This window comes from Dysidea avara, chromosome 3 (assembly GCF_963678975.1).
Source record: "Dysidea avara chromosome 3, odDysAvar1.4, whole genome shotgun sequence".
NCBI lineage: Eukaryota > Metazoa > Porifera > Demospongiae > Dictyoceratida > Dysideidae > Dysidea > Dysidea avara.
Genome location: NC_089274.1, coordinates 14271346 through 14415524, shown reverse-complemented (window position 1 = coordinate 14415524; position 144179 = coordinate 14271346). Strand labels below are relative to the sequence as shown.

Here is a 144179-nt window from a genome sequence, read left to right as displayed (position 1 = left end):
GAGCCAAGTCATCATAAGTTATAACATTCCCTCTTTGTTCCCTAAGTGCTGCTGTGTCAACAATTGCCAGTGAGTTGTTTTTATCAGGAGATGGGGGTTCAGTTTGTGTGACCTTGTTTAAAATTAGTTCTACCATTTCTTCTGCTGTTTTCCATTCTGTTATGCGTCGTTTACAGTCCAACTGCTGAGCCCTAGCACAAATGATATTGATGATACACATGCACACACACACACACGCACACGCACGCACGCACACAAACACATACACACACTGCTATACACACAACACACACACACAAACTAAACACACACTGCTATACACACAACACACACACACAAACTAAACACACACTGCTATACACACAACACACATGCACACTAAACACACACACACACACACACACTAAACACACACACACACACCACACTAAACACACACGCACAAACTAAACACACACTGCTATACACACAACACACATGCACACTAAACACACACACACACACACACACACACACACACACACACACACACACACTAAACACACACACACACACACTAAACACACACACACACACACCACACTAAACACACACGCACAAACTAAACACACACTGCTATACACACAACACACATGCACACTAAACACACACACACACACACACACACACACTAAACACACACACACACACACCACACTAAACACACACGCACAAACTAAACACACACACGCACACTACACACATGCACACACACACACACACACACACACAGAGAAAACTAAACACACACACGCACACTAAACACACACACACAAAACTAAACACACACACGCACACTAAACACACACACACAAAACTAAACACACACACACACACTAAACACACACAACACAACACATTACAATACCTGATGTTATCAATTGGTATAAACATGTGATAAATATCCATGAGAAAACGTAGGCCTTCAGTTAGTAGTGAATTTCTGTTTTAAAAAAAAACATATTACAGATCTGTACATCCACTACAAAAAAATTGTCACAATGAAACCTTAACCAATTAGTGTGTGAATTGCTGAGTGAATTACTGATTGGTAGGGTTAAACATTGCTTTTAGAAATGATAATAAACATTTAGCAATTCTAATAGAACAATCACTGTAGTATGGATAACATTCCACATGTACATCAGTAAAACCTAGTGCTACAAACACAGGCTTCTTGTCACACATAAATTATGCAGTACTGGGCTAAGGTTTATGAGTAAATCACAGTGACAAAGTTTCCAAGATCATTACATAATAGGATTATGTCTAACCTGTGTTGAGAACACACAGCAAGGTATCCATACTCCAGCAGCTTACAGGACACAGTATGATTCTTTACACCAAACACTACATCACAATCAGACGTACTGTTATGACAGATGGTCGGACCACAGAACACATAGCATTACACATGCATACACATGATTTCATACTCACCTGGGCCAAACAAGTTGGGTAAGATGGACAGAACCGCATTGTTGGCAGAATTTCCATTTTCAATAACAGAACATATAAACTCCAGCAGTTCACACATGATGCCTCCAGGGTTGGTGGACAAGTAGCCTAAGGGAATTAACAACATGTGCAATAACAATTGTTGTGCTCAATACTTGTAGACAATGAAATTCTCTAATAGAGCAACCACTACTCCATATATGAAAATTACCACTAACCTTCAGTAGCATATGTCATCAACACTGACAATGATTTGTCAAAGAACTTGTTCAACTCTGGTATGGTAGTAGCTGGTTCATCACGGGACAACATCACCAATGCTAACTCTAAAATCTTGATAAACACTTCACGTACATTGTAACCATGACCCTCCCACTAAAAACAACAAAACACAATCATCCATAAATGTACAGAAAGGTCATTGCCATACTATCACTAAGGCCTTGTTGATTGTTTCAAAAATGGAGATGATTTGTTCAGTGATAGTGGTCTGTGATTGTTCCTCATCTGAAGCTGCTTGCTGTTCAACTGTAGGTGTTTCAGTGTCAGACTTCTTCATGGTGCAGACAGCCAACAACTAGACCATGGAACATGATGTAACATACAGTACCGCTCAAAAGTAACGTCATCTCTCAAGAGTGTGAGTAATTAAAAAACTTGTTAATTAAAGGGCATGGCACCCGTTTCACTCACAAGTATTCATCCTGTTTTGTTTGGGATGAATACTCACGAGCAAAATGGGTGCCACACCATTTAATTAGCAAGTTTTTTAATCACTTGCACTCTCGCAAGACGACATTACATTTGAGCGATACTGTATGACAAATGTACAGACACGTGCACATAACATGCACACACACACGCACACATGAATGCACACACTTCTGGAAGTTGTGGTTGACAAAACTTTTGTCTGACAACAGAAGCCAACAGTGCACTGAACAATCACCTGTAGTATATCCAGTGTTAGAGTAATTCCATTTTCTCCAGTAGTGGCTAAGACTCTCTGACAGTGTAGGGTAAAACTGCAACAATACAATAATGGGACATGGCCAGGAATTTAACAGTGAAAAATGCAGAAGTATCCTTTGCTATGGTTTTATAAAAGCAACAAAATTGCTAACATATGGACAGTACATAAATACTGTAACCAAGATAATACACAAACTATATTAGTATATGTATACCTTTCTCTGTCTACCAAAAAATTGGGGTATGCCTCAGCATGTTCTAGCATTAGGTGGACCTACACACAAAAATGAGAAGAAATGAAAGTATTGGCGTGACTATATACCATGGTACCTTGGTCATAACACTTGAGCTGCATCCATCCTAGATGTATGAAGAGAAAAAGTAATAATGTACACTCCACAACAGTGTGTATGTGTTTGTGTGTGTGTGTGTGTGTGTGTGTGTGTGTGTGTGTGTGTAGTGGAGGGTGTAGTTTTGAGGGATGTTCAGGGATGCTCTCAGTTGGTATGAGGTAGCCAAGGATCGCTCAAAGTGGCATGATTTGTGCCAAACCATTTCGCCTGAAGGAGTTGCTAGGGGTCCCACTGTGGTCACTGGCTCTTTTGTCTGTGGCTGTGGGAGAACTTTTAATCACTCTGGAGATTTAAACAGACATCGTAAGTACTGTTCCAGTCAGCCTCCTCCACCAAAACAAACAGAGTTCTACTGTGGATGTGGCAGAATGTTCCATCGCAAGTGATCTCACCCGGCACCAGCAATACTGCTCAAGCTAAGCAAGTTTGTGCCAGGTCCAGTTCTTCGCAACCAGGACCCTGCTATTGTCAACAGACAGGTGATAAGGTGATAAGATAAGGTAAGATGTGTGTGTGTGTGTGTGTGTGTGTATGTGTGCATCTTTCACAACAATTATTTTACCTTCTTCATGGCCATCAGTTGATGTGCAGTGTAGAGAACAGCTTGTGAAATATTGATAGAGAATCTGTCATCATCCTTGATCGGTGCATCTGTGGCACCCAGCAATTGCCAACAGTTCATAACCTTGTTGTTCAACTCAACCAAAGACTGTTGTAGTGCTTTTATCTCACTACAACAACATACACGAGTAGCTACTATCGACAAGATTATCTAAGACCTATGTATGAGCTAATATTTCATTTATGTACATCCACATTGCAGGGATCACATGCACATAGACCACACGTTACTGTGTGTGCATACGCACACTACACTACACAAATACGTACGTATCATGTATGCATGTACATGTTTGAACCCGGGGTCAGGTAATCCGGGTCACACTTTGTTTACATATTCCGCTTTATACATATCTGGGTCTGGATCACATGTGAAATAAATTACGTAGTTTGACACTTGATGCGATGTGGAAATTAGTGTGTTGAAATTTGTAGACACGCATAAATCTATGCTAACTTATAGGACACTGTGTTTTGCTTATGTGGAATCATGGCCACTAACTGTCTGATTGCCCATATACTTTGTTAATACACTCTTAGAGCATCCAAAATGTAGCTCTTGGCACATGCCTTGGTATTAATCAAACTGGCACATCAGATCCAGATTGTTATTCAGGTCAGTGGGTCATCAACAGTAATGGCCTGGTTTCAGCAATGGTATGTTGTAGTGCTCCTGATAAGAATTTGTAAGCAACAGGACAGAATGCCTTGATAAAAACAAACTTGTCCGGACATACTTATACATTGCACGGACACAGGAGGCCTATAACATCACTTTAGTGGGCATTCTCTGATGTAAGACACTCTGGCAGTAGGCACGTAGACATCTTTATGTGCTAAGGCTCCTACTGTATATTAAAGTGAGATATCCGTAGAGCAGAGAGGGGCTGCATTGTAGTTACTCCTTTGGATGGCTTGAATGTTTTATCTCCTAGCAATCAAGTGACAGTTAATATTGGTAAAATAAACAGTCAACTAATAAATACGCACACCCTGCTCCTTTGATAGGACATTATGTCCTGCCAAATACAATTATGGTCAGACATTGGCTAATTTGTCCAGAATTGGTCCGGACTATTATCAGGAGCACTGTGTACACACATATACACACACCTACTAAGCTGTCCAGAATGATGTTCATTGACAGTGGACAGCAAATATTCACAATACCATCCTCTGATCATTGGTCCATACCTTCAACATGAACACAATTACAGCAGAGGTACACAATGACAAATAACTAACTGTGAAAACTTGTGTAGTGACTTCCATAGGCCACACAATGCCAAATTGCATCTCTGGAAAATAATGTAGTAATACCAACTCATTGTCACAGTCTAATACTACCCCACATTACCTGTAACATGGAAGATGGAGTGTCCCCAACAAACGTACACCTCAAAACAGTACAGAGGTTCAACCAGAACCTTGGTCTGTTGTGCATATACTGACTCAAGTCCTCCATCACCAGTATCATGGTGCCATGCTACAGTGACACACACACACAAACACACCAAAATTACTGGTCAGGTGTATGCTCTATTAGAGTAGTTGAACAAAATAGCATAAAGTTTTGCAAATTTGCTGCAATAGGATTTTGGCAAGAAAAAGTTTGGTGAATTGGTTAGTAGCTAATACAAATTTGCATTGGGCAAAAGATTTGGTGGATTTTAGTTTGGCGAAACACTGCTCACTTGCCAAATTCACCAAACTTTCCTGTGTGGTTATTCATCCATATTTGTTCAGATAGTTTGACTTTCTACTGTACAACTACAAATATAGCCTAACAAGGCTAACATGTACGATTTCTGTAAAGGTCTTACGTACATCACGGCGAACTTCTTGCTCAGAATAAAGACTCTGACAACCCAACAAGACCATCTCAAGTGGATTTATCCTAAACCAGTCCCTGTATAGGATACACACACATGTATAGCCACTTGTAAATCAACCTATAGCCCCATACACACACTACAGTAAGTTTGATAATATTCAAGTCCAGAAGATGCTAAATTATGTTTGCTGTCATTATAGCAATTGATAACTAACAAAATCCAAGACTAAAATGTAGTTCGTGAGCTGTACCGAGGAAAGTGAGAATCACTCTTTTCTATGCGGTCATGCAATACAACTCACATTAGGGATTTTCAACCAAATAAAAATATTTACATTCCTTAAATTCTTTGATATGGCAAATATTGTGCTATCTTTTAAAATCATTTTAGTGCATACCCCACCTCAATTGATGGTTCCTATCAAGAGATATTAGCAAAAGAGGTTGATAGATCGGTGATTTTTGAATACAGCATTTTCAGGGATTTCCCATACATTATATGGCACCAAGCACAATACCCTAAGTGTCATAAAGTTGAATATGAAACTCATAATGACATGAAATTTTTACCACAGAACCACTTAGTGTAGTAAAATGCATGAGCTAGATAAAACCTCTCAAGAATGATCACTCCTCTGTAGAATCACCAAATGTAATATATTTGATTTTACTAAGAATACTGCATGTTCTGCGCAGAATTAATAATACACACGTACACCACATATATTCAGAGATAATTAACAAGTGATATTGCATTTATAATAGAGTGAACTTTAGCATCACAGGTCACATGGCAATCATATTGCAACATATACAATCAATATTATTTTTGGATACCACTTTCCTTTATTTGCCACATAAAAGTATGGAGGATGGTAATTATTATATAATTACGATGACATCACTACACAATCAAGAACAATAATAAACTGTCTCTAGCCAAAAATACAGTCATTGCAGCCACAATAAATAGACAATAACAGGAGTAGATACATCAATATATCTCAAAAGGTGGTTGTAAAGCCTTACAATTACATGCTAAACACTGTTTTCTCAGAAGTTATCCATGACCTTGCATGCTATAAAGCAATTCCACACAACACAACACACTGCTCACTTTCGAACTACACTTGGATTGATGCTGATGGATGCCTTGAATTCCAGGGTGGTTGTTACGCAGGATTCTGAACAGTCCTAGATGGTGGCATACATTTTTACAAGGCGTATTTTCGTCATGAACCACTGGAAAACGTCTTTCACCAAAAAAACAGATCGTAAATTTGAAATCAGCATATCTACTTTGCCCAGGGTCATTTTTTCAGCTTCACCAGCCACAGAAACTTGTGGAAAACTCGACAACTTTTGACTATAAGTGGTGCCATAAACTCTCGTAGAATTCTGCATATGATTATTTTTGTATGGGCTCCCTATGGGAAATTTTTTTGATTTCGTGTATTTAAATATAAATACTTTATGAAATTTAATTCAGTAAAGTGCATTACGAAGTACGAAGCTCTGGCTACGACATACTATAACAATAGCTCGTCAAACAAGGGGTGGTCACTACCAATAGTCCTGTAGAACCAACTGCGACTGGGATCAAGGTTTTTGATCAACGAAAATATACCTTGATCACTTGATTTTGCCGTAAAAAACAGCCTTGTTGCTTGATAATTTAGCACATATTTTCGTAGATTCTCATTTTGTTTGCGAGCTAGCTTAATCACCACTTTCCATGACGTCTTGATCGCTTGATTCAATGCTAATTTACCTCTTGATCGCTTGATTTTGATCCCGGTCGCAGATGGTTCTACAGGACTATTGGTAGTGACTACCCCTTTTGTTGAAGATGTGTACTTTGATTAGCAAAAATACACATGAAAATTTGATAGGTTGGAAATCTCTACTCACGTGTTTGGGACAACCACTGTAACAAGTTTGCCTTCTTAAAGGGTGATCGCTATATGCAAGGTTTCACTGTCCCCACACAAGTGTGTTGACTTGTGCATACTCGGGTTACTAGGATCATGATTACATAGCGCGATAGACAAAGTATTCATGTAGGTCAATAACAATTCATATCAAGGAATTTAATGCACCATATGACCACTATGTAGGTAACACGAACTAGACTACGTACCGTTCTCTGGTCTTCTTACCATACGGCTTGTGCCTCAGCTTCTCCAAAGACCAAGAGAAGTCCGTCCATTTTAGAGGAACCTCTGGAAGCGGCTTAATTTCTTGTGGTGACTCGCTATCCATCTACGCTTCTCTCCTTGCTTCTCTCCTTGCTTCTCTCTCGGCTTCTCTCCCTTTACCCCTGCTTTAGTTCATTCTGTGCACCTTCCTAATATAACGCGCACGAGCTTGTTCCCGGACTTGCAATTGGAAGCTAATTCATACAACGAATCACACCACACCCAACACAAACATGAGCCGATTGTCTAACCCTATTTCCGACCAGAGTGACGATCAGAGTACCAGTAGCGATTTGTTATTGCCAGATAAGCAAACGCATGGAACTGTTCAAACCGAGGTTCAAACATCCTATGCCGGTGGCAACAACGAAAAGCCTCGTCTGTTGACTGTTTCATTCTCCTGTGTGGTGATCGTGCAGTCTTGGCTGATGTATGGGCTCTCCGTAGGATACATATCACCTGTATTGAGTGATCTTGAGGGCAGTGGTGGGAATTCGTCTGCTCCACTGGACAAGCTTGTTTATCAAGACCTTTTTACAGTAAGTCAAGCGAGGTCAAGTTATAAAGTAAAGGTTATGCCAGCACCTACGGTATGTAGTGATGTTGTCAAGTACATGATTGATAATTCTATTGTAAACAAGAGATTCAAGGACTTTAGAGGTGTTGCACAGAAGCGAGCTCAGAAGGGAGATAGGTCTGTAGTTTTGCACAGATGATCGTTCAGCTGATTTGTATACCGGTAAAATTTAATAGATGGACTTTCCATTCCTGAGGGATAGCACCTGTTGAAAGGCTTAAATTGAATAGATGACAAAGTGGACAAGTGAGTGACAAGGCACAGTGTTTCAAGATCTTGGGGCTTATTGTGTCAATTCCCGTAGCTTTATTAGGATCTAGGGCAGAATATACTTCATCTTTACTAAAGGCTATAATTTATTCCACTAGGAAGAGGGGTTGTATTGGTATAATCGGCAGATAAGGAAGGTATTCCCACTACCCCCCTTCCTGGTAACAGTGGGGTGGAACAAAAAAAAATCAAATTCCCCACCTGTGTGGCCAAGATGAGTGGTCAGCAAATCCCCACACAAGTGACTTTGGGTAGATTTGCTGGCCGGCAGGACTGAGATGTGATCATGGCTGGCAAGCTCCGCAAAGTCAGCTAAGATTGGGAAGTATTCTTTAACTCCATCTTTTTACTTCTCCCCTCTCTGTGTTGAGACCCCGGGCGCTTGGGGATCATGTGCACGTTCATTGGTGCAGCTGATAGGTTCCTGGTTAATGGAGCATCCTGGGGATAGTAGGGCCACCCATTTTTTGATTCAGAAGGTTGCTATTGATGTTCAATGTGGTAGTGCTGCATTGTTAATGGTAACAATTCCATTTTTGCAGAGTTTGCTTCTCTGTCCACAGTTTGAGCAAGGCCCACCATTCCCCTACAGGAGGGGGTAGTGGGGCTTGACATTGTATGTTTTATAAGCTTGTTCATCCATCAACGTAAATTACATAATACCAGCTCACTGTGGTCCACTACTTACAGTACAACACCCACCAATTCCACTCTCTCCACTTTCCAGTACCATGTCATCTACCATGTTTTATAGGTTGAGTTTCTCTAGGATAGTATTAGCAACAAGCTACCAGTTACCAATGGGTACTGGGGTACATGACATTATGTAGCTGTTCTGTACCATACGCATACGTACACCAGACTGTATAGGAATCCCCTTGCCACTACCCCAGCACAGATGTCATAATATGCACACATGATAGAATGTCGAGCACAAAGCCAAGCCCGGCCCATCACTGGAAAAGCATCAGCAGATCATACAGAGATGAACCAAATTCTATACAAGCAATCTAGTACTGCACTTTTAATGACAGTGCATGGCTATTGATTTGTGATTAATAACAAATGATCAAATGGCTATTTGGCTATAACAAATGATTAAAATTAATAGTTATTGATTTGTGAATAATTTGATTTTGAAATGTTTTTGTGGGATAAACAACACCAGTTTATAGCTGGTCAACTTGTGTTAATTATGTACTTCATGCATGCCTGATCATTGATTATATGTTGAAATCTATGCTGATAAGTCCACAGTATACGTCATAGGCTTGGTTTTATAATGAAAAATGTGCCAGCATTTCTGATATCTGTGTCAGTACACAAAGTTAAAGCTTAATTCAAGCAACACACTTCTGATCCTGAGACCATGGCATATCTCTATATAGTATTCAAAACTAGTGGCTGCATGCTTTGCAAGCAAATCAATAAAATGAAATAATTAGTTATTTACATATTAATGTGTATGTGTTTGTGTATGTCGACATAAATTGCTCATTCTGTAGGTACTACCTGCAATTTCTGGTCTGGTGAGTGTAGTTATAGCAGGATGGGTGGTAGACAAAATTGGTCGCAAACCATCATTGCTGGTGTGTAGTATAGCGCATGCTATTGGATGGTTGCTGGTAGTTTTAACGTTACTCACTGAAGGAACAATGTTTCGGCTACTTCTCTTTGTTGGAAGGTTCAGTGCAGGAATTGGAATGGGATTTGCTTCTCTGTGTGCTCCAGTAAGTGTATTGTAAGAACCTTTCTGCATATGTGTCAACATTTTACAAGTCATTACGAATTGTACCCATTCCTGTGTCTTAAAATCTGAAAGTAGCTGAAGCATCTGCTTTAATGAAATTAACCATGTTTTTAAAAACTGCCAATCTAGTAATGGAAAATGCATAGTGAAAAGCTGGTAGGACACTTAAATATCACTTGAAGTGCAAATTACTTTAGCCATGCTCTTTCTGATCTTGAACAGCACCATGCAAACCTTCATGATCCCTATGTACATTGTTACTGTACTACTGTACAATGATGGAAAATGGTTTAAGGTTTATTGATGTTTAATTTGCCATTTATTGTATATGACAAATCCTAATTTTAGTGGTACATGTTTCCATTGAAAAATTGAAGCTGTAGTGATTAATTAGTATAAGTTTGTAATAAAAATTAATCCAAGTAGATAAGCATATTTTTTAATGTTACAGTTTTGTTTTCCCCAAAATGTATTTAAAAGTTTGTAAATAAATGCTTAGCAAGACTCTGATGCAATCATACCGTTTGCAATTAAACAAGAAAGTTAAATTGTGTTGAGAGTTTTCTATTATAGTAGGTGACTGCTCTATTAGAATATCTCAATTTACAGATAATATTATCGTTACGCTAGAAACTTCTCAATTCTTTTAATTATTCTCAAAATTATTCAGGCATATTTCCCACACTCCTAAGTTAAAGCACTACATTATTTTACAGTGGAACTTCCCTTATCTGGACCTCTATTATCAGGGTACCTCCATTGTCTGGTCAGCCCAAATTAGCCGTGTGGCTTGTAGTTTATTGGCCATTTTTTTATTCTACTAATAATAACTACCACTTGGTTACTAGGTGATAATGAATTTTTACAACCCAGGGGAGTGACCATGAATGCTCTCTGTAGTGACTTCCCACTAAACTGCATAGCACTAACTGATAGCAATAACAACATTACTTGTATTTAAGTTAGTCATTTTAGCTTAATGGTTACGGAAATTTCTGAGATACGGACAGTAGTATCTACCAGACCACCCGGATAAGAGAGGTTCTATTGTAGGTTAAAATTGAGGCTTTATATGTTAGGAGTCTTACAACTAATATAAGTACAGCTTATATAATTCACCACTCTTTTGTATCATGTAGCTATACATAGCAGAACTGACTCCTCGTAGGATTCGTGGGTTTTTTGGAACAATGACACAGCTGAGCCTTTCTGTTGGGGTCTTTATTGGTCAATTAGTAGGAACTTACATCACCTACTATTGGCTTGCTGTCATAATTTTGATGGTAACTTGTGTATTCACTGTACTAGCAATTAGTCTTAAGGAGACACCAAGATGGTTAATGACGCAAAAAAGGAATCATGAAGCACGTGAAATATTAGTTTGGCTTAGAGGAAAGAATTATAATGTGGACAAGGAATTACAAGAGGTAGCTGAACAGTTAGAATTAGAAAATAAAACAAAACTGAACTTTACTGAAACAGTTCAAGAATTTAAGAAAAAGTCAGTTTATTACCCAGTAATAATTGCTGCAATTCTAGCAGTGTTTCAACAGTGTACCGGAGTAGTTGGAGTCATATCAAATGCTGAGGATATTTTTAAACAAGCTAAAATAAAATCCCCAGGACTGCTTTCTTCTATTGCACTTGGCGGAACTCAAATTGTTGCCCAAATATTTGGAACTATACTAGTAGATGTACTAGGAAGGCGAGTCTTGCTAATTTCAAGTGCCGTCATCACATCTTTAAGTCTTACAGTGATGGGAACGTATGAGTATCTCAATAGTGAACCATACTGTAATCCATCAACTGGTAGTGGCTGTAAAGATCATCTTTATCCACTAGCTATTGCTGCCATGGCTTGCTTTATAGCAGGATTTTCTATTGGACTAGGTGGGATACCATGGATTGTAACAGCAGAAATTATTCCTCTCAAAGTGAGAGGTGTTGGTGTTGGAATAGTCAGTTGTGTGAATTGGGTTCTAATTATAATTTATGCTGGACTGTTTAGAAATTATGAAGATGCTGTTCACCCTTGGGGTGCCTTCTGGTCATTTGCATTAATAACATTTTGTGGAGCCATTTACATTGCTACATTTGTTCCAGAAACTAAAGGGAAATCTTTGGAAGAAATTGAACGTTCATTCTTATAAGCAATTTAACAGGTAGATACATGATGCATTGTGTGTTTTACTGTTGTAAAATGTCACAATATTATTAATTTTAAGGTGTACTATATAGCAGTATTAACTATGTAATACTGCCTATATATACATTCCTTACCCATATTTGAAATTTAATGAAGTTAAATAATTTAATTGGCGAATGGTTTGCTGATATTCATGACAGGTAAACATGGAACTTTGGTATGCTACTTGCAACCGCAAAGAACGGTGAGCCTGTATATAGTCGGTTGATCCAGTATTGAGTGCCAATTTGTGGGCATAGCTTAGTCACCGCTGTTGACTTGCCGACTCTTACCCTTCCAACTCATCCATGATATTATAAAAACATCATTTGATTTTCTATTTCGGGTTCAGAAAAAGGTTGTGCCTACAGTTTGGACTCCTATCTCCACTCCCGGACAGGCTGGGAGTGTGATAGTAAGGGTCCGTTTGCCTGATTCTATAGGTTTAGTGAAGTAAAAATTCTTGTGGTTTTTTCAAAATGTTTAAATTGTTCCCCAAAGCCGTTAGACTTAGTGCATGTATGCATAAATTGTAAACAATGATATGATAAAAGTTGAAAGTTAACACAGAAAACTCTGGGACCCTGTACATCCTATGATACCCTGTACATCCTATGAGACCCTGTACACCCTATGGAACCCTGTACACCCTATGATACGCAATTTCAATGGTAATTAAGATGCGAAGCCAGGATCCTTCAATGGAATGAAATGATTAGCTAAAGGTATAAAACTTTTGCACTTGGTGGTTACTCACAGCACTGTGTCAATTATGCTATGTGTACTGATCATCAGGACCCAAATTTGTCAGCAACTGTAATTCATAAAATAATGCTCTTTGTAATGTGCTAAGTAGTCACTGACATCTATTGAGTATATAATTATTTTTTACTTTGCTGTTGGATTTCCCTCCTGTATTTAAACTGGAATCAGATTCATAAGTATCAGTCATGCACAGTGGTTGGGCAAGTTACTTTGTAAAAGTAACTATAGTTACATATTACACATTACTTGCAAATGAACTATTTAAATAAAGTAACTATAATAATATTACATATAATAATATTACTTTGTGTCCACAGCCTTAAGCTGTCACGTGTGAAACTACCACTTTATCACGTGATGTGATTGCGTTGTTGGACAATGTGCAAATCTGTAAGAAGCTGATGAATAAGCTTCATTCTGTAGGCTTCGTTGTGGCTGGGGTTACTCAGTGGATTACTAACGAGATTAGTAACTTCGTTACTTGTAGTAATAATATTACGTAATATTAAACTCGTTACACTTACAGTAACTATATTACTTAGTTACCACAAAAGTAATAATATTACGTAATGTAACGCGTTACTCCCAACACTGGTCATGCAGTGGTCACACACTACCTGCACCAGGTATTCATGACACCCTAATGCAGTTAGCTTATTAAAATGATTGCTAATGCTGGGCACACTATACCGCAATCCCTACAGTAGAGTCAGTGATGAACAAGGTGTACTGTAATGCATGCAGATACAGGGGTTTGTCCTCAATCTTTTTCAAGATTTTTTTCTACTGGGGCCGGGGGCATGGGTGAGTGCTGTCACACTTGCAAGGAAACCATAGGCCTAAGAGTACTTGCCCATGCAAACATATAGCTATAGCTCTTGACTATTTATTTTGTTTATTTATTTACACACTTGCAGCTAGTACCAAAAATATAGTTTGACGCCATGTAGTGTCACTATAGTGTGAGGATTACATACATATAGACAACATGAAAACTACACTCACTAAAGTGTCTACTGAGATGATGAAAAGTTTAACATTCCAAACATCCGAATATAGACAACTCTGCAAACATGAAAGTCTATTGAGGTTCTGCTGTTTTATATAGTGATCATGTTGTCCTATTGTTGAACTTAATATAACTTTTTTTTCCCGGGCTAGATGGAATGCCCTTGCCACCACCCCCAGCACTGGCTGTCAAGTGCTGGACCCACTCGGTCAGACTTTTAAATTTACCTTTGATGTAAATGACTTAATGTTCTTTGTTGAATTAAACTTAATGTTCTTTGTCAAAAATCTTTAAAGCAGCAATTTTGGCTATAGGAAAATGTATAGTAATATATTTAGCTAGTTGCCATTGTCGCCACACTAACAGCTACACCTCGAGCTACACTGATTTATTGCTGCTTTATGTGATTATAATTTTATGCATAAATAGCTATCAGTTCTAAGGAGACAGGAGCTCGGACAGGAGGGAGCGGAGCCCAACAAGAGCAATTCAAAAAAAATTGCCTTGCGTGATGTGGGTGCATGAGTGGTATGCAGTAATCACATGCATTACGTAATACCTATCACGCACTGAGCGCGTGACTAGTCATGATCAACTGCTGAGATACTGATGGGTTTCGTTAGAAAGCCACGCCTGTCTTTATTCATCATGACATGTAAATTTCTTTTGGTCTTTTCATAAAACGATGAGTGGATTCGTTGACTCAAGTTTGGATCAAAGTCATGAGTTGTTGTTGGCAGAGAAGCGATCGCGGAAACGAACTTATGGAAGCGTCCAATCTCCTAGTGATGACAACAACGAGAAGCCTCGTCTGTTGACGGTCGCATACTCATGTGCAGTGATCGTACAGTCTTGGCTTGTGATTGGTCTCACCGTAGGATACACGTCACCAGTACTGAGTGATCTTGAGGGCAGCAGCAGCAATGGAAGTTCTTCAGCTCCATTAAATAAAACTGCTTATCAAGATCTTTTCAGTGTAAGTGTATTATGTCACTATGCTTATGTAATTCAGTGGTAGAATATTACAGTATAATTAACTTCTCTGAATGTCAAGTCCCACCCTGACTGGGGGTGTGACATTGCCCTAGTCTGGCATATAGCCAGGTAGACATGGCAAAGTACATAAAATTTCATGAAAAGTTGGGTCCTTGTGAGGGGTCCGCAACCAGGCAAAAATCCAGTGAATTGTGTACGAGATTTTGAAGTCTTGGGATTTCAAGATTTCTAGGGATTTCCAGGGGCGGATCTAGGATTTATAAAGGGGGGGCTAACTCAAGGTACTAATCTCTTGGGTGGAGGTATGCAAAGCATGCTGGAACTAGGGGGTCTGGGGGCATGCCACACCCCCAGGAAATTTTTGAAAAATAGATGCTAAATACTGCAATTAGAACATTTCCACATAAAATGCATATTTTGCCTGTATATATTTTATATACTGCCTTTGTATATATGGCTCTCTACAGCATTTGCTAATGGAAAGGTTTGGGTAGGTTCATACAACCAAGCACATGATGCATTCTCTCACAATTGCATGCATGATAGAATAATAATGTTGAAACTGAAATTTGAATGACATGAGATTGAATCTGAGAGCATTTTCAATGGAAATTGTGTACCTGAATTAAGTATACCGGTACTGGTAACACTACAAAAGTAAATGAACAGATTTAACCTTTTAAACAGACCAATACAGTTCATTGTATGTATAGGCGCAGGCAGATTTGGAAAAATTCCATAACAGAACTAACTTTTATGCCTACACTGAATGTTCTATCAGAGTAGTTAGGTGACTGTTCTATTAAAGTATCTCAATCTTGTACACCTCCTATGCTGATCCGGGTCCTTGTTGCATAACCTTTAGCATAAATCCACTGATAATGCCTGGAAAGATGTTTATAAGGTGGATTTCTGAGTATTTGTATTATTAGTGATCATATAATTATGCTAAGACAAAATTTCATTATAATCCTCAGCATATTGATCAAGTAAAGCCTAAAAGTGAAGGGGGAGCTTCAGCCCCCAAAGCCCACCCCCTAGATCTGCCCCTGATTTACAAGATTTTTATATAAAATACGAATTTCTCAGATTTCTTCGAATTTCAAGATTGATTGATCAAATTTAAAGCACAAAGAGGGTTCAAGCTGGATGGTTACTCTGGCAGTGTAACATTTATTATAAAGCTACATGCTCAGCATTGTTTGTGTAGGTGTATGTCATCCTCTCGGCTGTTGTCATTCCTCTAGAGTCAACTGTGTGTCTCTAGTTTAGCGGTGCTAGATGGCTGTCTAAGGGCATGTACGTGTGTAGCTTGCTGGGATTTCAGCCCAAACTTCTTGCCATAGCTAAGAGTATTATTTGATGGATTCACTCACAGTAAGTGTGAATCTCGGTGCATGTAGCTGTTACTACGCTCGACTACAGTACCTACCATCGTACCTGGCAGAGTAGCTACTTTTGAGGCTACATTACTAACCCAGTAGCAGGAAACTACTCTCTCAGAAACAGATAAAAGAATCGTCATCATAGCTACAATGCAAGAGCAGTTTGAGATTGGAGAAAAGTAATACGGAAAATATCTGTTGAATCTGGATGTTACATAACATTATGTCATGGGTTACTAATGTAACCTAAAATATATGGTAATAAAGATGCTAAGAATTTCAAGATTTCTTGAGATTTAAAATGTCACGTACGAGATTTCAAGGGAGTTGCAGACCCCTCGTGTCCTTGAATCCCCCTGGTCCACTGTTTATACCAGTCTGTACTTTTACACCTCTGATTATGCTGGCATAATTTTGAGCATAATAGGCTAGCAAAAGCATCAAGCATTAAGCCAGCATAATAGGACGATTTTAAAAGAATATTAAAACACGCAATGCGCACACCAAAAATACTGCACAATATGAACACACTACATTATTACTGCATTTCATATCAAAAACCTTGCATTGTTATTATTTTTACTATTTCTTGACTGATTATTCACACTTTATGGAAATAAGATTGAGATAATCTAATAGAGCAGTCACTTACTGTAATACAGCAATCAGGAAATGCAGATATACTCTAATAAACAGTCAACTCTGAAGCATACTCTTGATTTTGAGAGCATAATTTTGAGCATAATAGACTGGATTTTTGAGCACTGCTCAAAAGCATAATAGGCAATTTTCAAAGCATAATTGGCTCAAGCCTAGTCACAGTGGCTAATCTCATGCACATAGCCAATCCACTTTCTGTCCATTGCAATTGTTCACACTGTGTTTAATTCATTAAGTGCCTCTAAACATCGTCTGCAGTAGGCTATATACTCATGCTAAGTTAACAAGTTCAGTGCAGATGAAAATGGCTTCAGTGAAGTGATTACTGCAAGGTACGCCAGCAGCTCGATAAGCAGAATTCATGCCATGTAACACATGAAGGCAATGACCTGTTAGAAACAAGCCCTTTAACTGAAGGTGTGAAGAATGAGTGGCCTACGAGGCACTTGGTATTGTGCAAGGAACTGTCATGATGACAGGACAGAAAGGTGATTTAGGCTATTTGAGACTAGCCACTGTGACTTGCAAAGGTGTCTAGTGCAAGGATAGAATGTATAAACATTGTGAAGTATGTAAAATTCCCCAAAATTCCACCAAACATATTTGGGTCCATGGATCCCCATTCCCTGGGCTCATTATATATACTTACCCGGCATAGCCAGACAATAGTCTTGCCCCACACCTGGAGTTTTGATAACAGCAGTTTGTTGAGCCAAAGATTATTATACGTAGGTCTGGGTTTTGATATTTCATATATAGACGGTACAACATTGTTACTTGGTATTGTGGTATAACTATATTATCAAATTAGATTCCATTAATTTTTACTAGACCAGTACAAAAGTACGGTTTCTACTGACAGAATTGTGTTGGCAAGTTGACAGCAGAATATGCACTGTCAGGAGCTCATAAGTGCCAAAAGGCACTTATAAGCTCCTGTTATTGTATACCAGTCCATATCCTTTCATAGGTACACATTTTCATGCAAATAGTGAAGCTATAAAGTATGTTTTTCAAAATCCACAGTATTGCGGTATTTTGAAATTAGACAGCTTCAAAAACAGATACCGCAATTTAACTATTAATAATTGGTATACGTAATTTTTGCTTAGCACTAATAAAGATCATTGAAGTTGATAGCCACTGAACCTGTATTACTTAGCTACAGGCATGTACAGTGTATGCTGTGTATATAATACTACAGTGTATATCTTGTTACAGATGTTGCTTCCTGTTGGAGCTCTTATTGGTACAGTAATAGCTGGATTGATAATTGATAAAGTTGGTCGTAAACTAACTTTGTTGGTGTGCAGTATAACATATGCTATTGGATGGTTATTAATCATTTTAACATTACTAACTAATGGAACATTGTTCCGATTGTTCATTTTTACTGGGAGATTAATAGGAGGAATTGGAGTAGGATTTGCTACACTGTGTGCTCCAGTAAGTATCAAGACTCAATGGTAGCACATTGTACAGTACATAGAAATTATACACTTCAATGCACAAGTTTCTGTACTAGTATAACCACATGGTCTATATGCTCAGCACCATGCACATGCATGCACACACTACTACTGTTACCTAACTGTTCAGAGTCAATACATCACTCCCTATTCTGAAGGAAGCTCATCCTGAGCTTCTGTCTAAATCTTAGTGGAATTGATGTACTGGGGAACTTGTCTAGTAATCACATTGGAATGCTTAAACATGTCATCTTCTTTCAATTGTACTATGCACAGTACTTGCTAGATGTATCATCTTCAACTGTGTCATTGTTGTTCTTGTCGAGGATTACCTTCAGCATTACCATTGGTGGAGTTGTGGTCTGTAAGTCCTCCATCCACCTACAAGTTGTCCCAGTACTCTTGCTTTGCTCTATACCAGTAATAGCCCGGGATTGATTCTATCAGATGGGCACTGACATACCCTCTGCTGATGGACTTGTATTTGTCCCTCATCACAGTTCACATCTGCTTTGTCCTGTCTCTTCTGCAGGAAATATGATGAAGATCCACTCTCCCTCAACTTGCTTTGAGAAGTACTGCTTGTATTGGTCTTGTGCCTCCTTGATTGACTCCAGAGCCAGTTCCTTGGCTGATGAAAAGGATAATACGACATTCTCACAGTAGTCCTCTATAGTACTTGCATTGGTTGAGCAAATGCAGCTTCTGTGGGACTTCTCTTAATGAGTACTCAAGTATTTGCTGTATTTGTTTCAGCCCTACTTCCAAGCAGTAGATGTTTTCCACTAATAGTACGTGGACAATTCCCGTACTTATGCAATGACACTCTAGTGAGGAAGGACATTTAATGGTTTTTACAATTTTTACCTGGTATGTGGCTCCTTGCTTTGCTCCCCTACACATTAATTTTCTTGACATGATCTGATACCCAACTGTTGACATACTCCTTCTGAAAACAGCAGTTGGTTCATTTGATATACAATGCAGTTTTGTGGATATACACCGCAGTTTTCATAGTCTTGTCTCCAAAAGTGATATGATACTGATGTCCAGATCCATTCTTCTGTCAACTTGGTCATGGAATTTTATCTCACTTTCAAGTCCTTCTTTTGTGTAATCATGCCACACTAACAATCTTCTTGTAATGTCAGCTGCTGCATCTACTATTCCCACACTTCAGGATATTTATAATATGAAGTGTATCCAGCCCTATCAACTCAGACAAAATGTGACCCAATTGACCCAGTTTCAAACAGAAATCATGGTTGAAACTGTGTCCAATTAAAACACACATAACAGTTCCTCTAGCTTGTCTCATTACCATTGCACATGTGTATGCATGTGTTTTTATTTACAAAATCAGTGTTTTACAAACAGCATGTATAATTACCTCTATACAATGATATTATTTGGTAATTTTTCTCCATTTTATATAGTTGTATATAGCTGAAATATCACCAAGCAAATATCGTGGTACTTTTGGAGTAATGAATGAATTTGCTCAGACTAGTGGAGTCTTTATTGTACAACTGGCTGGAGATTATGTATCATACTACTGGCTTGCTTTAGCATCACTAAGTGTAACATGTTTGTATACAATTCCAGCAATCAAACTGAAAGAGTCACCAAGGTGGTTACTAACTAAGGGTAGAGACAAAGAAGCAAGAGATATTTTGGTGTGGTTGAGAGGTGATGAATACGATGTTGATACAGAAATAAAGGAAATTAAAGAGCAATGTGACTCAAATGAGACTTTAAGTTTGTCAGAAATCATACAAGAATTTAAGAAATATTCTGTGTACTATCCAGTGCTACTTGCAGTGATTCTAACATTCTTTCAAAGTTTTACTGGTATTGATGCTGTTGTGTTCAATGCTAAAGACATATACAAGCACGCAAAAGTTCCTAATCCTGGAATTATGGCTTCTATAACATGTGGTGGCATACAGAGTTTATTTGCTTTAGTAGGAGCACGTCTTACAGACATCCTGGGTAGGCGGACTCTACTGATAACTAGTTCGGTGTTTTTAATATTTAGTCTAACTGCTATGGGAGCTTATGAGATGTTCTATTACAATCCTAATTGTTATCCACTGTTTGCCATTATTAGTTTGGCCTTCTTCATTGGTGGATTCTCTATTGGATGGGGAGCTGTTACTTTTGTGTACCTTCCCGAGATTGTCCCACTGCGTGTCCGTGGCATCGGAGTTGGAATAGCAACAGTGGCCAGTTGGTCTTTCATCATCCTTTTAACTGGTTTGTTTAGAAACTATCAAATTGCTGTTAAACCATGGGGAGCATTTTGGTCATTTGGTATTATATGTTTCTTTGGACTAATTTATGTGGTATTTTTTATTCCTGAAACCAAAGGCAAATCATTAGAAGAAATAGAAAATTATTTTAAAAGAAACTCCAAGAACATAAACCAAAAAGAGGCTAACCAGAAACGCTTTCATTATTATCATTAAAAATCTATATATTCTTGTATATTTTTATTTAGCTATAATTGTGTACAAAATCAGTATATCAATGAATTAATTTTGTCTGAATGGGTAGCAAGGTTGAGTATTGTACATCAAGTATACTTGTCACAATAAATGATTTGAGTTCTAGTCAATTGCAAGGTTAAGGAACTTCAGGAATATATATCTGTAACTGACTTGGAAAATCAGGGTAAATCGATGATCAGGACACTCGTTACACAGCAAAAATAGTGTTCCAATATTACCTATACTTTTGATCAGTATTGAAACAACCATTTTAAAAAGGTCCCCATAATGAGACAAAATGAATCTCAAATTTACAAATGACTTCACTATTGGAGCTTGTGGTCTGTTTTTGTTTGAGCGTACTACAGCCTGGTAAAATTTCTGGACTATTAGTTCCAACACCTAAACATAGATGGAATAAACACAGTCAATATTTGTGTATAAATTATGCTGTGGTTATGTGCATGCAATGATTGACGGAAGTACTGTTTTCTTAACTAGTTCGATTCATTCTGGTCCCTCTTACATACCTATAGTGGACTATATTATATATACGAGCTCTTGAGACATATCATGCTCTTTGTTGAATCATCATCTATATTGAAGTAGTCGTATATATACTGTTACCAGCATATGACAGTGATCATACTGACTGCAAAGTGTATATTTACCTAGGCCTGTAACTCAAAGATAATATATTTAATTCTCACAGTACAGTGCTATGGATGCAACATTTTTTGCAGTATAGCATAAAATATTTCTATCATGTTTGTGAAACCTAATTGTAACCATGCAGCATTCAAATATGAGTTTTATATTGATGACCCACTGGCCACCTACATTATACTTAATACAAAAGTTGTGTAGTTTATGTACACTGTAAAACCAGGGTTGTTATGGTAGCACCAAATTAGGGCGTCAAGCACACTGCATGTGCACCACTGACACCCCCAGAGGGTGTCAACCACAATAAAGAACTTAAAATTTGTTGAAGGGTGTCATGTTGGGTGCTGTGTAACACCCTGGTGGGGTACTATAGTGATGCCCTATACTAACTTCTAAAGCTTCCATTGAGTGAAACCTCAATCATCCACCATCCTCTCTTGATTATTAATGGTTATTTAGGAAGTACATGTGATCTGTTAAATACAGCAATTCATGATCAATGCATTACAAATATGCTTACTTGCTTGTCTTTCTACACTTCATACCAGTTGCAGTTTGCATGTATTTAAAATGTAGCTAACTCCTAAAAAATTTTTAATTGTGGGATTTTAGAACATTTTCAAGTCAAATTTAATTTTTGAACATACTTGTAACCAGATTAGTGAAAAGGGGTCTTCCACACACATCCAATTACCAACTTTTTGATGACTCATAACTTCATGTTGGAAAAAGCTATCAATTTGCTGTACCCTGTCTTTCTCCTTGTTGAGGTCAGCGACGATGTGCATCCGTGGAAGCCGCTCCATCTCGTTTAGATCACCAGATGCTTCCCCGGAAATGGGCCTAACAAATGGCCCTAGGGACTTTTAGATGTCCCGTTTTTCAGTTCTTGTCCAGCACGTTTGCCTCCTGTGCTGGGGGTGGTAGGAAAGGGCATTACATCTAGCCCAGGAAAAAAGAATCAATTTGAAATTTGGTCAGTATAGTGAGCACCAACATGGCATAGCTAATGGACAGAAAAAATTTCAGGTTAATAATTTTATTATGTTACTGGCCATGGAGCATTGGTCATGAGTTAATGCCTTCCAAGTTCATAGAATTGGATGTGTGTGGAAGACCCCTTTTCACAAATCTGGTCAAATTTGGCTTTTATGCTTTTATGTGAGCAAATATAGCATATACAAATCTGCAACACAAAACTGCCAGTGAATCCACAATTAAAAGAAACTATGGAAACATAGGTTATAAATACATTGAACTTAGGTTGATGGATAAATAAAGAGAGTTAGTCACTATGGGGTGTCACAAGACTATTACAAAAACACCCCTTGACACCCTTACACCTCATCAATAAACTGGGGTGTTACCATGACACCCAGAGTGCCACATGGTACTTAAGTATATTCTTAGGGTGTTACCACAACACCTCAATGATACCCTTGGGTGTTACTATGACACACTAAATCACCCCAGGGTGTCATAGTATGTAGTGTGAGCACTCACAGGGTGTTATAAGAACATTCAGGGTGCATTGCTCTTTAGGGTGTCACTGTATTTGCAGTGTAGCATGCAGCCTCCATGAAGCTGTTGACAAACCGGCGCATGATCACTGAAAACATTATTTTTATATGAAAAATTTTGATGTGGAGCTTTTTCATATGTTAAAGAAATTTGTATATAAATGCCATGCAAGAGTGTAGGTAGCTACAGTTGCTTGACAACAAATACATAATTATGTCCATACACACTGCTATTATATATACTTCCAAAACTAATACTGTTCAGCCAGCTGGTCTGAGAAAACAGAATGCCGGTTGCTCACTACAAAAATAGTTCAAATTTCCATAGCTTTCCTGGTCATTGGAAAGGCACTGGAACGGCCGTATTTCCATACATTTCAATAAGCTAAGTCTGGATGGGTATGGAAATATGCAGAAATATGGCTGTTGCAGTACCTTTCCAATGACCAGGAAAGCTATGGAAACTTGAACCGTTTTTGTAGTGGCTGAATGTTAAGTACAATAACATTCCACTGATAACAACCACACTATAACGATTAATGTCTTACAATCCAAATTAGTGATGCCAAAACAAATACCCATGCAGTATATGAAGCTGACATACCAGTAACCACCATAAATACATTAAATGCTGCCAACGTGCATGCATGTCTAAATCTATAGCCTAACACATGCATGTATTTGGAATTGCCACTTTATTGTGCTATATAACACTGACAAAGTTTAGGTATCTACTCACAAGTTTACATCATATACTAACCTCAGGAACTTGAGAATATAGTATATGTTCCTAGGTTAGTATATCTATTGTCAAGTTGTGCCAATTGCCTATATGTATACATGTACAGCACTCAAAAATTATGTTAAATTACTGATGATTAATAACATGCATTTCAGTATCATTAAGTAAAGTCATATCTCAACATGTACCTTAATTTACTATGTAAACAGTATTCATTTTTATCATGTAATTGCTGTAACTCCATTGGCGTAAACCCATGTACTGATCATGGCCCGAGTCATGGCCCACAATCAATATTAGTCATTAAAAGAAAGGGTCATCATGTGTGATTCAAACTGACCTATTCAGAAAGCAAACCCATTAAAACAATTGATTATGATTATGATTAAATACGGGTAAAGACAAAGTCTGTATACCCAATCAATGTATTAACAGTAAATCTAAAATCTAGTAAATAATTATCTAACAGCAGTTTAAAAGGGTTTATTGAACTACAACAGATCAGAGGTAGGTAAACTGTTCCATCATTCTATCTGCACAATAATCTTAATATAATAATAATGGTGTAATTCTGAGGGTCTACCAGTGACCTACACTGATAGCCTACGATACATTAAATACTAACTATACACTAACATCTAAATATTTAGTTACAAGTGGCTAAAATTGTTAGATGCAGGATTCTTGGAACGACGGGAACAGGGACAAAGGTAATGGAAACAACAAAGAGAATTGTCGAAGTTTGCTAATAAATGATTCCATAAAAAGTTCTTCCAGTTTCTGTTTTATTACAGCTAATGATCAAGTTGCATGCCGGTGTATGATCAATTATTGGCAGACTCGAGAGTTCCATAGTCTAGGTAGGCGAAAAAAATATGAGTCCATAGCTGCATTGGTATGGGCTGTCTTGTGGTGTGGTTTTGTGCCAGAAGATCTAGTAGAACCAGTATTGAAGTTGACATAGTTCAAGATATTAAACTTATCTGTTGGAGTTTTATATAAGTGATTTGATGAAAAAAAGGATGTCAGCTATTTTGTAAATATACATCAAATGGCAACATACCGAGTTGGGTCAGTCTAGTCCTGTACTAGCGGCTGTAGTCTGAAGTGTAATCTGAGAGTATAAATTTAGTAGCACACCTTTGCACCTTCTCAATTAATTCAATGTCACCGTTTCAACAAAATTAGGTCTCCACAATGTGGAGCAGTATAACAGTTTAGTGATATGTAAAGGGATTTTCTGGCCTGAGGACAATCAATCTTCGAAACTCTGCGGATCCTTGAATGTTGTTAGCTAAACAATTTAAACTGGTGTCCCCGCCTCGGCCTGGTATAGTTAAGTTTTGTAGTTAATTATTTTTGTATGTATCCTTGCCATGCCTACGCGGATCTTATCTTTGTAGTCGCATGTGTCCGAGGCTCTGTATGTAATTTTGTCATTTCATCATTATTCTGATGGTTAAAAAAATAATAATAATAATAAAAAAAAATAAAAAAAATAAAAAAATACTGGTCCGTAAAGTCAGAGTTGAAGCCAGCACACTGACTGACATACATGAAATTGGTCCTTTTTTCTGCATTGACATACTATTAAATCTTGGTGGTACAATTGCAACTGGGGGGCTCGTGATGTCCGGTGGGTCCCGACTAAAATCAGTAGCTACGGGAGCCGCCATTTAATTCAGTATCGTTTGCCTGATCATTAAACTACACGCCCTTCTTAACTTGACATGTCAGTGATTTCAGGCTAACAATGAGTGGTGTAGAAGACACTGACGTAGATCAAGATCGTGAACTGTTGTTACCAGAGAAGCGACCTTATGAAACTGTTCAGTCTTCCAGCATTGACAACAACAACAACACGAAGCCTCGTCTGTGGACGGTTGCATACTCCTGTGCAGTGATCGTACAGTCTTGGCTTGTATTTGGTCTCACTATAGGATATACGTCACCTGTACTGAGTGATCTTGAGGGTGACGATGGTAGTTCTTCAGCTCCTTTAGGCAAGACTACTTACCAGGATCTTTTCAGTGTAAGTCACAGTGATTTGCATTAATTCCATCAAATTGCACTGCATAGTTGCTTGTGTGAATGAATCTGGCTTGTGTAGTCATAGATAATATAAACCCCTACATGGTGGAGCCAACTACGTAGTAGCTATGTAGTAATGTTTTTCTTTTGTTTTTAAGTTCAACATTCATTATTAGCCATTAAGCCACTCCAATTGGTATACCGGTTTCTGGTCCCCCACCCGCACCAAAATATCAAAAATTTCTAGATTAGTCATTATTGCTATTGTTACAATTTTGCTGCTCATTACGCAGGCGCATACTCTTCTTAGTTAATGTTTATATCCCGCTTATTGGCACATGTTGCATTGCTTTCTGGTACGTGTTATATAATTGTTGCTAATTGTAAGTGACAACCATAGTGTATGGCTTTTTAAAGTTTGCCATTTAGTTTGTATTTTTCATGACTGATGTCTAAATGTGTCAGTATTATTTTGTAGGTTTTATTTTGTTGTATATAAATAATTCATGTAGTGCATGTATTATAGTCATGTAGCTGTATCCAGTAGAGTTTTAATATTGTGATTTTAACGGTATAACATAATGACGAAATTCACCTGCATGGAGTGAACAGAACCAGAAACCATTATACCAATTGGAGTGGCCTTACACATAAAAAGAATTAAATCATAAAAATTATTCCAATTCCAAACTGTTGGAGCAGGCCAAGTCAATAGCTGGATCTTGTAAATTACACCCATAGCATGCAGTGATTAAAATCCAAGTTAAAATCAGTACGGTATAGTTGTATGATTGATACATGCTGGCATGATGGTGAAACTAACTTTCACACTATGGTGTTGACATGTTAGAACAACTGAAGTGGCCATCAGTAAAGTTAACAATGTTCTACAAAATATTACATGGACTGGCTGATATCTCTATGACATTCACATCCCAATCAATGACTACCCATGGTCACAATCAGCAGTTTGCAATTCCTTTCTCCAGAACTGAATCCTCATTTTTACCCTCAACCATCAAAATAATTATGGAATGAATTACGTTGAACTGGACAACCTTAACCAATTTAAAGATGTATTTATCTGCTCACCTCTTCCCTATAGATTATACTGCATAGCCGGAAATTTTCAAGGGATGCAACTTTTGCAAAATAGTGTAAAATATGATTTTCGCATTTTTTAAATTCATGAAATCCTATACAAAACATTTCACTTTGGTAATACATATGTGTATGTAACCTCAAACATTTTACAATAATATATTTTCATGAAGCTGTCATTACTTGTGAAATTTGCAAAAGTTTTGTCCCTCGAAGCATTCCAGCTATACGGTAGCTAATTGTATATTTTTATCTGTGATTTTATACCCATCCTGTGAGTTATACACAGTATACAAAATAACTAAATTTTAAAATACTACGTAGAGTGATCAATTACAGACTCGGTGAGTGAAAGAATTATAGCTTGGACTCCTTTGAGCTCACTATAGCTGAGCTGTGGTCTTTAAATAAGAGTAATAAAACTGTAGCATCTCAAGTTATGATAATGATGGCATTATACACAAACAAACATTTTTTTGCATTGAATCAGTACTGTAGCAGAGTTTATTTTCCTCTTTTTCCTTCTTGGGATTTTTGCGTGGAAGAGTCTGCATATATTCCAATTGCAAGTCTAGATAGTAGGTACCATCATTTAAATTAAGTGCTTTTACATTAATCAAATTACATTTGTGGCTTCCACTGACTGATCATATGTCAATTAGAAAGTACTGTGGACCTGCAGTACATATAATTTATGTACGTATACATTGTCCTACCCAGAAGCTATAGACAGTTTTAACACAAAATTTTTGTGGTAGTTTACGTGTACTTATATTAATTGTGGCAGTGGGGTGTGCATCTGGTGGTCTTCATTAGCATGAGTTATAGAGATCAGTGATATAGTGGTGGTTTCTTTGAGTCATTTATAACCCTGAAGTAATTTGTGTTGTATATTTGTCAGACCTTCAGTACTGGTCACCGTAAAGCTTTAATATATATTATGGTAGGTAAAGGACAGTCACCGTTCAGTATAAAAACTTGCATTTTGCAGCACCATACCATGGAAAATTAGCTTCCTAGAATTTTTTTCTGTAAATAGGACACTCTTGGAGGATTATGGGTGTCACATGCAATGACTGTTCTATTAGACTATTTGACTGTTTTAATCTTATATGAAATATTTCTTTATTTGAGGATGGAGAAGGGTGATTAGGGCATGTACCCCCAGTGCCACTCTCTGGATTCATCACTGAGTTGCTTAGGTCACATCATTAAAGCAATATTTGTATGTTGAAGTATCATGAATGACACTAATATACATAGGTGGTGGAAGGGGGTGGGGGCTAGGAGGCTGAAGCCCCCCCCCTCCCACTCTTCCCTCAGAATGATATCTTGCCAAAATTATCTTTCTTGGAGTGGGGCTGAAAACCGTGAGAAAGATTGATATATTCTATATTAGAATGCTCAAACACCCCAATAGAGCAATCAAAGTGTTCACAAAAATGCGCTCCTAAGAAATGAAAAAATCTCCAGTGGGAATCGAACCATTGACCTCTTACTTCAAAAGTTGGTGTCTTACCACTGTACCAAGTATTCTCAGGTGTCTGTCTGAAAGCTGCTTTAAATGCTGTATGTTTTATTTCTCCTGTATATAGTCAACAGCTAAAAACTTTCCCTAATATCAGACAGGCTCCAAAATTGGACACGATTACTTGAGCTACAACAGGAATTTTTGAACAACTTATATGTCTTTAGATAGTTCAAGGCTGTGGGACTTTGCACACCAAGTATCAGCTTTCTCGGCTTCTTTATCTGGTGGCAGCAGCCCTGCAAATTTATTTCCGATTAATACGTATAATCCGAAAAAAAAGTCGCGATTCTTGGACACCCACAGTTTACAAATAACACTTGCATCCAATCAACAATTTTATATCTTCACTTTGTAGAGCAGCTCATCTACTTTCTAAATATCCCCAGTTTATTCAATCAAATCTTTTTAATCACGAATTACAAAACTAAATACTTTTGACTAATAAATTAGTATAGTTGAAATGCTTCAAATTGTGCCTATAAATTAATTCTGGTGACCAGAGTATAGAATCTCTGGCAGCAGGGGGTCTGGGGGGCACAGCCCCCAGAAGCTGTAGCCATTTTAGCTTTCGTGATATCTCAAAATTCATAGCCCCTCCTCACATCAACTACTTCCTTTACCACTGCTAATATACATGTATTGTAGAGTTATAGTCTGTTCGCGTTCACCTGAACCCTCGTTTCTTGTTAATAACTCTTGTTACATGGGCCAGCTGACCAAACATTTAGTATAGCTGTGAAGTCCTTTAAATTCCAGAACTAATAGTTGATACAGGCAAGAACAAGTGAGTTATGAGGCTTTAAAAATATCCCATATATTTAGTATGGACGATTCAGGTGCGCAAACATGTTTACAACATGAAAACATGCTTGTTCCAGTACAAAACCATTGGAGTGAACATGTGTTCACCTCTTTGATATTACTATATTTGGCAGGGGCTCAGGTGAACACGTACCGACTATAAGAGGGGAGGTGCACTTACTTCCTTTGCACCCCCTAGATCCACCATTGACATTCCACAACACTGAATGCCAAACTTAGTTATTCATTTTTCATCTGCAAAATTTATATGTACCAAAATTTATCCCAGAACGTTTATCAATTCCATCATCGATATAATTATATGTATCTAAATGCCTGCTGGAATAAAAGAAACCATGTAACATTAACATTAATCCCCACGCAAAGCTGTACAAAAAGGGCATGTCCATGAAAGTAAAATTAGTAACTGGTGACTAAAAGAGCTGATATCTGATGCAGCCAAGATTCAACTATGTTTTGCAATCTTACATTGGTCCTTATCATTGACTTGTGCAGTCTTGCTGCATTTCTAAATGATTCAATTTAACTCTAATGGCTGGTAATTTGACTGCCTTTTTTTCCTCTACGCTGACTATTGAAAAAGGTAGCCAAATTACTAGCCAATTAGTTTAAATGAATCGGTTGGGAATGCAGCAAGACTGCACAAGTCCGCCATGACAATGGCTTAAACTAAAAATTATACACTTTATTCATATGAATCTTCAACCTTGTGGTCTTGTGATCTTGTTATAAATAGCAGTGTGTAATATGTTGTGTGGTATGTGCAATTGCATGCTGTGAAATATAACTGCATTCCATCAATGCCTCTATAGGTTCTATTTCCAGTTGGAGGTCTGATTGGTACAGTCATTGCAGGATGGATAGTTGATAAAATTGGTCGTAAATTATCATTTTTGGTATGCAGCATAACCTATGCTATTGGGTGGTTATTGATCATTTTAACATTACTAACTAATGGAACAATATTCCGATTGCTCATTTTTGCTGGGAGATTAATAGGAGGAATTGGAGTAGGATTTGCTTCACTGTGTGCTCCAGTAAGTTTCTTGACTTGTGTATGCTTTAATAACTATAGTGATATTGACCCTAGCCAAAGTATCCTTGATGTTTACTGCTGTGCTAATATCCTCATTCTAATATTATTACTGGTGCTGCTGAATGCTGGTAGGCCTGAGCCTATTTTGCTCAAAATTTTCCTTCCAGATTTTTCCAAAAATTTATTCCATTATTCTTTTTTTATTCTTGTAACCAGCCTATCATTCCTTAATAATGCTGATTTAGTTTCTATAGCTAGTCACTTAGTTTTCAAGATGCTGCATGGTAAGTAGTTTTGCCAGAATTAATATGAAATATTCCATCTTACACTTCCTATTTCTAGCCATAAGTAGTTACAACAGACCTAGAATAGCTGTCTGCAGTAATAATTCAAGAGTTTTCAATTATAAGTGTATTATAGCTGTAACTATAGCTACATGCTAAGTTAGGTAGATAATGATATCAATAATTTTATGTTCAAAGACTTGAAAAAGATACATTATTATAAGATGTGCAAGTTTCAGAATTGCAGATAATCATGCAGTTAAATTCCTGATGCTGGCTGCAGATTGTTACAGTGGAACCTCAGACCTCAGTTATCCAGATTCTCAATTAATTGAACTACTGAAATGACTGCTCTACTAGAGTAGTGACTGGTAGTTGAAAATACTGATATTTTGCTATTTTATGGTTATTCATACACAGCTTCAGAGATATGGACTTTCTAGACTTATGTACCACCCCTGGTCCCAAGGGGTTCCGATAACTGAGATTCCACTGCAACATGAAATGATTTGACTGGTCTATTAGAGTATTTGAGCGTTCTATTAGAATACATCAATCTTTTTGAGGCTTTTCAACCCCTTTTCAGCCAGCACTTGTAAAATAAAGTCAGCTATATATCATTCTTAACTTTTTCTTTAGCTAATCAAGAAAAAACACACTCCATAATTCCACCGATTATTTCCATGGAAGTCCAATAATTCTAAAATTATTCCTGTATTTTCTCGCAAAATTGATGACCAAAAAGGTGCAGGCCTAGCAAGAAATAGCTTAAAGTTACATTTGAATACACGATTCATAATGACGGCAATGTGGAATCGTCTGCAACCTTGTAGTTACCATTTATCAGGGTTGTGTTAAAGTTCTGTATTGGCCAAAGAGATAAAGTTTTCCAATTATGATTAAGGTTGACATGTCCCTGTAATAGCTAGGGAGTAGCATTATATAGCAAGTGCACTATGGAAATAGCATGATAAATGTGACTATTTTTACAAAAGGTTCAAAATGTACTTTATGTCACCAACATTTAGTTAGGGTATTACACATTCCACTAATGAGTTCCATTGTGATTCTTCTGTCACACTGTTGGGTCTGCTTTCTGTGTTCATCAGTGTTTCCGGAGCCTTAAGTAAATCCATGGGATGACAGTCTGCTTCCCTGAGACCACTTGCTGGAATAGTTATTCACACGGACTTGAATAGCAAGCAGCAACTAGCTGGATGTTTTTGACTGGTGTCTGGCTGATTTTCTGTGCTTGTCAGTCTAGGGTTTCTGAAGCCCTATGAATCCACAGGATGATGCTCTGCTTCACTGAGACCACTCTACTGGCTTTGCTGAAATGGTTCACATAGACTCGGCCAGGTAACAGCAATTGGCTGGATAATTTTGACCAGGGTGTTTGGCTGGGTGCTGGCTGTGGGTGCAGGGGTGTATACCTGGTTTGAAATATACCTGTCAAAGTACTTAAACTGGTGGTATGATTATAATATTGTATACTAGTTAGTGCACTATACAATCATGTGCACACTGTAGATAATTGAATATTATGTTGGATACACCAGATTTCATTCATTCATGATAATTATGTATTTATGTTACAAGGTTTTGACTTGAATGTTATTTAATATATAGCTTAAATGTCTGGATCTATAGTGCATGCAAACTACATAATTATTTTGGAAAAACAATCCAAATCTCACTTTAGAAGTTTCGAGACAAACGGTTTAAAGAATCCAAGTCAGTATAACTTGCCAGGGATAGCAAGCATGTGTATGAAATTTACACAAAAGATACATCAATCTATTACATTTCAGACCACTTCCAGTACTTGTAACTGCTTGTAGAGTTTCCCGCCAAATATGATAGAAAGTCTGAGCAGTTGGAGGAGTGATATAGTATCACAAGTGATTACAAAGGGGAGGAGGGTGGCAGGTGATGGGGTGGGCAAGAGATAGACTTCAAAATGGAGGAGACATGCACGTGGCTGATATACAACAAAACAACATAGAAAACAACTTACTAATCAGGTCATCCACCAGTGCACCACTGATTATTGCCAGGCCAGGTCCTTCAGAAACTGTCATTTGAGCTCAACACACCACCCAGAAAAGACATTTCTTAAAACCAGGCCAGCCTCAACTGCGAGTAGTTTGGGTAATTCTGGGGGTCAAAACCAATAGTGTAGCTATCCACTGGTAGTATTAGTTTGATTTTACCTGATGTGTGATTTGGATCAGTTTTGTGAAATCTGTATGGTTACATAATATTTTTAATGCTTGATCTGCTCCCATATGTATTATACCTTTTTACTTCTGTAGTTGTACATAGCAGAGTTGTCTTCCAGCAAAACTCGTGGATTTTTTGGAACTCTAACTCAACTACATCTTACAATTGGAGTTTTTATTGCACAGATAGTTGGCACTTACATAACCTACTATTGGCTTGCAGTTATTACACTAGTGGTAATTTGTTTATTCACAATGCTGGCTATCACTCTTAAGGAGACACCAAGATGGCTGATGACACAAAAAAGGAATGGTGAAGCACGTGAAGTTTTAGTGTGGCTTAGAGGAGAACATTATAATGTTGACAAGGAATTACTAGATGTGACTAAACAATTAGAATCAGAAAACAAGAACAAACTGAGTTTTGCTGAAACAGTTAAAGCATTCAGAAGTAAAGCAGTTTATTATCCTGTGATCCTTGGTGTGGTACTAATGTTCTTTCAACAATGTTTTGGGATAGCTGGAATCATATTCAATGCTGAGGATATTTTCAAACAAGCTAAAATCAAATCACCTGGTCTGTTATCTTCTGTTACAGTTGGGGGAACCCAGATGATTTTTAGTTTAGTTGGAACGTTGCTTACAGACATAGTAGGAAGACGAATCTTATTGGTACTTAGTTCCATCATAGGATGTATGAGCCTCACAGCAATGGGAACTTATGAATATCTCAATGATGAGCCGTATTGTGACCCATCAAGTGGTACCGGCTGTAAAGAAAATCTTTACCCAATGGCTATAACCAGTATGGCTTGTTTACTGGCTGGATTTTCTATTGGATTGGGAGCTATTCCATGGCTCATTGCTTCAGAAATTGTTCCTCTGAAAGTACGAGGTCTAGGTGTTGGAATTATTACTTGTTTTAACTGGAGTTATGTCATAATCCTCACTGGACTGTTTAGAAATTATGAAGATGCTGTTCACCCTTGGGGTGCCTTCTGGTCATTTGCATTAGTTGCTTTTTGTGGAATCATCTACATTGCCGTGTTTATTCCGGAAACTAAAGGAAAGTCCTTAGAAGAAATTGAACAATCTTTTCTGTAACTGATTTTCTAAATTTTAGTCATAGATATATATATATTTTTATATTTTTATTTAGCTATAATTGTGTACAAAATCAGTATATCAATGAATTAATTCTGTCTGAATGGGTAGCAAGGTTGAGTATTGTACATCAAGTATACTTGTCACAATAAATGATTTGAGTTCTAGTTGATTACAAGGTTAATTAAGGAACTTCAAGAATATATATCTGTAACTGACTTGGAAAATCAGGGTAAATCGATGATCAGGACACTCGTTACATAGCAAAAATAGTGTTCCAATACTACCTATACTAACCTTGTCTTTGGTCAGTATTGAAACAACCATTTTAAAAAGGTCCATAATGAGACAAAACAAATCTCAAATCTACAAATGACTCCAATGTTGTTCACTATTGGAGCTTGTGGTCTGTTTTTGTTTGAGCGTGGGTAAAATTTCTGGACTATTAGTTCCAACACCTAAACATAGATGGAATAAATACAGTCAATATTTGTGTATAAATTATGCTGTGGTTATGTGCAATGATTGACGGAAGTACTGTTTTCTTAACTACTTCAATTCATTCTGGTCCCTCTTACATACCTATAATGGACTATATTGTATATACAAGCTCTTGAGACATATCATGCTCTTTGTTGAATCATCATCTATATTGAAGTAGTCGTATACTGTTACCAGCATATGACAGTGATCATACTGACTTTGCAAAGTGTATATTTAGCATACCTAGGCCTGTAACTCAAAGATAATATATTTAATTCTCATAGTACAGTGCCATGCAACATTTTTTGCAGTATGGCATAAAATATTTCTATCATGCATGTTCGTGAAACCTATTTGTAACCATGCAGCATTCAAATATGAGTTTTATATTCAAGTATTTGATAGCCCATTGGCCACCTACATTATACTTAATACAAAAGTTGTGTAGTTTATGTACACTGTAAAACCAGGGTTGTTATGGTAGCACCAAATTAGGGTGTCAAGCACACCGCATGTGCACCACTGACACCCTTTCAGCCTTTCTAAAACTCTTTGGGGGTGCCAGCCTTTCTGACACCCCAGAGGGTGTCAACCACAATAGAGAATTTAAAATTTGTTGAAGGGTGTCATGTGGGGTGCTGTGTAACACCCTGGTGGGGTACTATAGTGATGCCCTATACTACTAAAGCTTCCATTGGATGAAACCTCGATCATCCACCATCCTCTCTTGGTTATTTAGGAAGTACGTACATGTGCATGATCTGTTAAATACAGCAATTCAATACATTACAAATATACTTACTTGCTTGTCTTTCTACACTTCATGCAAGTTGCAGTTTGCATGTATTTATAATGTATAGCTCTAACTCCTAAAAAACGTTTAATTGTGGGATTTTAGAACATTTTCAAGTCAAATTTAATTTCTAAACATATTTGTAACCAGATTAGTGAAAAGGGGTCTTCCACACACATCCAATTTACCAACTTTTGATGACTCATAACTTCATATTGGAAAAGCTATTGATTTGAAATTTGGTCAGTGTAGTGAGCACCAACATGGCATAGCTAATGGATGGAAAAATTTTCAGGTTAATAATTTTATTATGTTACTGGAGCACTGATCATAAGTTAATGCCTTCCAAGTTCATAGAATTGGATGTGTGTGGAAGACTGCGTTTCACAAATCTGGTCAAATCGTTTGGCTTTTATGCTTTTATATGGACAAATCTAGCATATACAAATTTGCACCACAAAACTTCCAGTGAACCCACAATTAAAAGAAACTATGGAAACATAGGTTATAAAATTTAATACATTGAACATTAGGTTGATGGATAAATGAAGAGAGTTGGTCACCATGGTGTGTCATAAGACTATTACAAAAACACCCCTTGACATCCTTACACCTTATCAATAAACTGGGGTGTTACCATGACACCCAGAGTGCCACTTGGTACTTATATAATTAAGTATATACACTCTTAGAGTGCTACCACAACACTTCAATAACACCCTTGGGTGTTACTATGACACACTAAATCACCCCAGGGTGTCATAGTATGTACATGTAGTGTGAGCACTCGTAGGGTGTTATAAGAACATTCAGGGTGCATTGCACTTTAGGGTGTCACTGTATTTGTAGTATAGCATGCAGCCTCCATTAAGCTGTTGACAAACTCATGATCACTGAAAACATTATTTTTATGTGACAAATTTTGATGTGGAGTATAATTGCTTGAAATTTTCATTGAACGTAGCTACAGTTGTATCTGGCTACATTTTGATACTAAGAGCAAGTTAATCAGTATAAGGAATCAAGTGTTACATCGTTTTGTTTGCTGGTATGTCAAATGTGTGGAAAAGGTACCTTTTTGCAAATCCTGTCACATATGTTAAAGAAATTTGTATATAAATGCCATGCAGAGTGTAGGTAGCTACAGTTGCTTGACAACAAATACATAATTATGTCCATACACACTGCTATTATATAGCTGTACGCTATGTACATATACTTCCAAAACTAATACTGTTCAGCCAGCCGATCTGAATGTCACTAGAATGTTAAGTACAATAACATTCCACTGATAACAACCGCACTATAACGATAAATGTCTTACAATCCAAATTAGTAATGCCAAAACAAATATCCATGCAGTATATATGCTATATGAAGCTGACATACCAGTAACCACCATAAATACATCAAATGCTGCCAACATGCATGCATGTATAAATCTATATCCTAACACATGCCATGTATTTGGAATTGCCACTTTATTGTACTATATAACACTGACAAAGTTTAGGTATCTACTCACAAGTTTACATCATACACTAACCTCAGGAACTTGAGAATGTAGCATATGTTCCTAGGTTAGTATGTCTATTGTCAAGTTGTACCAATTGGCAGGGCTGCCCAGAGAAATTAAGGGGCTCAGGGCAAAGAGTTAAAGTGGGGCCCCAGGAGTAAGGAGGTTTCCATTCTGAATCACAACTTCACCCAAACTGTAAGTTGAAGACAAAAAAAAGGTCATTACATGCTGACAATGACAATAGCTACCCCTAACCAACCATATCTCCTTATTTATAAGCTTGCTACACTGCTCCTCTGAAGAATGCTGTGACTGTTCTAGATCTGACTGCTCTATTAGAGTATATCGATCTTTTAAACAGGTATTCAAGGGGCCCTTCATGAGGCCTCCTGGAGCCCCTTTCAGGCTGCCCCCCCCCCCCCCCCCCCCCCCCTTGTGGGCGGCCCTGCCAATTGGGAGTCAGCTAGCTGGAAAACAGATTTTCTTGGACTGGGTTCATGCCACAAGAATCTTATCTCATGGTATCACCATGCACAGTATTCAAATTCGAAATAAAGAACTGACCATAAATTGTGGGCAAACAATACTACAATTATAATATGTACATGTTGAACTGAGCCCTGACAAATCAGCTAAAAAATAAATTTCAGCCGATCAAATAATTAGTGCATGGTGACAGTATATGTATAGTGCCAAGAGCATGCAGACATACACTTTGGCTCCATTACAAGTTTGTGAAAGGGTTGTATCAGAGCATATATTTTATGGGCTCTCCATTATGGGCTCTCCACAGGAAATGTATGATTTGATTTGAAAACATTTGTAGTAGGTTAATTAAGCAGTACTACAAATGAGCCAAACTTCAAGAATTTGTCAGCTCAATGTGACTGTACATATAATAGGCCTTATAACTGCAACGCATTATTGGGAGTGGCAACTCTGGTGGCATGGGTTAGCTATGCCCAATCTCCTTGTCTGCATTCTCTAAATACACTATGCATTTAAAGCTATGTAGCTATATATAGCTATACACATGCAGCTATATATGTATACATGTACAGCATTCAAAAATTATGTTAAATTACTGATGATTAATAACATGCATTTCAGTATCATTAAGTGATGTTATATCTCAACATGTACCTTAATTTACTATGTAAACAGTATTCATTTTTATCGTGTAATTGCTGTAACTCCATTGGCACAAACCCATGTGCTGATCATGGCCCACAATTAATATTAGTCATCAAAAGAAAGGGTCATCATGTGTAATTCAAACTGACCTATTCAGAAAGCAAACCCATTAAAACAATCGATTATATATGATTATGATTAAATACGGGTGCACTGTTAAAAATAGGGTGTAATCCAATCACCTTTAGAGGAGTTCTAACTGCTGTTTAAATTAAACTCCTTTGAAGGGAGTTGTAGTACTCCCCAGGGGTGCTCTAGGAGCAACTAAAAGGTGTTACAAAGGCGTTACAATACTCCCTAAGGGTGTTCTAGGAATAGCTATAAAGGCGTCACAGTACACTTTAAAGGTGTTCTAGTGCTCTCCATGGTGGCATTTTGTTGAAAAGAAATGTAGGCTAGCTATAACATTCCGGTAACCTTCATGTTGATTTCAATTTATACGCAATGATTAACAACAACAAACCACATTAGCAGTACACAATTATATTTTTGCAACACTTTTATACTTATCACATGGTTGTTGTAACACCTCACTTTAACAGTGGGTGAAGACAAAGTCTGTATACCCAATCAATGTATTAACAGTAAATCTAAAATCTAGTAAATAATTATCTAACAGCAATTTAAAAGTGTTAATTGAACTACAACAGATCAGAGGTAGGTAAACTGTTCCATCATTCTATTCATAAAGTAATTTGATCTGCACAATAATCTTAATGATAATAATGGCTTAATTCTGAGGGTCTACCAGTGACCTACACTGATAGCCTACGATACATTAAATACTAACTATACACTAACATCTAAATATTTAGTTACAAGTGGCTAAAATTGTTAGATGCAGGATTCTTGGAATGACGGGAACAGGGACAAAGGTAATGGAAACAACAAAGAATTGTCAGTTTGCTAATAAATGATTTCATAAAAGTTCTTCCAGTTTCTGTTTTATTACAGCTAATGACTGCGTGTGTATGATCAATTATTGGCAGAGAGTTCCATAGTCTAGGTAGGTGAAAGAAATATGAGTTCATAGCTGGGCTGTCTTGTGGTGTGGTTTTGTGCCAGAAGATCTAGTAGAACCAGTATTGAAGTTGACATAGTTCAAGATATTAAACATATCTGTTGGAGTTTTATATAAGTGATGAAAAAAAGGATGTCAGCTATTTTGTAAATATACATCAATGGCAACATACCGAGTTGGGTCAGTGTAGTTCAGCTCTTCTCAAGGCTGAAGTGTAACCTGAGAGTATAAATTTAGTAGCACGCCTTTGCACCCGGCCTTCTCAATTAATGCAATGTCTTTGAACAAAATTAGGTCTCCACAATGTGGAGCAGTATAACAGTTTAGTGATATGTAAAGGGATTTTCTGGCCTGAGGACAATCAATCCTCGAAACTCTGCGAATCCTTGAATGTTGCTCAGTCGTGTTGTTTAGCTAAACAATTTAAACTGGTCTCCCCTCGACCAGTAGTATTGAAGCCAGTACACCTGACTGACTGACATACATGAAACTGGTCCTTTTTTCTGCACTGACATACTATTAAATCTTGGTGGTACTAACTGGGGGGGGGCTCGTGATGTCCGGTGGGACTAAAATAGTTACGGGCGCCGCCATTTAATTATCGTTTGCCTGATCATTAAACTACACGCCCTTCTTAACTTGACATGTGATTTCACGCTAGCAATGAGTGGTGTAGAAGACACTGACGTAGATCAAGATCGTGAACTGTTGTTACCAGAGAAGCGACCTTATGGAACTGTTCAGTCTTCCAGCATTGACAACAACACGAAGCCTCGTCTGTGGACGGTTGCATACTCCTGTGCAGTGATCGTACAGTCTTGGCTTGTATTTGGTCTCACTATAGGATATACGTCACCTGTACTGAGTGATCTTGAGGGTGACGATGGGAGTTCTTCAGCTCCTTTAGGCAAGACTACTTACCAGGATCTTTTCAGTGTGAGTCACTGTGTTTTGCATTAATAAGTTCCATCAATTCATGCACTACATGGTTGTTTGTGTGAATGAATCTAGCTTGTGTAGTCATAGATAATATAACCCCCTATATGGTGGAGCCAACTACGTAGTATGTAGTGATTTTTTTCTTTTGTTTATAAGTTCAACATTCATTATTAACCATTAAGCCACTCCCAATTGGTACACCGGTTTCTGGTCCCGGCCCGCCCGCACCAAAATATCAAAAATCTCTAGAATAGTCTATTATTATGATTTTGCTGCTCGTTACGCATACGCATACTCTACTTAGCTATATAATGTTTATATTCCGCTTATTGGCACATGTTGCATTGCTTTCTGGTACGTGCTATATAATTGTAAGTGACAACCATAGTATATGGCTTTTTGAAGTTTGTTTTTTAGAAGCCATTTAATTTGTATTTCGTGACTGGTGTCTAAATGTGTCAGTGTTATTTTGTAGGTTTATTTTGTTGTACATAAATAATTCATGCTAGTGCATGTATCTAATTACAGTCATGTAGCTGTATCCAGTAGAATTTAATATTGTGATTTTAATAGTATAATAATAATGACATAATGACGAAATTCGCCCACATACCCCTTTCAGAGTGAACAGGACCAGAAACCGGTATACCAATTGGAGTGGCCTTACACATAAAAAGAATTACATCACAAAAATCATACCAATTCCAAACTGTTGGAGCAGGCCAAATCAATAGCTGGATCTTGTAAATTATACCCATAGTATGCAGTGATTAAAATCCAAGTTAAAATCAGTATGGTATAGTTGTATGATTGATTCATGCCGGCATGATGGTGAAACTAACTTTCACACTATGGTGTTGACATGTTAGAACAACTGAAGTGGCCATCTTAAAGTTAACTACAAAATATTACATGGACTGGCTGATACCTCTATGACATTCACACCCCAATCAATGACTATCCATGGTCACAATTCCTTTATCCAGAACTGAATCCTGTCTGAACTCATTTTTACCCTCAATCATCAAAATAATTATGGAATGAATTACGTTGAACTGGACAACCTTAACCAATTTAAAGATGATATATTTGCTCACCTCTTCCCTATAGATTATACTGTATAGCCAGAAATTTTCATGGGATGCAACTTTTGCAAAATAGTGTAAAATATGATTTTCGCATTTTTAAATTCATGAAATCCTACGAAACATTTCGCTTTGGTAATACGTATGTGTATGTAACCTCAAACATTTTACGATTATATTTTCATGAAGCTGTCATTACTCACGAAATTTGCAAAAGTTTTGTCCCTCAAAAAATTCCATCTATACGGTAGCTAATTGTATATTGTCACACATAAACTGCCACAAAAAATTTAGTGTTAAAACTGTCTATAGCTTCTGGGGAGGACAATATATAATATATGCGTACATAAAGTATATGTACTGCAGGTCCACAGTACTTTCAACTTGTCATAATTTTTATTATGATCAGTCAGTGGAAGCCATGAATGTAATTTGATTAATGTAAAAGCACTTAATCTAAATGATGGTACTCACTATCTAGACTTGCAATTGGCATATATGCAGACTCTTCCATGCAAAAATCCCAAAAAGGAAAAAGAGGAAAATAAATTCTGCTACAGTATTCAATGCAAAAAAAATGTTTGTTTCATAACTTGAGATGCTACAGTTTTATTACTCTTATTTAAAGACCATGGCTCAGCTATAGTGAGCTCAAAGGAGTCCAAGCTATAATTCTTTCGCTCACCGAGTTTGTATAATTGATTACACTCTATGTAGTATTTTAAAATTTAATTATTTTGTATACTGTGTATAACTCACAGGATGGGTATAAAATCACAGATACTTATATTAATTGTGACAGTAAGCCAGTTGTAGGGTGTGCACCTGGTGGTCTTCATTAACATGAGTTATAGAGATCAGTGATATAGTGGTGGTTTCTTTGAGTCATTTATGACCCTGAAGTAATTTGTGTTGTATATTTGTCAGACCTTCAATGCTGGTCACTGTAAAGCTTTAATATAATCATATCATGATATGTAAAGGACAGCCACTGTTCAGTATAGAAACTTACATTGCAGCATCATACCATGGAAAATTAGCTTCCTAGTATTTTTTCTGTAAATGGGACACACTTGGAGGATTATGGGTGTCACATACAATGACTGTTCTATTAGACTATTTGACTGTTTTAATCTTATATGAAATATTTCTTTATTGGAGAATGGAGAAGGACGAAGGGCATGTACCCCCAGTACCACTCTCTGGATACATCACTGAGTTACTTAGGTCACATCATTAAAGCAATATTTGTATGTTGAAGTATCATGAATGACACTAATATACATAGGCAGTGGAAAGGGGGGAAAGGCTAGGAGGCTGAAGCCCCCTAAATCTTCCCTCAGAATGATATCTGAGTGGGGCTGAAAACCGTGAGAAAGATTGATATAATTATTCTATAATAGAATGCTCAAACACCCCAATAGAGCAATCAAAGGGTTCATAAAAACGTGCTCCTAACAGCAGTCCGAAAACAAAAATAAATCTTCAGTGAGAATCGAACCATTGACCTCTTACTTTAAAAGTTGGTGTCTTACAACTGTACCAAGTATTCTCAGGTGTCTGCTTGAAAGCTGCTTTTAAATACTGTATGTTTTATTTATTCTGTAGTCATCAGCTAAAAACTTTGCCAAAAGATCTAGGGGTATTTATTGACTGAAAATAGCCTGCTTTAAATACTTTTGACTAAAAAAATGGTATTTTAGTTGAAATTCTTCAAATTGTGCCTATAAATTAATTCTGGTGACCAGAGTATAATCTCTGGCAGCAGGAGGTCACTGTAGCAATTTTAGCTTTTGTGATATCTCATAATTCACAACTCCTCCTCACATCAACTGCTTCCTCTACCACTGCTAATATACATGTATTGTAGAGTTAAGTGCACTTACTTCCTTTGCACCCCCTAGATCCACCATTGACATTCCAGTATATAGTCAAATTTAAAACAACACTGAATGCCAAAATTAGTTTATTCATTTTTTATCTGCAAAATTTATATGTACCAAAATTTATCCCAGAACATTTATTAATTCCGTCATTGATATATATGTATCTAAATGCCTGCAGGAATAAAAGAAACCATGTAACGTTAACATTAATCCCCATGCAAGGCTGTACAAAAAGGGCATATCCATGAAAGTAAAAGTAACTGCACGTACTGGTGAAGAGCTGATATCTGGTGCAGCCAAAATTCAACTATGTTTTGCAATCTTACATTGGTCCTTATCGTTGACTTGTGCAGTCTTGCTGCATTTCTAATTAATTCAATTTAACTCTGATTGGGTAGTAATTTGCATGCCTTTTTTCCTTTACACTGCACATGACTATTGAAAAAAGCCGCCAAATTACTAGCCAATTAGTTAAAATGAGTCAGTTGGGAATGGAGCAAGACTGCACAAGTCCGCCATGACAGTGGCTTAAACTAAAAATTATACACTCTATTCATATGAACCTTCAACCTTGTGGTCTTGTAATAAATAGCAGTGTGTAATATGTTGTGTGATATGTGCAATTGCATGACTGCATTCCATCAATGCCTCTGTAGGTTCTATTTCCAGTTGGAGGTCTGATTGGTACAATCATTGCAGGATGGATAGTTGATAAAATTGGTCGTAAATTATCATTTTTGGTATGCAGTATAACTTATGCTGTTGGGTGGCTATTGATCATTTTAACATTACTAACTAATGGAACAGTATTCCGATTGCTCATTTTTGCTGGGAGATTAATAGGAGGAATTGGAGTAGGATTTGCTTCACTGTGTGCTCCAGTAAGTTTCTTGACTTGTGTATGCTTTGAAACTATAGTGGTATTGGCCCTAGCTCCTTGATGTTTACTGCTGTGCTTTAAGTGTTAATATCCTCATCCTCATTCTATTATTACTGGTGCTGCTGAATACTGGTAGGCCTGAGCCTATTGTACTCAAAATTTTACCTATATTATTCCTTCCAGAATTTCCAAAAAATTATTCCATTAGTCTTTTTTATTCTTGTAGCCAGCGTATCATTCCATAATAATGCTGATTTAGTTTCTGTAGCTAGTCATTTAGTTTTCAAGATGCTGCATGGTAAGTAGTTTTGCCAGAATTAATTATGAAGCATTCCATTTTATACTTCATATTTCTAGCCATAAGTAGTTACAACAGACTTAGGATAGCTATATATCTGCAGTAATAATTCAAGAGTTTTCAATTATAAGTGTATTGTAGCTTTAGCTATAGCTACATGCTAAGTTAGGTTGATAATGATATCAATAATTTTATGTTCAAAGACTTGAAGAAGATACACTGGCTTAAGATGTGCAAGTTTCAGAATTGTAGATAATCATACAGTTAAATTCCTGATGCTGGCTGCAGATTGTTACAGTGGAACCTCAGTTATCTGGACCCCACTTATCCGAATTCTTGATTAATTGAACTACGGAAATGACTGCTCTATTAGAGTAGTGATTGTTCTATTAGGGTAGTTGAAAATACTGATATTCTGGTTATTTATGCACAGTTTCAGAGATATGGACTTTTTAGACTTATGTACCACCCCTGGTCCCAAGGGGTTCCGATAACACTGAGACTCCACTGTAACATTAAATGCTTTGACTGGTCTATTAGAATATATGAGGCTTTTCAACCCCTTTTCAGCCAGCACTTGTAAAATAATGTCAGCTATATATCATTCTTAGATTCTTAACTCTTTCTTCTAGCTAATCAGGAAAAAACACACTCCATAATTCCACCAATTATTTCCATGGACATCCAATAATTCTAAAATTATGCCTGTAACCATCCTATATAATTCCTGTATTTTCTCACAAAATTGATGACCTATTATTTTCAAAATTATGCCGACATAATAGGTACAGGCCTAACAAGAAATAGCTTAAAGTTACAACTGAATACAGGGTGTATCCATTCACTGGACTGGACTACTGGACTGGACTACTGGACTGGACTACTGGACTGGACTACTGGACTGGACTACTGGACTGGACTACTGGACTGGACTACTGGACTGGACTACTGGACTGGACTACTGGACTGGCATATTTTTGGTTTTTGCACATTCTGTGGTTAAAATTTATTGAGTTTCGCAAGCCAAGGGACCTGAGGGAACCTACAGCCCACTACTAAATGCTGAATATGAGCAGTGGAGTATGCGATAACTGTCTTAATAATTTCGCTGTGATTTATTATGTCCTACAACACTTATTCCTTACACCCTGGTGTATAGTAATGCTGTAGGGAATGTATATCAGCAATAGTTAACCAGCGATCAACTCGCCAGTTGACAAGATATCCTTAGTGTGAGCTCAAGGAGCAAGCTATATATAGCTTTACTTCTGGAGAAAGGCTTACCGATTCAAAATTTTTTCAGCATGTGCTTAATTATAATCATTGCGTCCCGTGGCACTGAAAACAAGTCCGTCCATGCTAGTTCAATTCCTGAGCTCACACTAAGGATATCTTGAAGGATATTGTCAACTGGCAAGTTGATCACTGGTTAATTATTGCTGATACACATTCCCTACAGCATTACTGTACACCAGGGTGTAAGGAATAAGTGTTGTAGGACATAATAAATCACAGCAAAAATATTAAAAGACAGTTATCGCATACTCTACTGCTCATATTCAGCATTTAGTAGTGGGCTGTAGGTTCCCTTAGGACCCTTGACTTGTGAGACTCAATAAATGTTAACCACAGAATGTGCAATAACCAAAAATATACCAGTCCAGTAGTCCAGTCCAGTATTCCAGCCCAGTAGTCCAGTCCAGTATTCCAGTCCAGCAGTCCAGTCCAGTGAGTGGATACACCCACTGAATGCATGATTCATAATGACAGTGATGTGGAATTGTCTACAACCTTGTAGTTATCAGGGTTGTGTTAAAGTTCTGTAAATTGACCAAAGAGATTAAATTTCCAATTGGGATTAAGGTTGACATGCCCCCTGTAATAGCTAGGGAGTAGCATTCTATAGCAAGTGCACTATGGAAATAGCATGATAAATGTGACTATTTTTACAAAGGTTCCCTGAAAATCGAAATGTACTTTATGTCACCAACATTTAGCTAGGGTATATGCATTACACTAATGAGTTCCATTGTGATTCTTCTGTCACACTGTTGGGTCTGCTTTCTGTGCTCGTAGGTGTTTCCGGAGCCTTGTAAATCCATGGGATGACAATCTGCTTCCCTGAGACCATGCCATTTACTGGAATAGTCATTCACACGGACTTGAATAGTAAGCATCAACTAGCTGGATGTTTTTGACCAGTGTTTGGCTGGGCACTGGCTGATTTTCCGTGCTTGTCAGTCTAGGGTTTCTGGAGCCCTGTGAATCCATAGGATGATGCTCTACTTCACTGAGACCATTCCGCTGGCTTTGCCAAAATGGTTCACACAGACTCGGCCAGGTAACAGCAATTGGCTGGATAATTTTGACCAGGGTGTTTGGCTGGGTGCTGGCTGTGGGTGCAGGTGTATATACCTGGTTTGAAATAAATCTATTGAAGTGCTTAAACTGGTGGTATGATAATAATATTGTATACTAGCTAGTGCACTATACAATCATGTGCACACTGTAGATAATTGAATACTATGTTGGATACACTAGATTTCATTTATTCATGATAATTATGTAATTATATTACAAGTCTTGATTTGAATGTTATTTAATTATATAGCTTAAATGTCTGGATTTATAGTGCATGCATACTACATAATTACTTTGGAAAAACAATCCAATTCTCACTTTAGAAGTTTTGAGACAAACGGTTTTAAAGAATTTATAAGTCAGTATAACTTTCCAGGGATAGCAAGCATGTGTATGAAATTTACACAAAAGATGCATCAATCTATTCCTTTCAGACCACTTCCAGTACTTGTAACTGCTAGTTTCCCGCCAAATAAGATAGAAAGTCTGAGCAGTTGGAGGAGTAATATAGTATCACAAGTGATTACAAATGGGAGGAGGGTGGCAGGTGATGGGGTGGGCAAGAGATAGACTTCAAAATGGAGGTAGACCCCAGACACGTGGCTGATATGCAACAAAATCAACATAGAAAACAACTTACTAATCAGGCCATCCACCAGTGCACCACTGATTATTGCCAAGCCAGGTCCTTCAGAAACTGCCATTTGAGCTCACCATGCATGCACACCACCTAGAAAAGACATCTCTTAAAACCAGCCTCGATTGCGAGTAGTTTAGGTAATGCTGGGGGTCAAAACCAATAGTGTTGGTAGTGTTAGTTTGATTTTACCTGATGTGTGATTTGGATCGGTTTTGTGAATCTGTATGGTCACATAATTATATACATGAAATATAATGCTTGACCTGCTCCCATATGTGTTGTACCTTTTTACTTCTGTAGTTGTACATAGCAGAGTTGTCTTCCAGCAAAACTCGTGGATTTTTTGGAACTCTAACTCACCTACATCTTACAACTGGAGTTTTTATTGCACAAATAGTTGGCGCTTACATAACCTACTATTGGCTTGCAGTTATTACACTAGTGATAATTTGTTTATTCACAATGCTGGCTATCAGTCTAAAGGAGACACCAAGATGGCTGATGACACAAAGAAGGAATGGTGAAGCACGTGAAGTTTTAGTGTGGCTTAGAGGAGAACATTATAATGTTGACAAGGAATTACTAGATGTGACTAAACAATTAGAATCAGAAAACAAGAACAAACTGAGTTTTGCTGAAACAGTTAAAGCATTCAGAAGTAAAGCAGTTTATTATCCTGTGATCCTTGGTGTGGTACTAATGTTCTTTCAACAATGTTTTGGGATAGCTGGAATCATATTCAATGCTGAGGATATTTTCAAACAAGCTAAAATCAAATCACCTGGTCTGTTATCTTCTGTTACAGTTGGGGGAACCCAGATGATTTTTAGTTTAGTTGGAGTGTTGCTTACAGACATAGCAGGAAGACGAATCTTATTGGTACTTAGTTCCATCATAGGATGTATGAGCCTCACAGCAATGGGAACTTATGAATATCTCAATGATGAACCGTATTGTAACCCATCGAGTGGTACCGGCTGTAAAGAAAATCTTTACCCAATGGCTATAACCAGTATGGCTTGTTTACTGGCTGGATTTTCTGTTGGATTGGGAGCTATACCATGGCTCATTGCTTCAGAAATTGTTCCTCTGAAAGTACGAGGTCTAGGTGTTGGAATTATTACTTGTTTTAACTGGAGTTATGTCATAATCCTCACTGGACTGTTTAGAAATTACGAAGATGCTGTTCACCCTTGGGGTGCCTTCTGGTCATTTGCATTAGTTGCTTTTTGTGGAATCATCTACATTGCCGTGTTTATTCCGGAAACTAAAGGAAAGTCCTTAGAAGAAATAGAACAAAATTTCTGTAACTGATTTTCTAAATTTTAGTCATAGATATATACATGCACACGTATATTTTATAATTTACATCATGTGTTTATTTAATTTGTTTACATATTGAGTTGTCAAATTGCTATCACACAGCTACCTAATCATGACATTTTATCAATGCATAAAAATGTCACATTTAAAACCTCATAAAGAAATCTGCATGAGTTAAAAATCATAACAACAAAGCTACTTGGAAAAGTAAACAACTATTAATTGAATACTGGATACAAAAGAAATAGTTGCACTATTATACTAGTGAAACCTGTCCACTATTCCTGGACCAGTTGTTTTACAGTAGGCCTGGCAGGACTCACTGTATATTCCATGCAAACCAGAGACAGCTTACTCAGCCATAAGGGGCATGCAAAAACTGTCCCATCTTCAGCCTGCATAACCACTCAGTTTAGTAACTACGCTGGACTGATCATTTTCACTTGATTTATACATGACATGCATGTGGCTACGTACACCTTTTCTTTGTAGACATCAACACAAAAATACAGAAATTAACACAAGTAATGGAGTCTGATAGAAAGATCTACTATGTCCAGTCACGAAATTATTATAGTATTAAAACAGACAGTATACATAAGATTGTGGTACCTTGTTAACTTGATCTCAGTTAAGTGTGCTGTATTAGCTATGATTAAGACTTCTAATTCATAATCATTATACATTACAATGTAAAGAGTTGCTAATTAGCCATTGTTTCAGCTCTCAGTGTATCATTAATTTAATGCAAATTCAAAGTTTTTATAGTCTTTATCTTCTGGCAGCTGCAGATTGTTCAAGAAGGAAAATATAGGTAATCAAGAGTTGATTCTGACTTGTGGCATTCTGAAACGTTGAGAGTGTCCTCTATTAACTGATGACATTGATGTTAATAGATGGTACATCGATCCATTTGACTATTGATTATATTATAGAACATGACTAGCTATAGTATACAAAAAGTACGTCATGATTCTAGAGAGGGCCAGTTGAGTGATATGTGAGCATGGTATAGTAACGCTACTTCTCCATGTCATTGAGTAATCGTTCATTGTATATATACCTTGCAGCACTTGAATTACCGGTATGTTGAATCTTTACTATAGCACAAATATCAGATTGTAGGTAAGGAGCCCATATGGGCGAAGCATATTCTAGCATGGGTCTAACAAAAGACTTGTAACAATGAAATTTGGCAGAAAAATGATTAACGTTCCTCCTAGAAAAGCTAGTATAGCCTAATGACATGCAGATGTTGTGAATATGTTTTTTTCCAAGTGAGATGTTGGTCAAATGCCATGCCAAGATATTTTGCATTGCAGGTAATAGCTATGTTCAATAATTTGATGTCTATTAGAAACTGTAAGATGTAGCTACATATAGCTATATACTTGGCTGGTCCATTTGCCATCTTATGACCCATATTTGTAAAGTAAACAAGTCTTGTTGAAGATGTTCAGAGTCACTGGGAGAATGAATAGTATTGTAAATTGAGATATCATTTGCATACGCCGGAAAGTACTGTAGAAGGGTTGTTACTTTCTCCATCAATAACAACTGTTTGAGTTTTGTCTCAAAAATTTTTTGATCCATTCTAGTAAGTGGCCATTTATGCCACGGTGAGATTTTTTTGACAAATGCGGTACCTCATCAAACGCTGTAGAAAAGTCAAGAAACAAAGCATCAGTTTGATCTCCAGAGTTCAGTGCTTTAGCAAAATCATTAACCACATGCACCCAGCAACATGACCACTTAGAGCGGAAACCATCCTGACTGTCACACAAAATATCAAGATGTAAATACTGGTGATACATAGCAAATACTGGTTAGCGGGACAGGTCGATAATTACCTGGATCACTTCTATATATAGAGGGCGGGCATGTGTGGTTTTTTAATAGTCATCTTGATGGTAGGACCCAATGCTTATAGATGTCTATATCTTTGACACCATTTACTTGAATCAGTGTAAAGGGTTGAATTAGTGTAAAGGGTTGAATTGAATTACAAAATTAGGTCTCCACAATGTGGAGCAGTATAACAGTTTAGTGATATGTAAAGGGATTTTCTGGCCTGAGGACAATCAATCTTCGAAACTCTGCGAATCCTTGAATGCTTGAATGTTGTTTAGCTAAACAATTTAAACTGGTGTCCCCTCGGCCTGGTAGCTATACTGAGTAGTAGTAAAGTCAGAGTTGAAGCCAGCACACTGACTGACATACATGAAATTGGTCCTTTTTTCTGCATTGACATACTATTAAATCTTGGTGGTACAATTGCAACTGGGGGGCTCGTGATGTCCGGTGGGTCCCGACTAAAATAGCTACGGGAGCCGCCATTTAATTATCGTTTGCCTGATCATTAAACTACACGCCCTTCTTAACTTGACATGTCAGTGATTTCCTCGGTGATTTCAGGCTAACAATGAGTGGTGTAGAAGACACTGACGTAGATCAAGATCGTGAACTGTTGTTACCAGAGAAGCGACCTTATGAAACTGTTCAGTCTTCCAGCATTGACAACAACAACAACACGAAGCCTCGTTTGTGGACGGTTGCATACTCCTGTGCAGTGATCGTACAGTCTTGGCTTGTATTTGGTCTCACTATAGGATATACGTCACCTGTACTGAGTGATCTTGAGGGTGACGATGGGAGTTCTTCAGCTCCTTTAGGCAAGACTACTTACCAGGATCTTTTCAGTGTAAGTCACAGTGATTTGCATTAATTCCATCAAATTGCACTGCATAGTTGCTTGTGTGAATGAATCTGGCTTGTGTAGTCATAGATAATATAAACCCCTACATGGTGGAGCCAACTACGTAGTAGCTATGTAGTGATTTTTTTTCTTTTGTTTTTAAGTTCAACATTCATTATTAGCCATTAAACCACTCCAATTGGTATACTGGTTTCTGGTCCCCCGCCTGCACCAAAATATCAAAAATTTCTAGATTAGTCATTATTGCTATTGTTACGATTTTGCTGCTCATTACGCATGCGCATACTCTTCTTAGCTAATGTTTATATCCCGCTTATTGGCACACGTTGCATTGCTTTCTGGTACGTGTTATATAATTGTTGCTAATTGTAAGTGACAACCATAGTGTATGGCTTTTTAAAGTTTGCCATTTAGTTTGTATTTTTCGTGACTGGTGTCTAAATGTGTCAGTATTATTTTGTGGGTTTTATTTTGTTGTATATAAATAATTCATGTAGTGCATGTATTATAGTCATGTAGCTGTATCCAGTAGAGTTTTAATATTGTGGTTTTAACGGTATAACATAATGACAAAATTCACCTGCATGGAGTGAACAGAACCAGAAACCATTATACCAATTGGAGTGGCCTTACACATAAAAAGAATTAAATCATAAACATTATTCCAATTCCAAACTGTTGGAGCAGGCCAAGTCAATAGCTGGATCTTGTAAATTACACCCATAGCATGCAGTGATTAAAATCCAAGTTAAAATCAGTACGGTATAGTTGTATGATTGATACATGCTGGCATGATGGTGAAACTAACTTTCACACTATGGTGTTGACATGTTAGAACAACTGAAGTGGCCATCAGTAAAGTTAACAATGTTCTACAAAATATTACATGGACTGGCTGATATCTCTATGACATTCACATCCCAATCAATGACTACCCATGGTCACAATCAGCAGTTTGCAATTCCTTTCTCCAGAACTGAATCCTCATTTTTACCCTCAACCATCAAAATAATTATGGAATGAATTACGTTGAACTGGACAACCTTAACCAATTTAAAGATGTATTTATCTGCTCACCTCTTCCCTATAGATTATACTGCATAGCCGGAAATTTTCAAAGGATGAAACTTTTGCAAAATAGTGTAAAATATGATTTTCGCATTTTTTAAATTCATGAAATCCTATACAAAACATTTCACTTTGGTAATATGTATGTGTATGTAACCTCAAACATTTTACAATAATATATTTTCATGAAGCTGTCATTACTTGTGAAATTTGCGAAAGTTTTGTCCCTCGAAGCATTCCAGCTATACGGTAGCTAATTGTATATTTTTATCTGTGATGTTATACCCATCCTGTGAGTTATACACAGTATACAAAATAACTAAATTTTAAAATACTACGTATATTAATTAGAGTGATCAATTACAGACTCGGTGAGTGAAAGAATTATAGCTTGGACTCCTTTGAGCTCACTATAGCTGAGCTGTGGTCTTTAAATAAGAGTAATAAAACTGTAGCATCTCAAGTTATGATAATGATGGCATTATACACAAACATTTTTTTTGCATTGAATACTGTAGCAGAGTTTATTTTCCTCTTTTTCCTTCTTGGGATTTTTGCGTGGAAGAGTCTGCATATATTCCAATTGCAAGTCTAGATAGTAGGTACCATCATTTAAATTAAGTGCTTTTACATTAATCAAATTACATTTGTGGCTTCCACTGACTGATCATATGACAATTAGAAAGTACTGTGGACCTGCAGCACATATAATTTATGTACGTATACATTGTCCTACCCAGAAGCTATAGACAGTTTTAACACAAAATTTTTGTGGTAGTTTACGTGTACTTATATTAATTGTGGCAGTGGGGTGTGCACCTGGTGGTCTTCATTAGCATGAGTTATAGAGATCAGTGATATAGTGGTGGTTTCTTTGAGTCATTTATAACCCTGAAGTAATTTGTGTTGTATATTTGTCAGACCTTCAGTACTGGTCACCGTAAAGCTTTAATATATATTATGGGTAGGTAAAGGACAGTCACTGTTCAATATAAAAACTTGCATTTTGCAGCACCATACCATGGAAAATTAGCTTCCTAGAATTTTTTTTCTGTAAATAGGACACTCCTGGAGGATTATGGGTGTCACATGCAATGACTGTTCTATTAGACTATTTGACTGTTTTAATCTTATATGAAATATTTCTTTATTTGAAGATGGAGAAGGGTGAAGGGCATGTACCCCCAGTGCCACTCTCTGGATACATCACTGAGTTGCTTAGGTCACATCATTAAAGCAATATTTGTATGTTGAAGTATCATGAATGACACTAATATACATAGGTGGTGGAAGGGGGTGGGGGCTAGGAGGCTGAAGCCCCCCCTCCCACTCTTCCCTCAGAATGATATCTTGCCAAAATTATCTTTCTTGGAGCGGGGCTGAAAACCGTGAGAAAGATTGATATATTCTATAATAGAATGCTCAAACACCCCAATAGAGCAATCAAAGTGTTCACAAAAATGCGCTCCTAAGAAATGAAAAAAATCTCCAGTGGGAATCGAACCATTGACCTCTTACTTCAAAAGTTGGTGTCTTACCACTGTACCAAGTATTCTCAGGTGTCTGTCTGAAAGCTGCTTTAAATGCTGTATGTTTTATTTCTCCTGTATATAGTCAACAGCTAAAAACTTTCCCTAATATCAGGCAGGCTCCAAAATTGGACACGATTACTTGAGCTACAACAGGAATTTTTGAACAACTTATATGTCTTTAGATAGTTCAAGGCTGTGGGACTTTGCACACCAAGTATCAGCTTTCTCGGCTTCTTTATCTGGTGGCAGCAGCCCTGCAAGTTTATTTCCGATTAATACGTATAATCCGAAAAAAAGTCGTGATTCTTGGACACCCACAGTTTACAAATAACACTTACATCCAATCAACAATTTTATATCTTCACTTTGTAGAGCAGCTCATCTACTTTCTAAATATCCCCAGTTTATTCAATCAAATCTTTTTAATCACGAATTACAAAACTAAATACTTTTGACTAATAAATTAGTATAGTTGAAATGCTTCAAATTGTGTCTATAAATTAATTCTGGTGACCAGAGTATAGAATCTCTGGCAGCAGGGGGTCTGGGGGGCACAGCCCCCAGAAGCTGTAGCCATTTTAGCTTTCGTGATATCTCAAAATTCATAGCCCCTCCTCACATCAATTACTTCCTTTACCACTGCTAATATACATGTATTGTAGAGTTATAGTCTGTTCGCGTTCACCTGAACCCTCGTTTCTTGTTAATAACTCTTGTTACATGGGCCAGCTGACCAAACATTTAGTATAGCTGTGAAGTCCTTTAAATTCCAGAACTAATAGTCAATACAGGCAAGAACAAGTGAGTTATGAGGCTTTAAAAATATCCCATACATTTAGTATGGACGATTCAGATGTGCAAACATGTTTACAACATGAAAACATGCTTGTTCCAGTACAAAACCATTGGAGTGAACATGTGTTCACCTCTTTGATATTACTATATTTGGCAGGGGCTCAGGTGAACACGTACCGACTATAAGAGGGGAGGTGCACTTACTTCCTTTGCACCCCCTAGATCCACCATTGACATTCCACAATACTGAATGCCAAACTTAGTAATTCATTTTTCATCTGCAAAATTTATATGTACCAAAATTTATCCCAGAACGTTTATCAATTCCATCATCGATATAATTATATGTATCTAAATGCCTGCAGGAATAAAAGAAACCATGTAACATTAACATTAATCCCCATGCAAAGCTGTACAAAAAGGGTATGTCCATGAAAGTAAAATTAGTAACTGGTGACTAAAAGAGCTGATATCTGATGCAGCCAAGATTCAACTATGTTTTGCAATCTTACATTGGTCCTTATCATTGACTTGTGCAGTCTTGCTGCGTTTCTAAATGATTCAATTTAACTCTAATGGCTGGTAATTTGACTGCCTTTTTTTCCTCTACACTGACTATTGAAAAAGGCAGCCAAATTACTAGCCAATTAGTTTAAATGAATCGGTTGGGAATGCAGCAAGACTGCACAAGTCCGCCATGACAATGGCTTAAACTACAAATTATACACTTTATTCATATGAATCTTCAACCTTGTGGTCTTGTGATCTTGTTATAAATAGCAGTGTGTAATATGTTGTGTGGTATGTGCAATTGCATGCTGTGAAATATAACTGCATTCCATCAATGCCTCTATAGGTTCTATTTCCAGTTGGAGGTCTGATTGGTACAGTCATTGCAGGATGGATAGTTGATAAAATTGGTCGTAAATTATCATTTTTGGTATGCAGCATAACCTATGCTATTGGGTGGTTATTGATCATTTTAACATTACTAACTAATGGAACAATATTCCGATTGCTCATTTTTGCTGGGAGATTAATAGGAGGAATCGGAGTAGGATTTGCTTCACTGTGTGCTCCAGTAAGTTTCTTGACTTGTGTATGCTTTAATAGCTATAGTGATATTGACCCTAGCCAAAGTATCCTTGATGTTTACTGCTGTGCTAATATCCTCATTCTAATATTATTACTGGTGCTGCTGAATGCTGGTAGGCCTGAGCCTATTTTGCTCAAAATTTTCCTTCCAGATTTTCCCAAAAATTTATTCCATTATTCTTTTTTTATTCTTGTATCTAGCCTATCATTCCTTAATAATGCTGATTTAGTTTCTATAGCTAGTCACTTAGTTTTTAAGATGCTGCATGGTAAGTAGTTTTGCCAGAATTAATATGAAGCATTCCATCTTACACTTCCTATTTCTAGCCATAAGTAGTTACAATAGACCTAGAATAGCTATCTGCAGTAATAATTCAAGAGTTTTCAATTATAAGTGTATTATAGCTGTAGCTATAGCTACATGCTAAGTTAGGTAGATAATGATATCAATAATTTTATGTTCAAAGACTTGAAAAAGATACATTATTATAAGATGTGCAAGTTTCAGAATTGCAGATAATCATGCAGTTAAATTCCTGATGTTGGCTGCAGATTGTTACAGTGGAACCTCAGACCTCAGTTATCCAGATTCTCAATTAATTGAACTACTGAAATGACTGCTCTACTAGAGTAGTGACTGGTAGTTGAAAATACTGATATTTTGCTATTTTATGGTTATTCATACACAGCTTCAGAGATATGGACTTTCTAGACTTATGTACCACCCCTGGTCCCAAGGGGTTCCGATAACTGAGATTCCACTGCAACATGAAATGATTTGACTGGTCTATTAGAGTATTTGAGCGTTCTATTAGAATACATCAATCTTTTTGAGGCTTTTCAACCCCTTTTCAGCCAGCACTTGTAAAATAAAGTCAGCTATATATCATTCTTAGATTCTTAACTTTTTCTTTAGCTAATCAAGAAAAAACACACTCCATAATTCCACTGATTATTTCCATGGAAGTCCAATAATTCTAAAATTATTCCTGTATTTTCTCGCAAAATTGATGACCAAAAAGGTGCAGGCCTAGCAAGAAATAGCTTAAAGCTACATTTGAATACACGATTCATAATGACGGCAATGTGGAATCGTCTGCAACCTTGTAGTTACCATTTATCAGGGTTGTGTTAAAGTTCTGTATTGGCCAAAGAGATAAAAATTTCCAATTATGATTAAGGTTGACATGTCCCTGTAATAGCTAGGAAGTAGCATTATATAGCAAGTGCACTATGGAAATAGCATGATAAATGTGACTATTTTTACAAAAGGTTCAAAATGTACTTTATGTCACCAACATTTAGTTAGGGTATTACACATTCCACTAATGAGTTCCATTGTGATTCTTCTGTCACACTGTTGGGTCTGCTTTCTGTGTTCATCAGTGTTTCCGGAGCCTTAAGTAAATCCATGGGATGACAGTCTGCTTCCCTGAGACCACTTGCTGGAATAGTTATTCACACGGACTTGAATAGCAAGCAGCAACTAGCTGGATGTTTTTGACTGGTGTCTGGCTGATTTTCTGTGCTTGTCAGTCTAGGGTTTCTGAAGCCCTGTGAATCCACAGGATGATGCTCTGCTTCACTGAGACCACTCTACTGGCTTTGCTGAAATGGTTCACATAGACTTGGCCAGGTAACAGCAATTGGCTGGATAATTTTGACCAGGGTGTTTGGCTGGGTGCTGGCTGTGGGTGCAGGGGTGTATTCCTGGTTTGAAATATACCTGTCAAAGTACTTAAACTGGTGGTATGATTATAATATTGTATGCTAGTTAGTTCACTATACAATCATGTGCACACTGTAGATAATTGAATATTATGTTGGATACACCAGATTTCATTCATTCATGATAATTATGTATTTATGTTACAAGGTTTTGACTTGAATGTTATTTAATATATAGCTTAAATGTCTGGATCTATAGTGCATGCAAACTACATAATTATTTTGGAAAAACAATCCAAATCTCACTTTAGAAGTTTCGAGACAAACGGTTTAAAGAATCCAAGTCAGTATAACTTGCCAGGGATAGCAAGCATGTGTATGAAATGTACACAAAAGATACATCAATCTATTACATTTCAGACCACTTCCAGTACTTGTAACTGCTTGTAGAGTTTCCCGCCAAATATGATAGAAAGTCTGAGCAGTTGCAGGAGTGATATAGTATCACAAGTGATTACAAAGGGGAGGAGGGTGGCAGGTGATGGGGTGGGCAAGAGATAGACTTCAAAATGGAGGAGACATGCACGTGGCTGATATACAACAAAACAACATAGAAAACAACTTACTAATCAGGTCATCCACCAGTGCACCACTGATTATTGCCAGGCCAGGTCCTTCAGAAACTGTCATTTGAGCTCAACACACCACCCAGAAAAGACATTTCTTAAAACCAGGCCAGCCTCAACTGCGAGTAGTTTGGGTAATTCTGGGGGTCAAAACCAATAGTGTAGCTATCCACTGGTAGTATTAGTTTGATTTTACCTGATGTGTGATTTGGATCAGTTTTGTGAAATCTGTATGGTTACATAATATTTTTAATGCTTGATCTGCTCCCATATGTATTATACCTTTTTACTTCTGTAGTTGTACATAGCAGAGTTGTCTTCCAGCAAAACTCGTGGATTTTTTGGAACTCTAACTCAACTACATCTTACAATTGGAGTTTTTATTGCACAGATAGTTGGCACTTACATAACCTACTATTGGCTTGCAGTTATTACACTAGTGGTAATTTGTTTATTCACAATGCTGGCTATCACTCTTAAGGAGACACCAAGATGGCTGATGACACAAAAAAGGAATGGTGAAGCACGTGAAGTTTTAGTGTGGCTTAGAGGAGAACATTATAATGTTGACAAGGAATTACTAGATGTGACTAAACAATTAGAATCAGAAAACAAGAACAAACTGAGTTTTGCTGAAACAGTTAAAGCATTCAGAAGTAAAGCAGTTTATTATCCTGTGATCCTTGGTGTGGTACTAATGTTCTTTCAACAATGTTTTGGGATAGCTGGAATCATATTCAATGCTGAGGATATTTTCAAACAAGCTAAAATCAAATCACCTGGTCTGTTATCTTCTGTTACAGTTGGGGGAACCCAGATGATTTTTAGTTTAGTTGGAACGTTGCTTACAGACATAGTAGGAAGACGAATCTTATTGGTACTTAGTTCCATCATAGGATGTATGAGCCTCACAGCAATGGGAACTTATGAATATCTCAATGATGAGCCGTATTGTGACCCATCAAGTGGTACCGGCTGTAAAGAAAATCTTTACCCAATGGCTATAACCAGTATGGCTTGTTTACTGGCTGGATTTTCTATTGGATTGGGAGCTATACCATGGCTCATTGCTTCAGAAATTGTTCCTCTGAAAGTACGAGGTCTAGGTGTTGGAATTATTACTTGTTTTAACTGGAGTTATGTCATAATCCTCACTGGACTGTTTAGAAATTATGAAGATGCTGTTCACCCTTGGGGTGCCTTCTGGTCATTTGCATTAGTTGCTTTTTGTGGAATCATCTACATTGCCGTGTTTATTCCGGAAACTAAAGGAAAGTCCTTAGAAGAAATAGAACAATCTTTTCTGTAACTGATTTTCTAAATTTTAGTCACTATAGATATATATACATGCACACGTATATTTTATAATTTACATCATATGTTTATTTAATTTGTTTACATATTGAGTTGTCAAATTGCTATCACATAGCTACCTAATCATGACATTTTATCACTGCATAAAAATGTCACATTTAAAACCTCATAAAGAAATCTGCATGAGTTAAAAATCATAACAACAAAGCTACTTGGAAAAGTAAACAACTATTAATTGAATACTGGATACAAAAGAAATAGTTGCACTATTATATATATACTAGTGAAACCTGTCCACTATTCCTGGACCAGTTGTTTTACAGTAGGCCTGGCAGGACTCACTGTATATTCCATGCAAACCAGAGACAGCTTACTCAGCCATAAGGGGCATGCAAAAACTGTCCCATCTTCAGCCTGCATAACCACTCAGTTTAGTAACTATGCTGGACTGATCATTTTCACTTGATTTATACATGACATGCATGTAGCTACGTACACCTTTTCTTTGTAGACATCAACACAAAAATACAGAAATTAACACAAGTAATGGAGTCTGATAGAAAGATCTACTATGTCCAGTCACGAAATTATTATAGTATTAAAACAGACAGTATACATAAGATTGTGGTACCTTGTTAACTTGATCTCAGTTAAGTGTGCTGTATTAGCTATGATTAAGACTTCTAATTCATAATCATTATACATTACAATGTAAAGAGTTGCTAATTAGCCATTGTTTCAGCTCTCAGTGTATCATTAATTTAATGCAAATTCAAAGTTTTTATAGTCTTTATCTTCTGGCAGCTGCAGATTGTTCAAGAAGGAAAATATAGGCAATCAAGAGTTGATTCTGACTTGTGGCATTCTGAAACGTTGAGAGTGTCCTCTATTAACTGATGACATTGATGTTAATAGATGGTACATCAATCCATTTGACTATTGATTATCTTATAGAACATGACTAGCTATAGTATACAAAAAGTACGTCATGATTCTAGAGAGGGCCAGTTGAGTGATATGTGAGTATGGTATAGTAACGCTACTTCTCCATGTCATTGAGTAATGTAATCGTTCATTGTATATATATATATATACACCTTGCAGCACTAATGAACTACCGGTATGTTGAATCTTTACTATAGCACAAATATCAGATTGTAGGTAAGGAGCCCGTATGGGCGAAGCATATTGTAGTATGGGTCTAACAAAAGACTTGTAACAATGAGATTTGGCAGAAAAATGATTAACGTTCCTCCTAGAAAAGCTAGTATAGCCTAATGACATGCAGATGTTGTGAATATGGTTTTATCCAAGTGAGATGTTGGTCAAATGCTATGCCACGATACTTTGCATTGCAGGTTATAGCTATGTTCAATAATATGATGTCTATTAGAAACTGTAAGATGTAGCTACATATAGCTATATACTTGGCTGGTCCATTTGCCATCTTATGGCCCATATTTGTAAAGTAAACAAATCTTGTTGAAGATGTTCAGAGTCGCTGGGAGAATGAATAGTATTGTAAATTGAGATATCATTTGCATAAAGTTTAACATTGCAGTAGAGGTGTTGTGTGATAATTATCATTGATGAATATTAAAAACAGTAAGTGGGCTAAAATTGTGCCTTGCGGGCCTGTTGTGGCACACCAGAAAGTACTGTAGAAGGGTTGTTACTTTCTCCATCAATAACAACTGTTTGAGTTTTGTCTCAAAATTTTTTTGATCCATTCTAGTAAGTGGCCATTTATGCCATGATGAGATTTTTTGACAAATGCAGTACCTCATCAAACGCTGTAGAAAAGTCAAGAAACAAAGCATCAGTTTGATCTCCAGAGTTCAGTGCTTTAGCAAAATCATTAACCACATGCACCCAGCAACATGACCACTTAGAGCGGAAACCATCCTGACTGTCACAAAAAATATCAAGATATAAATACTGGTGATACATAGCAAATACTGGTTAGCGGGACAGGTCGATAATTACCTGGATCACTTCTATATATAGAGGGAGGGCATGTGTGGTTTTTTAATAGTCATCTTGATGGTAGGACCCAATGCTTATAGATGTCTATATCTTTGACACCATTTACTTGAATCAGTGTAAAGGGTTGAGATATCTGGTGTGGGGAATCCAAAGCAGACGGTAGGCCATAGGATATGAATGTCCTCTTTATTATACTAATGAAAGTACTGAGTTGTTTAAAATCTTTACTGACTGTTTACTGTCTGTATATGTTTCTCCATGATAACATAATGTGTTAATGCTGGCTTCATCTTGCAAAATAAAAGCAAAATCTTTTAGTAACTTCATTATGTGAATCCAACAGTGATGAAAGCTAACTGATATGAGATCTTTGACAAATCCATTATACTTCTTTCTTCAATTTATGGTAGCTTTACCAGGGTTGACGCTTCTTTAGGAATTCTTGGGTATCATGATTGGTAGTCAGTTAGCTAGCTATATAGCTAGCTACATCTGGATTTTACATTCTGTACATATGTGACGTAAAAGAGTTTGAAGCAGAAAAGCAATGCCATCTTATATGCAGATTAATCCTTAGCTTTGAAACTTTCCCTCCAAACGCTTTAGCCATTAACTAGCTATAGCTATGCAAATGAATAGCTATAAAAATGTCTAGCTATCACATTTTCAAGTCAGCTCATCTATGAAGGCTTATAGGGTACATACAAAGTTAATGGCATACAGTTACAAATAGCTAGATACGCAGTTATGAATTACTTGACTGGCCTATGCATTTATTATTTACTGTCCCACTAGGGACTTGTAAGAGGGCTGAAGTATTATGAAGCATGCATACACCTCATGTAACTAGCATAATATGGACATGCAAAAGCTATGCATGGCTATCAAAAGATGTAAGATGTCTTATTGATTATACAATATGTGTACAGGGGCCTAGAGACTGAGAGGTAGTACCATGCACTGATAGCCACAAAGTGGTCAAGGCTTACACTATAATTAAATCACACTATAAAACTATATATTATATAACATGTAGCTAGTAATAAAATTCAACTTAGGTGATCCAGTCCTAAATGTATGGGCAAAAGACCAATATGAACAGCCTGCTCAACAGTGATCTCATAGTTCTCTTCATTATTTGACAAGTAGTAGCCACTTGAGTGAGTGTGTCTGGTATATGTGGCACAAACATTCAATCTCATGCAGTAGAAATAAGATCAGCAGTCAACCCAGAGTGTTGAAAGTCATGCACGTAGTAAAGAGCCATATTGATCTTCATTCCTGCCAATAGGAGGGTCAGCTGAAAGTTTTAAAAATTCAGGTAAATGCTGTTGGAGCCTGTGAATGAAAACCTGCCAGACTGAATCATGTCTCCAGGTATACTTGCCCTGATTAAGAGCAACAGAACATGCAGTCAAGACATGGTTCGTTGTGAGCTTGACAAAGCTGAGCACATGGAGTAGTATAGTGCTTGACACCTGGCCAGGTTCAAGAGTTGGTAGTGTCACAACCAGCACATAGCAAGGGAGGTCATACATCAATCACTTCTAACTTGATCCAGGGTGACAAGTACTAAAAATTTTTTTTTTTAATTTGACAGCATAAAAAATAATTTCCTAGGCGCTTTATTTATTCAGTTAATGCGTGAAAAAATAATTTACTTTTTGTTTGTAAACAAATGAGCAATGCGTTCTCTCACCAGTTTTCCTGTGCAGTCCCAAGAATCACAACAACTGTTGACTGAGTCTACGTCGAGTTCTGCAGACCGATACTATGAAAAGTCTTCACGTCTTTGGTCTGTAACATACGTCTGCATTGTGGCCGTGCAGGCGATATTTATACTGGGATTTGCACTTGGTATTACTTCTCCAGTACTCAGCGAACTCGGGGACAAGAAGAGTGGATACAGCTCTTTACACAAGACCACCTACAAAGATATTTTTAGCGTAAGTTTGTCACATGACATTTTGTGGGTGTGGCGCTGAATTGTCCGGCTTTATGCACCTATCAATGTTATCCCCCACCTACCCCCTCCCGGGCGTAATGGGGGAAATGGTGGGGATTTGATTTTTTGAAAAATCAAATTCTCCACTCATGGGGGAACAACTAGTGGTCAAATCTCCATGTAGTATGGCTGTTAGGTACTTTAGGAAACAGGTCAATTCCTTTAGCTTGCAAGTTAAAACAAACGCCTAAAATTTCGAGCGGTCAAATGCCCCACTAGTGGGGCAGAGTTTCAGATCAAATCAAGTCAAAATCCCCCACTAATCCCCTAGTAAGCCCGGGAGGGGGGTAGTGGGGCTTAACATTGATAGGGCATTAGGCGAGACTGATTTATCCAGACCCTGCTACAGGCCATATTTTTAGACACAAGAACGTGTACTTCGCATGCTGGTGGTCTCCCGTTTAAAAGTTGTGCATCTTAGTTCTGATCTCCTGCTAGTGTCTGCCCTCCTAGCACCATTCCAACCAATCTTTCCTACACCCTTAGCAGACCTGACTTGGTGTTGGTTTCCAATAATTCCATCTGTTTGTTCGAACTAACTATCCCCACCAATACCCAGCAACATCTTTTGGCTGCTAGAGCTCAGAAGGAAGATTGGTATGGCTGTTTACAATATGACCTTCAGCTTTCTGGCTTATCTGTTAATCTCATTTCCATCGAGATTGGTTGTTTAGACCACTTTATGCCAGACACAATTGCCCAAGTGGCCAATGCTTGTGAAATAACAAAGAAGACTGTAAGATCCCTGTTTGAGCAGGCTGCTCGCATTGCTATCTCCTGCTCATACAGGATTTTTAATTCTAGAGTCTCCCTGGACTGGGATCTATCGGTTTGCCTAAACTGAACTTTTCTGCACGCCATAAATATTATTTTTGTATTGTAATTTAATAGTGCAGGGCTCCTGTACTGTCCACCCAGTGCGTGGTACCCCTGAATCTAGACCCCTGTAATTATGTTGTATATTGTCTTAACAAATAAAACGTCTCTCTCTCTTGATCAGTGCTCAGTTCTCCGGAGATGTAGATTACTAAAATACACTACTTCAGTTCACTACAGTTTTGTCCAGCACATACTCTATATGTATTGGAGGTGGTGAAAAGGGCATGGCAACAGGGTTTATGTTATTGTATATATTAGCTTCCTCTGATGTAACTGCCAGAATAGACATGGGTTATGATGTGGTAGTTCTGTGAACTGATTTACCTTACATAATATAGCTGTTTATATAATACTAAGACCTGTGCAATTATGTCATGATTCAATAAATGTACAGATGGTATGGTTTTGACTCCACCAGTTTTAATAATAATAATACACTGTATTTTATCATCAAAAATGTTGGCACATATTTATGGAGAGCGCTGATTGTTAGAGTAGAAGGAGGACCGTCCGCTAAAAAGATTGATACCAATATAACTGTGTCATAGGTAACACAAAGTAGTTTTCATAGTAGTACAGTGAAATCTCAGTGCTTCTTCAGACGATATATGGTTTTTTTGATCTGATTATCATGCAGTGCATCACGTATTGCTACATTAAATTCTTCAGACTTTATTATTCATGCATTGTCTCATGTGATTCTTATTAGGAAATGCTACTGTATAAGTGTTTTATGTTTATATTGTTTGAAAACTATATAGGTATTGTATATAAGTTTTTAGACAATATTATAGATATTGTATTTTTGTACATGGCCATGACTTGTGTTATTGTTAAGAAAACAAAGACGGAAGGATCAATATCTGAACAGCTGTAAGGTAAAGCTAAACCGAGTTTCAGTGATCATGTCAAATGCACATCCACCGACTAAATATTTTTTCACACAATTCTAACTGCTACCTATTTTTGCCTGTTTTGTAATGAAGCTCTAATGGTATGTAATGCTTACAAATGGAAATTGATTTATATGGAAAGTTTTCAGTTCCCATACTCTGTTGTAGGGTAAACCCCTAGGTATCATTTTAATCCTTATTACATCACGAGTAAAATATTATTGATTACAAAGTCATAGGGTAAATAGTTTGAAATTTACAGAGCTTTGTTATGACTATGTGTGGCAGCTGATATATCGGCCTATGCAGTTTAAGCACCTACGTAATTGCCATAATGTGTATACTGTATGATTATAGACTGGTAGTTATGTTATGTACATACTAACTATGTAGGGAACAATATTGGTTGGAGCTACTGTTGTTGCCCCATTTGGTGGATATTTAGTGGACTATCTTGGACGTAAGCTATCCATCATTCTCTGCTGTGTCCCCTATACCATTGGATGGTTAATGATTATACTAACTGTGGCATTTGATGGACCTATGGTGAGACCACTCCTATTTACTGGACGATTTGTGCTAGGAATTGCTGCAGGATGGTCATCTGTTTCTGTTGGTGTAGGTCACAGATTTTGAGCATTGTTACGTATAATATATTCATAGCTGTTTGTGTTTTATAGTTGTATCCAGCTGAGATGTCTACACGTTACACTCGAGGTGCATTTGTTGTGATCAATCAGTTAGCATTGACTGTTGGGACATTCATTGCACAACTAATTGGAAACTATATTTCCTACTACTGGTTGGCTGTGATACCATTAGCACTCACATTGGTGTTTACATTGACTACAACCACTATCAAAGAGACACCAAGATGGTTGATGACTCAGAATAGAAAAGATGAAGCACGGAAGGTCCTAGCATGGCTTAGAGGTCGTAATTACGATGTTGAGCAAGAATTACAAGATATTGAGGATCGCGTAATGTCACAAGATAAATTGACTTTGGTACAGACCCTCAGAGAGTTTAAGCATAGATCTGTTTATTATCCAGTCTTTCTGGCGAGTACTATTATGTTTTTTCGGCAGTCTAGTGGCATAGTTGCAGTTCTGTTTAATGCTGAAGATATCTTTAAAAAAGCTGAAGTAAAGTCACCAGGACTAACTTCATCTTTATCAACTGGAGGTGTACAGATCATAGCATCATTAGTTGGAGTGTTTATAGCTGACTTATTTGGTAGACGAAAGTTGATGATTGGTAGTTGTATTATAATGTGTCTTGCCCATGGTACAATGGGTACATATGAGTTTCTCAACAACAAACCATACTGTCATCCACCCAATGACTCAAAGTGTAAAGATCACCTTTACCCACTGGCTATTGTCAGCATAGCTATATTTGTGGCTAGTTATTCTGCTGGTTTATCAGCTGCTTCACGTTTGCTGATGCCCGAGATAATTCCATTGCGTGTACGAGGTGTTGGAGTTGGTATAGCATTATTTGTTAGCTGGGGCTCTTCCATTATCATTGGTGCACTGTTTGATAATTACCAGGAAGCAGTGAAGCCATGGGGTGCTTATTGGACATTCAGTTTTATATGTTTTCTTGGTGCATTATTTGTAGCATTTTTTATTCCTGAAACGAAAGGAAAATCCTTAGAAGACATTGAACGTTCTTTTATGGAAAAAAGATCAAGAAGACTAAATTTATAATAGATGTGTTTATATACTGTAACAAATTGTTATTTCATTAATATAATTTATTTGCTGTATAGCTATAACAGCCATTTTGTTTATAAACGGGTTTAACTGCTATAGTACAGTCAATATGTGAGTGAACCTTAAACTAATTGCAACAAAAGCAAACTCAATAGATTTTGTTTCCTTATTATGTCCTCATTGACAGAAAAAAAGTCCTAAGGAATCCTCGTGGGGGAACAATGTGAAAATCACTGAAACATAAACCCACTTTTTTTTTGCTTCTTAACGCTTTTATGGTTTCACAGTATTTATTGTTATATCTCAGCTAGGATGCTACCTGTATCAAAACTTAACATACCATTAAAAAGCTCTTGCAAAGACAAATCTTTTGGTACTAAAATTATCACTCTAGGATAATGTGTTAACAAGTTATTATCAAAATAATATAATTAATACAGGTGATATCAATCAAAGAGATTGTAGCAAATGTCAGTCTGTGTATAACTACTCAACAGGTTCATTATCATTATCATAAGATGTGTTTGTGCACCCAGTTCCCTTGCAGTTACCACAAGCGAGAGTACACTCAATGTTGTGTTTCTTGCATGAGCATCTTAATGTACTGCAGTCAGTCTGGCAGTTGCATCTAATCACCCGTAGCAGATGTTCAGGAGCAGGAGGTAGTGATGTTTGAAGTGGCACAAATCCCTCTTCACACTCCTGCCATCCCCAGTCTATGGGATTAAGTTCTGCAGCTGATCCTTTCCATTCTTGAACTTGAAGGTACACGCGAAGGCTGTGGTACTTTGCTGCTGCTGAAGTTGGTGGCAATGATTGTGGTTTTACATGGGATGTTTTTGAAGCTACTTTTTCACAGAATCGTTTATGTCGGAGGGAATCCAATGTGTCAGTTGACATTCCATTGTAGACTAGTACTAGAGCTTTCTCTCCTGCATCTATCACATCATGTGTGGAAGCTGAATTAGAATGGAACACCTTTGCCTGCTCACGGAACATACTGCTTGCTTTGAACTTGCTAAGGGATGTCCCCTTTGGGTCATTCCATACCAAATCAACAAAAAAAAATCCGGACCCTTTTCAATTTTCATGAAATTTGGCACAAACGTGGCCCCTTTCAAGAAACTTTCTCACACCAAAATTTGGCTCATTTCATAAGTCTCCCTTTAAGTTATGACCACTCAAAGTTTCTGCTGAAAATTTTATTTTGCTTACATGTCTTCAATAAAATGGCCATAACTGTGTTTGTGATTGACGTAGAAACATTTGGTTTAGATTTTTGAAATTCTTATTAAATTCTCTTTCAGGTGATATATAATGTTTTATAATTGCTCAAAGGAAAAGGTCAAACCACAAAAATGTAGCTTTTTCCTTTGATCTTAATTTTCAAAAATATATATTCTTTGATTAAATTTATTTTTGGTTTACATGTTGCTCTAATACCCATCATTCACCACTGTGAGTTTAAAGTTGGGACCAATAGTAGATCATGAGTTATAAGTGTTAATGTGTAGCCTTGTAATCACTGCTGTTTGTACGGTATTTTTAGTGTAATTTCCAATACCAATTGCAAGTTACCTTATATTAGTATGTCAAAAATCATTTTATGCATTAAAATAGTTAGGGTTTGTATTGACAAGGGCTCAGTACACTGAAACCATACTAACAGAGCCACTTTTAAAGCTAAGAAAGTTGGAGCAATAATAAGGCTGCCTAATAAAATAATCACTGATTATGTTTTTGCTGTAAGTTCAGTGTCCTATAAATAGAGGTGGTCTTATTACAGAGGTAGCTATATTTATAAGGGATTTACTGAACAACTAATGATATTCCAATGTATTCTTTCAATTTTACTTACTGTACAATAATATTCGGCCACAGATTATGATGATAGTTTCCAATCTTATACGCGTGTATAATGGATGCACACGACACAGTTATTCATACATATGTACATGTAAAGTGGAATTGAAATGTCATGTCTTAGTGATATCCAAAGCTTCTTGGTCTTAATACCTAGATAGCTGCTTCATATAGTTGCATTAGAGTAGAAATATTCTATTTTAAGTTGGCCCTTATAAAAAGGTGGCCTTTAAGGTAGCTGCTAAGATATGTTACACTGTATATCACTCTGAATCATACTCTGAAAGGGAATGCCTACTACTGCATGGCCACTTAAAGGCCACCTTTATATGTTTGAACCTATAAATAATGCCTTTGCTGGAAAAATGTACACTTCTAAAACCACTATGTATTGTCTTACTCGTCAAATTAAAAATTTGATGGAATAGAGTGGAAAGTGGCCACCTGTATAGAAAGGCCACCACTCCAATAAGGCCAATTTTAAATTGTTGCTGTACACTTATGCAAATGTATTAAGCAGCTACCTACACATTAAGGCCCATAAATTTTGGCCCTAAGGTAACTGGCTTAAACTCCATACATCAACTGTATCATGATAAAAATAGCAATGTAGCTCATAATTTGATTCTATAATTGAAAATCATAGAATCATAGAAATGTTCCATAGAAATTACATTGTACAAAGGTTCACTACAGCAATTGCACACTGATGCATATCTATAGCTTTAAGTGAAATACATCAACAATCGATTAAAGAAAGGGTCAACGCAACTAACTTCAAAGTTAAATCAGAGTGTCATAGTAAAAGTTGAGACTAAAACTGGTGCATATTGCATGACAGCCTCTACAATCATTCACATGGAAACTTGATACATTGATATCAGTACACAATTGAATTTTTGAAGGTATAAGTTGAAAAGAATGTTAATACTACATCAGTTGTTCATTACTACTTGTTAGAAAAGCTCTAGTAGATTACAATATTGAAACATTCATGCCTGTGTGAATGCAGCTACATAACATTGTTTTATTTGTAAGTGTTTCAAATTACAGTGGAACTTGTCTTAGCAGCCACCTGTAATGAAAGGCCACCTTTCTATTAAGGGCCAACTTTAAATTGTTCAAGTAAAAGATTTGTACACATCAAACTATATAAATAGCCACCTACATTATTAAGGCCAAAAAAAATTGGCCTTACTGGCTTAGACAGTTTCCACTATAGCTACATTTGTGTATCAAAATACGTACTTGCATATCAACAATCAGCATTAAATGCTAACAGTAGCAGTTACTGTAGCTAGTGAAAATCTCATCAAGTTCAATATTTCACTACTATATGATGAAATAGTGAACTTGAATATTCGACTTGGTGTCATAATCAGAAACAATATATACAAGCTTGATAAGGGGTAAATTACTTGAGTATATGTATTTAATTACAAGCTTTTACTGGGTTTTCTTACAAAAAAGAAACAAATTAACTTTACTTACAAACCAACAATGTATAAAATAATTGTGATGTACTATTATATAAAGTTACTTGCAATTCGTATTGCATCTTTGCGTATTTGAACCATACAAACAACAGTGATTACAAGGCTACACATTAACACTTATAACTCATGATTTACTATTGGTCCCAACTTTAAACTCACAGTGATGAATGGTAGTTATTAGAGCAACATGTAAACCAAAAATATATTTAATTAAAGAATATATATTTTTGAAAATTAAGATCAAAGGAAAAAGCTACATTTTTGTGGTTTTACCTTTTCCTTTGAACGATTATAAAACATTATATATCACCTGAAAGAGAATTTAATAAGCATTTCAAAAATCTAAACCAGATGTTTCTACGTCAATCACAAGCAAAGTTATGGCCATTTTATTGAAGACATGTAAGCAAAATAAAATTTTCAGCAGAAACTTTGAGTGGTCATAACTTAAAGGGAGACCTATGAAATGAGCCAAATTTTGGTGTGAGAACGTTTCTTGAAAGGGGCCATGTTTGTGCCAAATTTCACTAAAATCGAAAGGGGTCCAGATTTTTTTTTGTTGATTTGGTATGGAATGACCCCTTTCCAACCCCGTAGAGACGTGATGTTGTGTCACACCCAAGAATAGCATGGATGAAGAGGATGTTGTTGCACATGTCTTGACCAAGCTTTTCTTTTGTGGCTCTGATATTCCAGACACGAAGCTTTTTTTGTGTTTTTTTTTGGCTCAGGACGAAAGAAGAGGTCATGGGAATCAAGTCTTGCATGGTAGCAGAGCAGGACAATGAGGTCAGTGTCTTCACCAACTAGCACAGTGTTACTGGTAGTAGCTGATTGAACAGCCTTCTGAACAATCAAAAGATCAGCATCTCCAGGTGCATGGTAAGTTTTGCAGTTGTTCTTCTCCAGTTCTGCACTCAACAAAAAAATGAATTGCTGCTTATTCTTTTGGTTGGCCAAAAACTGGTCCTTCTTCATTGTAGTGGTCATGTTAGCAGCAACTGTCACAGTTGCACCAGCCTTTCCTTTGGATCGTCTCTGATGTGTCATATGTTTTGTATTAATATTTTCATAGCCATCAAATACAACTATGGCATCCATGTACTTTCTTGCTACATATTCTGTGTACTGGTGGCAGATGTCTCCATATGTAGAACCGCGAGACCATGGGATGCGTTGTAAAAGTGCTCCACCATCCAGGACATACTGAATGCCATCATCTGGGATATCTACTGGGACACTACTTTCACAAATCTTCCATATTGCATCAGCAACTGCTGGCTTGTCTGCTTCATGGAGCAAAAGAGAGGAATCAAAGAGAGCAGGTGGATAGCTGCACAACTCATGCTTGAAGGCTAACTCCAGATCATCTGATGATTGCATGACAGTAGTAAGTCTTTGAAAGAGAAGCAGTGGGTCAATCTGAATTCTATCCCCATCAATCTTGACAGAAGATGACTTCAAACCAAGAGTGACTACCTGGTTTTTTTTCTGAAATGTATACTTAGCAGGTGTAGTCCCATTCATTTGTGTCAATATCATGTCCCCGACTGCTGCTGCTTCATCAACATTGACAGCGGGGTGGGCATGCACTCCAGTGGAAATGCTTCTCAGACTTGGGTCCATGCTAAATGGGTTCCTTTCTTGCAAATACTGGAGTACAATTAATGTGTCTTTCCAGTCACGTGCTTGTCTTGCTGTTGTTATATCCTTATTCTGCTCCCCAGTGTTGTAGTTAACCCCGGTGAGATCCTGCATTGCCTGATTAACTTCTGCACAGGCAGGCCTTGACAGCAGCCACAATAGACGCTGATTTTCAGTCATTCCACGTCCACGTGTGAGACCTCCACTGGTCTTTAAGCTTCTCATCAAAACTTGCTCAATGACAAGGTCAGATGAAAGGCCTGCCCACAGACGGTTGCTTCTTCGGATCACATGTAATCCCTCACTGAAATGTTGCAGAACATTGGGATGTTGAGTCGGGAGGGTCGACATCTGCTGCAAATACAGCATGCCAGATTTAGTGTAGGAGTTGTGACCTGAAGTTGCCATGTATGGAAGCATAGCTTGGATGGACTGCAGATGTAACTCCCAGTTACCTGTATGCTCTGCTCTGATAAATTTGCGTAAAATGTCCATCATGCTCATGTACTGAATCCACAAAGCTGAAGTTCTGGAAGATTTCCTCATGGACTCTGCATTCTTCTTAAGACTATCCTTGATTTTTTCCAGAACACAGGAGGATTGTGCTTCTTCAGCACAAATATCTCCTGACATTAACTTATCATAAAAGGTGTGGGCTTCATCCAAGTATTGACTATTACCTACATCAGCAGATTCGGCAACGTCTGGATCGTTATCATCATTGCTTTCTGGTGTTTCAGGTTGGCATGGTAGAGGAGCATTGAGCACTCTTCTCAGTATCAGAGCATTGAGGGCTGCATCAACAATGAAGTGTGCACGTACAGCTCGTGCAATAGCCTTGCCACTCAGCATGTGAACAACTGCATTGGGTGCATAGATTGACTCCAGCATTTCTTGCAGTCCAGATGAATCCATTAAATGTCCAATACATCCCAGAAAGTTCATCTCAGTTTGGAAACCACCAAGACGCAAAACAATTTCTCTTAGATTACTTCCCTCAGGTTCAGATTCAACAATCATGGTAGCTTTCCACCACAGTGGCTGGTCAAATGTTAGGATTGGGGTAACACCATGCCTTCGTGCATGATTACTGATGAACATGAGGGTGGAGTAAATGTATGTGCTGTCACTGGGATTCATGTCTATTATGGGCAAGAACATAATAGATGCCCTACCTGGGTGGTGACCCTGATGTACAAACTGCATCATTCCTGACCATGCAGGTCTGGGAGCTCCAAACATGACAGATGTTTTCCATAGGACATCAAGATTTTCATAGCAGTCCTGAGTCTTTAGATCTACTAGCTTTTGGTAGGTCACAGCTGACATCCCACAACTTTCTTCCTTATGAAAGCGAATCTGGCATGATATTTCATGCATCCACAACAGAACATTCAAGCTCAATAAGGTGTTACCACAGTAGTTAACGTTGCAAAACATGTACAAAAAGTAGGCAAACTCAAGATACAATGTATATGATTATAACTTGTTAACACATTATCCTAGAGTGATAATTTTAGTAGCAAAAGATTTGTCTTTGCAAGAGCTTTATAATGGTATATTAAGTTTTGATACAGGTAACATCCTAGCTGAGATATAACAATAAATACTGTGAAACCATAAAAGCATTAAGAAGCAAAAAAGTGGGTTTCTATTTCAATGATTTTCACATTGTTCCCCCAGGAGGATTCCTTAGGACTTTTTTTCTGTCAATGAGGACATAATAAGGAAACAAAATCTATTGAGTTTGCTTTTGTTGCAATTAGTTTAAGGTTGACCCAATATTCCTGTTAAAATGCCTGTACTACTAGCTAAATTACTATTATGCAGAAATAATCTAACGAATGTAATTTTTCATAAAGGTACATGTACATGTATTACTGATTGTGATTAGCACTGTGAGAGAGAGAAAAGCCATCATGAATGATGAAAATATGTACAGTACAACAAAACAATAACAAAAATTGTAAGCATGTGAGTCCTTGGACAACATGCAATCACAAATAGGTCCACGAATGGAACCAATGTGGGCATGGCAAGGAAAAATATAAGATATATAATTAAGCAGATTCTTGATTGTAGAAAGCTGGTAGTGGCCCAGCAATTGTCTCATAGTAATTAGGGATGTATAAGGCGGTCAAATTCAACCAGTAACTGGACTGGAGATATTCACTTCAATCTAATATAGGCACAGTATGCGGAATTGTCTTGAACCCCACCACCGCGGCAGTTGATGCTACTTAATTGCATGCAAAATTTATGCTGGCATAATTTTGTGTGCTCCTGTTTGTGATTTTATTGTCAAAATCAGTCAGACATCTCACAAATTCCCATAACAAGCATTCTTCTATCATGTACTGAGCTACTGAGATTATTCCATATGATTCTAGCAAGGCCAGATTCTAGTTTTGTGACTTGAGGTGTACGGCACAGACTAGCTAGTGTAGCTATAGCAAAAATTCTCCAGTAGCTATAGATTGGTTTCTCTAGTGTACAGAAAGTAAAGGGTCTACTTAAATGCATGCATGTGTGTATCTCATCAAGATCTCAGTATTGTGGGTTGACTGACTCTAATAAAGAGCACATAAAATTATTTAAAATTTGCAAGTGGGAGTGTTCGTGTCTCAGATTTAATTTTAAGTCGTCACAATGCCGAAGTTGTCTGCAATATCTGACAGCGATCACGAAGAGTCTGATCTTTTGTTAAACGATTCTAGTGACCTAAAGCAATTCCCAGGAAAAGCTCGTTTATGGACTGTGACGTACGTGTGTGTCGTAGCCGTACATGCAGTGATCTTGTCAGGATTTTCGCTTGGCTTTACTTCCCCTGTACTTAGCAAGCTCAAGGACAAGGATACAGTAGGCTACAGATCACTGAGGAGAATAGCATTTCAGGATGCTTTCAATGTAAGTGATGCATTCAATAATGAAATGCTCCACCATCAGTGCAACCAGTCTGAACCAGATATCACTGACCCCAGGTATGCATGGGATTAATGCACCTACGATGAAGTCACCATGCATGTATTTCATTGAGACCATTCACCTGCTACTCCCATTCAGCCAGGAGACAATACCATACCATATGTGAAGTTGAAGATACAGTGTTCGACTTCACATTCGCAGCACTACTCAGCTGCTGATGTTTCTTTGATTGCTTGTGTTTACAGTGAGTAGAGGGCAAAATGGTGTGGGGATGCATCTGTATACCATATTAAAAGGCATCCTGGTAAACCATCCAAACCCCCTGACCCTTAGGCCACTCCAAATAAATTCTCTGTTTCCCATCCACCAGCTCAGAATCTTCCATTATTCTGTATTCTTCCATTAATTTCTGGTTATTCTGTACAGGCTCAGTAAGAGCAATTTTGTAATAGTGTCAGCTCACATGTCAGTGTGCTATAAAGTCAGCATTGGTGTTATTTTTTGCAACTTAAATTATTCGCATTAACATAATTACAGCCATTTCATGGTCACCATGCACCTTTTAATTTCACAACTTTAGGCTATTGAAGACCCTACCCTTTTTTCACAATTTCTTAAAACATTGTAGCAATATCAAATGTAGTTTTTCACATATGTATAAATCAGCAAAATAACACACTTATGTGCAGCTCACGTGGATGGAAATATTTTAAAGGTTGATCTTGTAAGACATGCATACGTTCACCAGGTAGGTTTCTAGCAATACATAACAATGAGATCTACATGTGGCTTGAGGTCAAAATAATGGTGCTATAGCTGTATATGGTAAACCATAGATAATAAAATTATATCCCTACACTTGGCTATTATGAGTGACGCAATCTCTGAATGGTGAAAGGTTTCCTATACTTCTCTGTTGAAGATGGTTCTTGTGCTATATAGTTTAAGGCCACACTCCAAATAAATTCGTCCTGGATTCAGGCATATTTGCATGTGGACGGGCAGTCCATTTCCATTGTTCCATAATGCTCAGTGGTTGAGAACTCTGGTAAATCATTTCGACATTGTTATGCACCCCAAGGTGACTGTTCTATTAGAGTATCCCAACCCATGATTTGCAGTTGTTTGGTTTTTTCTTTATAATTCTGTAGCTGTTACTGCTTTGCTTTTCAAACCATCAAAAGACACTTCTAAAATGGCTAGCCTATGTGCACAACAAATTTCATAAGTGGTTTGCCCTGTAGCCATGACAAATTTCAATCTTTTTAATACAAATAAACATTCATAGCACTGTGGATATTTATCAGATTCCTTGCAAACTTAGTATATGAATTCACTCTTATCAGCTATTTATTTGTAATGTAATTGAATCATGCATTTGTAATTTATGACAACTTTTACAGTGCATGTGTGAAAAGAATAATCAAGACTCCCATAAACTGCAACAACGAAGAAAAAATTGAAATAATTATGTTGATATAAAAAAAAATTTAATTCACTCCACCCATATCTCATGAATGGCCAGAGCAAATTTAATCTAATTTGCTGTGTAGCCTACCCTACCTAGCGGACAGTGATAATGCAAAAATGGAGTGCTTTGGAGAAGGGACCATACAACTATATATGCAGGCATGAAAACTGATTTTTTTTCTTTCTGTCAATATGACGCACCAGCTTTCTTGACTGCACAACACACTACCACCATATGTCTTGATGTGTCTATCATATTATGTAGCTACTACGTATTTATAGTATTATTGGTTAGCCATGCAATAATTTTTCCTGCTATTAACAGATAACAATACTAGCAGGAGCTATGATCACTGCACCATTTGGTGGATGGTTATTTGACTACTTTGGACGTAAGCTATCCATCATCCTTTGCAGTATCCCCTATACTATTGGGTGGTTATTGATTATCCTAACTGTGGCCACTGATGGTCCTGTATTCAGACCACTCCTATTTACTGGAAGATTTGTGTTAGGAATTGGTGTTGGATGGACATCAGTTTCTGGTGGAGTAAGTCATTACAATGTTGTCAAGTATATACATATAATAGTACCACAGTATACAAGGGAATTTTTAATGAGTGTTTCTGACAGTATTGAGTTACGCATGCAAAATTCTTGGGGCATAGTTCTTGAGAGATATTTTGAAACTGAGCAGATTGTTATATGAAGTGGTACATTACTGAGATAGTGAATCAGTTATACTTGTACTAGCTCTTGGGAAAGTAGACAGCTATATATAGTTAGTGGGGCTACACAAACAAGATATGAATTTACTGACAAATATGGATTAAATACATACCATATACCATATAAGAGAAATTTTGGTGTGGAATTAAAATTAGAGATTCGGTGGATGCTTGCAAACTCACCAAATTAAAATCTCAGTACATTTTATTATCTGTGTTTAACCAATTGAAATCACATGTGTGTCCAGCACAAGGTATAGTGACTAATGAACATCAAACAAGTGAGCAAGCAAGCAAAGTGTTGTTTCAAGCTAGCTTGTCAAGTATGGTGTAGAAAATTTGTCAATACAACTATATAATTTATTATTATTTATTTAAATATTGTTCAACACACAGTATTACAACAGTTTATAGCATGTGTACGATTATTTTGTAGATTGCATATTTTAAGTGTGTACAGTGGGTGATTTGTTACATCTACTACTATGTAGGCATAGAAAAGAGTACGTACATGAAACAAAATTTTGCTCAAAGTGGCCATAAAAATAATTTTTGAAGTTTATAGAAGGGCGTAGCAGTTCATGGTTTATAATTGGTCCAGAGGCGTGGTAATCTATAAAAATAAAAGTTGCGGCTGTGATTATCTGATTTTCTCATATGATGTAAAGTTGCTTGACGGGTGGATCGGATTGTGAAGTGTACATGGTCTTTAATATTAAAAGAACTAGTAAGAAATTTCAAGCTGGTAATAAAAATCATGATGTCGTTAATGTCAAGGATGTACATGAAGAGAAGTAACTTTAATTTCAAGGTTTCCACGAAACGGAAGAAAGCATCAATTGCAACTGGACGAGATAGTTGCTTTTTGCAGTTGATGTTAAAGCTATTAGAAAAGGTACGATGTATAGCAAACCTAGTATTTCATATGCTTTACCAAGAATGTGATGATAAGACATGATAATGTGGTTCCGTTTGATGACTAAATGTAGCTTCATCAAATTTAATCTGGCCCACAACTAGCTTATAGTATCTTGGTGTGTATTTTAATGCTATATACACGGAACATCAATTGTTCGGTTTATTTTTAAAATGTATAACTGTGTACCTTTTTCTTTGTTAGTTAGTATCAAGTAATGATGTGTTTTAAATTTATTATGGATAGAAAAGTATATCCATCATACATTGAAGTAAGTCAATGCATCCATGTTAATAATTTTAGGCCACTTATTGTTAATTTTATGTTTTTATGTCTTACTACCTCCATTTGTTCATTATTGTGATGTAATGCAAGTTTTCACCATTATTTCATCATCTCAATGTATATGATTACATAGAAGCTATGAACTAACTTGCTTACATCGCTATAGGCATGGAGGAAGGGGATCTTAGAAAGTTAAAGGGTTAATTAAAACCTCCATCGGGATTAGTCTGCATGCAGCCCATCTAGCCAAGTAGCATGGTTATTAATAAAAGATCGAAATACTGTAATAGAACATTCAGCTAATTCCAATAAAACTGTCAGGTGCATGTAAGGCTGTAGTAAAATTAATAATGAATAAAGAGCCGCCTGCCCACATTGGTTTAGTCTACTTTCTTGATTTGAAACATAAACTTAACCCCCTTAGCTCTTTTGCTAGTAGTCACAGTGATTTCTGGCAGTAGAATAGGTGGCCATGTGTTAGTTTGATATGTGATGAAAAATGTTGAATTGTTATTGTATGTATATCTTCCCCCTGTTTAGTTATACCCAGCAGAAATATCACCTCGTCATTTACGTGGTTCTTTTGTAGTTATGAATCAATTAGCGCTTACCAGTGGAACTTTCCTTGGACAAATTATTGGAGTCTACATATCTTATGTTTGGCTGGCTCTAATACCATTAGCATTTACAGTAATGTTTGTGTCCTTGGCAACAACCATTAAAGAAACACCACGATGGTTAATGACACAGGGGAGGAAGTATGAAGCCAAGAACGTTTTGCTGTGGCTTAGGGGATATCAATATGATGTTGACCAAGAATTACAAGAGGTTGAGAATCGGATACTGTCACAAAAGAAATTAACACTATCAGAAATCTTTAAAGAGTTTAAGACTAAGTCTGTGTACTATCCTGTAGTTCTAGCTTGTGGAATTATGTTTTTTCGACAATTCAGTGGTGCTTTTGCAATCCTGTTTAATGCTGAAGACATATTTAAGCAAGCTGAAATAAAATCACCAGGACTAACTTCATCTTTAGCGACAGGAGGTGTACAGATTATTGCATCTGTGGTTGGGGTTTTTATAGCTGACCTATTAGGCAGAAGAAAACTGTTAATGATTAGTGGTGTTGTAATGTGTCTTAGTCATGCAGCAATGGGTACATATGAATTTCTCAACAACAAACCATACTGTCATCCACCTGATGACCCAAAATGTAAAGATCACCTTTATCCACTAGCTATTGTCAGCATAGCTTGCTATATAGCAACATACACCGCTGGATGGGGTGCTATTGCACGACTATTGTTACCAGAGCTGATCCCATTGCGTGTGCGAGGTGTTGGCATTGGAGTTTCTTTCTTTGTTAGCTGGTGTTCAACAATTGTTGTTGCTGGACTGTTTGATAATTATGAAGGTGCAGTGAAGCCATGGGGTGCATTTTGGACACTCAGTCTAATATGTTTGTGCTCGGTGATATTTGTAGCAATGTTTATTCCAGAAACTAAAGGAAGATCTTTAGAAGAAATTGAGCGTTCTTTTAGAGAGAGAAGACATACGCTATAGCTAATTTGAGTGCATGTTCTTTTCTTCAAATTAATATTGTATTATTATAATTATGTTTAACTTCAAGCAATACTCCCAAATCTAACAGTGGTTGCATCCATATGTTAATCTTTTTCTGTGACATTTTTCACAAGCAAGAACATGATAATTATTATTTTGCCTATAATGTGCTTCCTTGCAGTACTTATAAGAATGATGCACGATTCACGCAAGTGCATTGTTCATGTTTTAGTTACATGTTTCTGACTCCCTGTATTCATAGGCTTTAATCCTTCTCACAGGTCCCTAGTGGGATAACATTTACAGAATAAAGCGCAGATTAATTGCAGATAAAAGCATCTGGACAGGTCTTGGATTACTGTATGCAGTTTGTACAATGTACACAAGTTCAGTATTATAACTTAACAGGTATACATATATATATATATATATATATATTATACACACAACGTTTTACTAGTGTGGGGTAACTTATGATAATTAATAAACAACAACCGTACATAGATGTATAGCTATATAATATAATACATTACCAAACAGACAAGAGGTCAGTGCTTTCTTGACGCAGCACATTAGACTTCCTATACATCATCCTCCCCTGTACTATCAATTTGCAGCTACCAGCAGTAAACAGCTTCCTTGTAGGAAATGTATTCTTCAGGGTAGCCTTTACAACTTTCAAATCAATCTTCCCACCTTCGCTGTACATCGGTTTTACCATAGACACATGCAGAGTCACCAATTTCTTGGAATTCTTCACAAGGGCACTAATACCTTCAGCAGTAATTGACTTCACAAACAATACTACATGAGTCAGTTCCCCATGAGCTGAGATTGTGTCCATAAAAGTTTCAGTTATTCTACTGAACTCCACCTCGATGCACAATTGCTGCAAATTATGACTGCTCACGCATGTAGATGAAAAATACATTATTTCTTCACAACAGTACTTCAAAAGATTCAACCCTGTACACCTTGAAACGATGTCCTCAAGTGAAAAATAACGCCCACAATCATCTAGCCTAAAGTAGAGTAGTGAAGGGAAGTATGACTGGAACAATGAGGGAGAATTATTAGTTGTTTCACAAAGTAAGCAAGATGTCAACTCCAATACTTGCAGATGTGAACACTTTTGAAATAGCTGGAGTAGTTTTTGCCGATAAGTGTCACAATTTTCTTCCTCAAAATCTGCCGTCAGGTGTGTTAGCTTTAAATTGCTAAGTATTTCCCAAAACTCCGGTCCATAATCCAAGCAGAATCCTTAATGTAAATGTGGCTATCATAATCACTAATATCAACACAGTTCAGTCCTTGCAATTTTGCAGTGACTGGCAATGTAGTGTAGACCACGTAGGTCCTTCAAACAATGTACATTTCCTTGTAATTTAAGACGCTCCAAATTGGGACATGCAATAGCTATTTGCTCCAAGTGACCAGGATAAAGTTGGTTGAAGGCGGAGGCATCAAAATACGTAATACAACTCAGGATATTAACATTGCTAGTTGGACTAGTGATGTCCATATTGATATCATATCTGATTGTAAACACCTTATGTACAATTTTACCATTTCTTGCACAGTCAGTTATCAGGAGCAAATCTCTGTTAAAACCTAGTAACTTGAAGTCAGCTGGCTTTAAAAATAAGATGAGTAGCTGTGTGGCCAAACTCTAACTGAAAATCTGGAAAAGCCGTAGAGATGTTCAGTGGCAGTTTACTCCTGCTATACAACTTAAGGTGAGCGGTGTGACCTGCTGGTACTTGACTATTCCATATTGCCCAACAATGCAGGAAGACCATCACCAATACTTCGCTTACCAATGTAACAATATTTAAATTTGGAGGGTTGAAATTAGCAGATGCCCATACTGTTACCCAGGCAAAAAGAATCGCTTTTATGTGAAGAGTGACCTCTCTTAAATGTGTAACAAGTGGTAGTATGGAGATTAACATGTGCTCATTACAGTGTAGTTCAAGTCTCTGCAAGTCTAACATCCACTTTCCCTAATTGGTTAACATTCAATGTAGTCCCCAGTCTGAAGTCTATCACACTGCAGCAGTACTTCAATATATTCACTAGCTTTGATATGGTGATAACAATACAGCTTGACAAGCAGCCGGTCATGTACCTGGTACTAGTCTACGTACCTACCAAGGTAGCTTGTGATCAAGTGTTGTATGATATATAGCATTTAGCTCCGAGCTAGCTAGCTCGAGTGAGCTAGATCATTGGCTGCTCTGCTGGTTAGTAGAGTCTATACTGAATCAATTCAGTAGACATATCAAACTGACCTAAAATGGTCACTTTGCTTGTTACAGGGAAGGTACATAGCTGTATAGCTATGTATACCGTTCTATTCTTCCCTTAATTGGTAGCTATCACAGGGAAAAAGTCACTCTTCCGGACCAAAATTCAGCATGGAAATGTACAGGAAATGTAACTGTTGAACTTACTATATCAAACCTGGAGTAAACCTGTATACTGTAAATGTCACATGTTGTGTGACATTTCCTAAAACATTGGAAATTTCATGTGTCTGTACATTTCCTCTGCCAAAAATTTGACATGTTGTTAGATTTCCTGCATGTATTCAAAAATTTGACATTTACATGAGATTTCCTTAGTCAAGGACACATGGCATGCAGTGACATTTCCTACACTATCCAGAAATTTGACATTTACATAAGATTTATAGTCAAGGACACATGGCATTCAGTGACATTTCCTACACTATCCAGAAATTTGACATTTACACGAGATTTCCTTATTCAAGGACACATGGCATGCAGTGACATTTCCTACACTATTCAGAAATTTGACATTTACTTGAGATTTCCTAATTTAAGGACACATTGCATGCAGTGACATTTCCTACACTATTCAGAAATTTGACATTTACTTGAGATTTCCTTATTCAAGGACACATGGCATGCAGTGACATTTCCTACACTATTCAGAAATTTGACATTTACATGAGATTTCCTTATTCAAGGACACATGGCATGCAGTGACATTTCTTACACTATTCAGAAATTTGACATTTACTTGAGATTTCCTTATTCAAGGACACATGGCATGCAGTGACATTTCCTACACTATTCAGAAATTTGACATTTACTTGAGATTTCCTTATTCAAGGACACATGGCATGCAGTGACATTTCCTACACTATTCAGAAATTTGACATTTACTTGAGATTTCCTTATTCAAGGACACATGGCATGCAGTGACATTTCCTACACTATTCAGAAATTTGACATTTACATGAGATTTCCTTATTCAAGGACACATGGCATGCAGTGACATTTCCTACACTATTCAGAAATTTCACATTTACTTGAGATTTCCTTATTCAAGGACACATGGCATGCAGTGACATTTCTTACACTATTCAGAAATTTGACATTTACTTGAGATTTCCTTATTCAAGGACACATGGCATGCAGTGACATTTCTTACACTATTCAGAAATTTGACATTTACATGAGATTTCCTTATTCAAGGACACATGGCATGCAGTGACATTTCCTACACTATTCAGAAATTTGACATTTACTTGAGATTTCCTTATTCAAGGACACATGGCATGCAGTGACATTTCCTACACTATTCAGAAATTTGACATTTACTTGAGATTTCCTTATTCAAGGACACATGGCATGTAGTGACATTTCCTACACTATTCAGAAATTTGACATTTACTTGAGATTTCCTTATTCAAGGACACATGGCATGCAGTGACATTTCCTACACTATTCAGAAATTTGACATTTACTTGAGATTTCCTTATTCAAGGACACATGGCATGCAGTGACATTTCTTACACTATTCAGAAATTTGACATTTACATGAGATTTCCTAATTTAAGGACACATGGCATGCGGTGACATTTCCTACACTATTAAGAAATTTGACATTTACATGAGATTCCTTATTCAAGGACACATGGCATGCAGTGAGATTTCCTGTACTATTCAGAAATTTCAATGAGATTTCCTAAGTCAAGGACACATGGCATGTAGTGAAATTTTAGTCCGAGATTGTCACTCCAGCTGCTGTCATACCTGACTACTGTAACACTTTACAGATTAGGATAAGGTCTTGGTGTAACCTTAGTGCAATATATACGGTACATTATAGAGGCCAAGGACACGTCATGTAAATTTCAAGAAATATCATATTTACTGGACATTTCCTACATTAACAGGAAATGTGGTAACCCAAACCCACAATGAAATAATACCTTGGTAATATAGGTTTCTTATACATTTTGCAAACTCTATTAAAGTAGGTAAGCTAGCTATATATAGTTGTAATGTACTAATGCTGTCTGTTCCTCCTGAACTGGTGGAGAGGGTAATGCACACTTGGTACCATACTGTCCCCCATCCATACTGTGCTTAGGAAATGTGTTGACACATGACATTTACTGACATTTCCTAGACAGGAAATTTGCATTTTGACACTACCTATCCTGAGTGCAGGAAATGTAAAGAAATTTATGAAAATTTGATCTTTCCTGTGTTCCAGAAATGTCAGTAAATTTCATCTATCCTGCATTAGGAAATGTCAAGAAATACCATCAATACTGCTATTAGGAAATGTCATGGAAATTGTGCCCTATACTACTTCAGGAAATGTCAAGGAAATATGCAAATTTCATGAACACCGAAAATGTACAGAAACATGGAATTTCTGTACATTTACTGGGGATTTCCAAATACCTGAAATGCAGCTTTTCTTCCTGTGTATTTTCATGAGCCGGATCAGTTAACAAACAATTAAACTATTATAATTATATGTCAGTTTGTTACCTGTGCTGTGCAAAACCTCATATGGAGTATAAAAAGCACAGATAAACAATTAGATGTATCAACAAAAAATTAATATATATAATTCTAACAGTTAGTCTATAATCCAACAGCTGCTAGTTTAGACTTGAAGAGTTGTGGACAAGATCACGCCATCGGGTGTGTATTCCAAATCTGTATGGATGAGGGAAAAATGAGTGCATAACTAAGAGTATATATTCTAGTGGTCAGCTGCTGAAACTTCATTGAGTGACCCAGCAGATGGGAAGTAGAGTAAGGTAGCCATAGGTGTATAAGGTTGGGAATTATTTAAACATATAGTTGGTCTTGACAGCATAATAGAGTTGGCCAGTTCACACTGGTAGGCCTATATAGGAAAATAACATTATAATCATTAAACAAAGCATGTCTCTGTACTGACTCAATGATAGATATATCCTTTTGCGAGTGTGCCGGGTGCCCAGACAACGCATACTCCAAAATTGTTTGGCCGGACAGTTGACCTTGACAGATACTGGACAATCGTTGAGGTTGTGTCACGTTGTAGAAAACCCTTAACTTTGTTAGTATAACTTCTCAAATATGTTGTGATGATGACAGTTTGGAATCAATAACTACATGCCCAAATAATTTGTGTGTGCTACTTCACATATAACTTCATTGTGTATAATGTACTGAAAACAGATAGGATTAATCTTGTTTTGAATTCACATTTTTGAGTCTTAAATGACATCACCCCACTTGTTCTCCCGCTCTTCTAGTGTGTGTACACATAGGTCCTACTGGAGATAGTGGCAGTCTTCTTCTTCTGAATGGGTCTGTAAAGAATGACATCATCAGCATCAGGTGCTTATTTAGTCTGACTGATGAGATGATATTATTAGGTTGGTCATTTATTAATCATAAGAACAACAAAGGGGCCAGCACAGTCAGTGCCTTGTGGGACCCCAACACAGCAAAAAAAAGTAGTGAATACTGTGGCAAATAGTGAATGTCACTGGAATTTATTAGTGATGGTCACTAAAATGTTTAGTGACGTTCACTATTTCCCACAGTATTCACTACTTATATTTTTACTGTGAAGTTTTACATCAGCAGGGTCACATTGTATAAGTCCCATGATATCGTGATTATCATCATATAAAAATTTTCATATTGTGGCATCACTACTTTAATTTGTTCACCATTTTATTACCCGTTGATGTCTATCTGAAAGATAGTGCTTTAACCATTCTAGAAGGTTGCCTCTAATGCCATAATGATGTGATTTTTGATATAGGTCCTGGTACTGGTGAGAAACGCCTTTGAGAAATCTAGTAAAATAACATTGTTAGTTCTTTGTTGTTTAAATTTACAGCAAAGTCATTAAGGCTAACACGAAGAGCTTTGTTTCACAAGATCTTGCATAGCTAAAGCAGTGTTGCTCACCACACAAAATGTTATGGTCAGACAGATGTAAGTAGTCTAAAGTAGATGTGTGAGTATAGGATGTGCTCTAGTAGTTTAGAACAAATGTGACCGAATTTGACAAAACAAGGCTTCCACACACATCCACTTTTATGACTTTGAAGTACCATAACTCAATGTAGCAGTATGCCATTGGTCTCAAATTTTGACCTGGTATTGTACTATGCTATGGAAGGACTTTGTGAAACGTTTAGGCCAATAGCTTGCTGAGTAGTTAAGTTACCGCTGGTTAAAGTCAGAAAATTGGATGTGTATGGAAGCCTTGTTTTGTCAAATTCGGTCACAAATACATAGTTGGTACAAAAAGTACAATCACCCATTTTAAGATGGGAATGATATTTGCCTGCTTCCAGTCCAGGGGAACAGTAGCTAGATTGGTGTATTGAAGCCTGAAATATAAAAGTAAGTGGGGGCAAGCTCTGTGTAAAAAAGCTTCAAGAAACGAGCAGGCATTCAGGAGGCATCTAGCTCTTGTTTTAACTTAGCTACAACATTTTACGTATTCAATAGTTGTGCCTTTGTTGAATCTACTTCACTGATGGATGTCATTATGCTTCAGAGAAGTAATACTACAATATTACATTGACTGTTGATATACGACCACGGTGCATTTGGTTGCAGAACCAGTTCCATCTGTTAATGATGTTATGTACTTGTGGTGGGCTGCTTGGCACTGTTGTTGAACTACTTTTTTATAAGCTTGCCATTTATTTGGGGAGTTGGTTTGTTTAGCTATGCTATAGAGATGTCTCTTCTTGCAAGATAGTCATCTGATGTAAGAGGTATATCCATGCATGGCTGTTTGTGAGAAGTGCAGGTTGTGATTTAGTTTGGTATAGGGGTTATGTATATATTTAAAGAATAGTGATCTGTAGGGTGTCAGTGGGATTAGACTGGGAGAACTTATCAAGAAATTTGTTACTAAACTGTGCTGTAATTTAATAGATTCGGTATTGCTTTATTCCATAATATGATCTCTCTTGGTTTTGGTTGTTGAGGTGTTAGAGGACTGCCTTGTGACCCCTGATGCCAGGAATGGTAAGACAAGTACTGATCAGAGAGAAGGTCTGTTAGTGAAGAAAAGTTCACCTAAATGGGTAGAAATTTTCTGGAGACAGATTTATTACATTGTATACAATCATAAACATAAGGTGCCTTGCTATGTTCAACAAGCAACACTATGAAAAAGGAAGGGAGGAAGGCACTGTCCCCCTCACCTATAGTGTATGTCATGCTACATGCCTCTTTGATATGGTTATGTATTACATTAGTTATGTTCGTCATACAGTACTTATGTATATACACACTATAACTGTGTTTTCCATACTTTTGTTGCATTGTGGCAGTGTCAATCAGCCACTTTTACACCATCAGTACATCTTACATAGTATATATACAATAATGAATGGATATACCTTTCTGAACACATACGCGCACGCACACACACACTTTTGATAATGGGACAATTTAATATTTGTTTCTTGCATTATACACATACACAATGAGAAAACAAATCAGTTCACATCCAAATTCTAAATAGTTACCACCTGCACACAATTCAATAATATACACATATAAAACTAATGGAATATATAAACAAACACAATTATAGTTCATCAATTAACAATTCCTAATCACTATCATCTTCGTTGCTGTCATAGTCCACCCGATCCAACAATTCTTCACAATTAGAATCATCTAGCAGATGATATTCTCTTCTGTGAGCTTTTCTTATTGCAACTAAAATATAACATATGATAAACACAATCGGGATCCAAGGTAACAAAGTTTGTATCCACAAAACGGTTTGGATGGAGTCATATTTGACCTTCTGTGTTCTCAGAAATTCTGAGTATGCATAAAAAGAGTTGATTATACACAACAGTAAGAACATGACAAAGTCAGCTCTGTTGTGTGTTTGTTCTATGTAGGGCTGCATAAAGGCATGAAGAAAAAGTATTACCGCAAATAATATAGACAATCCAAAGTAAATTTGATACACTAACGGAACAAATGAAAAGCTAGAAAAAGCCAAAAATCGATACACAAAGTACAGGCCAGCAAATACTTTACAGTTAGGTTTAAATGCACTCCAAAATGCATCAAAAACTGGCACAAGTTTATAAACTGGAATCCACCTTTGCATGGTATGTACAGTGCTAGAGTCATCCCATCCAAAATGTCCAATAGTTGACAAAACAGCAGGATACATAATCAGCAATAATGGAGGAAGAATTCCAAAAATTAGCAAAAACATCAATGCAGCTAGTGCATATGGCAAATGATTCTGGCCAAAGTATGTCATAGTGCCTTGTCTAAATGGAACCTTTAAAGTTGGCTGATGTCCAGTTTTGTCTTCAAATGCTGCATAAGCCAAAATCTGAAATGAAATGTTCACAAAATTAGTATAAGTCAGTAACAAAAATGTGATGAAGCCATGTATCACTGTTTGCTGCATGGATGTTCTCCTCCTAATAGCCATCACACAACGTCTAATGCTACGCCAGAAATATTTGATGGGTATACAACCAGGACAATACCTGATAACACTTAATATAGTAACCATAATCAACAAGGGATATAGTGCAGCTAAATATTGTAGCAAGTAATAGTCCATAACAGTCATTGTTGGAGACAAGCAATAGTCTGTGGAAAATTGTAAATCAAATTTCAAACTCATTATATTTATGATGCTCCTGTAAATGTCATTGATGACCAGTATGATTCTGTTGTAATATCCCGAATAATTATTATTAAAAATAATGGCTGGAAAAATTTGACAATAGAAAATGAATGAATGAACAGGTCCAACAGCAAGATTCATATTCAATACCAACAGTATTACAAATACTATGGTAATTGGCATATATGTAGTAGTTACATATACGATCCATGCAGTGTAGTGGGATCCATTGCAATTAACACATTCGTATCCACTGATTGATATACCATATCCAGGAGCACAATCACCACATAGTGTTCCAACTCTGTTCTGACACAGTGTACTGCTATTACTATTCAGTGCAGTGTTATAATTAGTACTTTTGCAGTAAGAAAATGGACATGTATAGCTAGAGAAAAAGCTGCTGTTATCCTTACTGTAAACTCTTCCAGCCCAAAATCCTGGTTGCATGTACACTTTCAGATCATTAGTTTGACACCTTGCCACTCCCTCGTAATTCTCTATATTTGAAATGCATGTGCAAGTATCATTGTATAAATAAAACCCCACTGGACATTCGTCAACTTGCACATTAATATACCCCACATGTCTTCTGTTATCGACAGTCGCAAATTGGAGATAGAAGTTGCCTGTTTCGTTGGTTGTGAAACGTGTGTAGCTGTCAGTTTGTACGTTAGGGTTAGGTATATTTACATTGTCATCACCACTAAATACTGAGAATATTGCAGTAGTAGAATTACCAAAATCATTTAATGCATTGAAAGGAAACTTGAAGTACTCTCCTGGAGCTATTTTAAGGTGTTGCTTAGCTGAATCTATAGAGTATGATCTTGCTGAAGTTTGTATGAAATTGGAACAATTAGTATATGTGTGGTTAAAAACAAAACCTGGCCATTTCAAGAAGACACGTTTTAAAGTATCATAATTCAAGCTAGCAAATGATCCATTCCAAGCACAGTCAACTACAGTTGTAGCAAATATTGCATCTCCTCCAATTGTTCCACAATTGTCTGAAAACACAAAACTGACGTTTTCCCAATCACCAGGAGCTACACTGCTGTCAGCATACTGTATGAAACAGTTGGTACCAGACACTATATCATGTTCACCACTTTTCTGAGCATATATAGCACCACCTAAAGTGTTCGCAGAATTGTTTATGAATGAAACATTGACATCATGTGATGTACTTATCCAGGAGTAGCCAGACAAGTAAATAGCACCACCTTTCTCAGCTAGATTTCTGCTAAACTCAACTTTAGTGTTCTGTAGTATATTAACACTAGCACCGATAGCTACGATTGCACCACCTGTATTATTTATAAATTTCACACTGGATGAAAAATCTACACTGATGGCATCCAAGTACATAATGCCTGAACCAGGCCAGTATCCTCCAGATATGTTTGTGCTGTTAGCATCAATAAAGCCATATGCATCCTCTTTGTCCTGTATATAAAACCCACTTGCTGAATTATTCTCAAAAGTACAATTAATAAACAATGGCTTTACTAGACGACCGTTTTTTGTTGTATGCAATGATCCTAGATCAATAGCAGCTCCCAATCTGGCTCTATTATCAATCCAATGACAATTAGTAAATGATAGACTATTGGTTGGTAAAATTGTATCAGCTTCTTCACCTGAATGGAAAGAAAACCCACCACCGTTAAATGCAGCATTTGATTCAAATATGGTATCAACAAACGTTGCTGAGTTTTGCTCGATGTGGTTCCTACTACCAAAAATAACATAATCAAACATAACACCACCTCCACTTGTACCTGTATAGCCTAAATTTAATGGAAAAACTTTGTTCAAATAAAATCTGGAACCGGTAACAGTGAAATTGTTGCAGTTAGATGTATCCTGTAGCTCAACATACATTCCAGCTCCAAATGAAGCAATGTTTTCACTAAATGTGCAGTTTATAACCACAAAATTGTTGCAACTTGCATTTCCCTTTAAATAAATTGACAACCCTCCTCCACCACCAAATGCAAAATGTGTATAATTACTTGCTCTAATGAAAGCAACTCTGTCTGCATGAACAGCAGACCCTACATTTTCAATAAAATTTGAGAATTTTATTACGTATTTTGCATGAGAGGAATAGGCCAACTCCGTTAAATTACAGGTATTAGCAAGTGTCCCTGGTTTGCAGTAGCTAAACTCAATATAAATTCCACCACCACCTGAAATGGTCTTACTTTCATTTGACAAAACTTTATTCCCAACAAAGTTACAATGTGAAATGCTAACATCTCCTATTGTATTGTATATCTGTATACCCACTCCACTGCTGTTCTCTATTGTAACAAAACTCAATGACAGATTATGACAGTATTCAAACAGAAGAGCAGCTTTAGATACAAGAGTGTTATTAGGAGAGTCTGGGTTCACACTGGTACTGTTAAACATCATACCACAATTATGAAAGGTAATATTTTGAAGTACAATGTTAAACACGTATTTAAAAGCCAGTCCTGCATTGTAATGACAGTAAATTGCTGAGTTTTCTTTTCCTATCACCTTTATAAAGCTTTGATAAAGAAAATGGTTTGTTAAAGGATTTTCTTCAAGATAAAAATCTCCGTTATTCAAATGAAATTCAGAACATGATGTGTTAGATAAAAAGACATTAAAACTGATATTGTTGTTGTTCACATCACACGGAATACAACACACTTGCAAAACTAGTACCAGTTGGATCACAAGTAATGATGACAAAACCTAATAAAGTACAGCAAATGTACAATAAACTATGTATAACTTATGCTCTTTATATACCAAACAGTGTTATGGTTGCTTTGTATATGGGAATAATAACAGAGCACTTTCAAATTTGATCATGCCACTGTCTTTGTGAAACACTACAAATGACTGTTTTTCTCTTTAACACCATTTATATTTGTAAACTCAAATCATATTGATTTAGGTGTATATTACAGAAAAATTGCACATAGTAAACATGCACAAAATACAGTATTGTTGTAATCAAAACTCACAGTAGTGAGTTGTGCGGCCAAGAAAGCACATGCCTCAAATGCACAAGCCACTACTGTGAGTTATCAAACAGTATGGTAGTCTGTAGTACTATATCATACAGTACGATAGTACCATATAGTAGGGACCACAAAGGAGTAGGCGTGGCCCATGACATAACATCACCCAAAAACCAGCCTCAATTTTTCCTGACGACAATGAGGCAGTATTGGTTAGGTAAAACTAAGCCCAAACAAGCTTTCAGGTTGATCCAAAACGCCTTCAACAAGTTGCTACGGAATTTTAAAAATAATTTATTCAACAGAATTTTCTACTGACTGAGTAAGTAACTGACTGATGCCTTCAGACAAGTGTAACTCAATAACAGCTAAGGCTACGGGCTTGATTTTTTCACTATTCGACATCGCTTCAGCCAGAGAGGTGCCTTTTTGCATACCATAGTACGTATAATGCATTCTTCATGGACTTACCAGAGTCCTCCTTTGTGTCCCATACATCTTTGCTGACAGCGAAAAGTGTCAATTTGGCGATAGTGCATGATGGAATCCCTTTGTAACAGAAATCGTCTGTATTTTTAATAGTGACTGTTTTGATTGCAGAGGTGCTTTTCGAACAGTTCTTGATTCGTACTGCTGTGTAACAGGTTGAACATAGCCGACGACAAAGTATAATGGATACTTCACTTTTCAGACGATAATTGATATAACTGGGGTGTGCGGCACCATTTCTTTCAGTATGCGTGGATTGTAGAGATGCTTTTCGAACAGTTCTTGATTCGAAATACTGTGTAACGGGCTGAACATAGCTGACAAAGAGATGTAATTGATACTTCACTTTTCAGACAATAATTGATATGGCTGGGGTGTGTGGCACCATTTCAGATGCAGTATGCGTGGGTTCATCAGTCATAATAATAATAATATTTTCAAAAAAAGTTAACAAACAAGTACACAGAAAAAAATTGGAATTTTCAACTAAAGTAGAGACCATAGCACATCGATAAAAAGTACTGAAACAAGCTGGAGTAGTGCACGATATTAACTCACAGTAAAACAATAAGAAGTGTAACATCCCTACTGCATGTGCTCAAGATACCATAATAGAAATGCACAGTAGGGATATAGCACTTCTTATTGGTTTACTGTGATTTAATATCGTGCACTACTCCAGCTTGTTTCAGTACTTTTTATCGATGTGCTATGGTCTCTACTCTAGTTGAAAATTCCAAATTTTTCTGTGTACTTGTGGCAGTACTGTTTAAGTAGGGATCCCCCAAAAGTGACACCTGCCACCTAAAATGCCACTTTTTTAAAATTTCCTAGACACCTTACGCACACTATTATGGAGTAAAATTTGTCCATCTAACATCAAATACAGCATTAAAAAGAAGAAATCACTTACAGGCGGCCACAAAGTCACCCATTATATGCAAATTAGTTTTTATTATTTATTTATTGTTTATTAAGGCTTTACAGCACAAGTGCTGAAGGTCTGTAGGACACCTGGGCCTACAGCCTGTTTATAGTTCCAAAGAAGTTAGGAGATTTTCTGTTGTGTACAACTGAAGATATGCTAGTGGACATTTCATCCCTTCTTCAGTATACCCATTACTGAATTAGGGATTAAATGTCCGCTAGTTTATTTATTTATTTATTTTTATTAAGGCTTTACAGCACAAGTGCTGAAGGTCTGTAGGACACCTGGTCCTACAGCCTCTTGAAAGTTGTTACAGAAAGTGTGTTTGAAAAGGTGGAGAAAGGAGAAAAAATCCATGACTGGACCTAGGCAGCCTCAAATCTGCAGCCATCCGTTTAATGCTCAAATGCTTACAGGAGTCTGCCAGGTAGTCAGGATGTTTTCTCTTTGTCAATTTCATGCATATGTATCCAAGGAACTTTAGAGAGTGGCTTATTATCTCAAAGTACCCCATGTGGAACCAAATGGACATTAGTTTATCTTCAGGTCACTGTTGTAGGTAACTTGACTACTTTTTATTTGTATGATCCCTAATTTAACTAATATTTCATTGTATTTGTTCATTTAGTTTTTTGCATGATTAGTGAACCCATGCATATTGCATCAAAAGAAAGAATGGCAGCTTAATGCTTTTGTCTGGACAAGCACCCTAACTATCAATTACTGAAAAGTGAGGTGGCCATTGTGCTTTGTTTTCAGCTATGTTCAGCCTGTTACGCAGTGTTACAAACAAAGAACAGTACAAGAAGTATCATCCCATTTCTCTTCGCTAACAGTTCAAGGCGGTGGCCTCCCTACATTTGTAACAGGAATTTTCCGCACTCTTCATAGTGATACAGAAAGGAGGAGAAAGTTGATTTAATGATGTGTGCATTGTACATACTCTAAAGGCACCTGTCGGGCTGAAGCAACATTTAACCCGTTACTGGCCATATAGCTATGATATAGTGGCATGGCATTATAAATCATGCAAAGAATAAAATTATATTGTTTTACTACAAACTGTTCTGTGTGTTCACAGCAAGATGTACTAGTGTTAATGGACACACCCATAGGTTCCTATTTCTGGGATAACTGGATCCTTCCTGGACTATATGCAATCACAGGTAATAGTCAAGTTAAATCATTCTTCAACTTGAAATGTATTGTACAACCAAGAAGACACCATACATACCATACATCGATGGAAACAAACTTTTAAACTGTTTTATCCAAGACATGGCATTATGCACACAAGTACACAATATGCATGCACGTAATGTCATGTTTGTTTGTTTATGATGTGGTAGACATAAACAAGATTGTTGTCGTGTCATCAATATATGCGCAAGTGAGTATAAGGCTAAAACTATACTTTTGTTGATTTGCTAATCAATGGTAAACATTTTATGCCAAATCCCAATGCTGTAGACTAATGCAAATGGAAGATATGGCTGCAAATATAAACGTCTGTACTATATTTTCAGTATAGTCACTGTACAAATTGATTTACTTGCTCTTCCTACTGCCTAGCGCTATAAAAATTCCAAAATTACTCACCACAATAAAATGAAACTTGGTTTCCTTGGATACAGTAGATAATGCTGAGAAATTTAAAAAAATTGTTGCAAACTGGGCGGGTTTTTGCTGAGGCTTAAACATGGGATTTCAAGGCTGCCATATTACTAGCCAATTAGAGTTAAAAGGGTAAGACTGCAGAAGTCATTGATAAAAGGTCCAATGTTAAAACATAGTAGCGTTCATTCTGGCCGCTCCAGACATCAGTTGTTTTGGTTGCCTTACTTTCATGGAGGCTATATAGTCCATGTTACCACAATCAGTGCCATAAAATTGTATCAGGCTGGAGATGAAATCAGCTGAATTTGCCCAGAAACACTTAGTTAAATAAGTAACAGAATAAGATATATAGAAAACATACCAGGCATAGGAGATCCATACTGCAGCCAAGCGGGGGGTTTCATATGAAAAGAAAATGTGCAGTCATCAATTAGGCCTAATTATGGGCTATTAAGGGCTTAAAACTGGAGAAACTTTTACAGCGCAGATCTTTATCCAGATCACACCGTCATATCCAGCCTTTCTCAGGTTATCCCCAGACCACTCGTATGGATCGCCACTGTACCTGCCAGAGAAAACAGATCTAAACTCTTGACAGTGAAATGTATCATAATTGACTAGCCAGACATAAGGAAGGTGAATGTGGCTGTATGCATATGTGGTAATGGATGAAGACCTGTACTACAAACTTCATCCCTGAGTAGCTCGTAACTCACCCAAATTGATCACTATGCATTTCTCTTACAAAACTGCTTTGCCAGGACACACATGTATGGATCTCCCATTTCTGGTATCTTTTCTAACTATCTTATTCTGTCACTTTTAACTAAATTACTCAAGTATTCACTGAGTTTCTGGCCAAGTTAAGCTGATTCCATTCCATCTCTGTAGTTTCTAAAGATATTCCATCTCCATAGCAACTACCATGATTATTACTCTGTCAACCAACATTTCTACAACTATTATATATACCTTATATGATGTCCATCACCATGGTTTATCCATTTGTTGTGTATGGAACAATGCATAGTAGAGGTGTACCGATATGGGTTTTTGGCATGTACCGATATTCAATATTGATGCAACCAAAAGAAGCCAATAACCGATAGTCGATCCGATATTTGCATTAATATTTTAAACAAACAAAAGTGTGCATTTACCTACCATGTGTATGTATTCATTGCTATACCCTGCCTGTGGTGGTATACAGCTTGGGTTTCTATTGTGCAATCCAGACAATTAGGCATCCAAAATATTTTTATGTATACTCCCATGAAGCCTTAAACGGATATTTCTGCATTACTCTGCATTCTAATGGCTTGTGAGAAAGCTGGCACAGCAAGTTTCCTTGGTTATCTTGTGACTCTTCTTTTATTACAAAGGTACTCTATAACTGCTTCATTTGTAAGGACTGTGATAAGCTTTACAGCAACAAACACTAGAATCACGTGTATTTGTATGGCTTCTTGTAGAGTAGCGCTTGTTTCAGAGTGAACAATAAGCCACTGGCACTAAAGAGCCACATGGATAACGTAGAAAACCAATGCATAATCCGTTTATGTACAAATTATTGCTACTGTATATATCGGTCCTCCTACTATTCTGTACCGATACCGATATTGGTAAAAATTACCATATCAGTGGCCGATATTGTAGCCGATCTGATTATCGGTACACCTCTAATGCATAGCTAGTGTCAACCCTTTCCTATTGAGCTTTTTCATCTCCTACAACTGTAATATCCACCATGTTTGTGAACAACTTGAGGAACAACCGCATGAGAGTATATATTAGTCATGTACTTTAAAGTGTTTAGTACTAAGCAGATTTAATTTCTGAAGTTGTAAAACTGTTCAAAATCAAATTCAAAGATGTCCTGAACTCACTGGGCCAAGTTGACTTCCAAGGCCATGGACTGCTCTCACGCATCTCCACGTTCAAATAAACACCACAAGTAGTTAGCAACACTGTGTGTGTGTATATTAATGGCTATAATGTATGTTTACTACTACTAAGTTTACATGCTTCTTTCGTTCAGTTTATACAAGTGATATGACGTGCAAGCATTGTACAAAATCAAGTCAGAAAAGCAAACTAAGCAGAAATTTAATAGATTAAGCTATAGCCATAAATGTATAGTGTGTGAGTGTTGCTAAGTACTTGTGGTGTTTGTACGAGTGTGGAGACGTGTGAGAGTGGTCCATGGCCTTGGAAACCACCCTGGACATGGATTGGCCCAGGAATCATCAAGACATCTAAATCATCAAGACATCTCCAAATTTGTTAATGAGTGGATTTTCAACAGTTTTACAACATTAATTCTGCTTACAATTACAAGCCTACCTAATGACACCTATTAGTCTAAAAATACACGACTAGTACACACTAACATGCAGTTACTCCTAGCTTGAGTTGTTTATAAACATGACAGATACTATCTAATCAAAAACAGCCAAGCTGTAAAAAAAGGAGTGCGGCCCTTGAAAATGCTATGGTGAAAAAAGATGTGAAATCCAAGGTGGTGGCCAAGAAATGGCTGTGATGGTAGGTTAATGGTAAAATTTTAATAACGACAATTCCGGTGAATTTTGTGCCACTTGTTGATTAGATTTCACTTCTTTTTGTATTTGTATATCCCAAAGCTGGCCTATGGCCAGCTTTGGGGCTTTTTAACCTATATTTTTTTCTTTACCACAGGAAAAAGAAAAAAATGAAGCAGATTTATAGCTGAACTCTCTACAAGGTAAATTCTTTTTTCTAGCTGATCTCTCTCCAGGGTGAATTGTTTGCAGCTGAACTCTCTACAGGGTAGTTCTTTGTAGCTGAACTCTCTACAAGGTGACTTCTTCTAGCTGATCTCTCTACAGGGTGACTTGTTTCTAGCTGAATTGTCTATAAGATTAACTGTTTGTAGCTGAACTTCCTACAGAATAACTTGCAATGTAATATAATTCTTTAATGGAGTAAGTTATAAACGTAGCCGAATGCTCTATTAGGGTGACTGTTCTATTAGAGTATCTCGATCTCGCTTTTGCTACACGTAGTTGGGTTTTGAATCATAACTCAGTGATTTGTAATCAAATTCAACTGTGCTACTGCAAGAACTTTCTATGATGATTATTCCAGCTACACACCGATTTTTAGCTGATTGCTCTTAGCGGTTTGCCTGGTAGGAGTGAAAACTAACAGTTTTTTATTCGTAAAAATCGATTGCATAATTGTGACACTGGTTGGGTTTTGTGTCATATCTCCATGGTCTTTATCTCGATTCTTTTCAAACCACAAAAAGGCACTCCTACGATGGTTACTCCATCTACATAGAAATGTTCAGCTCATACCTTCAAGGGGTTTACCCTGTGGGCGTGACAGACCTTTGACCTTATTTTACACGAATAATCGATCATAACTCCGTGAATGTTCAACGGATTCCTACCAAAGTTGGTACTGAGATCCGCCTTAATGAGCCCTTCAAGTGTGCCAAATTTCAGCCCGATTGGAGTACGCATTTGTGTTTTATGGCGGGTTTTGCGAAGTGTGCGAAATGAAGTAGAAGAAAAAAACGAAGAAATTAACGAAATTTTGTTTGCTCGTATCTCGGAAATGGCTGGAGCGATTTTCTTCAAATTTGGTATGTAGACTCCCCTAACCGGCCGGCACTTCTCTAGCAAATTTGGTTCCAATCAGATTAGGGATCACAGAGCTACATAGGTGTGAAAATTGCGTTTTCTTTCTTCCTGTTAATATACTCACGGTGTGGCGCGCCAGCTTCTTGGGCCGACACACTATCGTGTGTCTTGATACGGTTGTGAAAAAGCTCTATGGATATGTCTCAGCACATTGTGTACAAATCTGCACAACAATATGACCAACTGAAAATGGCTCATTATGGAGATGGAATATCTCCATTGGAGTAACACCTCCTTGCAGTGTATCTATAGAGGCTTTTGAGGGGGGGAGTATTTATTCGGTAATAGACTCTTTCTAAATGTATGTCAAGATATGTCAACAACACCTTTCCAACATTTTGATTGGGGTCAGTATCAATAAACTCAATTGCACTATATAGAAATACAGCGGTAAAATCAGCTCGAGCAGAGTGGTATTGTTGCAAAATAGTGTTCTGGTTAGAGGCAGGTGGTTATCAGGGTTGAACAAGGTACAAAACATCAACAACACTAATTTCCTTGTCTGCCCGTACAAGAAGCTATAGTCAGAGTGATCATTAGTACTGTATTGGTGATAGTGACTGTAGTAATGGCTGACCACCCACACACTATTTAATAGCCTCTTGTGCTACCGGGGATTTCAGTTCCGTTTGAAAACAAACGTTTTGCATGATGATGTAATCATGTTGCTTAAAACTTGTTGACGTCATCACACAGAGCACAATTTTCGAATGAAACTGAAATTCCCATTCTTATTGTTGTCGATGTTTTGCACCTTCTTCAACCCTGATAACTATCTGCCTCTAACCAGAACACTAATTTGCAACTTTGAACCCTGCTCGAGCTGATTTCACCACTATATTTCTATGTACCGCAATCAAGATTATTGATAGAGGCCCCAATCAATGTCAGAAAGGTGTTGCTGAATCAGCGATAATGTATTTTTGGAGAGAGAGTCTATTAGCAAAGCCCTTTAAGGATAAAATATTAATGTACAAAAACAAGTGTTTAGTAATTAAATCATGCAATGGTCCTTAAAAGTGAACTGTCCAGATCCACAATGTCAGTTGGGAATTGTCCTAGTTAAGCCACTAGTCCGCAATATGACGTGGCGTGATGAAAATACCCTGAAAAAGCTCAGGGTGTCAGAACAACTTTACTATTCAAACTATACCAGACCCTCTCGCAGCTAGGCGCTTATAATTATAAATTGATAAGCGCCGCACGAAGAGTGGGTCTGGCCACGCGAGACTAGAATTGTCCTTGGTAAATGAGCAGAGGAGGTTGGACACGCTATAAGCGTTAGGCCATACCAAACAAATCTTATGTTTCATGGATTATTTTCCCCTCAAAGGTGACCCGGCAGGTCGAAAAATAAAAAAAAAGGAAAAAAGAATGGTGCCTGTCAAGTTTATAAACTAACGGAATTAGAGTTTATGTATAATACTGATTTTATGATTTTATCATATGCTGTAGCCTCAAGTGGATCATGAGCACATGGAGTACACAATAAGGCTATAGGGATGACAAGTACAATGATGGCATCAAGAAAACAGTTCAGATTACATTGTATAGCTAGAAACATAATTATACTGTTTATCGAATATAATATTATGTAAGTTAGATCCATCCATGTGTGGAATTAAAGGTATTAACAAATTCAAGTTTAATATAAGTTAACGTCACATGTCAGAACACATCATGTACAAAAAGTCAGCATGCATCATGTACAAAAAACATCAAAGCACATCATGTACAAATGTCAGAAAACAACAGTCCTGTAAAACAGCATGTGAAAAGAAATTTTAAAAAATGGCTGCTACAAATATAAACAATCGATTACAACAATCACAAGTCAAAGCAAGCATAAAATCGTTAAAATAAAAACTGTTAGTTTGTTCTCCGTTTCTTAGCCACATTGCATGGCATCTTGCAAAAGGGTTTTTTGCCATCACTTCTGCATAAAAAACAGATGGGTGACACAAACGCATAACTTTTTCTCATTTCTACAATATCCTCGTCTTCTACCAAACTTCCATCACCCCCTAGACCACAGTAATAACAAACTGGCACAAACTTAACCAATACTGCACTGTAATACTGACTTTCCATTGGAGAGTTGCAAGTTAATGCTTCTTTGACAACCACAGTATCAGCCAAAGCAGATCCAGGGGCAAAAAGCGAAGAGCCACATGTGTAAAACCTTGAATCTTTAATTTGCAACAAGATAGTAGATTCAGCTTGAGACAGTTTAGCCTTGGAATAAATACATCGAGGCTTGTAACACTCGGAACAAGTGATCGTCCCTCTCACCTTTGCACTAATAATAATATCTTTCCTTCCTTTGTCAACCTTTGAACCTTCAGATGTAAAATTTAGTGAGAGTGATGGACAGTCTTCTTCAGTGATAGTTTGTCCATATACAGCATCAAATTCCTTGTAGCATTCTTTAGTTGTGTCTAAACATGGCAAAGGCAAAAAGGAAATACTTGAAAAAATTCTTTCAGGTATTCGAACAGGATGCTCTTGGCAGTAGCTGCAGTCAGAACTACTGCACTTTTTGATTTGAAACACATATTGAGATGAGTGAGCATGACTTTCTAAGAAGTCCTGTAAATCTTTTGCTTTTGCCAAGTCCTTCTGACCGAGTTTGTCCTTGCGGATGCAAGAATCAATGAAAGTTACTTGTTCAAATAAAGCATGCTGCTCTTCTGCTGTAGCTGGGACTCCAACTTTCACTTTTGTTCCTTTCACCTCCATTGCTTGGAATCGTTGCCTAACAGCAATGAGTGGAGGTGACATTGAGTCTTTTAAAGCACAGCCAAGATTTGGGTTTTTGTCAATAGTTTCCCGTACCTCTGAAAGCGAATTTTTGCTTTGAAGCAATTTTTCAAACTCTGGATCCATAGGACGCCTAGCCAGTGATACATTTTGTAAAGCAAAATTAAGTGTGGACATGATTCGTTCTGCAATGTTTTGCCAAGATTGATATGGGCATATTCGTAAACAGATCAACATGTCCAAATCAAGAGCACAAAGAGTGCAATAGCAGATACTTTAACCGAGCCATATGTCACACGATGATCAGGCCCTCCATCACTAACAATGACCAGGATGGGTTTACTGGATGAGGCTCCATTGTCACTAAAATGAGTTTGTATTAAATAGCATGTCTCTGTAGCATGCCTTAAAGGACTGGAAGGTTCAGTAACCTTGTATTTGTTAGTGACAAATGCCTGCCCATTGAAAAAAGAATCTTTGGGATTTTCAGGAATGTCAACAAAAAAAAGCCACAGATGGCACAATACCATGGACATGAAAATCATGGTCTAAAGCAAGCAGAGTGGGTCCATTTAGAGGCACTAATGATTGATTGTGACCCCTAACTCCAGTTGAAATAGGACAGTCTGGCTCTCCCACAGGCACAGTAGCTTTATCATCAACAGACAAATATGAAACATACTCATGAAAACGAACAGCAAAATGATGAGCATATTGCAGAAGGGCACTTACATAATGAGAATCCGGGTGGCCTTTACGTAGCTGACGAATCTGTACTCCAAACTTCACCTTGAATTGCCCGGTATAGCGTACCGCTGTTTCAGTATATGGGTTTGCAGGCCAAAACTGAAGACGAATCCATTCTAACGATGGAACAGGGGGTATATCCTCAGGAAACTTTTCTTTTAAACGGCTGGTTATCATTTCCCTTAGGTGACGAAGAGATACAGCAAGTGGCATATGTAAAGCATCACCATGTCTCCTCTCATCAACAGCTAAGATGCTTTCATCAAAGTACAACTGCAATTCTTCCCAAAACTTATCAAACTTGGACGATTTAGCCGATCCATTCATGCCTCGCAAGTCTAATGTTATATCTGTGTCGCTCATTTTGATAAGTGCTTGTGCTAGTCGTTCATTTACTTCACTTTCAGCCCTGCACGATGCACTAGATTGATCTTCCAGTAAGGCACGATAAATGTTACGCAATATCATTTTGGGAATCTTGGCAAGTCGGCAATATTTCTCTAAAAAGTCATGACGCATAGCTCTGGAAGAGTAAAAGGCCTGACTACTAGTAAGCCTTGAAAATACACAACTGACTTCTGTTTGATCAACAGGACCACTATTTGGAACTTTCCACAAAAAGACTATAGTGCCAAGGTGGTTTCCATAAGCAAATTTGTATAGCATCACTGGGAATGGAAGCTGCAATTCTGCTAGCCAGTCTCTGCGAGCAAACCTCTCTGCTGGAGCAATTTCATTAAGGAAGACTGGCTGATATACCTCAAGTCTATGAAGACGCTCACAAAGTGACTTGTAACACTTTGAAATTGGTCCGTCTTTAGCAGGTAAAGTTACAAGGGTGGCACTATCCTCTGGATATTGTGTAGAGGTCACAGTGTGATGGGCTTTCACCTTTTCATTTTGCACGGCAAGAAACAATGCACATTGATGCATTACATCTGCAAGTTCTGCCACATCGTCCCTAGTACTCCTAAAACGAGGATGGGAAAACCAAGGCTGCATCAACATTCCTGATAGAAAGTCTGCATGATGGAGTAATTCTCTAGCACACAGTCTAGGCTCCTTCTCTTTCTTTCGTTTATAATCATTGTAGCCTTGAAAAGCATTAAATCTCACTGGCAATTTAGTTCCTCTATTGAGGAATTTCTGGTGGTGTGGATCAAGGTACCACAAACATTGTGCAAGCTTATGCACAAAGGATCTTCCCACATCAAAACTGTCAGCAGTCCACCCAACGTTCAAAGTTTCCAGAAGGCCTGTACCACGAAAGATGAAATATGAAACAACAGGCAATAAACTTTACCTATCAAATCATTTTCCAAACGCTGGTCACTCCTCAACTGCTTTCCTTCAGGGGGAACTAGTATAGAAGGTAGGTGGAGTTTTCTAGCGTTTTCCATTAGTAATGAAAAGGCATTCTTTTTTAGGACTTGGACAACGCTTTTGCCTGACGTGGAATCAGCACTTTCGAAGTATATACAGCAATGTTTACAATTAAATAACCTACAAACACTGATAGGTGCCTCCATAGCTACTTCGTGGACGTCAACAAACTTTTCATCTGCAGAAATCACCACCCTTTTCACTCTTTCCTCTTCCAATTCCGGTGCGACTTTTCTAACAAGAGCTCCAAACGTTTCTTCGCAGGAACATTGTACTATCACTCTATTCTTAATAATTACTAAGCCTCGCTTTAATACAACACTCAACCACTCATTTAAGGACGAGTTTATCGACAAAGAACATTCACCAGCCATGTTGAAATGGTCACGTGATTTACATTTATTTTTGGAAACCGGAAATTGTGACCCGCCGCATCCGTGAAACATAAAATTTATTTGTCATGGCCTTACTTAAATATATTGCTCTTAATTGCATTCTTTTCTTTGGTAATTCACGTGACCCTCAATAGTCGCAATACTAAACTGAAAAACTATGGAGTTCACTGGGGTTCGTTAGATATTCAGATTGTCCTTCACGTAGGCTTCAAGGCTATGTACATTATTTTCTCAGGGCACCTGAGATTCAGGGTGAAATTAATAAATTGCAATTTGATGCATACAACTTCACCAGACTTGTCACGTACGTTTTCTATAATGAAACAACGACTCTTCACTGCATTACACTGAGATTGCTGCATTACTCTCCTGAATAAAACTGATTTTGCGTAATTTATTTTATTGGCGCTTTAAACTTTGGCTTTGGTATAGCCTAAATATTTCGAGGGGGGAAATTTTCGCTGATTTCGCGGTTTTGGGGTTATCAGCGAAAATTTTAGCCTTTTTAAAAATCGCTTTGAAACCCTCCGCTCATTACATGCTTCGAGTCCCTTTTGATTAAGACGGGAAATTTAAAGACCCAATCAAAACTATAAAAGGGGCTGGCCACCACCAGTCGACTTTAATAGTCTCGCCCCAGACCCGGATAGTCGACTAGCCTTGCCCCAGACCACGTACTACAATTCACATTATCAAACAAACAAAATCCTTACAGGACTGCTCATATTTCGGTTTGTTTAATTCATCGGATCACCAAAACTGAAAAGTGAGACCAGCATACGCTCAACACTGATAATTATTTATAGAGGCGCCTAGTGTAAGTTTAGTGATTTTTACAGTATTGAAGTACTAAAAGAGAAGAATGTTTTGTTACTAACACAAGCATAATGGTGACCTAAATTTGTCCAATATTGACTGGGAGAATAGTTGTACACAAGGCTCTGCATATCCCCTTGCTCTATGTGATACAGTTTTTGATTTTTTACAAGAATATGGCTTCACTCAAGTAGTGAACTTTCCTACCAGAGCAAACAATACCTTGGATGTATTTATCACTAATAGACCATCGCTCATCCATTCATGTAGTTCCATAGCAGGTATCAGTGACCACGAAGCTGCCTGTATTGAATCCTCTATCACACTTTCACAACAACAACAGTGCACTGAGAGAAAATTATATCTTTGGCACAAGGCAGATACATCTTCTATTAATGAAATTATAACCCAATTTACTAGTTCCTTTTTAAATAAGTTCTTACCTTCTACTCCAGTTGACACCTTGTGGGAAGAGTTTAAGATGATGTGTTTCGATTGTTTAGGTCTTGTTCCCACCAAACTTCGTTCTAATAGATCAAAGCAACCTTGGATAAATGCTTACATAAGGCGACTATCACGTAAGAAACAACGCCTCTATAACTTGGCCAAATTTTCTAACAGTAGGCATAACTGGGAAGTCTATCGAACCTTTAAAAGAAAAGTTCAAGGAGAATGCCGCAAAGCATATAACAACTACATTGGAGGGCTAATTGATGAGAAAGGTTCTGTTACAAAGAAACTGTGGTCTTATATAAAGAACCAAAGAAAGGATCATTGTGGTGTAGCACCTTTGAAAGTGGATGGAGTTGTCTACAATGACAGTCTAGATAAGGCTAAGATCCTTAATCATTATTTCACCTCAGTGTTTACACCAATCACAACGGATACACCCCCACTGATGAATGAGCCACCAACAGCAGATATTGATCCTATTCAGGTTGACATTAATGGCGTTGTTGAGCTATTAAATTCTTTAGAGACTCACAAAGCTGCTGGACCTGATGAAATACCAGCACAATTTTTGAAGGAATTTAGTGAACTTCTTGCTCCCTCACTTACTGTTGTTTTCCAAGCATCGTTAAACCAGTGTTCTTTACCGTCTGCAGGGGCGGATCTAGGGGGGGGGGGGGGGGGGGGGGCTTTGGGGGCTGAAGCTCCCCCCTTCATATTTAGGCTTTACTTGATCAATATGCTGAGTATTATAATGAAATTTTGTCTTAGCATAATTATATGATCACTAGTAATACAAATACTCATAAAACCACCTTATAAACATCTTTCCAAGGTATTATCAGTGGATTTATGCTAAAGTTTATGCAACAAGGACCCGGATCAGCATTGGAGGTGTACAAGATCGAGATACTCTAATAGAGCAGTCAGCTAACTACTCTAATAGGACATTCACTGGAAGCATGTAGTTGGTTCTGTTATGGAATTTTTCCAAATCTGCCTGCACCTATACATACAATGAAGTGAATTGGTCTGTTTAAAGGGCTTCATTCATCTACTTGTGTAGTTAATATGTATGGCAATACTTAATTCAGGTACACAATTTCCATTGAAAATGCTCTCAGATTTAATCTTGTATTGCTCAAATTTCAAAATTTTCCACTTTCAACATTATTATTCTAACATGTACCTATTCAGTGTTGTGCAATTGTGAGAGGGGTGCATCATGTACATGATTGTCTGTACCTACCCAAACTTTCCATTAACAAAATGCTTCAGAGAGCCATACCTATAATCTAAAGGCAGTATATAAAATATCTACAGGCAGAAAATATTATGAATTTTATGTGGAAATGTTTCCAAATTGCAGTGTTTTAGCATCTATTTTTCAAAATTTTCCTGGGGGGGCATGCCCCCAGACCCCCCTAGTTCCAGCATGCTAGGTGTGCTTCGCACACCTCTACCCAAGAGATTAGTACCTTGAATTAGCCCCCCCTTTTATAAATCCTAGATCCGCCCCTGGTCTGATTGGAAAAGGGCATATATTATACCCATTTTTAAGAAGGGTAACCGTGCTATCCCTAATAACTACAGACCCATTTCCTTGACTTGCATTTGTTCAAAAATTCTAGAACACATAGTTTATTCACATGTATTTGCTCATTTATCTCTCCATAACATTTTATGTGACCAACAACATGGCTTTCGTCGCTTAAGATCATGCGAGTCCCAACTGATATTAACTGTAAATGATTTTGCTGAAACCTTGAACAATGGAGAGCAGTCTGATGTAATATTTTTAGATTTTTCAAAAGCATTTGACAAAGTGTCCCATTACCATCTATTTCACAAGCTCCATCATTATGGCATTCGAGGAGATATACTAGATTGGATAAAGAACTTTATGTTAAACAGATCTCAATGTGTAGTAGTTGACGGTCAACAAAGTGACCTGACTGGGGTATCATCTGGTGTTCCTCAGGGGACAGTCCTCGGTCCCCTATTGTTCCTTTGCTTCATTAATGACCTGCCTAACCGAATTACATCTAAGATAAAACTTTATGCTGATGACGTGCTATTGTATACTACGATTCATTCCCAAGATGACTGTCACAGATTACAACAGGATCTTAACACTTTAGAACAATGGGCAGCTAACTGGAAAATGTCATTCAACTTACAAAAATGTGAATTTCTTAGAATCACTAACAAGAAGCACCCAATACTAGCTCAATACACACTGCAAAGTAAAACTATAAAAGAGGTAACACATGCTAAGTATCTAGGTGTAACTATCGACAAAAACTTATCCTGGTCAGAGCACATTAAACAAATTACTAAAAAGGCCAATAACACCAAATGCTTCTTGCAACGTAACTTGAGCAAGTGTCCTCTTCAAGTCAAAAGTAACTGTTACAAAGCCCTGATTAAACCTATCTTATATAATTAGAATATGCAGCCACAGTCTGGTCACCCCACACGCGAAGAGACATTGATGCCATAGAAAATGTCCAAAGACGAGCAGCACGGTTTGCATTTAACAACTATTCTAGATATTCCAGCGTCACTGAAATGTTATCTAACCTTAATTGGCCCACCTTAGCCAGATGCAGGAATGAACAGAAGGCTACAATGTTATTTAAAATTATATCTCACCAAATCGATATTAATGCTGATGATTTCCTTTTTCCTAATCCTAACCTACATCACACCAGAGGCCATGATAAGAGATTTTTAACCCCAATGACTAGAATTGACTGTTATAAATTTTCTTTTTTCCCCTCTGCAATCAATATTTGGAATTCCTTACCCCAACACGTGATTGATTTAACAGAGATTGACCAATTCAAGCACAGCCTAGCTGGACTAGTAACTGTTTAATAATTTATCAATGTGTATATATGGTCTTGTGTATAGTAAATATTGTATAATTATATAAGTTTGTTTTTCTTTTGTAATTGACAGTAGCAATTGTACCCTTTTTTGTGCACCATACTCTTTTGAGGTCTGCACAACAATCAATAATAATAATAATAATAAATACGCTTTCAACTAACATTTATATATGACATACAGTAATTACATTGATGATTTAGAAACCTATCATGCTGGGGCCTGAGTCTAGTTGAGTTTTATAACTGAGTACTGATAGAGCTGTAATTGATTACAACCTCCTGGAGCTGGTCCACCCTGTTATAATTATGTGATTTTACCACCATGCAATTTAGATGAAACGATAGAGTGTCACATGAATAGACAGTTAGTTAGCCATTACACATGATTTTTTGTACATTATCGTTGTACCCTTGATGGGTGTTGCTAATCAACAAATAAATAGACAGTGTACAAGATTCAAAAAGATGCATGCTTTTACGCATAGCTATCATGCAGTATTTCTCAGTAAACAAATCTACGTACCTGGAGATACTTGGCAGAAAACAGACTGAATTGTCCATGTGGTTACTTCAGAGCTTATGATCCTCCATGTTTACTATTGAACATTGTAAAGTGGTGATGGCTCTGTAGCTTAACATGCCACATCATACAGCATGCAGATATGCATATCGAAGAAAAGGTTTGTAGACCAATGCATAGCAAATGCTTGAAATGCCATAGTCATCTTATTGTAGTATAGTGTGTCTAATGAGCTATAGCCGCTTGTGGCTCAAACATTGATTGTAGATTATTAGTTTGCTTACAGGTGCTGGTACTAAACGTATCTTCTAAAATATTGAGGCAATTTCGAAAAAAGCTTGTGTAACAGTATTACAACTTAACTTATAGTATAGCGGCACAACCAAAAAATTGTGCACTTTTTCATAAAACCATGAAACTTTCCACATAAATAGTAGTCCTCGATACATGTATTTTCAGATATAGTGCCATCGCTGATTTGACCTTTGGTGACCTTTACTGCCACATTTGTACAGAAAACTGATCATTTTTGTCTTTAACTCCCTAGGACAGTAAAACATGGCACCAAACATAAGATCTTGCTGATAGAAACAACTTGGTTTTATTTAAAGTCAATAGGTAATTTCATTCTTAAGTTATGAGTATTTTTATTAGCTGTAAAATTTGATAAATTTATGCATAATTATCTGCCCACAGGTAATTCACACCTTGAGGGCAGGTAAATTTATCAAATTTTGCAACTAGCAAAAATGATCATAACTTTGTAATGAAATCACCTGTTGACTTCAAATAAAAACCAAGTTGTTTCTATCAACAAGATCTTTTGCTTGGTACCATGTTTTAACAAGTTATTAATTACTGCCTCAGGGAGTTAAAGACAAAAATGATCAATTTCTGTACAAAAATAGCTGTAAAAGTCACCAAAGGTCAACTCAGCGATGGCACTACGTATATCTAAAATTACATGTCATAAGGAGTACTATTTATGTGAAAAGTTTTGTAGTTTTATGAAAAAGTGCACAATATTGCCAATTTTGAGGGCTACACCACTATACTATTATGCTTTCAAGGAAAAGGCAAGAATGTATGTTTGGTGGCAAGTGTAGTATAGAGTAGCTAAAGCTGTGTAGATTCTAGGCATCTTTCCCATCACCTTTTAAAGTCAGCAATGTGAAAGATTTAGTATTGTCTTTATGATGAGCTAGCTAATAAAGCAAGGGTATAGGTTGAACTGCTTGTATCTTTAAACTAACTTGTCATAAAGACAATACTAAATCTTTCACATTGGTGGAAATTTTAAATTGCGTGGCTCCAGCATAATACATTTAATTTTACGGTATACCATACTCTTGAATATGGAGTGAAACAGGCCTGGAGTGAAATGCACTTATATTTTTATATTTGGCATTCAATATGTACAAACTTGTCAAATGAATGAATAAATGGCACTGTAAGTTAACTTTTGCATGCATGTATGCAATGTAGTCTTTAGTTTTTGGGTCTAATGTTGACAGTCAGTACCAAACTGGTGTGCATGAGCTATAGCTTGAGCCAAAATTTGCGTATTATTAACTATAGTCCATGTGCCTGTTGATACATTAACCAAAGCATGGTTATGAGCATGCATCTTATTAAAACATTGGTAGTAAATGCCACCAGCTGGTCTAAGAAGACTTCTCAAATTGCACACACGCAAAAGTTAATTTACAGTGACATTTACTAATTCATTTGATAAGTCTGTACATATTGGATGTCAAATATAAACAGAAAAACCACATAAGTGCATTTCACTCCATATTCAAGTGTATGATATATATACTGTGAATGTACTATATCAAGACACACGGTAGTGTGTCGTGCGGCCCAAGAAGCCGGCGCGTAACACCCGTGAGTATATTGACACGAAGAAAGAAAACGCAATTTTCGCACCTCCGTAGCTCTGTGCTTCCTTGATGAAACAAGACGATTTTTGCTGTGGACATTCCCTCCAACTGCAGCACTCCACATTCCAAATTTGAGCGAAATCGCTTCGCGCGTTCCCGAGATATGCGACTTCAAAAATTGGCTCAGTTTCTTCGTTTTTTTCTTCTTCTTCTTATTTTTCTTTTTCTTGTCGCACACTTACAAAAACTGCTATAAAACGCGAACGCGTTATCCGATTGCCTTGAAATTTGGCACACAGAAGGGGAATATAAAGGCGCATCTCGGTACCAACTTTGGCTGGAATACGATAAACAGGCAAAGAGTTATGAGCGATTATTAACGAAAAATAACACCAATATGTTGTCACGCCTACAGGGTAAACCGCGTATGGGAAGAAGCTGAAAATCGGTGGGTGAATAGGTTAACTATTGAACCTCAAACCTTTTGTGGTTTGAAAGAAATCGAGCTAAAAACCAGGAAGATACAACGAAAAAACCAACAGTGTGTAACAATTACGCAATCGAGATCAGCTAATAAAAAAACGACTGCTTGCCACGCCTACCAGATAAACCGCTTAGGGTAATGCTTTGAAAATCGTTGTACAGATGGAGTAATCATCTTAGAAAGGCTCATCAATGGTGTAGAAGAATCAGACTTAAAGCCACGGAGTTATAACACGAAATCCAACTTGGTGCGGCAAGTGCGAGATCGAGATACTCTAATAGAGCAGTCATCCTAATAGAGCAGTCACCCTGAAGAGAATTCAAGAGATCAGCTAGAAATAAGAAACCTGTATAGACATCAGCTACACACAAGTCACCCTGTAGAGAGATCAGCTAGAAGAAGTTACCTTGTAGGGAGTTCATGCAACTATGGAAAGAGATAGTTCAGCTAGAAAAAATCACCTTGTAGAGTTCAGCTACAAAGAAACCACCATGTAGAGAGTTCAGCTACAAACAAATCGCCCTGTAGAGAGATCAATAGAAGAAGTTACCTTGCAAAGAGTTCAGCTACAAAGAAACCATCATGTAGAGAGTTCAGATACAAACAAATCTCCCTGTAGAGAGATTAGCTAGAAGAAGTTACCTTGTAGAGAGTTCAGCTACAAAGAAACCATCATGTAGAGAGTTCAGCTACAAACAAATCTCCCTGTAGAGAGATCAGCTAGAAGAAGTTACCTTGTAGAGAGTTCGGTTTCAAACAAATCACACTGTAGAAAGATCAGCTAGAAGAGGTCACCTTGTAGAGAGTTCAGTTACAAAAAAACCACCATGTAGAGAGCTCAGCTACAAACTAGTGACCTTGTAGAGACATCAGCTAGAAGAAGGTACCTTGTAGAGAGTTCAGCTACAAAGAAACCATTCTTTAAAGAGCTCAGCTGCAAACAAATCACCTGTAAAGAATTCAGCTACAAATAAATCACCCTGTAGAAAGATGAGCTACAAAAAGTTACCTTGTAGAGAGTTCAGTTACAAAGAAACCACCATGTAGAGAATTCAGCTACAAACTAGTGACCCTGTAAAGACATCAGCTAGAAGAAGTTACCTTGAGAGAGTTCAGCTACAAAGAAACCATTATTTAAAGAGCTCAGCTGCAAACAAATCACCTATACAGAATTCAGCTACAAACAAATCACCATGTAGAGAGATCAGCTAGAAGAAATTAACTTGTAGAGAGTTCAGCTACAAAGAAACCATCATTTAGAGAGTTCAGCTTCAAACAAATCACCTGTAGAGAGTTCAGCTACAAACAAATCTCCCTGTAGAGAGATCAGCTAGAAGAAGTTACTTTGTAGATCGTTCAGCTACAAACAAATCACCCTGTAGAGAGATCAGCTAGAAGAAGTTACCTTGTAGAGAGTGAAGCTACAAACAAATCACCCTATTGAAAGATCAGCTAGAAGAAATCACCCTGAATAAAATTCTGCCACGAACAAATTGCCCTGTAGAAAGATCAGTTAGAAGAAGTTACCTTGTAGAGAGTTCAGCTATAAAGAAACCATTCTGTAAAGAGCTCAGCTGCAAACAAATCACCTGTACAGAATTCAGCTACAAACAAATCACCCTGTAGAGAGATCAGCTAGAAGAAATTACTTTGTAGAGAGTTCAGCTACAAAGAAACCACCGTGTAGAGAGTTCAGCTGCAAACAAATCACCCTGTAGAAATACAGCCACAAACAAATTGCCCTGTAGAAAGATCAGTTAGAAGAAGTTACCTTTTAGAGAGTTCAGCTACAAAGAAACCACCCTGTAGAGAGATCAGCTAGAAGAAGTTACCTTGTAGATCGTTCAGCTACAAACAAATCACCCTGTAGAGAGATCAGCTAGAAGAAGTTACCTTGTAGAGAGTTCAGCTACAAAGAAACCACCATGTAGAGAGTTCAGCTGCAAAGAAATCACCCTGTAGAAAATTCTGCCAAAAACAAATTGCCCTGTAGAAAGATCAGTTAGAAGAAGTTACCTTTTAGAGAGTTCAGCTACAAAGAAACCATTCTGTAAAGAGCTCAGCTGCAAACAAATCACCTGTACAGAATTCATCTACAAACAAATCACCCTGTAGAGAGATCAGCTAGAAGAAGTTACTTTGTAGAGAGTTCAGCTACAAAGAAACCATCATTTAGAGAGTTCAGCTTCAAACAAATCACCTGTAGAGAGTTCAGCTACAAACAAATCTCCCTGTAGAGAGATCAGCTAGAAGAAGTTACCTTGTAGATCGTTCAGCTACAAACAAATCACCCTGTAGAGAGATCAGCTAGAAGAAGTTACCTTGTAGAGAGTGAAGCTACAAACAAATCACCCTATTGAAAGATCAGCTAGAAGAAGTCAACTTGTAGAAAGTTCAGTTACAAAGAAACCACCATGTAGAGAGTTCAGCTACAAACTAGCCACCTTGTAGAGACATCAGCTAGAAAAGTTACCTTGTAGAGAGTTCAGCTACAAAGAAACCATTCTGTAAAGAGCTCAGCTGCAAACAAATCACCTGTACAGAATTCAGCTACAAACAAATCACCCTGTAGAGAGATCAGCTAGAAGAAATTACCTTGTAGATAGTTCAGCTACAAACAAATCTCCCTATAGAGAGATCAGCTAGAAGAAATTACCTTGTAGAGAGTTCAGCTACAAAGAAACCATTCTGTAAAGAGCTCAGCTGCAAAACAAATCACCTGTACAGAATTCAGCTACAAACAAATCACCCTGTAGAGAGATCAGCTAGAAGATATTACCTTGTAGATAGTTCAGCTACAAACAAATCACCCTGTAGAAAGATCAGTTAGAAGAAGTTACCTTTTAGAGAGTTCAGCTACAAAGAAACCATTTTGTAAAGAGCTCAGCTGCAAACAAATCACCTGCACAGAATTCAGCTACAAACAAATCACCCTGTAGAGAGATCAGCTAGAAGAAATTACCTTGTAGATAGTTCAGCTACAAACAAATCACGCTGTAGAAAGATCAGTTAGAAGAAGTTACTTTGTAGAGAGTTCAGCTACAAAGAAACCATTTTGTAAAGAGCTCAGCTGCAAACACATCGCCTGTACAGAATTCAGCTACGAACAAATCACCCTGTAGAGAGATCAGCTAGAAGAAGTTACCTTGTAGATAGTTCAGCTACAAACAAATCTCCCTGTAGAGAGATCAGCTAGAAGAAATTGCCTTGTAGAGAGTTCAGCTACAAAGAAACCATCATGTGGAGAGTTCAGCTGCAAAGAAATCACCACTGCCCAAATTTCAAGGCAATAGCTCTTTCCAATCTGAAGTTATCAATTGTCAAAGTTGGCAAATTGGATGTGTGTGGAAGGCCCCTTTTTGCAAATCCGGTCACATATGTATTATATATATAATTTGTACATTTACTGATAAAATATTTAAAGTATATCTACTTCATCTTTACTTCTTCCTGTAGTAAAGAAAAAAAACATAGGTTAAAAAAGTCCCAAAGCTGGCCATAGGCCGGCCTTGGGGTATACAAATGCAAAAAGAAATGAAATCTAATCCAAAACAGCCAAGCTGTAAAAAAAGTGTGCGGCCCTCAGAAAGGCTATGGTGAAAAAAGATGTGAAATCCAAGGTGGCGGCCAAGAAATGGCTGTGATGGTAGGTTAATGGTAAAAATTTTAATAACGACAATTCAGGTGAATTTTTGTGCCGCTTCACAAAATTTACCTGAATTGTCATTATTAAAATTTTTACCATTAACCTACCATCACAGCCATTTCTTGGCCGCCACCTTGGATTTCACATCTTTTTTCACCATAGCCTTTCTGAGGGCCGCACACTTTTTTTACAGCTTGGCTGTTTTGGATTAGATATATATATACTGGAGCTACTTGATGGCCATTTTGTTTTAAGCCCACAAAAATTAGGTTTGGTGGGCACCCCTTCTAATATCAATACTATACACCACCACAAAGAACTTGTGTACCAAAAATGGTGCTATTTAAACATAATAATAGCTTTTAGTTGGTCTTGACAGCATAGTAGAGTTGGCCAATTTAATCTTTGTAATATTTCTGTAACACTAGGAAAATAACATATAACCATTAAACAAAGTACGTCTCTGTACTGACTCAATGATAGATATATCCTTTTGCATGTGTGCCGGGTGCCCAGACAACGCATACTCCAAAATTGTTTGACCAGAGACCTATAACAGTTGGCCTTGACAGATACTGGACAATCCTGGAGGTTGTGTTGTAGAAAACCCGTAACTTTGTTAGTAACTTCTCGAATATGTTGCGATGATGACAGTTTTGAATCAATAACTACATGCCCAAGTAATTTGTGTGTGCTACTTCACGTATAACTTCATTGTGTATAATGTACTGAAAACAGATAGAACTAAATCTATAACTAAAATGAATTAAGAAGGATTACTATAAAACTAAAATTATTTTAGAAACTAGCTATGACTATAACTAAAACTAAAACTCTTTACTAAAACAACACAATGTTGCTCAGACCACTGCAGCTGTAAGTTCACATATGTTCTACAGGTGAAACGAAGCACAGAATAAAACTGTACTGTTGTATGTAGCGTCTATATGCTATAGTTTGTGACCTGATGGTGGTTTAGTTAACTATACCTAAAACTAAAAGTACTTTTAGTAAGACAAATATGTATTTAGTTAATCGAAACTAAAACTATAACTAAAAGCAAATCCGTATTATAACTAAAACTAAATCTATATATTATAGCTAAAATACATCAGAATATTTTACCAAAACTAAATCTAAAACTAAGGAAAAGATTACTAAAACTATAACTAAAATGTTTTTTTATAAATGTTGCTAAAACTGTAACTATAATATTTTCACATTTTTAACTAAAACTAAAACTAAAGTAACACAGAGAATATAACCATATCTAAATCAATAACTAAAAGGAATCAAGAAAAATTACTATATAACTAAAACTAAAATTATTGACAAACAGACTATGACTATATCTACTACTTTTTAATAAGCTTGCCATTTATTTGGGTAGTTGGTTTGTTTAGCTATGCTATAGAGATGCCTCTTCTTATATACAAGATAGTCATCTGATGTAAGAGGTATATCCATGCATGACTGTTTGTGAGAAGTGCAGGTGGTGATTTAGTTGGTATAGGGGTTATGTATACATTTAAAGAATAGTGATCTGTAGGGTGTCAGTAGGACTAGCGACTGGGAGAACTTATCAAGAAATTTGTTACTAAACTGTGTTGTAATTTAATAGATTTGGTATTGCTTTATTCCATAATATGATCTTTCTTGGTTTTGGTTAACATTGTTGAGGTGTTAGAGGACTGCCTTGTGACCACTGATGCCAGGAACGATAAGACAAGTACTGATCAGAGAGAAGGTCTGTTAGTGAAGAAAAGTCCTCCTATATGGATACGGCTACTACCAATTTACTAGAGACAGATTTATTATTACATTGTATACAATCATAAACATAAGGTGCCTAGCTATGTTCAACAAGCAACACTAGGGAGGAAGGCACTGTCCCCCTCACCTATAGTGTATATCATGCTACATGCTTCTTTGAATCAACTTGTTATGGTTATGTAAGTTATATGTTCATCATACAGTACTTAAGTACATACACACTATAACTGTGTTTTCCATACTTTTTTGCATTGTGGCAGTGTCAATCAGCCAGAGTAAGACTTTTACACCATCAGCACGTCTTATATGGTATATATACAATAATGAATGGATATACCTTTCTGAACACACATGCAAACACACACTTTTGATAATGCAATTTTGTTTCTTTGCATTATACACATACACAATGAGAAAACAAATCAAATAAGAAAACTCATTTCACATCCAAATTCTAATTAGTTACCACCTGCACACAATAATTACACATATAAAACTAATGGAATATATAAACAAACACAATTATAGTTCAACATATCTCATCAAATATCAATTCTTAATCACTATCATCTTCGTTGCTGTCATAGTCCACCCGATCCAACAATTCTTCACAATTAGAATCATCTAGCAGATGATATTCTCTTCTGTGAGCTTTTCTTATTGCAACTAAAATATAACATATGATAAACACAATCGGGATCCAAGGTAACAAAGCTTGTATCCACAAAATGGTTTGAATGGAGTCATATTTGACCTTCTGTGTCCTCAGAAATTCTGAGTATGCATAAAAAGAGTTGATTATACTCAACAGTAAGAACACGACAAAATCAGCTCTGTTGTGCGTTTGTTCTATGTAGGGCTGCATAAAGGCATGAAGAAAAAGTATTACCGCAAATAATATAGACAATGCACAGTAAACTTGATAAGCTAATGGAGCAAACGAAAAGCTAGAAAAAGCCAAAAATCGATACACAAAGTACAGGCCAGCAAATACTTTACAGTTAGTTTTAAATGCACTCCAAAATGCATCAAAAACTGGCACAAGTTTATGAACTGGAATCCACCTTTGCATGGTATGTACAGCACTAGAGTTATCCCATCCAAAATATCCAATAGTTGACAAAGCAGCAGGATACATAATCAGCAACAACGGAGGAAGAATTCCAAAAATTAGCAAAAACATCAATGCAGCTAGTGCATATGGCAAATGATTCTGGCCAAAGTATGTCATAGTGCCTTGTCTAAATAAAACCTTTAAAGTTGGCTGATGTCCAGTTTTGTCTTCAAATGCTGCATAAGCCAAAATCTGAAATGAAATATTCACAAAATTAGCATAAGTCAGTAACAAAAATGTGATGAAGCCATGTATCACTGTTTGCTGCATGGATGTTCTCCTCCTAATAGCCATCACACAACGTCTAATGCTACGCCAGAAATATTTGATGGGTATACAACCAGGACAATACCTGATAACACTTAATATAGTAACCATAATCAACAAGGGATATAGTGCAGCTAAATATTGTAGCAAGTAATAGTCCATAACAGTCATTGTTGGAGACAAGCAATAGTCTGTGGAAAATTGTAAATCAAATTTCAAACTCATTATATTTATGATGCTCCTGTAAATGTCATTGATGACCAGTATGATTCTGTTGTAATATCCCGAATAATTATTATTAAAAATAATGGCTGGAAAAATTTGACAATAGAAAATGAATGAATGAACAGGTCCAACAGCAAGATTCATATTCAATACCAACAGTATTACAAACACTATGGTAATTGGCATATATGTAGTAATTGCATATATGATCCATGCAGTGTAGTGGGATCCATTGCATTTAACACATTCGTATCCACCAATTGATATACCATATCCAGGAGCACAATCACCACATAGTGTTCCAACTCTGTTCTGACACAGTGTACTGCTATTACTATTCAGTGCAGTGTTATTATTAGTACTTTTGCAGTAAGAAAATGGACATGTATAGCTAGAGAAAAAGCTGCTGTTATCCTTACTGTAAACTCTTCCAGCCCAAAATCCTGGTTGCATGTACACTTTCAGATCATTAGTTTGACACCTTGCTACTCCCTCGTAATTCTCTATATTTGAAATGCATGTGCAAGTATCATTGTATAAATAAAACCCCACTGGACATTCATCAACTTGCACATTAATATACCCCACATGTCTTCTGTTATCCACAGTCGCAAATTGGAGATAGAAGTTGCCTGTTTTGTTGGTTGTGAAACGTGTGTAGCTGTCAGTTTGTACGTTAGGGTTAGGTATATTTACATTGTCATCACCACTAAATACTGAGAATATTGCAGTAGTAGAATTACCAAAATCATTTAATGCATTGAAAGGAAACTTGAAGTACTCTCCTGGAGCTATTTTAAGGTGTTGCTTAGCTGAATCTATAGAGTATGATCTTGCTGAAGTTTGTATGAAATTGGAACAATTAGTATATGTGTGGTTAAAAACAAAACCTGGCCATTTCAAGAAGACACGTTTTAAAGTATCATAATTCAAGCTAGCAAATGATCCATTCCAAGCACAGTCAACTACAGTTGTAGCAAATATTGCATCTCCTCCAATTGTTGCACAATTGTCTGAAAACACAAAACTGACATTTTCCCAATCACCAGGAGCTACACTGCTGTCAGCATACTGTATGAAACAGTTGGTACCAGACACTATATCATGTTCACCACTTTTCTGAGCATATATAGCACCACCTAAAGTGTTCGCAGAATTGTTTATGAATGAAACATTGACATCATGTGATGTACTTATCCAGGAGTAGCCAGACAAGTAAATAGCACCACCTTTCTCAGCTAGATTTCTGCTAAACTCAACTTTAGTGTTCTGTAGTATATTAACACTAGCACCGATAGCTACGATTGCACCACCTGTATTATTTATAAATTTCACACTGGATGAAAAATCTACACTGATGGCATCCAAGTACATAATGCCTGAACCAGGCCAGTATCCTCCAGATATGTTTGTGCTGTTAGCATCAATAAAGCCATATGCATCCTCTTTGTCCTGTATATAAAACCCACTTGCTGAATTATTCTCAAAAGTACAATTAATAAACAATGGCTTTACTAGACGACCATTTTTTGTTGTATGCAATGATCCTAGATCAATAGCAGCTCCCAATCTGGCTCTATTATCAATCCACTGACAATTAGTAAATGATAGACTATTGGTTGGTAAAATTGTATCAGCTTCTTCACCTGAATGGAAAGAAAACCCACCACCGTTAAATGCAGCATTTGATTCAAATATGGTATCAACAAATGTTGCTGAGTTATGCTCGATGTGGTTCCTACTACCAAAAATAACATAATCAAACATAACACCACCTCCACTTGTACCTGTATAGCCTAAATTTAATGGAAAAACTTTGTTCAAATAAAATCTGGAACCGGTAACAGTGAAATTGTTGCAGTTAGATGTATCCTGTAGCTCAACATACATTCCAGCTCCAAATGAAGCAATGTTTTCACTAAATGTGCAGTTTATAACCACAAAATTGTTGCAACTTGCATTTCCCTTTAAATAAATTGACAACCCTCCTCCACCACCAAATGCAAAATGTGTATAATTACTTGCTCTAATGAAAGCAACTCTGTCTGCATGAACAGCAGACCCTACATTTTCAATAAAATTCGAGAATTTTATTACGTATTTTGCATGAGAGGAATAGGCCAACTCCGTTAAATTACAGGTATTAGCAAGTGTCCCTGGTTTGCAGTAGCTAAACTCAATATAAATTCCACCACCACCTGAAATGGTCTTACTTTCATTTGACAAAATTTTATTCCCAACAAAGTTACAATGTGAAATGCTAACATCTCCTATTGTATTGTATATCTGTATACCCACTCCACTACTGTTCTCTATTGTAACAAAACTCAATGACAGATTACGACAGTATTCAAACAGAAGAGCAGCTTTAGATACAAGAGTGTTATTAGGAGAGTCTGGGTTCACGCTGGTACTGTTAAACATCATACCACAATTATGAAAGGTAATATTTTGAAGTACAATGTTAAACACGTATTTAAAAGCCAGTCCTGCATTGTAATGACAGTAAATTGCTGAGTTTTCTTTTCCTATCACCTTTATAAAGCTTTGATAAAGAAAATGGTTTGTTAAAGGATTTTCTTCAAGATAAAAATCTCCGTTATTCAAATGAAATTCAGAACATGATGTGTTAGATAAAAAGACATTAAGACTGATATTGTTGTTGTTCACATCACACGGAATACAACACACTTGCAAAACTAGTACCAGTTGGATCACAAGTAATGATGACAAAACCTAATAAAGTACAGCAAATGTACAATAAAGTATGTATAACTTATGCTCTTTATATACCAAACAGTGTTATGGTTGCTTTGTATATGGGAATAATAACAGAGCACTTTCAAATTTGATCATGCCACTGTCTTTGTGAAACACTACAAATGACTGTTTTTCTCTTTAACACCATTTATATTTGTAAACTCAAATCATATTGATTTAGGTGTATATTACAGAAAAATTGCACATAGTAAACATGCACAAAATACAGTATTGTTGTAATCAAAACTCACAGTAGTGAGTTGTGCGGCCAAGAAAGCACATGCCTCAAATGCACAAGCCACTACTGTGAGTTATCAAACAGTATGGTAGTCTGTAGTACTATATCATACAGTACGATAGTACCATATAGTAGGGACCACAAAGGAGTAGGCGTGGCCCATGACATAACATCACCCAAAAACCAGCCTCTATTTTTCCTGACGACAATGAGGCAGTATTGGTTAGGTAAAACTAAGCCCAAACAAACTTTCAGGTTGATCCGAAACGCCTTCAACAAGTTGCTACGGAATTTTAAAAATAATTTATTCAACAGAATTTTCTACTGACTGAGTAAGTAACTGACTGATGCCTTCAGACAAGTGTAACTCAATAACAGCTAAGGCTACGGGCTTGATTTTTTCACTGTTCAACATCGCTTCAGCCTGAGAGGTGCCTTTTCGCATACCGCAGTACATATAATGCATTCTTCATGGACTTACCAGAGTCCTCCTGTGTGTCCCATTCATCTTTGCTGACAGCAAAAAGTGTCAATTTGGCGATAGTGCATGATGGAATCCCTTTGTAACAGAAATCGTCTGTATTTTTAATAGTGACTGTTTTGATTGCAGAGGTGCTTTTCGAACAGTTCTTGATTCGTACTGCTGTGTAACAGGTTGAACATAGCCGACGACAAAGTATAATGGATACTTCACTTTTCAGACAATAATTGATATAACTGGGGTGTGCGGCACCATTTCTTTCAGTATGCATGGATTGTAGAGATGCTTTTCGAACAGTTCTTGATTCGAAATACTGTGTAACGGGCTGAACATAGCTGACAAAGAGATGTAATGGATACTTCACTTTTCAGACAATAATTGATATGGCTGGGGTGTGTGGCACCATTTCAGATGCAGTATGCGTGGGTTCATCAGTCATAATAATAATAATATTTTCAAAAAAAGTTAACAAACAAGTACACAGAAAAAAATTGGAATTTTCAACTAAAGTAGAGACCATAGCACATCGATAAAAAGTACTGAAACAAGCTGGAGTAGTGCACGATATTAACTCACAGTAAAACAATAAGAAGTGTAACATCCCTACTGCATGTGCTCAAGATACCATAATAGAAATGCACAGTAGGGATATAGCACTTCTTATTGGTTTACTGTGATTTAATATCGTGCACTACTCCAGCTTGTTTCAGTACTTTTTATCGATGTGCTATGGTCTCTACTCTAGTTGAAAATTCCAAATTTTTCTGTGTACTTGTGGCAGTACTGTTTAAGTAGGGATCCCCCAAAAGTGACACCTGCCACCTAAAATGCCACTTTTTTAAAATTTCCTAGACACCTTACGCACACTATTATGGAGTAAAATTTGTCCATCTAACATCAAATACAGCATTAAAAAGAAGAAATCACTTACAGGCGGCCACAAAGTCACCCATTATATGCAAATTAGTTTTTATTATTTATTTATTGTTTATTAAGGCTTTACAGCACAAGTGCTGAAGGTCTGTAGGACACCTGGGCCTACAGCCTGTTTATAGTTCCAAAGAAGTTAGGAGATTTTCTGTTGTGTACAACTGAAGATATGCTAGTGGACATTTCATCCCTTCTTCAGTATACCCATTACTGAATTAGGGATTAAATGTCCGCTAGTTTATTTATTTATTTATTTTTATTAAGGCTTTACAGCACAAGTGCTGAAGGTCTGTAGGACACCTGGTCCTACAGCCTCTTGAAAGTTGTTACAGAAAGTGTGTTTGAAAAGGTGGAGAAAGGAGAAAAAATCCATGACTGGACCTAGGCAGCCTCAAATCTGCAGCCATCCGTTTAATGCTCAAATGCTTACAGGAGTCTGCCAGGTAGTCAGGATGTTTTCTCTTTGTCAATTTCATGCATATGTATCCAAGGAACTTTAGAGAGTGGCTTATTATCTCAAAGTACTCCATGTGGAACTAAATGGGCATTAGTTTATCTTCAGGTCACTGTTGTAGGTAATTTGACTACTTTTTATTTGTATGATCCCTAATTTAACTAATATTTCATTGTATTTGTTCATTTAGTTTTTTGCATGACTAGTGAACCCATGCATATTGCATCAAAAGAAAGAATGGCAGCTTAATGCTTTTGTCTGGACATGCACCCTAACTATCAATTACTGAAAAGTGAGGTGGCCATTGTGCTTTGTTTTCAGCTATGTTCAGCCTGTTACACAGTGTTACAAACAAAGAACAGTACAGGAAGTATCGCCCCATTTCTCTTCGCTAACAGTTCAAGGCGGTGGCCTCCCTACATTTGTAACAGGAATTTTCTGCACTCTTCATAGTGATACAGAAAGGAGGAGAAAGTTGATTTAATGATGTGTGCATTGTACATACTCTAAAGGCACCTGTCGGGCTGAAGCAACATTTAACCCGTTACTAGGGCTGGGCGGTTTCTCGGTATTATAGTAATACCGCGGTATTGCAATGAAACGATATCTGTATCGTGTAGATTTCGGTGAAACGATAATATCACGTATCGATATTATTACGATTTTTAGTGATTGTGACAGCTTATTAAGTCATTAAGGTTGTTATAATGCACCTCAAATAATCACGTGATACTACTGCAAACAAAGACCTAGTACTAGCTAGTCAATTTTTTTTACAAAGATCGAGATACTCTAATAGAACAGTCAGCTAGGATCGAGATACCCTAATAAAGCAGTCAGCTACTCTAATATAGCAGTCATCTTTAATAACCGCGATAAATAGTAATATCGTGATATATTTCTGTACGATATATCGTGAAGCGAAACTCCAATACCGCCCAGCCCTACCCGTTACTGGCCATATAGCTACGATATAGTGGCATGGCATTATAAATCATGCAAAGAATAAAATTATATTGTTTTACTACAAACTGTTCTGTGTGTTCATAGCAAGATGTACTAGTGTTAATGGACACACCCATAGGTTCCTATTTCTGGGATAACTGGATCCTTCCTGGACTATATGCAATCACAGGTAATAGTCAAGTTAAATCATTCTTCAACTTGAAATGTATTGTACAACCAAGAAGACACCATACATACCATACATCGATGGAAACAAACTTTTAAACTGTTTTATCCAAGACATGGCATTATGCACACGAGTACACAATATGCATGCATGTAATGTCATGTTTGTTTGTTTATGATGTGGTAGACATAAACAAGATTGTTGTCGTGTCATCAATATATGTGCAAGTGAGTATAAGGCTAAAACTATACTTTTGTTGATTTGCTAATCAATGGTAAACATTTTATGCCAAATCCCAATGCTGTAGACTAATGCAAATGGAAGTTATGGCTGCAAATATAAACGTCTGTACTATATTTTCAGTATAGTCACTGTACAAATTGATTTCCTTGCTCTTCCTACTGCCTAGCGCTATAAAAATTCCAAAATTACTCACCACAATAACCTGAAACTTGGTTTCCTTGGATACAGTAGATAATGCTGAGAAATAAAAAAAAATTGTTGCAAACTGGGTGGGTTTTTGCTGAGACTTAAACATGGGATTTCAAGGCTGCCATATTACTAGCCAATTAGAGTTAAAAGGGTAAGACTGCAGAAGTCATTGATAAAAGGTCCAATGTTAAAACATAGTAGCATTCATTCTGGCCACTCCAGACATCAGTTGTTTTGGTTGCCTTGCTTTCATGGAGGCTATATAGTCCATGTTACCACAATCAGTGCCATAAAGTTGTATCAGGCTGGAGATGAAATCAGCTGAATTTGTCCAGAAACACTTAGTTAAATAAGTAACAGAATAAGATATATAGAAAACATACCAGGCATAGGAGATCCATACTGCAGCCAAGCGGGGGGTTTCATATGAAAAGAAAATGTGCAGTCATCAATTAGGCCTAATTATGGGCTATCAAGGGCTTAAAACTGGAGAAACTTTTACAGTGCAGATCTTTATCCAGATCACACCGTCATATCCAGCCTTTCTCAGGTTATCCCCAGACCACTCGTATGGATCGCCACTGTACCTGCCAGAGAAAACAGATCTAAACTCTTGACAGTGAAATGTATCATAATTGACTAGCCAGACATAAGGAAGGTGAATGTGGCTGTATGCATATGTGGTAATGGATAAAGACCTGTACTACAAACTTCATCCCTGAGTAGCTCGTAACTCACCCAAATTGATCACTATGCATTTCTCTTACAAAACTGCTTTGCCAGGACACACATGTATGGATCTCCCATTTCTGGTATCTTTTCTAACTATCTTATTCTGTCACTTTTAACTAAATTACTCAAGTATTCACTGAGTTTCTGGCCAAGTTAAGCTGATTCCATTCCATCTCTGTAGTTTCTAAAGATATTCCATCTCCATAGCAACTACCATGATTATCACTCTGTCAACCAGCATTTCTACAACTATTATATATACCTTATATGATGTCCATCACCATGGTTTTATCCATTTGTTGTGTACGGAACAATGCATAGTAGAGGTGTACCGATATGGGTTTTTGGCATGTACCGATATTCAATATTGATGCAACCAAAAGAAGCCAATAACCGATAGTCGATCCGATATTTGCATTAACATTTTAAACAAACAAAAGTGTGCATTTACCTACCATGTGTATGTATTCATTGCTATACCCTGCCTGTGGTGGTATACAGCTTGGGTTTCTATTGTGCAATCCAGACAATTAGGCACCCAAAATATTTTTATGTATACTCCCATGAAGCCTTAAACGGATATTTCTGCATTACTCTGCATTCTAATGGCTTGTGAGAAAGCTGGCACAACAAGTTTCCTTGGTTATCTTGTGACTCTTCTTTTATTACAAAGGTACTCTATAACTGCTTCATTTGTAAGGACTGTGATAAGCTTTACAGCAACAAACACTAGAATCACGTGTAGTTGTATGGCTTCTTGTAGAGTAGCGCTTGTTTCAGAGTGAACAATAAGCCACTGGCACTAAAGAGCCACATGGATAATGTAGAAAACCAATGCATAATCCGTTTATGTACAAATTATTGCTACTGTATATATCGGTCCTCCTACTATTCTGTACCGATACCGATATTGGTAAAAATTACCATATCAGTGGCCGATATTGTAGCCGATCCGATTATCGGTACACCTCTAATGCATAGCTAGTGTCAACCCTTTCCTATTGAGCTTTTTCATCTCCTACAACTGTAATATCCACCATGTTTGTGAACAACTTGAGGAACAACCGCATGAGAGTATATATTAGTCATGTACTTTAAAGTGTTTAGTACTAAGCAGATTTAATTTCTGAAGTTGTAAAACTGTTCAAAATCAAATTCAAAGATGTCCTGAACTCACTGGGCCAAGTTGACTTCCAAGGCCATGGACTGCTCTCACGCATCTCCACGTTCAAATATACACCACAAGTAGTTAGCAACACTGTGTGTGTGTGTATATTAATGGCTATAATGTATGTTTACTACTACTAAGTTTACATGCTTCTTTCGTTCAGTTTATACAAGTGATATGACGTGCAAGCATTGTACAAAATCAAGTCAGAAAAGCAAACTAAGCAGAAATTTAATAGATTAAGCTATAGCCATAAATGTATAGTGTGTGAGTGTTGCTAAGTACTTGTGGTGTTTGTACGAGTGTGGAGACGTGTGAGAGTGGTCCATGGCCTTGGAAGCCACCCTGGACATGGATTGGCCCAGGAATCATCAAGACATCTCCAAATTTGTCAATGAGTGGATTTTCAACAGTTTTACAACATTAATTCTGCTTACAATTACAAGCCTACCTAATGACACCTATTAGTCTAAAAGTACACGACTAGTACACACTAACATGCAGTTACTCCTAGCTTGAGTTGTTTATAAACATGACAGATACTATCTAATCAAAAACAGCCAAGCTGTAAAAAAAAGGAGTGCGGCCCTTGAAAAGGCTATGGTGAAAAAAGATGTGAAATCCAAGGTGGCGGCCAAGAAATGGCTGTGATGGTAGGTTAATGGTAAAAATTTTAATAACGACAATTCCGGTGAATTTTGTGCCACTTGTTGATTAGATTTCACTTCTTTTTGTATTTGTATATCCCAAAGCTGGCCTATGGCCAGCTTTGGGGCTTTTTAACCTATATTTTTTTCTTTACCACAGGAAAAAGAAAAAGATGAAGCAGATTTATAGCTGAACTCTCTACAAGGTAAATTCTTTTTTCTAGCTGATCTCTCTACAGGGTAAATTGTTTGTAGCTGAACTCTCTACAGGGTAGTTCTTTGTAGCTGAACTCTCTACAAGGTGACTTCTTCTAGCTGATCTCTCTACAGGGTGACTTGTTTCTAGCTGAATTTTCTATAAGATTAACTGTTTGTAGCTGAACTTCCTACAGAATAACTTGCAATGTAATATAATTCTTTAACGGAGTAAGTTATAAACGTAGCCGAATGCTCTATTAGGGTGACTGTTCTATTAGAATATCTCGATCTCGCTTTTGCTACACGTAGTTGCGTTTCGAATCATAACTCAATGATTTGTAATCAGATTCAACTGTGCTACTGCAAGAACTTTCTATGATGATTATTCCAGCTACACACCGATTTTTAGCTGATTGCTCTTAGCGGTTTGCCTGGTAGGAGTGAAAACTAACAGTTTTTTATTCGTAAAAATCGATTGCATAATTGTGACACTGGTTGGGTTTTGTGTCATATCTCCATGGTCTTTATGTCGATTCTTTTCAAACCACAAAAAGGCACTCCTACGATGGTTACTCCATCTACATAGAAATGTTCAGCTCATACCTTCAAGGGGTTTACCCTGTGGGCGTGACAGACCTTCGACCTTATTTTACATGAATAATCGATCATAACTCCGTGAATGTTCAACGGATTCCTACCAAAGTTGGTACTGAGATCCGCCTTAATGAGCCCTTCAAGTGTGCCAAATTTCAGCCCGATTGGAACACGCATTTGTATTTTATGGCGGATTTTGCGAAGTGTGCGAAATGAAGTAGAAGAAAAAAACGAAGAAATTAAAACAAAATTTTGTTTGCTCGTATCTCGGAAATGGCTGGAGCGATTATCCTCAAATTTGGTATGTAGACTCCCCTAACTGGCCGGCACTTCTCTAGCAAATTTGGTTCCAATCGGATTAGGGATCACAGAGCTACATAGGTGTGAAAATTGCATTTTCTTTCTTCCTGTTAATATACTCACGGTGTGGCACACCGGCTTCTTGGGCCGCACGACACACTATCGTGTGTCTTGATCACGGTGTGGCGCGCCGGCTTCTTGGGCCGACACACTATCGTGTGTCTTGATACGGTTGTGAAAAAGCTCTATGGATATGTCTCGGCACATTGTGTACAAATCTGCACAACAATATGACCAACTGAAAATGGTTCGTTATGGAGATGGAATATCTCCATTGGAGTAACACCTCCTTGCAGTGTATCTATAGAGGATTTTGAGGGGGAGGGGAGTATTTATTCGGTAATAGACTCTTTCCAAATATATGTCAAGATATGTCAACAACACCTTTCCAACATTTTGATTGGGGTCAGTATCAATAAACTCAATTGCACTATATAGAAATACAGCGGTAAAATCAGCTCGAGCAGAGTGGTATTGTTGCAAAATAGTGTTCTGGTTAGAGGCAGGTGGTTATCAGGGTTGAACAAGGTACAAAACATCAACAACACTAATTTCCTTGTCTGCCCGTACAAGAAGCTATAGTCAGAGTGACATTAGTACTTTAGAGGTGTACCGATGTGGTTTTTTTGCATGTACCGATATCCGATATTGATGTCACCAAAAGAAGCCGATAACCGATAATTGATCCGATATTTGCATTATAGTTAAAAGTGTACATTTACCTACCCTACAACAACATGTGCATGTATTCATTGCTATACTCTGCCTGTGGTGGTACACAGCTTGGGTTTCTATTGTGCTATCCAGACAATTAGGCACCCACAAACATTTTTATGTATACTCCCATGAAGCCTTATACGGATATTTCTGCATTACTTTGCATTCTAATGGTTTGTGAGAAAGCTGGTACAACAAGTTTCCTTGGTTATCCTGTGACCCTTATTTTTATTACAAGGTACTCTATAACTGCTTCATTTATAAAGACTGTGATAAGTTTTCCAGCAACAGATAGTAGATTCGCGTGTATTTATATGGCTTCTCGTAGCGTAGCGCTTGTTTCAGTGTGAATAATAAGCCACTGGCACTAAAGAGCCACATGAATAATGTAGAAAACCAATGTACAATCTGTTTATGTACAAACTATTGCTAGTGTATAAATATCGGTAGCGATATCGGCCCTCCTGCTGTTCTGTACCGATACCAATATTGGTAAAAATTACCATATTGGTGGCCGATATTATAGCCGATCCGATTATCGGTACACCTCTATTGGTGATAGTGACTGTAGTAACGGCTGACCACCCACACACTATTTAATAGCCTCTTGTGCTACCGGGGATTTCAGTTCCGTTTGAAAACAAACGTTTTGCATGATGATGTAATCATGTTGCTTAAAACTTGTTGACGTCATCACACAGAGCACAATTTTCAAATGAAACTGAAATTCCCATTCTTATTGTTGTCGATGTTTTGCACCTTCTTCAACCCTGATAACTATCTGCCTCTAACCAGAACACTAATTTGCAACTTTGAACCCTGCTCGAGCTGATTTCACCATTATATTTCTATGTAGCGCAATCAAGATTATTGATACAGGCCCCAATCAATGTCAGAAAGGTGTTGCTGAATCAGCGATGATGTATTTTTGGAGAGAGAGTCTATTAGCAAAGCCCTTTAAGGATAAAATATTAATGTACAAAAACAAGTGTTTAGTAATTAAATCATGCAATGGTCCTTAAAAGTGAACTGTCTAGATCCACAATGTCAGTTGGGAATTGTCCTAGTTAAGCCACTAGTCCGCAATATGACGTGGCGTGATGAAAGTACCCTGAAAAAGCTCAGGGTGTCAGAACAACTTTACTATTCAAACTATACCAGACCCTCTCGCAGCTAGGCGCTTATAATTATAAATTGATAAGCGCCGCGCGAAGAGTGGGTCTGGCCACGCGAGACTAGAATTGTCCTTGGTAAATGAGCAGAGGAGGTTGGACACGCTATAAGCGCTACTTAAATATATTGCTCTTAATTGCATTCTTTTCTTTGGTAATTCACGTGACCCTCAATAGTCGCAATACTAAACTGAAAAACTATGGAGTTCACTGGGGTTCGTTAGATATTCAGATTGTCCTTCACGTAGGCTTCAAGGCTATGTACATTATTTTCTCAGGGCACTTGAGATTCAGGGTGAAATTAATAAATTGCAATTTGATGCATACAACTTCACCAGACTTGTCACGTACGTTTTCTATAATGAAACAACGACTCTTCACTGCATTACACTGAGATTGCTGCATTACTCTCCTGAATAAAACTGATTTTGCGTAATTTATTTTATTGGCGCTTTAAACTTGGCTTTGGTATAGCCTAAATATTTCGAGGGGGGGAATTTTCGCTGATTTCGCGGTTTTGGGGTTATCAGCGAAAATTTTAGCCTTTTTAAAAATCGCTTTGAAACCCTCCGCTCATTACATGCTTTGCTAGTCTCGAGTCCCTTTTGATTGAGACGGGAAATTTAAAGACCCAATCAAAAACTATAAAAAGGGCTGGCCACCACGAGTCGACTTTAATAGTCTCGCCCCAGACCCGGATAGTCGATTAGCCTTGCCCCAGACCGCGGACTACAATTCACATTATCAAACAAACAAAATCCTTACAGGACTGCTCATATTTCGGTTTGTTTAATCATCGGATCACCAAAACTGAAAAGTGAGACCAGCATACGCTCAACACCGATAATTATTTATAGAGGCGCCTAATGTAAGTTTAGTGATTTTTACAGTATTGAAGTTACTAAAAGAGAAGAATGTTTTGTTACTAACACAAGCATAAATACGCTTTCAACTAACATTTATATGTGACATACAGTAATTACATTGATGATTTAGAAACCTATCATGCTGGGGCCTGAGTCTAGTTTGTTGAGTTTTATAACTGAGTACTGATAGAGCTGTAATTGATTACAACCTCCTGGAGCTGGTCCACCCTGTTATATGTGATTTTACCACCATGCAATTTAGATGAAACGATAGAGTGTCACATGAATAGACAGTTAGTTAGCTACTACACATGATTTTTGTACATTATCGTTGTACCCTTGATGGGTGTTGCTAATCAACAAATAAATAGACAGTGTACAAGATTCATAAAGATGCACGCTTTTACGCATAGCTATCGTACAGTATTTCTCAGTAAACAAATCTACGTACCTGGAGATACTTGGCAGAAAACAGACTGAATTGTCCATGTGGTTACTTCAGAGCTTATGATCCTCCATGTTTACTATTGAACATTGTAAAGTGGTGATGGCTCTGTAGCTTAACGTGCCACATCATACAGCATGCAGATATGCATATCGAAGAAAAGGTTTGTAGACCAATGCAAAGCAAATGCTTGAAATGCCATAGTCATCTTATTGTAGTATAGTGTGTCTAATGAGCTATAGTCGCTTGTGGCTCAAACATTGATTGTAGATTATTAGTTTGCTTACAGGCGCTGGTACTAAACGTATCTTCTAAAATATTGAGGCAATTTCGAAAAAAGCTTATGTAACAGTATTACAACTTAACTTATAGTATAGCAGCACAACCAAAAAATTGTGCACTTTTTCATAAAACCGCCATGAAACTTTCCACATAAATAGTAGTCCTCGATACATGTATTTTCAGATATAGTGCCATCGCTGATTTGACCTTTGGTGACCTTTACTGCCACATTTGTACAGAAAATTGATCATTTTTGATTTAACTCCCTAGGACAGTAATTAACTTGTTAAAACATGGCACCAAACATGAGATCTTGCTGATAGAAACAACTTGGTTTTTATTTGAAATCAATAGGTGATTTCATTCTTAAGTTATGAGTATTTTTATTAGCTGTAAAATTTGATAAATTTATGCATAATTATCTGCCCACAGGTAATTCACACCTTGAGGGCAGGTAAATTTATCAAATTTTGCAACTAGCAAAAATTATCATAACTTTGTAATGAAATCACCTGTTGACTTCAAATAAAAACCAAGTTGTTTCTATCAACAAGATCTTTTGCTTGGTACCATGTTTTAACAAGTTAATTACTGCCTCAGGGAGTTAAAGACAAAAATGATCAATTTTCTGTACAAAAATAGCTGTAAAAGTCACCAAATGTCAACTCAGCGATGGCACTACGTATATCTAAAATTACGTGTCATAAGGAGTACTATTTATGTGAAAAGTTTTGTAGTTTTATGAAAAAGTGCACAATATTGCCAATTTTGAGGGCTACACCACTATACTATTATGCTTTCAAGGGAAAAGGCAAGAATGTATGTTTGGTGGCAAGTGTAGTATAGAGTAGCTAAAGCTGTGTAGATTCTAGGCATCTTTCCCAGCACCTTTTAAAGTCAGCAATGTGAAAGATTTAGTATTGTCTTTACGATGAGCTAGCTAATAAAGATGCAAGGGTATAGGTTGAACTGCATGCTTGTATCTTTAAACTAACTTGTCATAAAGACAATACTAAATCTTTCACATTGGTGGAAATTTTAAATTGCGTGGCTCCAGCATAATACATTTAATTTTACAGTATACCATACTCTTGAATATGGAGTGAAACAGGCCTGGAGTGAAATGCACTTATATTTTTATATTTGGCATTCAATATGTACAAACTTGTCAAATGAATGAATAAATGGCACTGTAAGTTAACTTTTGCATGCATGTATGCAATGTAGTCTTTAGTTTTTGGGTCTAATGTTGACAGTCAGTACCAAACTGGTGTGCATGAGCTATAGCTTGAGCCAAAATTTGCATGTTATTAACTATAGTCCAAATGCCTGTTGATGCATTAACCAAAGCACGGTTATGAGCATGCATCTTGTTAAAACATTGGTAATATAAATGCCACTAACTGGCCATGGTCTAAGAAGACTACTCAAATTGCACACATGCAAAAGTTAACTTACAGTGCCATTTACTAATTCATTTGATCATAGATAATGTATGTCACATGGATTGGAAACGCCCGTATTATTTACATAGTGACGTCATGGGCTATCATCGTTTCGCTGCGCGTAAACTTTATGGCCTCGACAGGTGGAAGATTTCGCTGTATTTGTAACCAGCAAATTAGTCTTTGTTGTTTACAGCTGGGTTAGTTACCACCTACACTAATTGGAGGCTGGACTCGGTAGGGACGCTGGAGAGCAGTAAACAATAGCGTAAGAAAATTCAGGTTGCGGCAAAGGTGAAATATGGTGTTTCAAAACGGTTGTGCAAATTTCCTGAAGAAACAGAAAGTGTAGCATTGTTTCTTTGCTGCTGTTTACACCACTTGTAGCAGGTAGAGTGTAATAGGCTAGTTAGATATTCACTGCTTCGCTGTATATTTCCACTGCTTCGATAAAACTTCAGAAAACAGGCACTACTTTGTGCTATTGTTTAGCTCAAGCTGAGCAGTACTGTAGCTTAAAATTTATTTCAATGTATCACACATTTCTTTGTTGTGTAAATGCGGTGACGAGAAGTTGGGTAATAGTACTGCTGTTGAATTATTAGCTGGTGCGTACCTGCCATTGTCACCTGTCGCCGAGCCTGTCGCAAACAATATTTCTCCCAGTACCCACAGACACGTTGTGTTCTTGTTCAGTACGCAACGCAACACAATAAGCAATGTAAAGGGAATGTCCACGCCTTCGAACCGGCCTTCAAACAAGCAAGAGAAAGCCAAACAGCCACTCAACAAATTTCCCAATGTATTGGCGCACCGTAACTAGGATAGGAAAATAATTTAACGGGCGTTTCCAATCCATTAGGAACGCATACATTATCTATGATTTGATAAGTCTGTACATATATTGGATGTCAAATATAAATAGGAAAACTACATAAGTGCATTTCACTCCATATTCAAGTGTATGATATACCGTGAATGTACTATACAGCAGATACTTGATGGCCATTTTGTTTCAGCCTAGGTTTGGTGGGCACCCATTTCTAATATTAATAGCCACACCATAAAGAACTTGTACACCAAAAATGGTGCTTTTGTCCACATAGTTTTTGTTAAGCTACCTCACTATAAGGGACAAGGTGAGTTTAAAAAAGAGTATTGCAAATTCACAAATTCACTTTATTCTATTTCTATAGTTTTGAAGTATAGGCCTGAGCTGCCCAAAATGCTTTCAAATTTTCTGCCTATATGTTATTCTGAATCAGTGTACCCAACTTCCCATTATGCTTGCATTATGCTCCTAGGTTAACAACATTTCTGACCATAATCTTGGAATATTTTATTCAGTGAATGCTCTATTAGAGTATTTCACTACAAAGTGGCTGTTCTATTAGAGAGTATCGATATCATTAAATTTTTCTACTGACTGCTAGTATACGTATATTTTCAAGGAATTAAGCTCCATGCATAGTTTGAAATAAAATATGCTAGTAGCCAATTATGCGTTTTACGCTGCCATATTTTGACACGGCTAAGCCTATGTGTTTAGTATATACGTAGCCATTTTGTTTCTGCCCACACATATAACCAATTCTAGTGGACACCCCTTTTGAGTACATGCAATATAAAGAACTTACCGGTATGTATCAGAAATATATGGTGCTTTTATCTACCTGTACATAGCATTTTGCTCCTTACTAAAATTTGATGATATTTGGGAGAAACTACTTAACTACATAAATATTGTGTATATAGTGATTAGCATGCATTAAGCACATAATGCTTGTACCTGTAGCTAACATAGACTCTACACCACATTACTATATCATCCAAATAACTGGCTATACAAGTTAAAAGTAGACATGGTATGATCATATACATGTGCACAGTAATCATTATGCTCGAGACCACAAAGGCAATATAGTAATAGTTTGGTCCTCTAACTGGTCCCGTTTCTGATACATCTCATTGCCTTGCACTATCTTACAGCCACCAGGAATAGTAAAAAGTCTCCTGTTAGGGTATCTTTTATTCAAGATGACTTTGATGGCTGCCATACTGATTTCCACCTCACCATCATGGCAAATCCGGTTCACCATGTACACATGGAAAGTTATTAGTTTTGGAGAATTCTTCACAAGAGCATTAATTCCCTTTACAGAAATTGAACCAACAGATACCACTACATGTACCAACTTTCCATGAGCAGAAACTGTCTCTGCAAAATCATCACTGAGGTTGCTATGATGAGCTTCGATATATAATTGTTGCAGATTTTTATTGGGTGCTGCTGTGTATCTTCCAAAGAACGATGCATCAGAATATTTCAAATATTTAAGCTGTGGACAACTGGCAAGGATCCCATCAATAGCTGCACCACAAAACCCAGATAGAATACAGTGAATCAGAGATGGAAAATGGCATAGCAGTAACGAACAACTACAGTGATCGTTACTGCACATCATGAATGCATCAAATGCATCACAGGATCCATGATTACTCTCAAGTGTCTTCAGATTGGAGAAATTCTGAAGCAAGCAACTTAGCCCTTGCTCATAATCAGTACCTTTTCCACATGGATTCACCACACACCACTCCACCGCAAGGTAGGTTATCTTAAGCCGACCCAAAATTTTCCACAATTCTAAGCAATCCTCCACTTCTTCTGTGTGTATACCTAGCAAGTTGAGTCCTTGTAGGTTGGGAGAACAGTCAACAATACTGCGTAATCCCTCCAGGTTCTGCAAACATTTTGGATTATATTCCAAGTTGAGTTGCTGAAGGTGATGACAGAAGACAGATATTCGTTCCAAATGTTCGGAAGAGAGTGACCCAAAATATGACGCATCAAAATGAGTTACAAAACTCAGACTATCAGTGTTGGTGTTTAAGTGACTGTCGCTGATACTAACAATGTTACCGAATTCACAATACTGATCTGCAGATATAGTGAATGCCTTCTGTACTGTCTTCCCATTGTGAGTACTGTCAGTTAACATTAGCAGATCTTTGTCAAACTCTAAAAAACCAAAATTACTGGCTTTAACAAAAGGAAGAGTAGCCGTTTGACCAAAATGCAGCTGAAAATCTGGTACAGCCAGAGAAACATAGAGTGGAACTTTCAAGCAATTATACAACTTAATGCTAGCAATGTGGCCAGCTGGTATTTGACGATTCCATCTCGGCCACTCATGCACTAAACACATAACCAAAATCGGACACACTTTGGTAACAACATTTAAATTTGGTGGGATGCAATGGAGCTTTATCCACTCTGCCACCCAAGAATAGTGAACCTCATCTGTTGGATAATCATGATTAACGTGTTTGTAGACTGTGAGTTCTACCAGTTGTAGCTTTGCAGCAATCAGGAGTAGTGGATTCATTAAGTAAGGCCTCCAATGAACTTCTAGCTTTTGCAACTGTGTCATATTTTGTACAATTTTCTCCAACTGACTGACAGACAGACACGCCCCCATGCTAAGCCGGGTCACATTCTGGCAATGCTGCAACATCCTCACCAGTTTTGATGGCGCCATGTACTGATGGAAAGAAAAATGTTTGATATAGTCCCCACACGCTTTCAATATGCCATTCAGGCATCGTTCTTCACGAGTATCATAATGAGGCCAGTCAAATTCAGTCCATAGTGATGGCGTTTCGCTAACACTTTGTATCCGTCGTGAAACATATCTAAGTCTTGCCTTTTCCCTAGATGTTGGCAGTAGAAAGAATCTGTACACTAAAAGTTCCGATGGTAGAGCTGCAAGGCAACTGTTAGTGTTTCTTTCGTCACTAGCACGAGGTTCGACATCCATTTAGAGTTACTAATGTGCTTCAATTGGCACTCGTTAGATCACGTGAGACTTACTGGAGCATGTACCATAGATCATAGACACTAAACCATATAGTCTGCTAGTCAAGTGGACATTGTGCAAGTTATAATAACAGGAACCTATGGGGCTAAAAAGGGGATGGGGGGGGGGCAGTTGTGAGCCAAATGACTTTTGCTACTAGCTATATAGTTGTAAATGGTGATTCTGATTCAGCTGTCTCAGCTACTGAGTTAAAACTTTAGTAAAAATAGCCTGCTGCTTCACCACAGAAAAGTATAAACTCAAAGTTATAGCTATATACTTTAATACATGTTCTACATCTTATAATTAACAAATCAATACAGGGATTTGACTAAAAGTACCTCAAGGTCCAGAGATAGCCAGTGGAGTTGTCCTTTTTCAGAGGTAGCTAAAATTGTATCACTTGATGAAGCCATGTGCACACATGCCAAATTAAATGACTTTTTTACTCTTCTAGAATGGCACCGGTGAGCTGGCAGGTTGAAAGTACAACTATTTGTATACTATTAGAGTGTATATACAGTACAGCCCAACACCACAGAATAGCTATTTAGACCCTATTACTCAACACTCTTGTAAAAGACCACCACATGATTTTGTAATTTATTTTGAGCTAATGTACATTATGTGGTTCTGGCAATTGTTCATTTAATCATTCACTATTCCTGAAAGATCAATCAATTTTGTTGGTATTCTACAGATGTATGGAAAATTATAATTGCATTGTAGTAGCAAACATAAAAAAAAGATTGAGTGCTTCATGTAACAAAACAGTCACATAATAGGGGCGGATCCGGGGGGAGTTCAAAGGGTTCCATGGAATCCCCTTTTGAAAGCGAGGAACAGTGTAGCAGGCTACGCGCGGAGTTCTAATTAAGGAAATATAGTTGGTGAGGGGCAGCTATTGTCAGCAGTTGATGACCTTTTTTTTTTTTTGGTCTTTGACTTATACAGCTAGGCTGAAGTTGCAATTACAAAGTGGAACCCCCCTTTTAAAAAGTCTGGATCTGCCCCTGCATAACACATGTACATGAGTGACTCTTATAAGGTAAGTGACTACTCTATTAGAATATTGTGCTGACACCACTGAGACCACATAACCATATACTGTCTAGTATTATTATGCTGATGATAAAAACTTGTGAATATAGTTGATACAGTCAATATACTAATACGTTCTAAATGTTAAGATCTTGACCATAATGGCACCACTGCATCACAGTAGTGTTCCTCCAATATACTCTTACGATACATACTTCCTTGTACTATCTTTAAGCCACCTATGGCAAACAATCTTCTATCAGGAAATGCTTTCTTTAGGGTGCTCTTGAGTGCTGCCAGGTTAATTTTAACACTCTTTTCATCACAGATGTCTTCAAATATGTACGCATGGAAAGTTACTAGGTTTGAAGAATTCTTTATAAGAACATGAATACCCTTGACTGTGATTGACTCTACAGAAAGCACCACATGTTCCAGTTTTCCATGAGAAGATATGGTATCCATGAAGTGCTCACCAACAGCACTGTTGTCTGCTTCAATACACAACTGCTGTAAACTAGGGTTATGAGCTGGTATGTTCAAAATGTGGAACATGTCGTAGTACACGTACTTTACATGGGTAAGTGTTTCACACTTGCTTAGGAGATTCACCAAAAATGCCCCTTGAAAGCCATACAATCCACAGTAGGCCAGCAATGGAAAATAGCCGAAGAGCAAACACTCTGGATAATACTGGAAACAACTAATCCAAAACTTAGAAGCTTCACAGGTGCAAAGATTACACTCCAGTGCTTTCAAGTTAAGACATTTCTTAAGCAAGCAAATGAGTTTTTGTTCAAAATCATCATTTTCTCCAAATCCATGCATGATGCACAACTCTGCTGCAAGGTGAGTTAATTTAAGTTCACTCAAGATTTTCCATAATTCCAGATGATCCTCAATATTATTGATATGTACACCTGACAAATTAAGACCTTGCAGATTGGGAGAATGCTTAGCAATACTACAAAGTCCTGCCAAACTTTTTAAACAGTGTGGGTTGTCTTTTAGACTGAGTTGCTGAAGGTCAGGACACGAAACAGATAATTGTTCCAAATGACCAGAGAAAAGTAAGTTGAAATTTGAAGCATCAAAATGAGTTACACAATTCAGACTGTGGATACCAGTATTCAACTGACTATCACTGATGCTAATGACATGATCATAGCCAAAATACTTTTCTGTTGATATTGCAAATGCTTTATGTGACTTATTACTGTCACGAGTACAGTCTGTTAGTATTAATAGATCTTCATCAAAACCTAGTGACCTGAATTTACTAGGTTTCACAAAAGGAAGTTTAGCTGATTGACCAAACTGTAACTGAAAATCTGGAATAGAGCAAGAAATATTTAGTGGAACTGTTAAGCTGTCATAGAACTTGACGTTACCAGTGCAACCAGCTGGTATTCTGGGATTCCACATATTCATCCATTCAAATACCAAACACTTGACTAAATGAGGACAAATTTTGGTGACAACATTCAAGTTTGGTGGGGTACAACGTAGATTAACATACTCTTCCACGTACATATAGTGGATGCCTTCAGAGTTGTCATAGCCAAAATGCCTATACATTGTGAGTTCTACCAACCGCAGCTTTGCAGCAATCAACAGCAGTGGGGTGATCAAGTGAGGCTTCCAATGCACCTCTAGCATTCGCAATTGTGTCATGTTTTCCACAATCTTTTCTAATTGATTTGCGGCAGACATACAGGTCCCCAGGCTCAGCTTAGTGACATTTCGGCAGTGGTAGAGCATCTTTGCCAATTTTGATGGCGCTGGCACATAATTGGGGAAGGAAAGTAGCTTGATGTATTCTCCACATGTCTTCAGTATACCACTCACGCATCGTTCTTCATGAGTTCCATAAAAAGGCCAAACAAATTCAGCCCATAGCGATGGTGTCTCGCTAGCGAGTCGTACTCTTCGTGAAACGTATCTAAGTTTTGCCTTATCGCGCATCGTTGGGAGTAGACAAAATATGTACACCAAAACGTCTGCTGGAAGAATCGAAAAGTAGTTGCATGGTTCCTCGGGCTCACAAAAGAGTTCGGCATCTCTCCCGCCATCAGCCATTTCCAATTAAAGCACAACAATATTACGCTCACGTGAGTCTAAAGAACTAGAGAGGGGAGGGAGCTCGAGGGTGAGGGTGTGTGTGTTATACAGTCAGTGTGGGATCCGTCATCAAGGTACTGAATAGCTAAGATGGTGAAGCCAGATAATTGTTACTTGGTAGAATTTGAAGTTGTACATGTATCACTAGATCTGCATGGGATGGTGCCATAGATTTATCACTATTATATTATATGGTGGGGCCAAGCTAGCTCAGTATGCCAAGACTTCCTGACTCAAAATGAGTGCATGCGTGTGTATGGTGCACAGAGGTGTATAGTGAAGGTCACTATATACTCACTATTTTTGTCATATGAAGAAGTTGGCGGACATTTGCTATACTTTTGTCCATGGCAAAAATGCCAGCTGGAACAGGCATGTCCAATACATTTTGATTGGAAAACCATTAAAAATTAAATTAATTATCATGTACCGTCTACTGTTTAGCAACTTTCCGAATTTGATACATGTAGAGAAACTCTCTGCGAGTACAATGATACCAAAAGAAGTCCAATTCACGGAAATTTTGGCGTGTCAAAATAGCCTAAACCGATCGGGAGTAGCAAAGTTCCCCATACATTTTGTATTGGGCGTTTCGGGGGCCTGCAATAAAAGGCGTAATAACCCGCGACACGTGATAGATACCTCGGATTCCGAACCAGATTTGGAAAGAGCAGTGAATAGCAATTAAGATGAGCTATAGCAGAAGGAAATCAGAGGAAATTTAAGCGCGTCATTTTAAGGTTGAAAATCACTTACTTTTTCTATGGCAAATTGAATGGAGGATATTTGGAAGGGAACGCTACGAAGTATTTCGATGTCTTGACAGCCATTAACCTTCACTTCATTAGTGTTACAATGAAACAAAAGCATTGCGAATTAGTTCTGCAGGTTAGTTTGCGAAAATTACAGTGTTCTGTGATTAAGTCAAATTACGTCCGTTCCATGTAAAACCTTCTTCATATGTGTAGCTAGTGACATTCACTAATAAGGTTGATCACTACCATGTGGTGACATTACTATGTAGTGAAGATCACTGCAAAAGAGCCACTACAAACTGAATAGTGAATATCCGTCTGAAGAAGTTTGCTACATGGCACGGACATTATTTTGCTTATATATATATATAGGAACACTGTATAATTTTCACAAACTAACCTGCAGAACTACGGTTTAGATACCTACCCACAGGTATCTATTGGATTTTACATACCTCATTGTAACACTAATGTAGTGAATGTGCAAGACATCGGAATAGCTCAGAGTGTTCCTTTCAAAATATCCACCATTCAATTCGCCATGAAAAACTAAATGATTTTCAACCTTACCTTAAATTTCCTCTGATTTCCTTTTGCTATAGCTCATCTTAAGCGCTGTTCACTGCTCTTTCTAAATCTGGTTCAGAATCTGAGGTATCTATCACATGTCATGGGTTGTTACACCTTTTATTGCATGCCCCCAAAACTCCTAATACAAAATGCATGGGGAAATTTGCTACACCAGGTCGATTTAGGCCATTTTGACGAGCCTAAATTTCCGTGAATTGGACTTCTTTTGGCATCATTGTACTCGCAGAGAGTTACCTACACATATCAAATTCAGAAACTAAACAGACTCAAGGTAGGTGCGGGTACACGATAATTAATTTAATTTTTAATTGTTTTTCAATCAACATAATTATATTGGACATGCCTGTTCCAACTGGCATTTTTGCCATGAACAAAAGTATACACAAAGTGAGTATTGCATATGGCAGGAATTAGTAGTGAAATTCACTACTAATTTTTTATGGTGTATAATGACTTGTTGACTGAGGCCATTCCACAACTGATGCCAGTCTGACAGGTAAGAGGAGTACAGGTGTGTAAATGAATATTATATAATTCTTGAGTGAGCTAGGGAGCTGATAACTAAACATTGATGGTGGGAAGTATGTGAGGTACAGGGGATGAGAAACTGGCTGCAGGGTATATGTTTACTAAATTGTTTGATATTTGTAACTTTCAGATCTGATCTACTTTGTATGTTACACTATAATAGATCATGAGTAGCTGTTTGTGATGAATCTACTTGCATGTCTGTGGACTATAATTTTGACCCTGATTGTATTACTGGCCATCAGCTCAGCCACGTTGGTTTGTCTGGGAGATGAAAACCCCAAATAGTAGTTTATATACATGCAAACATACTTGGGTGTTTATATACGTATTCTTTTATCAATTTTTGAAATGCCAGGGTACACAAATTAATGTCATAAGTATGTGACGTTAATGGAAAATGACTGAGATGTGAGTTATCAATGCGAAAAGATTGGTGGCCTAATATTCAGGATGACAGTTCACACTTATATAGGGTTAAGAGTCATTTCATAGACCACTAGCTGGTAAATATGAGATGAGTCCTCTTGAAGTTTTAAAGCCACTAATCAGTGAGACTTCAGTTAGTGTAAAAATTGACACTTTATCAGCAAAAGTGAGGACTTAACAGCTGATGCATGTAACATAATAAACAAAAGAGGGCCCAAGATGGATACTAGATACAACTAGAAGCCACTTAGATGTTTTACCATTATGTATATAGCAAATGAACAGACATACTGATTTTTCTAATTTGAACAACAAACACAAGGAACACTTTCAAATAATATATCTAAGCAACAACTATTGTGATTTAAATTTCCAACATTTCTGACCAATCATTGACTGCTTCCAATAAAGGTGAGATGTAAAGAGATTTTTATTATAACAATACTGTTGTGAACTAAGAAAATAATTCTCACATGTGACATCAGTTCCTCAGTAAGCTTAAGGATAATCTACTTCATAGGTGGTGGAGATGGGGGGTAGGGGGGCCATGGCCCCCCCACTTTTTGGGACACTGTTTGCAAGAAAAGATCGAGATACTCTAATAGAACAGTCAGGATCAGGATATTCTAATAGAGTAGTCACAGTATTCAGAGAAGCAGTGTAGCAAATTCCTTAGCTACGTATGTGTAGTTATAAATAAGGAGATGTAATTGGTGGAGAGCAGCTATTGTCAGCAGGCTGACTTTTTTTTTTTTTTTTTTTGGTCTTCAACTTACAGCTGGCCTGGCCCCCTCACTTTTTGGCCTGCTCCACCACCCCTGATCTACTCCATTGTTTTAACAAACAAGGCTGTAAGACTTATACGTCAATAGTTGCTGACAACAGACTTCTTATTATGTCTAAACACTGGTATAGCTGTTACCCAATCTCCCAGTACATATTGAAAGGTGGAACAAGTAGCTAGGGGAAGCAATACAAGTTCAATACAAGTTGAACAGTCCTTAACAGAAATTTAAATAATTTTGAAAGGAGATCATGCAGGACCACAAGCTTTGAAGACATCAATATTACCAAGAGTTTATATAATCACAGATGGCAATTTCAATCAGAGGAGATGAAACAAAGTGGAAAATGATGACATGTATATCCTCTGGATCCCTATAGTGAAGACTGAGTGAAAGTATTTGTTGAAGATGTAAGGCATTACTGCTTTACAACTTCCTGACCACATCTACCTTTGGAGGAGTTGATTCAATTACAAAACCTTTTAAAAATATTGTTATATAGTGACCAACTAAATCTTTTGGTATTGATTACTGATACAGTGGTACTTTAAGAAGGGCCAGGATTACAGGAGGTGAAGATGCATGGAGTACAGACAATATTTCTGCTGAATAAGTTGGAGAGTGTCATAGGAGAACCAATTAATGTTTCACCTTCTACTGCCTCCGTTTCAAATGAGACACAGCTCCAAAAAATATATCTTTAAACAGCATAATATACATGCAAGCTTCTTGAACATCATCACACTGTTCAATAAGGTTGCAGCATGAGACAACGTAACAAAATTTAACTCAGACAGATCAGCTTTCTTGTGATTCTAGAGGTTTCAAACATCAGGCAAGACTAAAATTGGATGGCATTATAATATAATATGTAACAGACTGCTAGGTTATCATTTAGTTCATTCATGTTGGTATGTAACAATATATGCTAGCTTGTTTATAGATTCTGTCAGGTTCAATGACTCTATGTGTGTATATGACATGCAGTGCATGACCATGACATGGTATTACAAATTGCTACACCAAGATAGCTATATATGTATGAAGTCTCTTTACCTCAACCCATTTTAAATTATGTTGTATATATCTAACCAAAAACAGCCTAGCTGTAAAAAAAGGTGCAGCCCCCAAAAAGGCCATGGTGAAAAAAGATGTGAAATCCAAGGTGGCGGCCAAGAAATGGCTGTGATGGTAGGTTAATGGTTAAATTTTAATAACGACAATTCAGGTGAATTTGGTGCCAAGACCAAGTGGCACAAAATTCACCTGAATTGTCATTA

General features: G+C 37.3%; 12 protein-coding genes across 13 annotated transcripts in view; 7 read left to right on the top strand and 5 right to left on the bottom strand.

Annotated features, from left to right (window-relative positions):
• The window catches only part of LOC136249504 (uncharacterized), a 21168-nt gene extending 13505 nt beyond the window's left edge, over positions 1-7663 (bottom strand). Inside the window, exons 1-15 of one of the 2 annotated variants that reach the window (XM_066041527.1) lie at positions 7418-7663; positions 5271-5352; positions 4801-4929; positions 4689-4741; positions 4557-4637; positions 3385-3553; positions 2800-2829; positions 2685-2743; positions 2447-2522; positions 1928-2074; positions 1716-1872; positions 1480-1605; positions 1314-1389; positions 908-982; positions 1-191 (exon numbers count right to left, since the gene is read on the bottom strand). The exon at positions 1-191 is cut by the window's left edge and continues 83 nt beyond it. In XM_066041527.1, coding sequence (XP_065897599.1) covers positions 1-191; positions 908-982; positions 1314-1389; positions 1480-1605; positions 1716-1872; positions 1928-2074; positions 2447-2522; positions 2685-2743; positions 2800-2829; positions 3385-3553; positions 4557-4637; positions 4689-4741; positions 4801-4929; positions 5271-5352; positions 7418-7539 — 1573 coding nt within the window. In that variant the 5' untranslated portion in view covers positions 7540-7663. The remainder of the gene's footprint in view (positions 192-907; positions 983-1313; positions 1390-1479; positions 1606-1715; positions 1873-1927; positions 2075-2446; positions 2523-2684; positions 2744-2799; positions 2830-3384; positions 3554-4556; positions 4638-4688; positions 4742-4800; positions 4930-5270; positions 5353-7417) is intronic. The other variant, XM_066041528.1, reaches the window with a different exon arrangement.
• On the top strand, positions 7655-12368 carry LOC136249505 (facilitated trehalose transporter Tret1-like). Its single transcript, XM_066041529.1, has 3 exons — positions 7655-8014; positions 9828-10052; positions 11212-12368. Exons 1-3 carry the CDS (start codon positions 7709-7711, stop codon positions 12220-12222), a joined length of 1542 nt encoding a protein of 513 aa, XP_065897601.1. The 5' UTR covers positions 7655-7708; the 3' UTR covers positions 12223-12368.
• Positions 12369-14611: 2243 nt separating this feature from the next.
• LOC136249503 (facilitated trehalose transporter Tret1-2 homolog) lies at positions 14612-21079 on the top strand. The gene is made up of 3 exons (XM_066041526.1): positions 14612-15007; positions 18294-18518; positions 19978-21079. The coding sequence occupies exons 1-3, from the start codon at positions 14717-14719 to the stop codon at positions 21007-21009; spliced, it is 1548 nt and encodes a 515-aa protein (XP_065897598.1). The 5' UTR covers positions 14612-14716; the 3' UTR covers positions 21010-21079.
• Positions 21080-25628: 4549 nt separating this feature from the next.
• LOC136249502 (solute carrier family 2, facilitated glucose transporter member 8-like) lies at positions 25629-34193 on the top strand. The gene is made up of 3 exons (XM_066041525.1): positions 25629-25990; positions 30256-30480; positions 33079-34193. The coding sequence occupies exons 1-3, from the start codon at positions 25712-25714 to the stop codon at positions 34087-34089; spliced, it is 1515 nt and encodes a 504-aa protein (XP_065897597.1). The 5' UTR covers positions 25629-25711; the 3' UTR covers positions 34090-34193.
• A 5527-nt stretch (positions 34194-39720) lies between these two features.
• On the top strand, positions 39721-48585 carry LOC136251769 (solute carrier family 2, facilitated glucose transporter member 8-like). Its single transcript, XM_066044182.1, has 3 exons — positions 39721-40035; positions 43666-43890; positions 47489-48585. Exons 1-3 carry the CDS (start codon positions 39763-39765, stop codon positions 48500-48502), a joined length of 1512 nt encoding a protein of 503 aa, XP_065900254.1. The 5' UTR covers positions 39721-39762; the 3' UTR covers positions 48503-48585.
• A 2311-nt stretch (positions 48586-50896) lies between these two features.
• Positions 50897-59431, top strand: LOC136249501 (solute carrier family 2, facilitated glucose transporter member 8-like). Its single transcript, XM_066041523.1, has 3 exons — positions 50897-51212; positions 55479-55703; positions 58310-59431. Exons 1-3 carry the CDS (start codon positions 50934-50936, stop codon positions 59318-59320), a joined length of 1515 nt encoding a protein of 504 aa, XP_065897595.1. The 5' UTR covers positions 50897-50933; the 3' UTR covers positions 59321-59431.
• A 3530-nt stretch (positions 59432-62961) lies between these two features.
• LOC136249500 (solute carrier family 2, facilitated glucose transporter member 8-like) lies at positions 62962-66885 on the top strand. The gene is made up of 3 exons (XM_066041522.1): positions 62962-63257; positions 65482-65706; positions 65769-66885. The coding sequence occupies exons 1-3, from the start codon at positions 62997-62999 to the stop codon at positions 66798-66800; spliced, it is 1518 nt and encodes a 505-aa protein (XP_065897594.1). The 5' UTR covers positions 62962-62996; the 3' UTR covers positions 66801-66885.
• Positions 66886-66907: 22 nt separating this feature from the next.
• On the bottom strand, positions 66908-70227 carry LOC136248348 (uncharacterized). Its single transcript, XM_066040137.1, has 2 exons — positions 70210-70227; positions 66908-67838 (listed from the first exon to the last, which is right to left on the bottom strand). Exons 1-2 carry the CDS (start codon positions 70225-70227, stop codon positions 67293-67295), a joined length of 564 nt encoding a protein of 187 aa, XP_065896209.1. The 3' UTR covers positions 66908-67292.
• A 550-nt stretch (positions 70228-70777) lies between these two features.
• On the bottom strand, positions 70778-72034 carry LOC136248347 (uncharacterized). The gene has a single exon (XM_066040136.1). It carries the CDS (start codon positions 72032-72034, stop codon positions 70778-70780), a length of 1257 nt encoding a protein of 418 aa, XP_065896208.1.
• Positions 72035-74402: 2368 nt separating this feature from the next.
• Positions 74403-79850, top strand: LOC136249499 (solute carrier family 2, facilitated glucose transporter member 8-like). The gene is made up of 3 exons (XM_066041521.1): positions 74403-74716; positions 76530-76754; positions 78674-79850. Exons 1-3 carry the CDS (start codon positions 74459-74461, stop codon positions 79694-79696), a joined length of 1506 nt encoding a protein of 501 aa, XP_065897593.1. The 5' UTR covers positions 74403-74458; the 3' UTR covers positions 79697-79850.
• Positions 79851-87413: 7563 nt separating this feature from the next.
• LOC136249497 (uncharacterized) lies at positions 87414-104461 on the bottom strand. Its single transcript, XM_066041520.1, has 2 exons — positions 104381-104461; positions 87414-91390 (listed from the first exon to the last, which is right to left on the bottom strand). The coding sequence occupies exons 1-2, from the start codon at positions 104390-104392 to the stop codon at positions 87605-87607; spliced, it is 3798 nt and encodes a 1265-aa protein (XP_065897592.1). The 5' UTR covers positions 104393-104461; the 3' UTR covers positions 87414-87604.
• A 12015-nt stretch (positions 104462-116476) lies between these two features.
• LOC136249496 (uncharacterized) lies at positions 116477-130602 on the bottom strand. The gene is made up of 2 exons (XM_066041519.1): positions 130520-130602; positions 116477-120475 (listed from the first exon to the last, which is right to left on the bottom strand). Exons 1-2 carry the CDS (start codon positions 130529-130531, stop codon positions 116690-116692), a joined length of 3798 nt encoding a protein of 1265 aa, XP_065897591.1. The 5' UTR covers positions 130532-130602; the 3' UTR covers positions 116477-116689.
• Positions 130603-144179: the final 13577 nt, after the last annotated feature.

Excerpts from the sequence above, each read along its gene's own strand:
- LOC136249505 (XM_066041529.1), top strand. The coding sequence starts at position 7,709 with ATGAGCCGATTGTCTAACCCTATTTCCGACCAGAGTGACGATCAGAGT. Across the intron at positions 8,015-9,827 it reads TTTATCAAGACCTTTTTACA|GTACTACCTGCAATTTCTGG; the intron begins GTAAGTCAAGCG and ends CTCATTCTGTAG. Across the intron at positions 10,053-11,211 it reads TTGCTTCTCTGTGTGCTCCA|CTATACATAGCAGAACTGAC; the intron begins GTAAGTGTATTG and ends TGTATCATGTAG.
- LOC136249503 (XM_066041526.1), top strand. The coding sequence starts at position 14,717 with ATGAGTGGATTCGTTGACTCAAGTTTGGATCAAAGTCATGAGTTGTTG. Across the intron at positions 15,008-18,293 it reads CTTATCAAGATCTTTTCAGT|ATGTTGCTTCCTGTTGGAGC; the intron begins GTAAGTGTATTA and ends ATCTTGTTACAG. Across the intron at positions 18,519-19,977 it reads TTGCTACACTGTGTGCTCCA|TTGTATATAGCTGAAATATC; the intron begins GTAAGTATCAAG and ends CATTTTATATAG.
- LOC136249502 (XM_066041525.1), top strand. The coding sequence starts at position 25,712 with ATGAGTGGTGTAGAAGACACTGACGTAGATCAAGATCGTGAACTGTTG. Across the intron at positions 25,991-30,255 it reads CTTACCAGGATCTTTTCAGT|GTTCTATTTCCAGTTGGAGG; the intron begins GTAAGTCACAGT and ends ATGCCTCTATAG. Across the intron at positions 30,481-33,078 it reads TTGCTTCACTGTGTGCTCCA|TTGTACATAGCAGAGTTGTC; the intron begins GTAAGTTTCTTG and ends TTACTTCTGTAG.
- LOC136251769 (XM_066044182.1), top strand. The coding sequence starts at position 39,763 with ATGAGTGGTGTAGAAGACACTGACGTAGATCAAGATCGTGAACTGTTG. Across the intron at positions 40,036-43,665 it reads CTTACCAGGATCTTTTCAGT|GTTCTATTTCCAGTTGGAGG; the intron begins GTGAGTCACTGT and ends ATGCCTCTGTAG. Across the intron at positions 43,891-47,488 it reads TTGCTTCACTGTGTGCTCCA|TTGTACATAGCAGAGTTGTC; the intron begins GTAAGTTTCTTG and ends TTACTTCTGTAG.
- LOC136249501 (XM_066041523.1), top strand. The coding sequence starts at position 50,934 with ATGAGTGGTGTAGAAGACACTGACGTAGATCAAGATCGTGAACTGTTG. Across the intron at positions 51,213-55,478 it reads CTTACCAGGATCTTTTCAGT|GTTCTATTTCCAGTTGGAGG; the intron begins GTAAGTCACAGT and ends ATGCCTCTATAG. Across the intron at positions 55,704-58,309 it reads TTGCTTCACTGTGTGCTCCA|TTGTACATAGCAGAGTTGTC; the intron begins GTAAGTTTCTTG and ends TTACTTCTGTAG.
- LOC136249500 (XM_066041522.1), top strand. The coding sequence starts at position 62,997 with ATGCGTTCTCTCACCAGTTTTCCTGTGCAGTCCCAAGAATCACAACAA. Across the intron at positions 63,258-65,481 it reads CCTACAAAGATATTTTTAGC|GGAACAATATTGGTTGGAGC; the intron begins GTAAGTTTGTCA and ends CTAACTATGTAG. Across the intron at positions 65,707-65,768 it reads GGTCATCTGTTTCTGTTGGT|TTGTATCCAGCTGAGATGTC; the intron begins GTAGGTCACAGA and ends TGTGTTTTATAG.
- LOC136248347 (XM_066040136.1), bottom strand. The coding sequence starts at position 72,034 with ATGAGAAGCTTAAAGACCAGTGGAGGTCTCACACGTGGACGTGGAATG.
- LOC136249499 (XM_066041521.1), top strand. The coding sequence starts at position 74,459 with ATGCCGAAGTTGTCTGCAATATCTGACAGCGATCACGAAGAGTCTGAT. Across the intron at positions 74,717-76,529 it reads CATTTCAGGATGCTTTCAAT|ATAACAATACTAGCAGGAGC; the intron begins GTAAGTGATGCA and ends TGCTATTAACAG. Across the intron at positions 76,755-78,673 it reads GGACATCAGTTTCTGGTGGA|TTATACCCAGCAGAAATATC; the intron begins GTAAGTCATTAC and ends CCCCCTGTTTAG.